A 144179-nucleotide genomic window follows, 5' to 3' on the forward strand; every position below is an offset into this window, starting at 1 on the left:
GGGTGGATGGCATCACCCATGTAGGTTGGTTGACTGTACCAGGTGTGTAGGTGACGTGGTGCTACCTGTGGGTGGATGGCATCACCCATGTAGGTTGGTTGACCGTACCAGGTTGTGTAGGTGACGTGGTGCTACCTGTGGGTGGATGGCATCACCCATGTAGGTTGGTTGACCGTACCAGGTTGTGTAGGTGACGTGGTGGTACCTGCGGGTGGATGGTATCACCCATGTAGGTTGGTTGACCGTACCAGGTGTGTAGGTGACGTGATGCTACCTGTGGGTGGATGGTATCACCCATGTAGGTTGGTTGACCGTACCAGGTTTGTAGGTGACGTGGTGCTACCTGTGGGTGGATGGCATCACCCATGTAGGTTGGTTGACGTACCAGGTGTGTAGGTGACGTGATGGTACCTGTGGGTGGATGGCATCACCCATGTAGGTTGGTTGACCGGTTGTCTTTGCTATACAAGCGAGGACTGCGACCTTCACCTCGAGTCCTAGACCCTCATGCATCGGTGAGCAGCACGGCTCCTTCACGAGGGGTTGAGGAGTTCCCCAGAGGCGGTACCAGCCTCACGGCCGGCCCCGTCGTTCACGAGATCTTGAGCCTTGACCCTCCTAAAAAATTTAAACTTTTTGTTATTTTACCAGCTCAGGGCCACCCAGCCACAGAGCTCTTTTTCAGAAGCGACCTGGCCACAGATTATAGCTCTACGAAATGGCCTAACCGCCACGTGGAAATTTATAGCAAACCCCAAAAACTCTAAAAGGCGTGTTTCTAAATGTGGAGGGGAAAACTTGAGGACCCGGAGAAAAATTCCACGCGACCACGGAGAGAGAGAGACACACCCAAACTTCAAATATACAGCAGCAGGCGTCAGGGTCGGGATCGAACCCACGATCTCCTGCAGTCCAGGCGAGGTAGTTAACATCTCAGCCACCGTGATGATGATGAGAGACACGCAAACTTAAAATACACAGCAGGCGTCAGGGTCAGGATTGAACCCACGATCTCCTGTACACCAGGCGAGGTAGTTAACATCTCCTAGCCACCGTGATGATGATGAGAGAGAGAGAGACACCCAAACTTCAAATATACAGCAGGCGTCAGGGTCAGGATCGAACCCACGATCTCCTGCACACCAGGCGAGGTAGTAAACATCTCAGCCACCGTGATGATGATGATGAGAGACACGCAAACTTAAAATACACAGCAGGCGTCAGGGTCGGGATTGAACCCACGACCTCCTGCAGACCAGGCGAGGTAGTCAACATCTCAGCCACCGTGGGTGCCCCTTCTCTGGTACCACCACCACCACACAATCATTCAACATCGTCATCAATAGTCGTTTGCTCCGCTCATCTTTTCATAATAATAATAATTTTATTAACGCTTCATAATTAATTCTCCTTTACAGCTGAAAATGTTTTGAAATTTTTTTCGCAACCCGTTTTTTTACATTTTTATTTTTGTTAGCAATGGAATGTATATAAATATTGTACAAAATAAGGCATAGGTGCACATCACGCCGCTGGGCTTGTAACGGTCCGTCGATTAAAATTCAGCCAGGCGACGCATTTAAATCTAAACGTCGAACTTTTGTCCGCATTTTTTTGTCTTGCGTGTTAATTATATATATACTTTACAAAAATTATCTTTTTTTCCCTTCCTCTATATATTACATATAGTTTATGTAGCTATTTTATCATCATCATCTTCTTTGTCGCATTTCGTCGTCGGCCTTTTTCGTTTCGTATCGACTAAAATCATTGACAGTGACGTCACCACAGATGGGAAGAGGGGTGGAGGGGAGGGGGGGGTGAAGCGGTGTGAGGGGGTGGAGGGGGGGTGGAGGGGGGTGTGAGGGGGGGAGGGGGTGGAGGGGGGGGCGAAGCGGTGTGAGGGGGGGAGGGGGTGGAGGGGGGGGTGGAGGGGGGGTGGAGGGGGGGGTGAAGGGGGGTGAAGAGGAGGTGTGAGGAGGGGTGACAGACTGACGGGTGAGGGGGGCGGCAGGGGGGGTGCCCGCCTGACGGAGGGGGGGGGGTGATGGGGGAGAGGGGGGACAGCGCGACAGACACGTACACACGGAACGGACGCATTCCGAATCCGGGAAAAGAAATTCGGCAGAAAGTGAATTCCACTTTTTTTGTATCCTGCCGCGACGGAAATCGCTCGCCCATTCTGAGGGCGAGCGGACGGACCGGCAGCAGCACCGACGCACGCCCTGCACACCCTGCACACCCTACACACCCTACACACCCTGCACTCCCTGCACACCCTCCATACCCTGCACACCCTGCACACCCTACACACCCTGCACCACCTGCACTCCCTGCACACCCTCCATACCCTGCTCACCCTGCACACCCTACACACCCTGCACCACCTGCACTACCTGCACACCCTACACTCCCTACACTCCCTGCACTCCCTACACTCCCTGCACTCCCTGCACACCCTCCATACCCTGCTCATCCTGCACACCCTACACACCCTGCACACTCTGCACACACGCCCCACACGCCCCACACGCCGCTTACGCTCACTCTCTCTCTCTCTCGCGCCATTGCAAACGCATTCACAGTTTCTTTAAAATAAAAATAATGAATTGGCCAAGCGACGATGTTCATCGCCCGGGTTTCTCCTGCCAGTGCATTTCAGATGAACGGACGGACGGAAAGACTCGTGGACGTGCGGTCCAAAGTGCTGACTGACGGACGGACGGACGTGTTGAAAACCGAGACTGGGACAGAATCCTGTGCAGGTAGACGGAGCGTCAAACAAATGCTTTGGTGGGGGGGGCGAAGACAGGCCGGGGGGAGACGGACGGAGGGACGGTGTGCGTACGTCCGTGTGCCCCGTGTCTATTTCCACGCCTGTCCTTCCCCTTGGCCGTCATTGTTTCGGTCCACGTGGCCGTCCGTCTGTTGCAGCAACAACAACAACAACAGCAACAACAACAACAGTAACGACGGAGGGAGGAGGAGGAGCAACACGCACACAACGTCCAGCGGAGCGCCGGCCGGATAACACATGCTAAGTGGTACAGCGGGAGACACGGGCAGAGGCCATCTGCCAGTCCTCTCGCAGTCAACCCATAGCACCTGGGTCTGTCCCGTGACCTCCCCGCCAGCAGCAGCGGCGAGCGCCTTGCGCACCCCCAAGTCACAGCCTCAGAGTGCACCCAGCCTGGCGCGCACGCCGCGCGTCGTGGTCACGTTGCCGCCACTCGGTGGCGAATGGCGACTGTTGTTGTTGTTGTTGTTGCGGTCCAGGTGCGAGTGCGTCCGCGTGTCCGTTCCCCGTCCGCGTGTCCGTTCCCCGTCCCCGCCGGCGTGTTTGCGTGCATCACTGCGGGGGCGGAGGTCGCAGCGTCTTGAGTTGCTGCTCGTCCATGCCCTTCCAGTAGCGGTAATTCTGCCCCAGGTGCTCCATGAGGTCAGGGAGGTCGGCAAACGCTGCGCAAACCAACACAGACGACAACCAACAACGCCGACAGTAAGCAACAACGCATATCGGATCCTCTCGGAGAAAAGGTTCTGGGAAGAACTCAACATTGGTGTAAACACCGGCTCAATAACGGGGGCCCGACTGATGGAACGGTGTCCCCGTGTCCCCTGTCTACACGGCGCTGTGTCCGTCCCCTCATCCCCGTATCTCCGGGACCCTGGCATCCCGTGTTCCGGTTGACCCCGTGTCCCCCCGTCCCCTCGTCCCCCGTGACCCCCGCGCCATCGTCTCTCAAAGTCCCCGTGTCCCCCCGTCCCCCGTGACCCTGCAATCCTCCCGGTCTCCGTGTCCCCAGCCACGCGTTCCCACGTCTCCGTGTCCCCGTGACCCCTCGACGACCCCCCCACCCCCCCCGATGACCCCGCGGGAGCCCCGCGGCTCTCACCGTCCCAGGCGTCGAACATGTCGCTGATGAAGTAGTCGATGAAGGAGATCTGGGACTTGGGGATGCTGCAGGAGGAGCGGTCAAACACCGGCATCACCACGGGCAGCCCCTTGCGCTTCTCCTCATCCGTCTGCGGTGCACGCCACCATCACCACCGTCATCAACATCACCGCCGTCATTATCATCACCATCACCACCACTATCATGAACATCACCATCATCATCGCCATCATCATCACCACCGTCATCATCAACATCACCACCGTCATCATCAACATCACCACCGTCATCAACATCACCGCCGTCATTATCATCACCATCACCACCACTATCATGAACATCACCATCATCACCGCCATCATCATCACCACCGCCATCATCAACATCACCACCGTCATCAACATCACCGCCGTCATTATCATCACCATCACCACCACTATCATGAACATCACCATCATCACCGCCATCATCATCACCACCACCATCATCAACATCACCACCGTCATCAACATCACCGCCGTCATTATCATCACCGCCACCACCACTATCATGAACATCACCATCATCACCGCCATCATCATCACCACCGTCATCATCAACATCACCACCGTCATCAACATCACCGCCGTCATTATCATCACCACCACTATCATGAACATCACCATCATCACCGCCATCATCATCAACATCACCACCGTCATCAACATCACCGCCGTCATTATCATCACCATCACCACCACTATCATGAACATCACCATCATCATCGCCACCGCCATCATCAACATCATCACCTTCATCAACATCATCACCTTCATCAACATCATCACCTTCATCAACATCATCACCTTATATAGAGGCGTAGGTGGACTTCTCCACAAATCTGGCTGTCTCGCCTGATGAAGCAGGTTGTAATTACTGGCGAAACGTCGTACTCGGATTGTAAATGTTGTGGCTTGGCCCTCCAACACACCGGTGTGCTGTACTAGTGATGCATTGGCCACGTTCTGTTTACTTGACAACCCTTACTAGTTGGCTGTGTTGGGTGGTGGCGGGTTTAACGACACAACATTTATATATTTATGCGAACTAACCCAAAAAACCTCTATTATGGATGATATTGGTCGCCAAAGCCTACGTGTTAATCATCATCTTTGTTATCAGCATCAACAACACCATTCGCCATGTTGTTTTCACCATCACCACCAGCGTCGTCATCATCAGTATCACGGTCGTACCCTAGCACTGGTAGTGCTGGTAGTTTGGTGGTACTGGTAGTGCGGTAGTGCAGTGGTACTGGTAGTGTGGTGGTTCTGGTGGTGTGGTGGTACTGGTAGTGCGGTAGTGCAGTGGTACTGGTAGTGGTGGTTCTGGTCGAGTGGTAGTGCAGTGGTACTGGTAGTGTGGTGGTACTGGTAGTGGATTGGTTCTGGTAGTGCGGTAGTGCAGTGGTTTTGGTAGTGCTGTGGTTCTGGTAGTGGGTTGGTTCTGGTAGTGTGGTGGTACTGGTAGTGCGGTAGTGCAGCGGTTTTGGTAGTGTGGTGGTAGTGAGTGGTAGTGCGGTAGTGCAGTGTTACTGGTAGTGCGGTGGTTCTGGTAGTGTGTTGGTACTGGTCGAGCGGTAGTGCGGTGGTACTGGTAGTGTGGTGGTACTGGTAGTGGATTGGTTCTGGTAGTGTGTTGGTACTGGTCGAGCGGTAGTGCATTGGTATTGGTAGTGTGGTGGTACTGGTAGTGTGGTGGTACTGGTAGTGGATTGGTACTGGTAGTGTGTTGGTACTGGTCGAGCGGTAGTGCAGTGGTACTGGTAGTGTGGTGGTACTGGTAGTGTGGTGGTACTGGTAGTGGATTGGTTCTAGTAGTGTGGTGGTACTGGTAGTGTGGTGGTACTGGTAGTGTGGTGGTACTGGTAGTGCGGTGGTTCTGGTAGTGTGTTGGTACTGGTCGAGCGGTAGTGCATTGGTATTGGTAGTGTGGTGGTACTGGTAGTGGATTGGTTCTGGTAGTGTGGTGGTTGGTACTGGTAGTGTGGTGGTACTGGTAGTGGATTGGTTCTGGTAGTGTGGTGGTACTGGTAGTGCAGTGGTACTGGTAGTGTGGTGGTACTGGTAGTGGATTGGTTCTGGTAGTGTGGTGGTACTGTGGTGGTACTGGTAGTGTGGTGGTACTGGTAGTGTGGTGGTACTGGTAGTGTGGTGGTACTGGTAGTGGATTGGTTCTGGTAGTGTGGTGGTACTGGTAGTGTGGTGGTACTGGTAGTGGATTGGTCCTGGTAGTGTGGTGGTTCTGGTAGTGTGGTGGTACTGGTAGTGGATTGGTACTGGTAGTGTGGTGGTTCTGGTAGTGTGGTGGTACTGGCATTGCTGCGGTGCTGGTAGTGCAGTGGTACTGGTAGTGTGGTGGTACTGGTAGTGTGGTAGTTCTGGTAGTGCGTTGGTACCTGAGCGAAGTACTCCTCGGAGATGCGCCCCGCCCACTCAACGCACAGCGGCAGAGGGCGGCACGGGTTGGAGATGTCGGCGCACTTGATGAGCATGCGCTTGATGAGCAGGCGGCTCTCCGGGGAGCAACCAGGGCCCATCGACTCCCCCTCCCCTCCCCCACCATTCTGCATGGGGGAGGACGTGGGGGGGAGGGACGAGAGACACGGGTGGGGCATTGGTGAGACATGGGTGAGACGTGGGGAGATATAGGGGGTGCGGGGGCAGGGTGAGTGTGGGGTGAGTGTGGGGTGAGTGTGGGGTGAGTGTGGGGTGAGTGTGGGGTGAGTGTGGGGTGCAGGAGCAGGGTGAGTGCGGGGTGAGTGTGGGGTGCAGGAGCAGGGTGAGTGTGGGGTGAGTGTGGGGTGAGTGTGGGGTGCAGGAGCAGGGTGAGTGTGGGGTGAGTGTGGGGTGAGTGTGGGGTGAGTGTGGGGTGAGTGGGGTGCAGGTGCAGGGTGAGTGTGGGGTGAGTGTGGGGTGCAGGGTGAGTGTGGGGTGATTGTGGGGTGAGTGTGGGGTGCAGGAGCAGGGTGAGTGTGGGGTGAGTGTGGGGTGAGTGTGGGGTGAGTGTGGGGTAAGTGTGGGGTGAGTGTGGGGTGAGTGTGGGGTGAGTGGGGTGCAGGTGCAGGGTGAGTGTGGGGTGAGTGTGGGGTGCAGGGTGAGTGTGGGGTGATTGTGGGGTGAGTGTGGGGTGCAGGAGCAGGGTGAGTGTGGGGTGAGTGTGGGATGAGTGTGGGGTAAGTGTGGGGTGAGTGTGGGGTGAGTGTGGGGTGAGTGGGGTGCAGGGGCAGGGTGATTGTGGGGTGAGTGTGGGGTGAGTGTGGGGTGAGTGTGGGGTGAGTGTGGGGTAAGTGTGGGGTGAGTGTGGGGTGAGTGTGGGGTGATTGTGGGGTGCAGGTGCAGGGTGAGTGTGTGGTGAGTGTGTGGTGAGTGTGGGGTGAGTGCAGGGTGAGTGTGGGGTGATTGTGTGGTGATTGTGGGGTGATTGTGGGGTGAGTGTGGGGTGAGTGTGGGGTGAGTGTGGGGTGAGTGTGGGGTGATTGTGGGGTGAGTGTGGGGTGAGTGTGGGGTGAGTGTGTGGTGAGTGTGGGGTGAGTGTGGGGTGAGTGTGGGGTGAGTGTGGGGTGAGTGTGGGGTGAGTGTGGGGTGATTGTGGGGTGAGTGTGGGGTGAGTGTGGGGTGAGTGTGGGGTGCAGGAGCAGGGTGAGTGCAGGGTGAGTGTGTGGTGAGTGTGTGGTGAGTGTGTGGTGAGTGTGGGGTGAGTGTGTGGTGAGTGTGGGGTGAGTGTGGGGTGAGTGTGTGGTGAGTGTGTGGTGAGTGTGTGGTGAGTGTGGGGTGAGTGTGGGGTGAGTGTGTGGTGAGTGTGTGGTGAGTGTGTGGTGATTGTGGGGTGATTGTGGGGTGATTGTGGGGTGCGCACCACGGAGGCAGCGTCGTCCGCTCCCCCTCCCGGCTTGTTGATGCTGTTCACGAACTTGTTGACGTGCTCAAAGTGCTTCGTCATCTCCGTGGCCAGCACCATGTCAATGATGGCCTGGCGCAGCGTGCGGAAATCGCTCCTGCCACGCGTGGACGCACACGGAGACACGGAGGCACACGGAGACACGGAGGCGTGGAGATGCGGGGACACAGGGGCACAACACCACCATCGCCACGGTGATTAATTTTGCGGCGTGTAATGACCACCGTCGCCATCACCACGGCACCGTCACACGGGTGAGACACGGGGTAGACGTCGCACGCCTCCAAGTTAGCGCGATTGGCGACGCACGGCGCGAAAGACGTTCAACCTACGCACGCGCATCACCGCCGTGACCACCGCCACCCATCGTCGCTGCAACCACCATCACCGTCGTCGCTGCACCACCACCACCCTCCTCATCGCCTCTTCGTTCGGTGCCCCGCCTCTCTCCGAGTTGCCCTCCCCGTCTCCCCCCGCGCACGCCACCGCCCTCGTTCCCCGTCACTCTCCCGCGGTGCCCCACCTCTCCATGTTGCGGAAGATGTTGCCCTTGTCGTCGCGCGTGCTCAGCTGGAAGGCGAGCGCCGCGTGGTGGCTCTCCAGCACGGCCGTGTCGTTGTAGAGCACCGCCAGCTCGCTGCCCGCGTTGCACAGGAACGAGTTGGTGCGCCCCGGGTGGTCCACGTCGTGCACCGTCGCCGCGATGAGCGCCGCCACCTCGTCGCACTGGTCGAGGCACGCCTGGGACGCGGTGCGCGCGGTTGGGGGGGGGGGGGAGAGGGGGGAGCCGGCGAGCCCCGAGGAGCGAGGATTTGGTGGCAGAGGCGGTGGTGCGGCAGCGGTGGTGGCAGCGGTGGTGCGGCAGCGGCAGCGGTGGTGCAGCAGCGGTGTTGCGGCAGCGGTGGTGGCAGCGGTGGTGCAGCAGCGGTGGTGCGGCAGCGGTGGTGCGGCAGCGATAGTGGCAGCGGTGGTGGCAGCGGTGGTGCGGCAGCGGTGTTGCGGCAGCGGTGGTGGCAGCGGTGGTGGCAGCGGTGGTGCGGCAGCGGTGTTGCGGCAGCGGTGGTGGCAGCGGTGGTGCAGCAGCGGTGGTGCGGCAGCGGTGGTGCGGCAGCGATAGTGGCAGCGGTGGTGGCAGCGGTGGTGCAGCAGCGGTGGTGCGGCAGCGATAGTGGCAGCGGTGGTGGCAGCGGTGGTGCGGCAGCGGTGTTGCGGCAGCGGTGGTGGCAGCGGTGGTGGCAGCGGTGGTGCGGCAGCGGTGTTGCGGCAGCGGTGGTGGCAGCGGTGGTGCAGCAGCGGTGGTGCGGCAGCGGTGGTGCGGCAGCGATAGTGGCAGCGGTGGTGGCAGCGGTGGTGCAGCAGCGGTGGTGCAGCAGCGATAGTGGCAGCGGTGGTGCGGCAGCGGTGGTGGCAGCGGTGGTGCAGCAGCGGCAGCGGTGGTGCGGCAGCGACAGTGGCAGCGGCAGCAGGAGGAGGAGGGAGGCAGGGAGGGGAGTTAAATGGTAGTTAGGTGGTAGTTTAGTGGTGGTTAAGTGGTAGCTGAGTGGTAGCTGGGTGGTAGTTAAGTGGTAGATTGGTGGTAGTTGGGCGCTGCCTATGTACGCGGTGGCGTGCAGCACGTCGGAGGCGTGCGTGGAGTTGCGGTACGAGTTGCTCGAGTGGCAGTTAGGCGGTAGTTAGGCGGTAGTTAGGCGGTAGTTAGGCGGTAGTTAGGCGGTAGTTAGGCGGTACCTTGACCCGCTCCTTGCGCAGGAAGTACGCGGTGGCGTGCAGCACGTCGGCGGCGTGCGTGGAGTTGTGGTACGAGTTGCTCGAGTGGTAGTTGGCCTCGATGAGGGACAGCCACGAGCGCAGCGTCGCCTCCGAGCAGCCCAGGAAGTCGCACACCCCGAAGCGCGCAAACACCTTGAGGCCCAGGTACACGAGCGGCCTGACTCGCGCGCGCACGCACGTACACGCACACACGCGGTTAGCACGCACGCACGCACACGCGCGCATCTCCCCGCCGCCCCCACCCCCCGCGCGTGCCCTGCGCGTCACCTCTTGTGCGTCACGTTCTCCGCCTCGAAGATGTCGAAGTCCCAGCGGTCCTCGAAGCCGAGCGCCTCGACGACGCGAGGGGGCGGCCCCGCCGCGTCGCCCGTCGCCGGCGCCGTGGGCACACGCAGGGGACTCTGTGCGTGGTGCACGTCTGCACGCGGGGGCGGAGTAGACGCCCGCTCCGTGTCAATTCATTAGGCGAACCCGGCTCGTCAACCGACTTAGTCGCTCAGGCAGAGAGGCGGAGTGTGCGCAGTGGGATCTGAGCATAGCGCGCGTCCGCACGGGGGCGAGTCATTCGCTCGTCAACTCATTCGTTCATTTAGTCAGCACGTCATTCAGCGTCACCCACAAACGCACGTGGCGGCAGTCCACCGGGCGATGCGTTCACTCAGGGAAGTCACTCATGAAGTAGTGTATTCATTGATTATAATAATTATTCATTCATCAAATCATTCATTCACCCAGCGCGCTCGCCTCCTCACTCACACAGGGCCCGGCGAGTGAAGACAGAACGATCGATGGGAATGAATGAATGAATGTGATTTGAATGAAACTCACTCTTGGAGAGAATGAAGTCGTTTCCCGACAATCGACGCAGCCCATCCTGCAGACGAGAAACGAGCGGCGTGTGAACGGGACAAAAGGCAAAGCTCTCCCGTGTAGCCTGCGCAGGCTGTTGGTGCGAGAGCTCTTAGCGAGTGCCACCAATGAAGGACGACACGGCGCAACGTGGCCAGCACCCTGCCCGGCCGCCTTTGTCTCCCCAGCAATGATGATTGCACACCGCACCGGGAACTGTCCAGGCGGAGGTGCAGAGCCTGGTTCAGGATTGCGCCAACGGACGTTGGCCGGGAATTCCAAAGGTGAGCGGAGAAGCGTAGGGACCCTGCAGTTTGGCGAGTGAGTGTGTGGTTGGGTGGATTTGTGGGTGAGTGAGTGTGTGGTTGGGTGGGGTTGTGGGTGAGTGGGTGGGTTTGTGGGTGAGTGTGTGGTTGGGTGGGTTTGTGGGTGAGTGAGTGGGTGGGTGGGTGGGTTTGTGGGTGAGTGTGTGGTTGGGTGGGTTTGTGGGTGAGTGAGTGTGTGGTTGGGTGGCTTTGTGGGTGAGTGAGTGTGTGGTTGGGTGGGTTTGTGGGTGAGTGTGTGGTTGGGTGGGTTTGTGGGTGAGTGAGTGTGTGGTTGGGTGGCTTTGTGGGTGAGTGAGTGGGTGGTTGGGTGGGTTTGTGGGTGAGTGAGTGTGTGGTTGGGTGGGTTTGTGGGTGAGTGTGTGGGTGGGTGGGTTTGTGGGTGAGTGGTTGGGTGGGTTTGTGGGTGAGTGTGTGGTTGGGTGGGTTTGTGGGTGAGTGTGTGGTTGGGTGGGTTGGTGGGTGAGTGAGTGTGTGGTTGGGTGGGTTTGTGGGTGAGTGAGTGTGTGGTTGGGTGGGTTTGTGGGTGAGTGAGTGGGTGGTTGGGTGGGTTTGTGGGTGAGTGAGTGTGTGGTTGGGTGGGTTTGTGGGTGAGTGAGTGTGTGGTGGGTGGGTTTGTGGGTGAGTGAGTGGGTGGTTGGGTGGGTTTGTGGGTGAGTGGGTGGGTGGGTTTGTGGGTGAGTGTGTGGTTGGGTGGGTTTATGGGTGAGTGTGTGGTTGGGTGGGTTTGTGGGTGAGTGGGTGGGTGGTGGGTGGGTTTGTGGGTGAGTGTGTGGGTGGGTGGGTTTGTGGGTGAGTGGGTGGGTGGGTGGGTTTGTGGGTGAGTGGGTGGGTTTGTGGGTGAGTGAGTGTGTGGTTGGGTGGGTTTGTGGGTGAGTGGGTGGGTGGGTGGGTTTGTGGGTGAGTGAGTGGGTGGGTGGGTGGGTTTGTGGGTGAGTGAGTGGGTGGGTGGGTTTGTGGGTGAGTGAGTGGGTGGGTTTGTGGGTGAGTGAGTGGGTGGGTGAGTGTATGAGTGGGTAGGTGAGTATTCCTGTGGCCTGCAGTGTGCTGCGTGAGTGTGCGAGTGGGTGGGTGGGTGAGTGTATAAGTGAATGTGTGGGTGAATGTTGCTGTGGCATGCAGTGTGTTGCATGAGTCTGAGTGGGTAGGTGAGTGTATGAGTGAGTGGGTGAATGTATGGTTGGGTGAGTTTGTGGGTGAATGTGTAGAGAATTCCAACAAGACCTACATCTCTGCTTTATTGACCTGGTCAAGGCCTATGATACCATCAGTAGGCCTGGGCTCTGGGTTGTTCTTTGTGCTTTCGGAGTCCCTAACCCGCTGCTCATGATCATTAAGGACCTTCATGATTGTGAGCGGGTCCGGGTAAAACTACGTGGCCGGGAGTCGAAGCCATCCCCTGTTCACCTTGGGGTGTGACAAGGATGTCCTCTGGCTCCCACATTATTTAACATCTATTTCGACCACGTAGTTCGTGAAGCCTTCGATGGCTGTACCAGAGGAATTTCCATCTGGAGGGTGAGTGTTGTTTTGGGGCCTGTAGTGTGGTGGCGGCTGAACACGGTGTGGTGGTGGATGTAACTGTAACCACGGCAGCAGTAGTCATAGCGATAGATGAGCGATGGGCAGGCCGCTAACCGCCGGTGGGCGAGCGAGCGAGTTAGCGAACTGGGTGCTGTACGACCACCACCACCACCACCACCACATCCTTCCTGCCTCCCCCCACCCAACCCTCCCGCCCCCCCCCCGCCCCCCGTCACCGTCATGAGCCCCCCGACGAGGTCGCTGGCGTGAGGGTCGTCGTCGCGCGAGCCCAGCTGCGGCGAGTAGAGCTCCGTGGTCCTCAGGATCTCGAGCACGCGGTCCAGAGCCTCCGCCACCGACACGGGACTGCTCTCCTGGGCCGCGTTGATGATGTTGATCACCTGGCGCGTGGGGAGGAGGGGGCGGGGCGGGGGGAGGGGAAGTGGGGTCGGAGGTCAGCGACGTGATGGCGGGGGGGAGGCGGCAGTGGGGTCAGAGGTCAGCGACATATATCGAGTGTAGCACCAATGATGGTCAGCTGGTGTAGGGGAGGAGGGGGGTGGCAGTGGGGTCGGAGGTCAGTGACATGATGGGGGGGCGGGAGGGGCGGGAGGGGCGGTGGCAGCGGGGTCGGAGGTCAGTGACGTGTGGGGAGTGGAGGGGCGGCGGCAGTGGGGTCGGAGGTCAGTGACATGATGGGGGGTGGGGCGGCGCCAGTGGGGTCGGAGGTCAGTGACGTGATGGGTGCTGGTGGGGGTAGCGAGCACCTTGGTGATGGGGGCCTCGATGGTCATCGAGTGAATTCGCGCCATGGACGAGTTTCTCCGGTGGTGAACGCTGCCTCCTGCAGCCACACGAAAGACAAAGGTCGCCAGTGTAGCGTTAAAAGACTGTCGGGGCAAGGGCTGTTGGCGAAGACAGGCACGGTACACCAGGAGGTGGGTGGCCAGCACCGCGCTTGACCAACAACACACACACATACATACGAACACGATTACACAGAGACACACAGATGCAAGTACAAGATATGCACTTGTCCACAAGGCACACGCGCACACAGACACATGCACACACACAACAACAACCGCCATTCGCCACTAAGTGGCGGTGACGTCACCACGACGCTTGTGCCAGGCCATGTGCACCTTGAGGCCACGTAAAGTGTCGAACGCCCGCTGGCAGGAGGTCACGGGGCAGACCCAGGTGCCATGGGTCGACTGACTGAGATGACTGAGATGACTGGCTGATGCACCACCTGTGCCCCCTACTGTGCCAACCTGCTGTGCTTTAGCCACCCGGCGCTCCGCTCGTTGTTGTGAGCGTTGCTCCTCCGCCCTCCGTTGTTGTTGGAGGGCGACTGCCTCCAACTGCCCAGTAGCGTCCTTCACGAGCCTACTGCACAGAGGCCGATCTTGACACCGCTGGTACCAGTCATCGGCAAGTCCACTCAGTTCCACGTCCTCCTGTACCACCTCACTCCATCTCTTCTCTAGCCCACGCTGCGCCCGTTTAGCCCCCTTGATCCGGCCGAACAAAAGCTGTTTCGGCATGCGGTGGCTGGGCATGCGGGCTACATGACCCAGCCAACGCAGCCTTGCCTGCCGGAGGAGCTCAACGATGGGACCTTGCCCAGATCCTTCGAGGATTTGTGAGCTCCTCACACAATCCAGCCTGGTTAATCCCAGGATGGATCGTAGGCAGGCTAGCCTAAATGTTTCTAACCGGCAAAGATGTTCCATTATGGGGGTCCACGTTTCGCAAGCGTAGAGAAGGGAGGGAATGACCGTGGCCGAGAAGACCTGAAGCTTAGTGCGGAGCGACAGACCAGGTAGCTTCCACACAGCGTTACGCAACCGATGAAAATATATTGCCGCTCGACTGATTCGGAGTGAGACCTCTGCTGTTAAACCGGAGCCGGTCATAAGCACACTGTCCAGGTATGGGAAACTCTCCACTCTCTCCACAACTGCCCCATCACCGATTGGGAGTTGTGGGGGTGGCGTGTCCGATGGTACAAAATACCCAGGCAGGTGCTTAGTTTTGGTGGGGCTGATGGTAAGGCCCCATCTCTTAGTGGAACGCTCCAGTCTCAGCAGCAGCGTCTCCAACTCCTCCTCTGAATGAGCAGCGATTACCAAATCATCGGCAAACATAACGTGGTTGAGCAATAGGGAGCCATCCCTTGACCGCACCCGGGCATCGATCAGCCTCCCATTATATCTGTACCAAATGGAGATTCCCCCGGTACAGCTATTGAAGGCTTCACGAACTACGTGGTCAAAATAGATGTTAAATAATGTGGGAGCCAGAGGACATCCCTGTCACACCCCAAGGTGTACAGGGAATGGCTCTGACTCCCGGCCACGTAGTTTTACCCGGGCCCGCTCACCATCAAGAAGGTCCTTAATGATCGTGAGCAGAGGGTCAGGGACTTCAAAAGCACGAAGAACAACCTAGAGCCCAGGCCTACTGATGGTATCATAGGCCTTGACCAGGTCAAAAAAGCAGAGATGTAGGTCTTGTTGGAATTCCCTACACCTCTGCTATAGCAGATGGACAGAAAATATGGCATCTGTGCAGGACCGCCCTTTCCTGAAACCGCATTGGGGCTCCCCAAGCCTCTCCTCAGTGTGCCTGGCAAGGCGATGTTGCATAATCCTTGCCAGGACCTTTCCCGGCACACTGAGGAGTGAGATGCCCCTGTAGTTGTTACAGTCTGTGCGGTCCCCCTTCTTAAAGAGGGGGACCACCAGGGCATCCTTCCAATCCTGTGGAACCCGTCCAGTGGTCCAGACTGTTGTTATGATGTCATATAGGGCACACACTGACGCACGCACTCCACGTCTGTATACTTGTCCATGTCCTGTCTCCGTATGTGTCCCCTGCGTGTCTCCCTGTGTCTGCCTTCATGTCCCTGTGTCTTCTTGTGTCCCTCCCCCCCACCGTCTCTTAATTTTTCCCCCCAAATCTCATCGTATCTCCTGTGTCTCCCCGTGTCTCCATACATGTCCACCGGTGTCTCTTTGCGTGTCCCCGCGTGCCTCCCCATGTTTTGCGTCTCTCCGCGTGTCTCTCCATGTCTCCGTGTGTCTCCCCATGTCTCTTTGCACGTCTATTTGTGTCTCCATGCATCTCTCCCCCGTGTCTCCCCGTGTGTCTCCATGTGTCTTCCCTCCACCCCATGTCCCCCCCACCCGTTTCTCCCCCCCCCGTCTCTCCCCCCCCCCATGTCTTCCCATGTATCTCAATATATAACCCCCCTCCCCCCCCCCATGTCTTCTCGTGTGTCTCCACGTGTCTCCCCCCATGTCTCTCTGTGTCTCCCCCCATCTGCCCGTGTGTCTCCAGGTCTCCCCCCCCAGTGTGTCTCCAGTGTGTCTCCAGATGTCTCCCCGTGTGTCTCTCCCCCCTGTGTCTCTCCCCCCCCAGTGTGTCTCCAGTGTGTCTCCAGATGTCTCCCCGTGTGTCTCCAGATGTCTCCCCGTGTGTCTCTCCCCCCCCGTGTGTCTCCAGATGTCTCCCCGTGTGTCTCCAGATGTCTCCCCGTGTGTCTCTCCCCCCCGTGTGTCTCCAGTGTGTCTCCAGATGTCTCCCCGTGTGTCTCCAGATGTCTCCCCGTGTGTCTCTCCCCCCCAGTGTGTCTCCAGTGTGTCTCCAGATGTCTCCCCGTGTGTCTCCAGATGTCTCCCCGTGTGTCTCTCCCCCCCGTGTGTCTCCAGTGTGTCTCCAGATGTCTCCCCGTGTGTCTCCAGATGTCTCCCCGTGTGTCTCTCCCCCCCGTGTGTCTCCGCACCATCACTGCCTCGGGACGTGTTAGAACGAACGTCGAGAGAGCTTTTCCTCCGGTCCTTGTGTCTCTGTGAGTGTCCGTCTGCCCCACACACACGTGCACACAGACACACACACACCGCACATAGACAAACACAAAGATCCCCTTGTTATAGCCTTCAACAGACTTGTGGGGCAAGTGCTGTTTGCGAGTTGTGTCTATGAAGGCACGAAGGGGTGGGTGGCCAACACCACGCCTGGCCGCCTTTGTATCCCCAGTGGGGATGTTTACACACTGCACTGGGTACTCGTTTGAGGCTGAGTCGACCTAGGAGACGCCCAGGACCGGTTAAGATAATCGTCGCTGATGTTGGCTGTGAACGGGTATCGAACTCGGGTCTCCGGGTTCGTAGCGCAGTGCTCCCCACATGCACGCAGACACACAGTGACACACAGACACACAGTGACACACACAGACACACATAGACACACATAGACACACAAGACACACATACATAGGCATACCAAGACACACACACACACACTCACGTTCACACACATACAGATAAGAAACACAGTACGAAGACACATAAAGATCAAGAGACAAAGATCCCCCATATAGCCTTAACAGACTGTAGGGGCAAGTGCTGTTAGCGAGCACCTATGAAGGCCGGTAACGGTACACGAGGGGGTGGGTGGCCAACACCACGCCCGACCGCCTTTGTCTCCCTAGTGGGAATGTTTACACACCGCACCAGGTACTCATTTGAGGCTGAGTCGACCTAGGGGAGGCCCGGGACCGGTTCAGATAATCGTCACTGGCGTTGGCCGTGAGCGGGAATCGAACCCGGGTCGCCAGGTTCATAGCGCAGCGCGCTAACCGCTACACTATCGCTCCCCATACACACAATTCCACACACAAACACACTCAAAACGCATCGACAAAGATCCCCCCCCCCCCCCCGTATAAACCCGAACAGAATGTTTGGGCAAGTGCTGCTAGAGAGTGGCAGCACCTGTGAAGGCCGGTACAGCGCACAAGGGGTGTTGGGTGGTCAACGCCACGACCGGCCTGCCCGCCGCCTCTGTCTGTACGGCTTCCCCTCGTTTGACGGCGTGGGTGGCGTTCTTGAATAACGGAGCGTAACTCAAAATCGCGTGAACCAAAACGTCATTTTCCCATAAGAAAGCCGTCCCTTGGTGTGGACCAATCCGTTTCAAAAGACAATGCATATATTATCATAGTATGTTTTTTGTTTGCATTTTGACTGCAGGTATTGTGGTTAATGCAGTAAACATGAATCCTCTTTAAAAGGTTTCAGTTGTGTTGCCAAAAAAAAAGGGGAAAAACCCTATCATTACATTTTGGTACTGGCAAAGGAGGTCTAATGAAATCAAGGAAATGGTTAGGGTTGGGGAGCGCACGCTGTCCAACCTCATGCCTGCGTCCACATGTTTCACTGGTTACGGCGCGTATTATATTTACAATGCCACCATACCACGTATTAAAGATAGTAACAGCCTATTTTAAAGGATATAATATTTTCGTTAATTAAGCGAACACGTGGTGAGATTCCTACCGGACATGCTGGCAGGCAGATGGGCGCACTGGACAGAGTTCTTAAAAATGCCTCGCGAGAAGAAGCTGCCGATGCTGCTTCCCCGCGCTTGCGCTGGTTGTACTGCACCTCAGGCAGCATCGCGACTGAACTTTGCTTGCCCGACTAACGATGAGCTCGCAACACGCTCCGCACCCAGTGGCCCAACGCGGCTGGAGCGCGTTATTTCAACATGTAGTGCGCGCATCACAAAAATAAGCGCGAGTTCATATCGCGCGAGGTTTCAATAATGGCGTTACGTTAAAGGGGAGGCGATCGCGAGCCGATTGCTCAAGTAGTGACGTTGGGGAGGGCGCCGCTCGACTACTCAATTAATCGGATCACTCACCGGGTCGTCGTTCCCGTAACTCGACTGGTCCGATAACTCGATGACACAGGTGCGGGGATGAAAAAAAAAATTCCTCGCCTCTGTCCCCAACGTGTGTCGCTGGACGGGAGGTGTTGGGGGGGGGGGGGGTTGGGGGGGGGTTAAGAGCCTTCGGTAGGCAGGAAGTGCGGAGGCAGGGAGGAGGCGGCTGGGGGTTCAAATGCCAAGTAATCGTCCAGCGGAAAAATAAAAAAGCGTCCGTTCGCAATTTCGGTTGACCGATCGATGGGGGATCGACTCGCTATCCTTGCTGGGGAACCGTGGATGGGTGGCGGCGGTGGGGCGAGGAGTTGGGGGGCCGGGCGCGGTGGAGGGATACGCACCTGTGTGAACGCTGCCCGCACGCCCACGCTCCTCCCTGTGTATCCCTTCACCCTGCAGGTGTGCACGAGAAAAGAAGACAAGGAAAGGGAGTCTCCCCCCCCACCCCCACCCCACCCCACCGTGGTGTGGCCTGGAGCAGACTCCTGGGGGCAAGTGGCGGCGGGGCTCGCGGGGCACCCGTGCGGGCCGGGCAGGGCGCACGCGCGGGGCAGCGGTGTGGCAAACGCCACGCCCGGCCGCCTTTGTCTCCCCACAATACCGGTGCTTTGTACACACTGCACCAGGTGCTCATTTAAGGCCGAGTTGACCTGGGAATGGAGCTCGGGTCACCGGGTTTGCGGGTCACCGCGCGCTGACCGCTGCTCCCCACAATGTGCACGAACGCTCGCACGCAGGCACGCACATGCAGTGGTGTCACTTCCTGCGGCGGCGTTTCAGTGTCCGCTCGTCGCTCTCGAAGACGGAGAGAGGGGGACGACTCGGAGAGAGAGAGAGGACAACTTGCTCCCTCACTCCCTCCCTCATTCCCTCGCTCCCTCGATACCTCCCCTCCGTCACTCCCACACTCCTTCACTCCCTCCCTCAATCCCCTCCCTCTCCCTCATTCCCACACTCCCACACTCCTTCACTCCCCTCCCTCACTCCCTCATTCCCACACTCGCACACTCGCACACTCCCTCGTTCCTACACTCCTTCACTCCCTCCCTCACTCCTTCTCTCCAACACACTCCTTAACTCCCTCCCTCACTCCTTCCCCACCACTCCTTCACTCCCGCGTTCCCTCCCTCGCTCCCTCCATCTTTCCCTCCCTCCCTCCCTCCCACGCTGCCTGGTTGAAGCGAGCTTTACCTGCGTGGCATTGTCGCTGCACGGGCACCGTACGGACACGAAATGTCTCGTCCACCTGCGAGTCAGCCAGGAGACACGGACAACAGCGGTGAGGATGGACAGACGGACGGACGGACAGGCCAAGAGCGGCTGAGCGAGGTGAAAAACGTTTGTCCGTCGCCGCTCCAATTTCCGTGTCCGTGTGCGTGTCCGTGCGTGTGTTTGTCCGTGTGCGTGTGTGTCCGTGTGTGCTCATGACCGGCTCCGGTTTAACAGCAGAGGTCTCACTCAGAATCAGTCGAGTGGCAATATCTTTTCATCGGTTGCGTAACGCTGTGTGGAAGCTACCTGGTCTGTCGCTCCGCACTAAGCTTCAGGTCTTCTCGGCCACGGTCATTCCCTCCCTTCTCTACGCTTGCGAAACCTGGACCCCCTTAATGGAACATCTTCACCGGTTAGAAACATTTAGGCTGGCCTGCCTACGATCCATCCTGGGTTTACCCAGGCTGGATTGTGTGAGGAGCTCACAAATCCTTGAAACGGCTAAACGGGCGCGGCGTGGGCTAGAGAAGAGATGGAGTGATGTGGTACAGGAGGACGTGGAGCTGAGTGGACTTGCCGATGACTGGTACCAGCGGTGTCAAGATCGGCCTCAGTGGAGGAGGCTCGTGAAGGACGCTACTGGGCAGTTGGAGGCAGTCGCCCTCCAACAACAACGGAGGGCGGAGGAGCGACGCTCACAACAACGAGCGGAGTGCCGGGTGGCTAAAGCACAGCAAGTTGGCACAGTAGGGGGCACAGGTGATGCATCAGCCAGTCATCTCAGTCATCTCAGTCAGTCGACCTGTGGCACCTGGGTCTGCCCCGTGACCTCCTGCCAGCGGGCGTTCGACACTTCACGTGGCCTCAAGGTGCACATGGCCTGGCACAAGCGTCGTGGTGACGTCACCGCCACTTAGTGGCGAATGGCGGTTGTTGTTGTTGTGTGTCCGTGTGTGTGTTTGTCCGTGTGTGTGTGTCCGTGAGTGTGTGCGTGCCCGTGTGTATCCGTGTGTGTGTGTCCATGTGTGTGTTTGTCCGCGTGTGTTTGTCCGTGTGTGTGTCCGTGAGTGTGTTTGTCCGTGTATGTGTGTCCGTGAGTGTGTGCGTGTTTGTCCGTGTGTGTCCGTGTGTGTCCGTGTGTGTGTGTCCTTGAGTGTGTTTGTCCGTGTGTGTGTGTCCGTGAGTGTGTGCGTGTCCGTGTGTGTGTGTCCGAGTATGACTGTTCGACACTTCACGTGGCCTTAACGTGCACATTGCGTGGCACAAACGCCGTGGTGACGTCACTGCCACTTAGTAGCGAATGGCGTATGTTGTTGTTGTTGTGTCCGTGTGTGTGTGTGTGAGATCTCACCCGCCCTGCCCAATGACAGGAATGACCGTTGCGATCTGTTTGATCGTCTTCCCTGACTTGCACTTCGTGTACAGAGTCCCCTTCCATTCCTGGAACACGAACGTGCACACACAATCACGTAAGCGCATATGCCACTACGCGGCGGTGATGCCAACGCGGCGTCTGCGCCAGGCTAGGTGCACGCACACACACACACAAGAAAAAGTTTCCCTCCCGACCACCTCCCCTCAACAGACTGTCGGGGCAAGTGCTGTTAGCGAGCACCTATGAAGGCTGGCACGGAGCACGAGCGGCTGGGTGGCCAGCACCACGCCCGGCCGCCTTTGTCTCCCCCAGCGGCGATATTTACGGCATCGCACCAGGTACTCATTTGAAGCCGAGTCGACTTAGGGGAGGGCCCAGGACCCGGTTCAGACAATCGTCACCGGCGTCGGCCGCGAGCGGGAATCGAACTCTGGCCGCGGGGTTCGCGGTGCGGCGCGGCGCCAACCGCTGCACCACCACACAAGCACCTTGCTGTGCTGGTCCGTGATCAAATCGCCGTCCTCCTCCTCCTCCTCCTGCTGCTGCTGCCGCTGCCGCTGCCGCTGGCGCCGCTGGCCATCGTCCGCACCGCCGTCAAAGTCGCCGTCATCGTCGTCATCGTCGGCGAGCGGCTCCTCTGGCGGCGGCGGCGGCGGCGGTGGCGGCGGCGCCGGCGCCGGCTGCTGCTGCTGCTCGTCGGGTTCCGAGCCGCGCTCCCGCCGCTGATTCCGCGAGCCGTGAGCGTGAGCGCGAGCGAGCGCCGGCTGCCCGTGGGCGCGGGCGTCCGAGCCGAGGGCGCGCTCCGGGGCGGTGCGGCCCACCAGCTCGTCCGACGAGAATCCCGTGGCGCGCTCGAACGCCGGGTTCACGTACTGCACCGGCACGGCGAGGCCACAGGCGGACACACGGCGGGACAGACACACGGATGGACGTGCGGACGGACGCACGATGGGATGAACCAGACGGACGGACGCGGACGCACGGATGGACACGCGGACGGACGCACGGACGGACGTGGTGCTTACATCGCATGTACATGCTGCGTACATGTTGTGTGCATGGTGCGTGTGCCACTCGTTTTGTTTACACGTTGCATACACATTGTGTGCACGTAACCAACGTGAATACAACAAGTGCCCGATACGTACGCACCACGCACCTGACATTTATGCAAAAATGTGCCCAAAACATGCGCCCAACATGGGTGTACACGGCGCGTACACGTGTAACCACGCGCACGCGTTCACGTGTAACCGCATACAGGCGTTCACGCGTAACCACGTACACGCGTAACCACGTACACGCGTAACCACGTCCGCGCATTCACGTGTAACCGCATACACGTGTTCACACGTAACCGCGTTCACGCGTAACCACGTCCGCGCATTCACGTGTAACTGCGTACGCGGCGGTGAACGTGCGGCGCGTCCCCCACCTGTATCACGTGATCCTCGCTCGTGATCTCCACCGCGTCGTGGCAGCGCTGCAGCGCGGCCAGCAGCGCGTTGCACGCCCTGCGCTCGCCACACCGCCACCGCACATTCACCGTCGTCGTCACCGTCATCATCGTCATCGCCATCATCATTATCGTCGTCGTCATTGCAGTCACCATCGTCATCTCGTCATCATCACCATCGTCACTATCATCGTCATCATTGTTGCCGTGACCGTCATCACCTTCATCATCGTCACCATTGTCACCATCGTCACCATCACCTTCGTCATCATCATCATCGCCGCCACCATCACCATCGTCACCTTCGTCGTCATCGTCGCCACCATCATCAACGTCTCCATCGTCGCCTTCACCATCGCCGCCACCATCACCATCGCCACCTTCGTCATCATCGTCACCGTCGTCTCCATCGTCGCCTTCACCATCGCCGCCACCACCAGCTAGCACGATTCGTTATAAATTACTGCCGGAGGGCTCGGCGGCAGAGCGAGCGGCTCGCGGTCCGAAGCTCCCTCAACTCGCCGTCCCGCTCGGGCGTCTACTCGGCACCGTCGTCCGTCCGGGCGCGCGATAGAAACGAGCGCCACTCCGTGGGGAAGCCAACGGTGGGTCGTCCCTCTCGATAGGCTCGCACCTGCCATAGGAACGTGGAATTTCCACCACTGGCTCTGCGACAGCTGTAAAGTGGGGAGACGTGCACCCACCGATGCCTCAATGCTCAATCGAGCAGGACATCTCTTTCATTAAAATTAATTAGGGGGGGGGTGTTGCTGGTCTGATCCGCCGGCCGCGGCAGTTTAAACGATGGCACAAGTTCCACACCGGGCGGTAAGAACGGAAACACCCCAGTTGGTCGTGATCGGCAGGTCGCATCTGGTGGGGGTAAAGCGTAGGGCCGATGGGCGATCGATGGGAGACCTCGAAGGATGAATGATGAGTGATCGATGGGTGATCGATGGGTGATCGATGGGAGATCGATGGGAGATCGATGGGAGATCGAAGGGTGGTCAATGAGTGATATATGAGTCATCAATTGGTGATCGATGTGAGATGGAAGGGGGGGTCAATGAGTGATCGATGGGTAATTCAAGGGTGACCAATGTGTGCTCAGTGTGCCATTGGATGGAGATCAAAGGGTGATTCAATATTGATCGAAGTGTGATCAATTGGTGATCAATGGGTGATCCATGAGTGATCCGTGGGTGATCGATGGGAGATGGAAGGATGATCAATGAGCGATCAATGGGCGATCGAGGGGTGATCCATGGGTGATCGATGGAAGAAGGAAGTTTGATGAATGGGCGATCAATGGGTGATCCATGAGTGATCCGTGGGTGATCGATGGGAGATGGAAGGATGATCAATGAGCGATCAATGGGCGATCGAGGGGTGATCCATGGGTGATCGATGGAAGATGGAAGGGTGATGAGTGGGCGATCGATGGTCGGAGGAGTCAGGGTAACACAGGCGAGGTTCGCGCACCTGAGTTTGAAGCTGGCGCGGAGCTCCCCGTGCTCCAGCTGAAGCAGCTCGTTGTAGCAGACGCTCACTCGGTGGTCCTCCACGAACCTCTACAAAGACAAAAGTCCACCCACCCCCGCCCGCCCGCCCGCCCCGTGTAGCCTTAGCAGACTGTCGGGGCCAAGTGCTGTCAGCGAGGAGGGCCTGCGAAGGCCGGCACGGCACACGAGCGGGGTGGGTGGCCAGCACCGTGCCCTGGCCTCCCTCGTCCCCCGAGTGACGATGTTCATACAATCTGCTCATTTGAGGCCGAGTCGCCCTAGGGAAGGCCCAGGACCGGTTCCAGATAATCGTCACCGGTGTTGGTGGCCGTGAGCGGGAATTGAACTCGGGCAGCCGGGTTCGTAGTGCAGCGCCCTCACCGCACTACTGCTCTCCACACACACACACACACTCACCACACCTCCAGTGCACACACACACACACCTTTAGCACACACACACACACAGACCCCACACCTCTAGCACACATACACCTCACACCCACACCTCGAAAAACAAGAACAAAGATTCCCGGTATAACCTTAACAGACTGTTGGGGCAAGTGCTGTTAGCGAGCACCTATGAAGGCCGGCACAGCACACGAGGTGGTGGGGGGCCAACACCAAACCCGGCCGTCTTTGTCTCCCCAGTGGCGATATTTACACACCGCACCAGGTACTCATTTGAGGCTGAGTCGACCTAGGGGATGAGGCCCCAGGACCGGTTCAGATAATCGTTCCTGGTGTTGACGGTGAGCAGGAATCGAACTCGGGTAGTTGAGTTCTTAGCGGAGTGCGCTAACCACTTTGCTACCACTCTAGCACACACACACGCAACGCCTTTAGCGCACACACACACACACGTCCCCACCCACACCTCTAGCACACACACGCACACCCCTCTAGCGCGCACGCACACACGCACACACGTCCCCACGTGCTGGTGTGGAATTTGTCCCTGTGGTGCCAAGTCTCATTTGATTTTCACATTTTTTCCAAAAAAATCTGTGAACGATTCTCTAAACCGTGTCAGCACCCCCCCCCCCCCCCCCATATCTCCTCCACATGGGGCGGGGGCGGAGCAGGGTGGGAGGGGGGCACCCCTCTTTTAAAGGGGGCCCGAGTAATCGACCACACTAAGAGGAGTCGATTACAGTTGGAGAAGATTCATCGGCCGATCGTTTCTCTGCGAGTTACGCAGTTCATGGGCTCTCGCTTGCTTACCCGTGTGAAGCCAGCCGTTAGCAGGGGCAGGATGCTTTCCTCCTCCTCCTGATCAGACGGTCTGAGTTGGACACGGGTGTGGGTCGGGAAGAGAGAGACACCCACACACAAGACAAAGATTCCCCGTCTAGCCTTTAACATGCTGTTGGGGCAAGTGCTGTTTGTGAGAAGCACACTCCGATTAGCACAGTTGGCTACGTATGGTGCGAAAGAAGTCCAACAAACATACGTACTGCACATAGACTAACACTGCACAATAGACTAACAGTGCACATAGACTAACACTACACATAGACTAACACTACCCATAGACTCAACACTGCACATAGACTAACACTGCACTACCCATAGACTCAACACTGCACATAGACTCAACACTGCACATAGACTAACATTACACTACCCATAGACTCAACACTGCACATAGACTCAACACTGCACATAGACTAACGCTACACTACCCATAGACTAACAATACACATAGACTCAACACTGCGCATAGACTAACACTACACTAGCCATAGACTAACAATACACATAGACTAACACTACACTACCCATAGACTCAACACTGCACATAGACTCAACACTGCACATAGACTAACACTACACTACCCATAGACTCAACACTGCACATAGACTAACACTACACTACCCATAGACTCAACACTACCCATAGACTTAACACTGCACATAGAGTAACACTACACTACCCATAGACTCAACACTGCACATAGACTAACACTACATTACCCATAGACTCAACACTGCACATAGACTAACACTACACTACCCATAGACTCAACACTACACATAGACTAACACTACACTACCCATAGACTCAACACTGCACATAGACTAAAACCGCACATAGACTAACACTACACTACCCATAGACTCAACACTGCACATAGACTAACACTACACTACCCATAGACTCAACACTGCACATAGACTAAGACTACACTACCCATAGACTCAACACTACACATAGACTAACACTACACTACCCATAGACTCAACACTGCACATAGACTCAACACTGCACATAGACTAACACTACACTACCCATAGACTAACACTACCCATAGACTAACACTACACATAGACTAACACTGCACATAGACTAACACTGCACATAGACTAACACTACACTACCCATAGACTCAACACTGCACATAGACTCAACACTGCACTTAGACTAACACTACACTACCCATAGACTAACACTACCCATAGACTAACACTACACATAGACTAACACTGCACATAGACTAACACTGCACATAGACTAACACTACACATAGACTAACACTACACATAGACTAACACTACACATAGACTAACACTACACATAGACTAACACTACACATAGACTAACACTACACATAGACTAACACTACACATAGACTAACACTACACATAGACTAACACTACACATAGACTAACACTACCCATAAACTCCAGTCACCGCCTTTGTGGCGCGGTGCGCTAACCGCTGTGTGCACGCACGGTGTGCACACACACACACACACACCGTGCGCGTGCACACACACACACCATGCGTGCGCGTGCACACACACACACACACACCGTGCGTGCACACACACACACACACACCGTGCGTGCGCACACACACACACCATTCGTGTGCGCGTGCACATACACACACACACCGTGCGCGTGCACACACACACACCGTGCGTGCACACACACACACCGTGCGTGCACACACACACACCGTGCGCGTGCACACACACACACCGTGCGTGCACACACACACACCGTGCGTGCACACACACACACCGTGCGTGCACACACACACACACACACCGTGTGTGCGCACACACACACACACCGTGCCTGCGTGCGCACACACCGTGCGTGCACACACACACACACACCGTGCGTGCGCACACACACACACACCGTGCCTGCGTGCGCACATACCGTGCGTGTACGCGTGCACACACGCACACACACACCGTGAGAATCCAACCCTGAGCTGCTCGACGTGAAGCCAGCGCAGGGGCCTCAAATCCACGTGGGGGCGACTGAATTTAATTTGTCCGTCTGATAAAATCGTTCAATCGATGGTGTTGGTGACGGTTGTCGTGGTTGTGGTGATTGTGGTTGTGGTGATTGTGGTTGTGGTGGTTGTGGTGGTTGTGGTGATTGTGGTTGTGGTGGTTGTGGTGATTGTGGTTGTGGTGGTTGTGGTGATTGTGGTTGTGGTGGTGGGAGTGGTTGTGGTGGTGGGAGTGGTTGCGGTGGTTGTGGTGATTGTGGTTATGGTGGTTGTGGTGGTGGTTGTGGTGATTGTGGATGTGGTAATTGTGGTTGTGGTGATTGTGGTTGTGGTGATTGTGGTTGTGGTGGTATACGCGAGAACTCACATTTTTCTAGTTACTACCACCAGCACTGTGTGCTCCGAATCCTTCGTCGCCCTTATAGACCTGCACACACACACACAAAGACAAATACGAAGATCCCCCGTGTAGCTTTAACAGACTGTTGGGGCAAGTGCTGTTAGCGAGCTGCTCGGCGCTCCGCTCATTGTTGTGAGCGTCGCTCCTCTGCCCTCCGTTGTTGCTGGAGGGCGACTGCCTCCAACTGCCCAGCAGCAGCAGCAGCAGCGTCCTTCACGAGCCTCCTCCACAGAGACCCATCTTGACACCGCTGGTACCGGTCATCGGCAGGTCCACTCAGCTCCACATCTTCTTGTACCACATCAGCTCCATCTCTTCTCTAACCGATGCCACGGCCATTTAGCCCCCTTTATCCGGCCAAACAAAAGCTGTTTAGGCATGTGGTGGCTGGGCATGTGGGCTACATGGCCCAGCCAACGCAGCCTTGCCTGCCGGAGGAGCTCACCGATGGGACTTTGTCCATATCTTTTCAGGATTTGTGAGCTCCTCACACAATCCAGCCTGGTTAAACCCAGGATGGATTGTAGGCAGGCCAGCCTAAATGTTTCTAACCGGCGAAGATGTTCCATTAAGGAGGGTTCACGTTTCGCAAGCATGGCCGTGGCCGAAAAGACCCGAAGCTCCGTGTGGAGCGATAGACCAGGTCGCTTCCACACAGAGTTACGCAGCCGATGAAAAGATAATGCCGCTCGACTGACAAGGAGTTAGACCTCTGCTGTCAAACCGGGGCCGGTCATTAGAACATTGCTCAGGTATGGAAAACTCTCCACTCACACACAGGCACGCACGCACACACACATAAAAACACACACAGGCACACACACAGGAACACAAAGACAAAGATCCCCCGTATAGCCTTAACAGACTGTAGGGGCAAGTGCTGTTAGCGAGCACCTATGAAGGCCGGAACAGTACACGAGGGGGTGGGTGGCCAGTACCACGCCCGACCGCCTTAGTCTCCCCAGTGGCAATGTTTTTATCCACCGCACCAGGTACTCATTTGAGGCTGAGTCGACCTAGGGGAGGCCCAGGACCGGTTTAGATAATCGTCACTGGTGTTGGCCGTGAGCGGGAATCGAACCCGAGTCACCAAGTTCATAGCGCAGCGCGCTAACCGCTACACTACCGCTCGCACAGGCACACACACATGCGCACACGCGCACACACACACAGGAACACATACACTCAAAGATCTCCTCTTTAGTTTCCCCTAAACCCCTAAATGCGCTTAATGCTGTCGGATCTCGGAAGCCGAGCAGGTGTGAGGCTGGCGAGTGCCAGCCGGGCGTGCGCCAGCGGCAGGCCACGGGACAGCGGGATCGAGCGTTGCTCCCCCTCGCAGCCAGCAGCGCGTCCCGCACGGGTCTTCTCCGGGGTCTCCTCCTCCCCCCACCACCCACCTCATCCTACCCCCTTCCCCCCCACCCACCTCATGCTCCCTACTCTCCCCACTCCTGCTCGTAGCCAGCATCGTGTCCTGCTGGATTTTCTGAGACCTCCTCCTTGCCACCTCCCTCCTCCCCCCCTCTCTCCCTCCTTGCCCCCCCCCACCCCCCTCGTTCCTCCTCCCCTCACCCCTCTTCCCCCTCCCCCTCCTCCTCCCTCCTCCCCCCACACGAAGCCAGCCAACCTCTCGTGATGCCACGGCCAAAACGTCCACATTTGGGAGCGGGGAGCCTCCTAAGAAAAAAAAAATAAAACCGGTCTCGAGACCCGGTGAGTCCTTTGCCACAGGGGAAACAATCCAGAGGCCGGGCGTCACTAGTTACGGTGCCATGACGAAGGCCCATTGCCCGGAACGTCGGTGTTGTTATTTGACACGCGGCGTGTCGAGTGTTGTTGTTGTTGGTTGTTTGTTGGTGATGCACCACTGCCAACGCCGCGGCGGCGGCAGCAGCATCATCATTATCGCCAAATAATTTGGTTACAACGTTGGTTCGAGTTAACGGGTGCGCGACGAGTCGGCGTCAAAGACCGCGCGGAGTCTCTCGGATTACTCGTAACCTCGAGGTCACGTTGCATTTTACTTCCCCCCCCCCCCCCCCGAGAAAAATACAAAATAATAAAGTTAACTTGTAACGGGACGACGCAGAACGGTGTCCCCTAGTGAGAGAGAGGACGACTCGGATAGGACCACTCAGAGGGGCGACTCAGAGAGGACGACTCAGAGGGACGACTCGGATAGGACCACTCAGAGGGACGACTCAGAGAGGACCACTCAGAGGGACGACTCGGATAGGACCACTCAGAGAGGACGACTCAGAGAGGACGACTCAGAGAGGACGACTCAGAGGGACGACTCAGAGAGGACGACTCAAAGGGACGACTCGGATAGGACCACTCAGAGGGACGACTCAAAGAGGACGACTCAGAGGGACGACTCAGAGGGACGACTTAGAGAGGACGACTTAAGAGAGACGACTCAGAGGGTGACTCAGAGGGACGACTCAGAGAGGACGACTCAGAGAGGACGACTCAGAGGCGCCAGGAGGAAGCACCACAGGCGAGGCGTGGGAAAGCAGCAGCAGCAGCAGCCACGCAGTCCGAGTTGTTGCCAAATCACTCCCAAGCTCTGTGGTCCGCTATATACCAAGGTGTTTATCAGTCAATTAAACAGAGTGCGTACACGCGCGGGAGGAAACCGGGGCACCCCGAGAAAGCCCAAGCGTGCGAGGGGGCAACGCTCTATCCCCCGTGGATGGGTGAGCCAGAGTGGGTGAGAGCACGTCGGGTAATTCCACGAAAGGGCGGTTTGCAGGGTAGATTTGGCGAAATTGGCGGGCGGCCGGACGCTCACCTGCACACGGCCTCGGCGCTGAAGTGCTGCGAGCTTCGCCCGTCGACGACCACGAGGTCCGGGTGGGAGGCCAGGACGAGGTTGAGCGCCGCCTCGGCGGAGTGGGCGATGGCGCAACGGTAGGCGGCGCGCTCGCACGCCCACCAGAACCCGTCGCTCTGGCTGTCCTCGCGCGCAAACACCAGCAGCGCCTGCCGGCGGCACCGACGCCGCCACCGCAGGGAGGGAGGGATGGGGGGAGGGAGGCGGCAACGACGTCATCGTCGTCGTCACGGTCGTCGGCACGATCAACAACGTCATTGTCGTCGTCGGCTCGATCGACGACGTCATCGTCGTCGTCTTCGTCACGGTCGTCGGCACGATCAACGACGTCATTGTCGTCATCGTCGGCACGATCAACGACGTCATCGTCGTCGTCTTCGTCACGGTCGTCGGCACGATCAACGACGTCATTGTCGTCGTCGGCTCGATCAACGACGTCATCGTCGTTGTCTTCGTCACGGTCGTCGGCACGATCAACGACGTCATTGTCGTCGTCGGCTCGATCGACGACGTCATCGTCGTCGTCTTCGTCACGGTCGTCGGCACGATCAACGACGTCATTGTCGTCATCGTCGGCACGATCAACGACGTCATCGTCGTCGTCTTCGTCACGGTCGTCGGCACGATCAACGACGTCATTGTCGTCGTCGGCTCGATCAACGACGTCATCGTCGTTGTCTTCGTCACGGTCGTCGGCACGATCAACAACGTCATTGTCGTCGTCGGCTCGATCGACGACGTCATCGTCGTCGTCTTCGTCACGGTCGTCGGCACGATCAACGACGTCATTGTCGTCATCGTCGGCACGATCAACGTCGTCGTCGTCGTCATCACGGTCGTCGGCACGATCAACAACGTCATTGTCGTCGGCGGCTCGATCGACGACGTCATCGTCGTCGTCGTCGTCACGGTCGTCGGCACGATCAACAACGTCATTGTCGTCGTCGGCTCAATCGACGACGTCATCGTCGTCGTCTTCGTCACGGTCGTCGGCACGATCAACGACGTCATTGTCGTCGTCGTCGGCTTGATCAACGACGTCATCGTCGTCGTCTTCGTCACGGTCGTCGGCACGATCAACGACGTCATTGTCGTCGTCGGCTCGATCGACGACGTCATCGTCGTCGTCTTCGTCACGGTCGTCGACACGATCAACGACGTCATTGTCATCGTCGTCGGCACGATCGACGACGTCATCGTCGTCGTCGTCACGGTCGTCGGCACGATCAACGTCGTCATCGCCATAGTCGGTGTGGTTGCTTGCACGGTGTCATTGTGATGATGTGACGATGGTCAGGCCAGGCGCTGAGTCACGTTGTGCCGTGCAGGGATAGCTGCCACTGGGGGTGCCCCTAGGCTAGACCACACAGCTTGCCACGAACGAACCACAATACCTTAGCTGATCTCGTTAAGGAGCATAAACCGCAGCAGCAGCAGCGGCTTTTGGCTGTTAGCCATCGAACAAAGATGGTGGTCACCGCATCGTGTGGCCGTCTGGAACGCTCTTCTTTCCAATATTAGGAATCCGCTGGAGCGATGATGCACTTCTTCTTTGGTTCTTTCGGTAAAGTCACGTAGAATGAGAATAAAATAATAAATTGATAAAATAAAATAACACAATAATATTCTCACGACGTTTCGGCCACAACACAAGCGGCCTTCAACAGCGCTGTCCTACCAGACAGTCTCGTCCCTTCACCTGATGAAGGCCGCTTGTGTTGTGGCCGAAACGTCGTGAGAATATTATTGTGTTATTTTATTTTATCAATTTATTACTTTATTCTCATTGTACGTGACTTTACCGAAAGAACCAAAGAAGATGAATCCTTGCAGTCACGAAAGCTTTAAATCGATGATGCACTTTTAAATCATCATCTAGATTGACAAACTCATTTCATTAGAACTGCTTTATGAGTTTAGTTTGTTGTGCTTCACCGGCACCTCCATTTAGCACGGTTGGCTACGTACGGTGCGAAAGAAGTTCAACGTACAAACTGCACATACATTCACATCGACTGACACTACCCATAGACTCAACACTGCACCTCCGATTAGTACGGTTGGCTACGTACGGCGCGAAAGAAGCTCAACGTACATGGCAATCACCACCCCCTACTGGCAGACTAACGCCCGCCTGCAAGGCCAGGCGCTGAGCTACACTGCGTGCTGGGCAGGGACAGCTGCCACTATGGGAGGGGGGGGGGGGTCCTCTTTCAATGTTTGAGATGTGGTCTTAAGTCGTTTTGAGTTGTCGAGGCATTAGAGCAAAGCACAATATAAATATTACCACGATTAACGTCGCTGCAATTCTTCTCAACCCGTGTCCATCATCGCCGAAGCCATCACGGCGATCAATGATCATTCTCATCAATGGCATCGTAATCATCACGATTACCGTTTCGGTCACTATTAGCCTCGGTGTCACCATCACTATCATCATTATGATCATAGATATTACATACCTGTCAACCCCTTATCAGTGCCCTACCTTATTAAAGACCAATTCAGACCTTATTGGTCACCCCGTGCCCCTTATATATCTCAGCGTTCATCCTACAAAGTCCCATCACAAGGGAGATACACAAATAGACAAACCATTTTTTGTGCCCGTATTGAAACGGCTGAAAACTCAATTTCCTTGTACAACAATACGGGTAAACCGTATGGGTTGACAGGTATGATATTATTATAAGGTGTATAGAGGGCTTGAGATGACGATGATTATGGTGATGATTGTTGTCATCATCATCACCATTATCCCAAAAAATAACAAAGACTCCCCGTGTAGACTACACAGGCTCATACTCTTTCGGTTCTTTCGGTAAAGTCACGTAGGTAGAATTTTTTTTTTATAATAGATGACGACGTTCCGATCGCAACACAATGCAATCGTCATCAGGTGAGAAACTGCTGATGACGGTTTCTCGTGTTGCGATCGAAACGTCGTGATCTATTATCTTTTTTTCTACCCACGTGACTTTACCGAAATAACCAAAGAGTGTGGATTGCTGCAGTTACGAAAGCTTCAAATCAACTACACAGGCTGTTGGGACAAGTGCCTTGAGCCAGCGCCGACAAAGGCTGGCTCGGCACGCAGGGCGCGGCGGTGGTGGCGGTGGTGGTGGTGGTGTAGCTACCGACCACACCCGACCACCTTTGTCTCCCCAGTGCTAACATTTTACACGCTGCAGCAACTGCTCATTTCAGGCGGAGTCGACCTTGGTGGGGAGGGCTGAGCGCTGGCAACTGAATCGCGCGTACGCACACGGAAGGAATCCCGGCCTGGTTTGCGCATAGCGACAGCCGGTGCTGTTAGCGAGCACCTATTTATACGGTCCGTCCGAGACAAGGCAGCCGTGGCCGTCGGTACGATATCAGCGTCTCAAGGGCACGGGCGATAAAAGTAAATCCAACCTACGTGGGAGCGTGCGTGCACCCGCACCCGCACACGCTTACGCGCACACATACGCACGCGGATACGCACACAAAGACCCCCCCCCCCCCGTGCAGCCTTAATATACTTTTGGGGCAAGTGCTGTTAGTGTATAGGGCGGCGTGGTCAGAACGAGGCAATGGGGAGTGGCGGTGCAGTGGTTTGCGCGCTGCGCTACAAATGCGGCGACCCGCGTTCGATTCCCTACTCTGGGCCAAAACGAGTACCTGTTGCCATGTGTACACGTCACCGCGGGGGAGACAAAGGCGACTGGGCATAGTGCTGGACCCCCACCCCGTGCGTCATGCCCCGCCTTCATAGGTGCTCGCTAACAGCACTTGCCCCAAGTCTATTCACGGCTATACGGGGGGCTTTGTCTTTGTAAGTCTATTCCGTTCAGCTAAACGGGCACGGAACGGGGCTAGGGATGGGGCTGATGCGGGTACAGGAGGACGTGGAGGCTGAGTGGACTTGCCGATGGCCGGTACCAGCGGTGTCAAGATCGGCCTCTGTGGAGGAGGCTCGTGAAGGACGCTACTGGGCAGTTGGAGGCAGTCGCCCTCCAACAACAACGGAGGGCGGAGGAGCGACGCTCACAACAACGAGCGGAGCGCCGGGTGGCTAAAGCGCAGCGAGTCAGGAAAGTCGGGGGGGTGGGGGGCACAGCTGGTGCATCTGCCAGTCATCTCAGTCAGCCAACCCACCTGCGTCTGTCCCGTGACCTCGTCCTCCTGCACCTAGCCTGGCACGGCAGTCAACCCATGGCACCCGGGATTGTCCCGTGAACCCTTCTTCCTGCACCTAGCCTGGCACGGCAGTCAACCCCATGGCACCCGGGTCTGTCCCGTGACCCCCTCTCCTCCTGCACCTAGCCTGGCACGGCAGTCAACCCCATGGCACCCGGGTCTGTCCCGTGACCCCCTCTCCTCCTGCACCTAGCCTGGCACGGCAGTCAACCCCATGGCACCCGGGTCTGTCCCGTGACACTCCTGCCAGCAATCGAGCGCCTTCCACACATCACGTGACGTCCTCAAGGTGCACCTAGCCTGGCACTTGGTGGTGAACGGCGGTTGTTGTTGTTGTTGCTGTGTGAGTGAACGCAGTGGCGGATGCACCGGGAATGCAATATTTATTTATTTTTACTCCACAAATTCTCGGTGCTGCCGCCGCCGCCCTCCGGTCGCCATGACAACCGCTACCCAGGCAACGGTGATGGCCACGCACGCACTCACGGCGGTCACGTGTGCATGCGTGTACTGTACGTGCGCGTACTGTATGCGCGTGTGTGTGTGCGTGCTATATGTACTGTGCGCGCGTGTGTGTGTGTGTGTGTAATGTGTGTGTGTAATGCGTCTGTGTGCATTGTGTGTGTACCGCGCGTGTGTGTGCTGTGCGTGTAATGTGTATATGTATAGTAGTGTGTGATGTGCTGTGTATGCATTGTGTGTGCGTGTGCATTGTGTGTGTGTACTGTTTGTATATGTACTGTGTGTGTGTCTGTACGGTGTATACTATGTCGTGTGTGTGTCTGTCCGAGAACATTAAAGGCACACGAATGTTTGTGGCTATAAGCGAAGTGAAACATAATGAACACGCCTCCGTCGTTCGCGCGTATTAATAGCGGCAACAAAAAGCGACTGAAGGTCAGCCGGCCATTGTAGCACAGTGCTGACGGTCAGCCCCCCGCCGCCCCCTCCCCCACCGCCCCCTCCTTACCCTCTACCCCCCGCCCCTCCTCCCCCCGCCCCTTCTCCCCCAGCCCCCCCACCCCTCCCCCCAGACCCCGCTCCTCCTCCCCCCACCCCCTCCCCCCACACCCTCCCCCACTCCCTCCCCCCACCCCCTCCCACTCCCTCCCCCCACTCATCCTCCCCCTCCCACTCCCTCCCCCACACCCCCTCCCACTCCCTCCCCCACCCCCTCCCACTCCCTCCCCCCGCTCACCCTCCCACCCCCTCCCACCTCCTCCCACCGCCCGCTCATCCTCCCCCCACCCCTCCCCCCACCCCCTCCCCCCACCCCTCCCCGTGTGTGTCTCCATCCCCCTGCTCCCCCACGTCTCTCGGGCTAAAGGGCAACTTGTGACAAAGGCAGCAGCGATCCCCCCCCCCCCGTGTAGCCTCCACAGAGTGACGGGGCAAGTGCTGCCAGGCAGAGCGAGCGAGCAGCTCACCTACGAAGGCCGGCAACGGGCACGCACCCAGGAGGAGGGTGGGGAGGGGGGGTGTGGCCACGCACCCTCCACGCACCACCCACGCACCGCCCACGCACCGCCCACGCACCACCCCACGCACCGCCCACGCACCCCCCACGCACCGCCCCACGCACCACCCCACGCACCGCCCACGCACCCCCCACGCACCACCCCACGCACCACCCACGCACCACCCACGCACCGCCCCACGCACCGCCCACGCACCACCCACGCACCCCCCACGCACCACCCACGCACCGCCCCACGCACCGCCCCACGCACCCCCCACGCACCGCCCCACGCACCACCCACGCACCACCCACGCACCACCCACGCACCGCCCCACGCACCGCCCACGCACCACCCACGCACCCCCCACGCACCACCCACGCACCGCCCCACGCACCCCCCACGCACCCCCACGCACCGCCCACCGCCCCACGCACCCCCCACGCACCGCCCCACGCACCGCCCCACGCACCCCCCACGCACCCCCCACGCACCGCCCACGCACCACCCCACGCACCACCCCACGCACCGCCCCACGCACCGCCCACGCACCACCCACGCACCACCCACGCACCGCCCACGCCTCTGTTGTCTCACCCCAGGAGTATATGTCCCGTCCAACTTATTTCGCACCGCGCGCGGAGCACGGCCGCGCCAAGGGGCCGTCCATAAATGACGTCACGCCATTTGGGACGATTCTTGACCTCCCCCCCCCCCTATCGTCACGCGGCGTCACAAAAAGTCAGACCCCCCCTCACTCAAATATGACGTCACAAAGCTCTGCCCCCCCCCCTCCCACCAAAAAAAGTATTAAACATGCTTCGAATCGCTTTAAACTATTGTTATTGTCGCGCGTATTTAACGTGGCGCTGCACTCTGATGTAGGCGAAAACATTTATTTAAAAATGTATATTTAATTAAGTAGAACGTGTTGTCTATATTTATTTAAAGTTGCGCATTTTGATGTGACGTCACATATCTCAAACCTCCCCCCCCCCTCGTCACACATCGTCACAATTGTCTGACCCCCCCCCCCCCCGGCTGCCCCCCTAGGTGCGTGACGTCATTTACGGACAGTCCCCAATCACGTCGCCGATGCTTACGCACCCGCAACAAGATTACTGTGCTCGCTTAAGGCTGAGTCGACCTAGAGGCGGCCGCGGGGGGGGGGGCGCGCGGTGGGGGTGGGGGGCCCAGGAGCGGGTTCGAATATTCGCCACTGCCATCATTGGGTGGCGAGCCGGTGCCGGAATCCAAACTCGGGTTCTTTGGATGCGGAGCACAAAGTGCCGACCGCTGCACCACTGCTCGAGGTCACATAAAGATACCACCCCGTGCAAGCATTGAACAGGGCGTTGGGGCAAGTGCTGCCAGCGAGCGGCACCGACGAAGGCCGACATGGCACACACACAGGAGGTGGCGGGTGGCGCGCAGCGCACAAACGCACGCACGCCCAGCTATCCAGCCGGCCAACTCACCGTCGCCCGGCTAGCCTCTCGTCTCGCAGGCAAGCACGACAACTGGCCAGTCACTCGGCCGTCAGCTGCTAACTAACCAGTAATCAGCCACTCAGCCAGCCAGCCAGCAAGACGCTGGGCTGGCTAGGCAGACTACTAGACACTCAGCTTGACAGCCAGTTAGGGTGCCAGAACACCAGCCAGTGACATAGCTAGTTGGCTGCGGTGCACGAGATCATTCGTCGGAGAGTTCGGTCAATCAAGACACACAGCTCGGCACCCAAGCTATTAACTGGGCCTCGTTAGCCACGCAGTTGGCCAACAAGTTATCCTACCCGGCCAGACAAAAATATATCCACACACCACCCACTCATAAACCTGGCACCCAGTCATCCAGCCTGCCACCCAACCACCCTGCCACCCACCTACTCATAAACCTGGCACCCACCCATTCACCCTGACACCCATCCACCCTGACACCCACCCACCAATCCACCTTGCCACACACCCATCCATCCATACACTCTGCTACCCAGCCATCCACTCTGTCGCTCACCCGTCCACCCACCCACCCAACATGCTACCCATCCACCCTGCAATCCACCCTGCCACACACATTGTGAGGATTCTGCAATGCAGCTGAAATAACTGCCCTCCACAATGCATGCATCAACAACACACACACACACAAAGGTCCTGCGCAGCCTACATCGACTGTTGGGGTAACCACTGTCACGGAGCGCCGCCGTTATTGTTGCTGCAAGGCAACCGCCACAAGCCACTGGTACTGCTTCAGCCCATCGCTGTCTCGAGGTGGGTGGCTGGGCATGCGATGGGTGGCTGGGAATGAGGTGGGTGGCTGGGCATGCGGTGGGTGGCTGGGCATGAGGTAGGTGGCTGGGCATGAGGTGGGTGGCTGGGCATGCGGTGGATGGCTGGGTATGCGGTGGGTGGCTGGGCATGCGGTGGGTGGCTGGGAATGAGGTGGGTGGCTGGGCATGAGGTCGGTGGCTGGGCATGCAGTGGGTGGCTGGGCATGCAGTGAGTGGCTGGGCATGCGGTGGGTGGCTGGGCATGCGGTGGGTGGCTGGGTATGCGGTGGGTGGCTGGGTATGCGGTGGCTGGGCATACAGACCACGTGACCCCGCCAACACACCTTCACCTACCCTTAAGCGTCCGAGAGAAACACTACGTAGGTCCCATTGTGATTCCCCTACACATCTCTGCCGTAGCAGACGGCCACAAAGTATGACTTCTGTGCGCGACTGCCACGTCCTGAAACCACATCGGGGCTCCACGATCCTCCCCCCCCCCCCCCAGCACGCTGACCTCGCAAGGCGATGCCGACGAATCCCTGCCAGGATCTTTCCTGGCACACCGAGGGGAGCATCGCCCCTGCGGTTGTTACAATCAGTGCAGGGTCCCCACCTCCCCACCCCCCACCCCCTCCCCAACCCGCCCCCCCCCCCTCCCCTCGAGGACATCCTTCCAATCCGTGCGGAACCCCGTCCCCCCGCGGTCAAGACTGTCGTCGTGACGATGTCCTGCTGGGGCGCCACCCGCACACGATCGCCGCTCTCCCTCAGCAGCTCGCTTGGGGAGAGCACGACCCTGGCGGGCCGCTTGACCCTGGCCCCGGCGGTTTGGATCGCCCTTCGCCCCTCCTCGGCAGCAGATGGCACCGAATCGCAGCCGTCCGCTCGCTCGCTCGCTCACGGGGCGGAGGGCGACGGCTAATTGCTCCGAAATGTTGGGGCTCCAACAAAGCTTTCAGAGTCAGCTCTCGCCCCCCACCCCCCCCCACCCACCCGACGACCGACAAGATTCCTCCTCTCCCAGTAAACCTTGAGGACCCGAGATTTAACCCGTTGGGGGGGGGGGGGGGGGGGGCTCTCGCGACCAATGTTGTCCTCGCAGCGCCACACTAGCTCCAATCTCGATTGGGGGGGGGGGGGGGGCTGAAGATCTGAAGATCGGATCGCCCCGCTCTTTCGCTTGAGGGTGGGAAAAATCGAGCGGCAGGTTTATTTACGGACTGAGTTGAGAGTGTAACCTGTGATGGTAGGCCACCGAGGCGGTTTCTACCTCCTCAGCAACCCGCCGCTATGCTGCATCCCCGCAGCGTAGCGCGACTCCCCGAAATCCCGAGCCAAAGCTGCGGTAAAACCTCCAAATTCTTAGGCGAGGGCTATTCTAGATAATAAAACTACTTTCATTTATTCCACCAGGCAAGGCCCACCGAGCTACGTAGCGACCTGGCTATCACAAATGACGGCTCCACAAAGTGGCTTATCGCCGCGTGGAAATTTATAGCAGGAGCCAAAGACTCTAAACGCACATTTCTAAATGTGGGGGGGGGGGGGGGGGAAACCGGAGGACCCGGAGAAAAATCCACACGTCCACGGGAAGCGAGAGAGGCACGCAGGCTCCAAATAGACAGGCATCAGGGTCGGGATCGAACCCATGACCTCCTGTATATCAGGCGAGGTAGCTAACATCTCGCCACCATGGCGCTCGAGGAAGAACAGGCCGAGTCGCTTTCTCTCTCCCGTCAGCCAGGGAGCTCTGGACCGCGTAGGACCCAACGCAGCCACCTAGCATCTGCGCCAGCCACAGTCCTGAACCCCACCTACTTCCCCTCCACATCAGCAAGAGGTGGGGTAGAGAGGGGGGTGTAGGAATGGTGCCAAAAGGAGCAGTGCGCGACGCTCAAACTCGTAACTCTCATGGGCCATTGCGGGGTTTGAGTGGGGGTCCTAGGTTGGACGCCCCCTCCACCACCACCACCACCACGGTCTAAGAATGGCAGCTACCAAACTAACGGGGCTGCAAGCCGAGCAGGAATCGAAAGGCCTCCGACCGTTGTCTGCCGATGGCACCGGCCTGGCCCTGTGCCTTCGTACGTCCAGCTGCTCCGGCGCCATTGTCGCCCGCACGTCTCTCGTCTGGGGATCCAGGGTCACCGAACAATCACCCCGAGCGACTGTAACGAACGCCAGGACGCGCGGGGTCACGCGCTACACAAAGGGCCCCCCCCCCCCCGCCCACCACGACCGCCCCCCTTCCCCACGGAGAGCCGGAGCAGACTGTCGGGGCGAGTGCCGTTAGCGAGCAGCGGCGGCACCTATGAAGGCCGTCGCGGCACGCGGCGGGAGTGGGTGATCAACACCCCGCCCGGTGGTGTTCACGTTCACGTACCAGGTGCTAATTCAGGTCGAGTCGACCTAAGGGAGGTCCAGGACTGGTTCACCCACCGGTGTTCGCCGTGGCCGGCAATTGAACCCGGATCGTCGCAGTGCTAACCACTGCGCCACCGCTCCCCCAGCGCACACGCACTCCCACGCACGCACAAAATAAGATCACCCGTGTAGCCTTAACAGACTGTAGGGGCAAGTGCTGTTAGCGAGCAGCTGTAAAGGCCGGAACGGTACACGAGGGGGTGGGTGGCCAGTACCACGCTCGACCGCCTTTGTCTCCCCATTGGCGATGTTTACACACCGCAGCAGGTACTCATTTGAGGCTGAGTCTACCTAGGGAGGGCCCAGGACCGGTTCAGATAAATCGTCACTGGCTGTTTGGCTGTAAGCGGGAATCGAACCCGTGTCGCCGGATTCATAGCGCAGCGCGCTAACCGCTACAACACCGCTCCCCACACACACACGCACACACGCACGCACACCCCAGCGCCCTTCTCCTCGTGTCCCCTCCACCCCGTGTGTCTTCCTGCGTCCTCCCCCTACACCCGGCCCGGTCACCGCCATGGCAACGGCACAACAAACACCGAACGCGTGCGGCTCGTGACCTTTGACCCCATGCGCCCCCCCCCCCCCCCGCCGCACCATCTCCTATTGACTGGCTCGCATGGTAACCAATCCGACTGACCCGACTGCGCAAATGACTGACCAGCCGAGTGGCAGCTGTCCCGGCTGGCTGACCGACTTCACTGCCTGGGGAATAAATATCATTGGGTTCCTGTCCAGCCGACAGGGTGGGGACGCTCCCCCGCCTCGCAGCGGAGACACCACGAGGGAGCGCCCCCTTTACTTAACCCCAGCACTGGAGCACGTGGGGGGGGGGGGGGGTGCAGTGGACACCACGTGGCGTCCCTTCATTTCGGTCCGGTGCAGTCTTCCTTTAATAACCCCCCTCCCCCCCCCCCACCGTTACAAACGTAAACAGTGCCGAACCCCCAATAGGGGGTGGTGGTCTCCCCTCCTCCGCCTCCGCCCCCGACGGCATCCTTGATTTAACCGTGCCTGACAGGAACCCGAAGGAGGATCCACAGTGCCCCCCCCCCCCCGGGAGCAACGCACACACCACGTGGGCCTCCTTTATTTCACCTTGCCGAGCTCCACCGCTACACCACAGCACCACAGCACCCTCGAGCAAGATAGACTGGGAGGCGCCCCCCATGAATATAACGGTGCCAAGCACCGAAGCTGAAGAGCCCGCTCGTGACGGAGACCTGGCTCCTGACAGTGAGGAGAGATGAGAGCATCAACAGCGGAGGGGCACAGAAGGGCGACGCTCACAACAACGGGCGGAGCGCCGGGCGGATAAAACGCAGCGAGGTGGCACTGTAATGGGGGGGGGGGGGGGGGGGAGTGCCGGCACAGCTGGTGCCTCTGCCGGTCATCTCAGTCGGCCAACACCATGGCACCTGAGTCTGTCCCGTGACCTCCTGCCAGCAGCGAGCCTTCCCGAACTCACAAAGGTCATGGTGACGTTCCAGCCACTCCGTGGCGAACGGCAGCTTTGTTATTGTTGGTGTGTGTGTGTTTGTACACGCACGCGCGTATGCCAACTGTGCCAGCCTGTTGACACAGTGTGTAGCACAGGTGGCGCATCTGCCAACCATCTCAGTCCAGTTGATCCGTAACACCTGGGTCCGACCCGCGACCTCCTGCCAGCGCAGAGAGCCTCCCCAACTTCGCGCGACGGACTCAACGTGCACCTAGCCTGGCACGTAATTTAATTCGTAACACCTGGGTCGGCCCCGCGGCCTCCTGCCAGCGCAGAGAGCCTCCCCCACTTAGCGCGACGCCCTCAACGTGCACCTAGCCTGGCACAAGCGCCGTGGTGACGCCAAACACGCCGCTCGGCGGCGAAACGCGGCCGAGCGGCGGTTGTTGTTGTCGCCGCTGTTTGTTTAATGTTGTTGTTGTTGTTGTCGCTGCTGTTTGTTGTTGTTGTTGTACGCACGCGTGCGGTTCGGCGCGCGGGCATCGAACCGCGGGCGCCTGCTAGGGCGCGCACGCGGAGGCGGTCGCGTGCTGGTGTACGTGCGAGCGAGAGCGTGCGCGCCTCCTCTCTCCTGTAAACAACCGGGAGAAGGCCACTTCCCGTGACCACGGACACCACTTTTTTTTATATATAGACAAGAAATAATAAAAACAAAAGCGGCATCATTATTTTTTTTTTAACCCAACGCGTAAACACGGCCCCCTCGAATTCTCCGCCGAGGGGACGATCGTGCGTCAGTTCCACCGCCAGTTGTGCAAGTGCTACCTCCGTCGTTCTTCCGCAGGAGCTCTGTCCCGTTCATTCGCGAAATTTTATATGGTCCAAATAAAAAAAAATGTAATCACCCCAAGGGAATTTTTTTTTTTTTGTTAGGCAGCCCTCGCCCAGATCAATGTGCTGTACTTGGGACGCCAAGGTGGCAAGGTGTGTTAGACCAGAGGCGTTCCTCTGGTCTAACACCGTTGTGAGACGAGGCTCAAAAGAAAGCTGTCTCTGGTGTGGGCCAATCAGTTACAAAGACAATGCCACATATATTATCAGAGTGTGTTTTTTTTTGTTTGCATTCTGACCACAAGTATTGTGGTGAATGCAGACGTGATTCCTCTTGCAATAGGTTTCAGTTTGGTGTTTTAACATCTTAACACAACTGTTTTGTTGCCAGAAAAAAGGGGAAAAATGTATTCTCATATTTTGGTACTGGCAATGAAGTTTCATTCCTTTCAATCTATATAGATAAAAGGGAAATTTGTGAATGTGTGTGTCTGTTCGAAATGTCTAGCATACTTCCCGACATGCAACAAACTTAAAATTTGGCTTGTGGGTAGCTTCCAGACTGTACACAATACAAAAAGTATAAAAATAGACTTTTGTATTTTGGGCGGGGGGGGGGGGGAAATAATGGATATATTTTCCACGGCAAGTGAGCGGTGACGTCACATCTGTGATGTCACCCGCACGCGGCAGCGTCACGCAGTGTGCCTGCTGACGTCACGCATCCCCCCCCAACCCTCCGCGTAGGCAGTGTATTAATCCAAGACAAGAATCTAAGTTCCGGGCGAAGCCGTGTATTAGTAAAGCTAGCAGTCTATATAATGTTGTTTGTCTCTGTAATAATAATAATAATTTATATTTATAAAGTGCCCTTAAACAATCGTTCTCAGGGTCGCTATGCATCGAAAGTGCGGGAAATAGTTTCACGTCAACTCAGGAAAGAAGAACAACAAGACGTGAGGAAGGCGGTTGAAAAGAACTCAAGCGAGAGAAAGCTATTTTAAAACAGATGCGATTTTTAGTCGAGATTTGAAGAATTGCCAAGTGTCTCGGAAGTCCCCTGACCTCGAAGGGGGAAGGAGAGTTATAGTTTCGGTGCCGCAGTTGCAAAGGCGCCATCACCGCCCCGAGTGTGTAGAGCCCAGAGACCGTGGGGACAGTGAGCGGTGCACAATCGGAGGATCTTAATGACACTTGATGGAATATACGTGGCTGAAGGAGGCCATGAACATAGGGGGAGGAGCGAGTCCATTTAAGGCCTTGGATGCCAGCCTAACAAAATCTTAAAATCAATACGGAGCGGAGGGGGGGAGGTACGGACGGGGAGCCGGCGAAGGGGCACAGGCGAGTGATGCGCTTGCATCTCATCGTTGCTTTTAATGCGCGGCTCGCTACACTTTAGCCCGTGCTGCCCGTCAGTTTCGTCGTCACGAAGTCGGCCGCCGCGTTTCGCTCTTCGCCCAATCCTGGCCACCTGGCTCAAAATCCTCAATAAGCCGAGGGGGAAGCGCTCACGAGCTCACCGAAATCGACTACGTAAAATGAACTACACAAAACATAACTAACGAACTAAATAAAAAACTGGATAAAATCAACTAAATAAAACAACTAACTAACTAAACAAACTAGTGAACGCTCAGTGGACCACGACAGGTGGGGAGAGCAAAGGGGAGGGGGCGGGGAAGGGGGGGGCAAAGCCCAACGAGCTCAAAGGGGGTGGCCCCCCAAATTCATGATATAAAAAAAACAACGGACAGAGGGAGAGATGCAACAATACTAAGCCCCGAATTGAAAATCCAACTAACCACGGACGAGATAATTAATGTAAACAAACCGATTAATCGCCGCCATCTATGCAGCGCCGGTCTGCATTCTCCCGGACCTCACGGCATCTCTTTCATCTGCATCTCCCTTCTCTCAGCTCTCTGCAGCTCCATCTCCTGCCCACATCTCTCCGATCTCAGATATTACACTCCACAGACACGCAGAGGCAAAGATCCCCCGCATATAGCCTTAAGAGAATTATGAGACAAGTGCTGCTAGCGAGCAGCACCCACATGAAGGCCGGCATGGCGCATGAGAGGGTGGGTTGCCAGCCCCACGCCCGGCTGCCTTTGTATCCCAAGTGCTGATCGTACCTGGTACTCATTTAAGACCGAGTCATCGTTGGTCGCGAGCGGGAATCGAACTCGGGTCGCCGGGCTCGCGGATCGCAGTGCCGGGTTCGAGGCGCAGTGCGCTAACCGCTGCGCCGCCGCTCCCCACCGACGCAGACGCACGCACGCAAATGCCCCGTCCCACCTGAATCGGATCCTGCAGCAGTCGGATCGGTCCAAACGACACCTCCTTTGCCGAGGCCTGCACGCAGACGAGAGAAGACACAGGTGCACTGTGGATGCGGGTGGCGTTTGCGGGCACCTAGTGAGGCCGGCGAGCCATGCACGCACGCACGCTCGCACGCTCGCTCGCCATCGAGAAGGCGAGCGCCGCGCCCACGGGCCCGGTCGCCCGCTCCTCCTTCACCCCGCTCGCCGCGCCGATTCATGCCCGCGCACACATTCGTTGCCACGGCTCAGTTTCGGCTGAGTCGACCTAGAGGGGGTGGGGGGGGGGTGGGTGGGGGGTTGGCGCGGCACAACCAGGAGTCGATCTCGGCTGCTTGGGACCGAGAATGATCGCCACATGCCCCACAGTTACAGCGCCGCCTCAACCCGGCGCCGGCAAGTTCACGCGCGCGTTCGGTGGCCGTGCCGTCCTCACGGGCGCGAGGCCATCGCGGGCCACGTGACGTTCTGCAGGCAGGTGGAGAGTTTGGAATCTGATTGATTGCTTCTGTGGACAGGTGTCTTTTTTACAGGTAACAAGCTGAGATTAGGAGCACTCCCTTTAAGAGTGTGCTCCTAATCTCAGCTCATTACCTGTATAAAAGACAGCTGGGAGCCAGAAATCTTTCTGATTGAGAGGGGGTCAAATACTTATTTCCCTCATTAAAATGCAAATCAATTTATAACATTTTTGATATGCGTTTTTCCTCATGTTTTTTTGTTGTTATTCTGTCGCTCACTGTTCAAATAAACCTACCATTAAAATTATAGACTGATTATTTCTTTGTCAGTGGGCAAACGTACAAAATCAGCAGAGGATCAAATACTTTTTTCCCTCACTGTACATCATTCACCGCTCGACCAGATACATCACTCACCGCTTGACCAGATACATCACTCACCGCTCAACCAGATAAACCATTCACCGCTCGACCAGATACATCACTCACCGCTCGACCAGACACATCACTCACCGCTCGACCAGACACATCACTCACCGCTCGACCAGACACATCATCACCCACCGCTCGACCAGATACATCACTTAACAAGCTAAAACACTCGCCACTAAACCAGAAGAGCCGCTCACCACTCGAGCGCATGGTGCACTCACCACCCCCAGAGTGATTTAAATACAGCTCGTTGTTGTTGTCGTCATCGTCAACGCCTCTTGTTGTTATCATTAGAGGGAGTGGTGGCTAGCCCAGCGACTGGGTCACCGGGTCACCGGGCCAGTCACCGAGCTCGATGCCTGGCCACGGCCCAACACCAGCTACGAGCGACACCGTGCATTGCTCACAAACCCTCCGGCCCGCCTGCCCGCCGCGGCTTCACCAGCGACACGCGCTGCCCGGGTGCGGTGAAGTACGGTCGGAGACAACCGCCACGGGCGGTGTGACGCTATCATCCTCCCTTTTCTTAAAGACGCCTCGCCGCTCGGCCGGCTGGGACGCTCACCGCTCAACCAGAGAGGAAACCCCATCTCCGAGAGGGTATTTGGCCTAATCTTCCGCGCTGGCCCAGGCGTCCAGGAAGAGGCGGTGGGTTATCCCCTTTTTACCCCACCGGTGGTGGTGTGGGTTGGGTGGGGGGGGGGAGATTTAATAAACTTTGCTTTCAACTGCCGCGCCGGGAGGTTGAACCGGCGACCGCTGAATAGCGAACGGAACGTGCCGTCGTTGTTCCCCAGTGTCGTGTTATTATTATTAATATCGTCACACAACGAAAAAATCCGAGGGCGTTAGTGTTCAATGTCTTGGAAAGACTTAAGGGCGTTTGTCCGGACAGCCGCTGCCCCGCGTCAACGAGACGACGATCCTGGGAAAGCCAGGACACAGGTGGCAACCTGATCCAAAGATCCCCCCCCGTGTAGCCTGAACAGACCGTTTGGCGCCAGTGATGTCAGCAAGTAGCGCCTATGAAGTCCGGCACGCCACACAAGGGGCGTCGGGTGGCCTATGCCACGCCCGGCCGCCTTTGTCTCCCCAGCGGCGATGATTTTTTTACGCACCGCACGAGGTGCTCATTTGGGGGCTGAGTCGACCTAGGGGAGGCCCAGGACAGGTTCAGATATTCGTCACCGGTGTTAGCCGTGAGCGGGAATTGAATTTGGGTCGCTGGGTTTGTAGCGCCGCCGCTCCCTTTAAACCCTATCCACACGCGCACACACACACAGACAGACACGGTGGACAGCACTGTCTCCCTAAGGGCGGCTTACAGACGCGCGCACACACGCGCACACACACGCGCGTGCACACACGCGCGCACACACGCGCGCGCACACACGCGCACACACACGCGTGCACACACACGCGCGCGCAGACAGAGCCTCGGGCGGGTCCAGCGAGAGACCGGCCCGCAGCGTAAATATTTGCGCTAATTAAATCACGCCATTTTCCACCGAGGAGGCTCGTTAAGGACACACAGAGGAATTGGCAGAGGGAAATCGGGCAGAAATTGGGGGCGGGACGCGTCACGACAACCACCGACGAGGAGAGAGCGAGAGAGAGGGAGGGAGATGAAGCCGTCGAGGGAGTCGCGACCGAGAGAAAGGAAACGGAGCAGGTGGTGATGGCGACGGCAGCGGGACGAGGTCGCAGAGTTCGGAGGTCGTGACTGGGCAGGAACAGGCCGCACATTTATTTTTCCACTGCACAACTGAGCCGTGCCGTCGTTGTTCGTTGGTTTTTTTGTCTTTTGTCCCCGGCTGCGGAAAAAGCCGTGTCAACCGACGTCGCACGTGATAACGGACAGGTGAAGATGATCGGCAGACGATTGCGCAGACGATTGCGTGGAGTCGCGCGTTGCGTTCCAACGTCGCAACGCAACCGAATGTGTCATCAGCCCCACCCCCTGGCCCTGCTTGGAAATCAGAGCCGGATTCGGATGTCTTGTGTGTGTGTCACGGATTGGGTCTGACTCGGCTTGGCAAACGGCCAGTGGAAGGAAAAATAACACCAGTACGGTGAGAGCCCTGCCTGCACTGGCATCGTTCGGATGTGCCAGTGGAAAAACTACCAGTGCTGTGAGAGCCCTGCGCTGGCACGGTTTGGATGTGCCAGTGGAAAAAACTACCAGTACTGTGAGAGCCCTGCACTGGGCATGGTTTGGATGTGCCAGTGGAAAAACTACTAGTGCTGTGAGAGCCCTGCACTGGCACGGTTTGGATGTGCCAGTGGGAGAAAAAAACTACCAGTACTTTGAGGGCCCTGCGCTGGTACGGTTTTGCATGTGGCAGTGGAAAATGGGCTGAGGAACAGAAAAAAAGACTTTTGCCCAGCAGTGGCAAATTACCGACTGACATCAGCAACTCGTGAAGGCAGCATCGCGCATCCTTGAATTATTCACGAACTGTGATTTTTTGTTATTGTTTGCTTTCGCTTTCAATCCCAGCCGCGCAAATCCCAGGCATCGCGTCGCGAGAAGAGGACGTTTAATTCAAAATGGAGGTTTTTTTGGGGGTTAGAGAGAGCATAAATATAAATGTGTCGTGAAACCCGCCAACACCCGGCACAGCCCATTAGTACGGGCTTGTCACGTAAACGGAACATAACAGGTTTTTTATTGGGTTAGATCGTGTAAATATGAATGTGTTGTGAAACCCGCCACCACCCGACACAGCCAATTTAGTAAGGCTTGGTGGCTGGGAGATGTTAACTCCCCCACCTGGTATACAGGAGGTAGTGGTTCGATCCCGACCCTCACACCTGCTGTATATTTGGAGTTCTCCCCGTAGTCACTTGGGTTTATTACCGGGTCCTCTGGCTTTTCCCTCCACATCTAGAATCAACATCACATGTTTCGAGTATTTGGCCGCGTTAAATGTCCACGTGATAAGCCACTTCATTGGGCTATCATTTGTGATAGCCAGGTCGCTTCTGAAAAAGAGCTACGTAGCTCAGTGGGCATTACTTGGTAAAATAAAAAGTTTAGTTTTAGTTTATAATCCCAATCGAGTAATATTCAGATATTTTTCCATCTGGGAAATCCTGAGCGTGACGCCGGTGGAGGCACCACGGCCTACTCTTGCGAATTAACGTGAGGGGATCTCCAAGTGTCCACTATGGGGGGGATAGCATTGCTGCGTGCGGTAGCATCAGTCACTATCCTTAAACAACAACACAACAACCGCCATTCGCCACTAAGTGGCGGTAACGTCAGCACGACGCTTGTGCCAGGCCATGTGCACGTTGAGGCCACGTGAAGTGTCGAACGCCCGCTGGCAGGAGGTCACGGAGCAGACCCAGGTGCCACAGGTCGACTGACTGAGATGACTGAGATGACTGGCTGATGCACCACCTGTGCCCCTTACTGTGCCAACTTGCTGTGCTTTAGCCACCCGGCACTCCGCTCATTGTTGTGAGCGTCGCTCCTCCGCCCTCCGTTGTTGTTGGAGGGCGACTGCCTCAAAACTGCCCAGTAGCGTCCTTCACGAGCCTCCTCCACAGAGGCTGATCTTGACACCGCTGGTACCAGTCATCGGCAAGTCCACTCTGCTCCACATCCTCCTGTACCAGATCACTCCATCTCTTCTCTAGCCCGTGCCGCACCCGTTTAGCCCCCTTGATCCGGCCGAACAAGAGCTGTTTCGGCATGCGGTGGCTGGGCATCGAGCTACATGACGCAGCCAAAGCAGCCTTGCCTGCCGGAGCTCACCAATGGGACGTTGTCCAGATCTTTCAAGGATATGTGAGCTCCTTACACAATCCAGCCTGATTAAACCCAGGATGAATCGTAGGCAGGCGAGCCTAAATATTTCTAACCGGCGAAGATGTTCCATTACAGGGGTCCACATTTAGCAAGTGTAGAGAAGGGAGGGAATGACTGTCGCCGAGAAAACCTGAAGCTTCGTGTGGAGCGACAGACCAGGTAGCTTAAACATAGTGTTACGTAATCGATGAAAAGATAATACTGCTCGACTTATTCGGAGTGAGACCTCTGCTGTCAAACCAGAGCCGGTCATGAGCACACTGCCCAGGTATGGGAAACTCTCCATTCTGAATGGCTCCGACTCCTGGCCACGTAGTTTTAACCGGGCCTGTTCACCATCATGAAGGTCCTTAATGATCGTGAGCAGTGGGTCAGGGACTCCGAAAGCATGAAAAACAACCCCGAGCCCAGGCCTACTGATGGTATCATAGGCCTTGACCAGGTCAATAAACTCTACATCTCTGCTGTAGCAGACGGACAGAAAATGTGGCATCTGTGCAGGACCGCCCTTTCCTGAAACCACATTGGGGCTCCGCAAGCCTCTCCTCAGCGTGCCTGGCAAGCTATGTTGAATAATCCTTGCCAGGACCTTTCCCGGCACACTGAGGCGTGAGATGCCCCTGTAGTTGTTACAGTCAGTGCGGTCCCCTTTCTTAAACGGGGACCACCAGGGCATCCTTCCAATCTTGCGGAACCCATACAGTGGTCCAGACTGTTGGTATGTGATGTAGAGCAGTCTGTGCACAAACGCCAACCTCCCTCAGCATTTCGCTTGGGAGATCATCTCTGCCCGCTGCCTTTCCTGGTCTCAGACTCCGGATCGCCTTCAGTACTTCCTCAACAGATGGCACCTCAGCCAGCCACTCACAGGGGGTGACTTCTTCCAATATTTGAGGCACCGCAGCCTCAGCAGGGTCATCCTCACTTTTTCCCACAATGTTTTCCAGGCTGAGGGATTTCCCCTCCCCCAGAACCTCACAAAAATGCTCAAAAAATCTGCAAACCATTCTTTCCCCTAATGATGGTAATAGGTGTGGCGCTGCAGGTTACTTTTTGATGGAACTAAAGTGCGATTTGTGATCACGGGCCATTGAGGCAAACTCCATCTCCTCAGCAACCCGCGACCACCAACCATCCTTGTAGCGCCTCACGGCTCTCCGAACCTCCGAGCGAAGGCTGTGGTAAGCCTCCTCATTCTCTGACGTAAATGCTGTTGGCAATCAGAGTGGACCTGTCGCTTTTTCTCTGCCAGCCTGAACACCTCCTCTGTCAGCCAGGGTCTCTGAGGAGGTCTGGACCATGTACCCAAAGCATCCATTGCAGCTGCATGAGCCACAGTCCTAAACCTTGCCCATTTGCCCTCGACATCAGGAGTGGGGGACGATGCCAACCGCAGCCGCAAGCGATGATTACATTCTTGCTTGCAACTTTCATCAGCTAGCTGAGGCCATGCCACTATGGGTTTGAATGGGGTCCTGGTTGTACACCCACCACCGGAGTGGAAGAATGGCAGGCGTATCTTAGAGATGACAAGTGGATGGTCAGTGGGCAGATCAGCTCCACGGTAGGTCCTGGTGTCAAGGACATGGGCCCGCATCCGCTGTTCCGTTACTATGTTGTCCAGCAGATGTTCTTGCTTGGACCTGGCATGCATCCATGATGTTGTGTGGATGCGCCGATACCGGAACAGCATGTTGGTAATTAAAAGCCCATGGGCTGCACAAAAATCAAGCAGGCTCCTACCGTTATTATTGAGCTGATCTGACCCATGTCTTCCAATCACTCCAAACCAGATGCTAGCATCATGACCAACTCAGGCATTGAAGTCACCAACAAGATGACTCTGTCCCGAGGGGCCACTTTAGCCAGCACCTGTGATAGGGGGTCATAGAAGGCATCTGACTCATCGACCTTACCTGCATTCCTCCACGGATGTTTGTCTTCAGTGGGGGCATAAGCAACCATGACCACCACTCCTCGCCTCTGGTTGATGGGAAGGCGAGTCCAAAGTAGCCTGGGGCTTACAGCTTCCCACACCTCACCGCCACGCTCCCACGGCCCCTTAATTTCTTGGTTCAGAAGAGCCACTCCCTGTTGTCTCCTGCTCTGAGAAGAGGACTGTCCACACCTCATGGCGGTCCACCGGACCTCCTGAATACCAGAGGAGTGGCAGCTTCTCCTCCGCAGTGAGCGTTCGAACATTCCACGTGGCCATCCAGTGGCTTTTTGTTGTTTCTGGAGGAGCCCCATGGGTAAGGATTCAGTCTCCTGGCTCCGCCAAAAGGGGTTTGACCAGGAGACATCATAGACGCCTGTACCCCCCGGGGCCTCCGGCACAAGCTTAATAAATGTTTTACCTCGTAGTTTAGTGGTAGTAAATTTAAGGTGGAGGGGTTACCAGCCCCTCGCACCTGTCCAGAGCCCCCATTTGGCCGCTTTTGTGGTTACAAACGCCATGAAGGGAAAGGCCAATCTAAATTGGCCCTCTCCCCACGGCACTGCCCACCACAACGTTGCCATCCGGCACCATGAGGAAGTAGACTGTTGTTTTTTCTGGACCCTATTCTTAAAACACACACAAACGAATGCGGTATTAACCAGGGCGGCCCGCCGGGAGCCGAACCGCGAGCCTCCGAGCGGGCGAATAGTGCCACCGCAGGGCCATTGTGGGTAAAAAGTAAACATGAGCTGAACTCCTGCCCTGTCTCCACGCGAACGTAAAACATTTCCTTCATTGAGTCCACGGAAAAATCGGCCGAGCAGACCAATTTGATCTGGAAGCATTATTTCGAGCGAACGAACCCTCGACCGGCTTCGAACCTACAAGCCTGCTGATGAGAGCCAGAATGTCGAAGCCGGTCCGAGAATTTGCTCAGACACAAAAAAATGCTGCTGGATATTGGTGTGGAAAACCCATGGGCTAATTGACAAAAATAAATAAATATATATTTAAAAATCTATTTGTGTACTGCCCCTCTCCTGTCTACCTGGCAGTGTAAATCTATAACGCCTGGTATACACTGATGATCTCAAACCTGAGTAACTAACTAGGCTTCACCTAGCTTAGCTTCTGAGATCTGAACAAAATCAAACGTTTGGCTTTGCCGGCCACATGATGCTGGGGTGGTGGTATTGGTGGTGCTGCCGGCCTTCACAGGTGCTACTCACTAACAAGCACTTTCCCCAACAATCTGACTATACGGGGAATCTTTGTCTCTGACGGTAGTGGTGTGGCCAGCCTCCTCTATCTCAACCCGAGTGATGTACACCACATCACGCATTAAAACAAGAAGGCATTTTTAGTCTGAGTCAACCTAGGGGAGGGCTGGAGCCAATTTAACCACAAGCGGGAGTCAGCAGCGATCACACGGATCGTGAGACCACCAATCTAAATCTGGATTTGTATAATCACGCTGTATATAAGAGACGAAGATCCCCAAGTTAAGCTTCATGGACTGTAAGGGCAAGTGCTGTCAGCGAGCAGCACCTATGAAGGCCGATATGGAACACGAGTGGGTGGGTGGCTGGTACCACGCCCGGCCACCTTTGTTTTCCCCAGTCCTGGGCCTCCCCTAGGTCGACTCCGCCTCGAATGAGTACCCAGGGGTGCGATGTGTAAACATCGGAGACAAAGGCGGCCGGGCGTGGTGCTGGCTGTTAAGGAAGTCACCCCCTCGTACGCCGTTCCGGCCTTCGTAGGTGCTCGCTAAAAAGGGGGGGGCGAGGTGGGGGGGGGGGGGCCAGCGCCACAGCCCGGCCGCCTTTGTCTCTCACCTTGTGCGGGCAAGGTTTCAAACTCGCGCTCCGCCAAAACCCGCCGAGGCCCTCCGAAATCCCCGGGGTCGCGTTCAAGCGTCAAAATAAAAGGGCACGGGAGATTATTGAATAAAGCGCGGGTTTAAGAGAGGAAAATAAATAGACAAACAAGCCCGCGATACAAAGGGCACGGGGAGCGAGATGAAAGGGGCACCGCCGACCGCCTCGCCGCCATCACCACCGCCGCCGACCACCACAAGGCCCCGTGGCCTTAGCAGGGAGCTACCTAGGACCCCCCGCCACGACTAAAGGGGGGTCACTTTAAAAGGATCCCTTTGACTTCAGTTGACAGAGGGGAGGTGGAGTGGGAGGCGGTGGATGGGGGGGGGGGTAACGGGGGTTACGGTGGGGTGGGTGAGGGGGTGGTGGTGGACGGGAGGTTGGAGGGACACCGAGAGATGGGAGAGCGGGGGGCTGACAGGCTGGCCGGCCGGCCGGGGCGAGTGACGCGTGACCCCGCGGCCTCTGGGTGGGTGGAATAACGCAGCTGCCAGCCTCTAACAATGGCACGGGACGGGGGACGAACGCACGCACACACGCACAAAACCCACCACACACGCACAAAACCCACCACACACACACAAAACCCACCACACACGCACAAAACCCACCACAGACGCACAAAACCCACCACACACGCACAAAACCCACCACACACGCACAAAACCCACCACACACGCACAAAACCCACCACACGCGCACAAAACCCACCACACACGCACAAAACCCACCACACACGCACAAAACCCACCACACACAAACCCATTGACGAGGCAAAGGAGCAGCCCTGCAACTTGCTCGCTCACGGGCACCCCCCCCCCCCACCGCAGAGAGGTGAGATTACCCACGCTTTACCCCACCCCCATTCGGGTTGGGGGGGGCGGGGGCAAGTGCTGTGATTGAGCAGTACCGATTACGGCCGGCACGGCACACCAAGGGGTGGGTTTGTGCCAGCACCAGTATCGACGTTTCCACAGCGCACCGGGTGCTCTACTTATTTGACGACGAGGCTCAGGACCGGTTCAGGTCATCGTCACCGGTGTCGGCCGGCAGCGGGAATCCAACTCGGGCCGACGGGGTCGGAGCGCGGCGTGCTAACCGCTCTGCCACCGCTCCCCCACACTATACCTCACTAGCTCATTTTAACATTTTTTTTTTAATTTCACCAGCTAAGATCCACTGAGCTGTATAGCTCTATTTCAGAAGCGACCTGGCCAATCACAATCGATAGCTCAACGAAGTGGCATCATCATCGTCACGGTGGAAACTTACAGCAGCCAAATAACTCGCCTGACGTCGATTCTCAATGCGGAGGGGAAAAACCGGAGGACCCGGAGAAAAATCCACGACACCACAGGGAGGGAGGGAGGGAGAGAGAGACACGCAAACTCCTAATATACAGCAGCAGGGGCGGAGCCAGGATTTTCAGCCCGGGGTGACATTCAACAAATTTTAATTTCAAGAATGATTAGAGAGTCAGGCTTGTTGAACTAGTAGACGCCACCGGTTGGCGACACACTCTGACAACGCAGTTGCACGGAGTCCGCCAGACCGAGTGTCGTACAATTATACGCAGAATGTTTCAGATTTTAGATTTTTTTTATTTTTTTTTGTCGGGGGTGACAATTGTCTACCCTGTCATCCCCCTGGCTCCGCCCCTGTACAGCAGGCGTCGGGGTCAGGATCGAACCCACGCCCTCCTGCATACCAGGCGAGGGAGCTAACATCTCGCATTAACAGAGTGTCAGGGCAAATGCTGTTAGCGGGCACCTATGAAGGCCGATACGGAAGTGGGGGTGGCCAGCACCACACCCGGCCGCCTTTGTCTCCCCAGTGGCGATGTTCACACATCGCACCAGGCACTCATTTGAGGACCAGTTCAGATAACCGTCACCGGTGTTGGCCGTGAGCGGCGGGGTTCGTAGTAGAATCGTGCACACAGACTCTGTGTACACTACATACCTGAACACGCACTACGTACACACACACACTACGTACACACACTACGTGTACACACACACTACGTACACACACACTACGTACACACACTACGTGTACACACACACACTACGTACACACACACACTACGTACACACACTACGTGTACACACACACACTACGTGTACACATACACACACTACGTACACACACTACGTACGCACACACACTACGTGTACACACACACTACGTACACACACACACACAACGTACAGTGAGGGAAAAAAGTAATTGATCCCCTGCTGATTTTGTACGTTTGCCCACTGACAAAAAAATGGTCAGTCTATCATTTTAATGGTAGGTTTATTTGAACAGTGAGAGACAGAATACCAACAACAAAAATCCAGAAAAACGCATGTCAAAAATGTTATAAATTGATTTGCATTTTAATGAGGGAAATAAGTATTTGACCCCCTTTCTGGCTCCCAGGTGTCTTTTATACAAGTAACGAGCTGAGATTAGGAGCACAATCTTAAATGGAGTGCTCCTAATCTCAGCTTGTTACCTGTATAAAAGACACCTGTCCACGGAAGCAATCAATCAGATTCCAAACTCTCCACCAAGGCCAAGACCAAAGAGCTCTCCAAGGATGTCAGGGACAAGATTGTAGACCTACACAAGGCTGGAATGGGCTACAAGACCATTGCCAAGCAGCTTGGTGATAAGGTGACAACAGTTGGTGCGATTATTCGCAAATGGAAGAAACACAAAATAACTGTCAATCTCCCTCGGCCTGGGGGCTCCATGCAAGATATCACCTCGTGGAGTTGCAATGATCATGAGAACGGTGAGGAATCAGCCCAGAACTACACGGGAGGATTTTGTCAATGATCTCAAGGCAGCTGGGACCAGAGTCACCAAGAAAACAATTGGTAACACACTACGCCGTGAAGGACTGAAATCTTGCAGCGCCCGCAAAGTCCCCCTACTCAAGAAAGCACATATACATGCCTGTCTGAAGTTTGTCAATGAACATCTGAATGATTCAGAGGACAACTGGGTGAAAGTGTTGTGGTCAGATGAGACCAAAATGGAGCTCTTTGGCATCAACTCAACTCGCTGAGTTTGGAGGAGGAGGAATGCTGCCTATGACCCCAAGAACACCATCCCCACCGTCAAACATGGAGGTGGAAACATTATGCTTTGGGGGTGTTTTCTGCTAAGGGGACAGGACAACTTCACCGCATCAAAGGGACGGTGGACGGGGCCATGTACCATCAAATCTTGGGTGAGAACCTCCTTCCCTCAGCCAGGGCATTGAAAATGGGTCGTGGAAGGGTATTCCAGCATGACAATAACCCAAAACACGGCCAAGGCAACAAAGGAGTGGCTCAAGAAGAAGCACATTAAGGTCCTGGAGTGGCCTAGCCAGTCTCCAGACCTTAATCCCATAGAAAATCTGTGGAGGGAGCTGAAGGTTCGAGTTGCCAAACGTCAGCCTCGAAACCTTAATAACTTGGAGAAGATCTGCAAAGAGGAGTGGGACAAAATCCCTCCTGAGATGTGTGCAAACCTGGTGGCCAACTACAAGAAACGTCTGACCTTTGTGATTGCCAACAAGGGTTTTGCCACCAAGTACTAAGTCATGTTTTGCAGAGGGGTCAAATACTTATTTCCCTCATTAAAATGCAAATCAATTTATAACATTTTAGACATGCGTTTTTCAGGATTTGTTTTGTTGTTATTCTGTCTCTCACTGTTCAAATAAACCTACCATTAAAATTATAGACTGATCATTTCTTTGTCAGTGGGCAAACGTACAAAATCAGAGGGGATCAAATACTTTTTTCCCTCACTGTACACACACACTATGTGCACACACTACGTACACACACACACACTATGTACCTAAACACACACTACGTACACACACACTACGTACACACACACTACATGTACACACACTACGTACACATATACACACTACATACACACACACACTACGTACACACACACACTATGTACCTAAACACACACTATGTACCTAAACACACACTACGTACACACACACACTACGTACACACACACTACGTACACACCGGTATTTGTGTTGGTGGTCTACCCAATCAGCATATCTTCATAACCTTCACCCCAACCCCGACTCAAACCCTAACAGATCGCTGGCACATCACCAATGAGAAGACTACTGGCCATTATCAAGCTCATTGAGCCAGACCAAGGGACCTTAACGATACCAGACACTCAATGAGCCAGACCAAGGGACCTTAACAATACCAGACACTCAATGAGCCAGACCAAGACTCCGTCACGATGTCCGCAAGGTAACAAGAGCTCCCTTACACACAACCCCCGACTCAGACCCCCAGGCTCAGACCCCAGACTCAAGACCCCCAGACTCAGACCCCCAGGCTCAGACCCCCAGGCTCAGACCCCCAGGCTCAGACCCCCAGGCTCAGACCCCCAGGCTCAGATCCCCAGACTCAGACCCCCAGGCTCAGATCCCCAGACTCAGACCCCCAGACGACTCAGACCCCCAGACGACTCAGACCGTGGCACAACAAAACAAGACGCCGTGGAAGCCGGAAACTCGTCCGAGTTTCAAATTCAACTCGCCGAAACTCACAGAGCCAGACCACGGACGGCACCGTCAGGACCACCCCGCGCCCAGATCGGAGCTCGCCGAGCCAGAGCAAGAGGCAGCAGCCGCCGGCTCGCTCACCTTGCCGCTCGCCCTGCTCGTCTGAGTTTCGGCCTCCATGCTGCCGCCCCCGCCGCCGCCTCCTCCGCAATCTCCTCCGTCACCGCCACCTTCATCTCCGTCGCCTCCTGCTCCTCCTCCTGCCGTCGCCGTCGCGCCGCGGCCGCCGCCGGCGGCGGCGCCGACGGCGGCGGCCGTCGCCGTCGCGCCGACCCCGGCTCCCTGGGCGGCCTCCCGCAGCGCGTGGGCCCCGGCGAGCGCGACGGCGCGCGGCCCGGCGGGCGAGGCGGCGGCCGCGGGCGGCGAGGCCGCGCCGTCGGCGAGGGCGGCGGCAGCGACGGGCGCCGAGGGCGCGGCCTGCGAGGAGGCCGTGGCGGTGGCCGTGGCGCGTGGGGACGTGGAGTCGTCCGAGTCGCGGCAGTACAGCACCCCGCTGTGCGACACGTGGATGCTCGGGGCGCAACCCATGGCACCATGGACTCACCCGCACCTCGTCCTCCTCCTCCTCCTCGTCCTCCGTCTCCTGCACCACTACCGGCTGCACCTCTACCGGCTAGCCCACCACCACCACCAGTGCCCTCCTCCTACTCGTCACCTCTTCACCACCGTCGTCCGCTTTGTCGTCTTTGTGTTGCTCCCCTCTCCTCTTCTCCTCCTCCTCCTCTCCTCCTTTCTTCTTCTTATTCTTCCTCCTCCTCCTCTAATTTGTTCCGCTCCTTTCTCCGCCCTTCCTCCTCCACGTCGGCCTCCCTCCTCGTCTGCTGCCGCTCCTCGCCCCGCGGGGGCTCGGTCCACGGGCCCCGGACGGACACTACGGCCGGCGGTCACCTCTAGCCCCCTGGGGAAAGGATGACGACACCAAGCGACGACGGCGGCGACGACGACCAACGACACCGACGACGACGACGAAGCCGTCGCCGGTCTTCTCACCCCGGCAACGGCGCCGGCACTCGCACCAGAGGTGGCACCGGCGCGGACACGTGCAGTGGCGCCCGGCGCCAACACCGACGTGGGCGCGGCGGCGCGGCCACCAACGCCGGCACGGCGCGATGACGGCCCAGGCGTTGACCCCCGACGACGATGACGGCCGTGCCGCTGACACCACCGATGCCGACGTCACCGGCCGTGAACTTTGTCCGCGAATTTAATGTTTTTTTTTTTTAACCACCGTCCGGTCGCGACAGCCGCCAGCCGCTCGCCGCCCTCTTCGCCGACGACACAGAGCGGTGGCGGCGGCGAGGGAGACGCGGTGGGGGGTTGGGGGGGGCGGGAGAGGGGGCGGGGGGGGGGGTGGCCGGTCGGCGGCGGACGTCGTGCGACCGAGACGGCGGAGCAAGTAGGACGAGCCGCAGCGTCCGTTGCTGCCGCTGGTGCTGCTGGTGTGGCACCGGTGGTGGCGGGAGACAAAGGCGGCCGGGGCGTGGTGCTGGCCACCACCGTTCCCTCGTGTGCCACAGTGCCGGCCTTGGCAGGTGCTGCTCGCCAACAGCACTTGTCCCAACAGTCTGTTACAGGCTATACGGGGGGTGCGGGGAAGATCTTTGCCTTTGGTGTGAGTGGTGGTATTCTTGCCGCTGCTGCTGTCGATACTGCTGCTGCTGCTGCTCCTGCTGGTGCAGTTGCTCCTGTTGATGCTGATTACTGCTGTTGACGCCGATACTGCTGTTGAAGTGTGGATATTCAAGGCTGCCCTCTCTCCGTCTCGAAATCTCTTCTTGTCGGGAAGGTCTTTCCTAACAAAAAAAACCCAACTGTTTCCGGCGGCGGGGTTTCAGCGACGACGTACAGCTGACCGGGTCACGGGGAACGCCTCGACACACCGGGCGGTCCGGGCGCAACCGGCTCCGATGCAATCTTCACGGCGGGCGATTTGATCTGTGCGACGGTGAATGAATCCGAATCAAAGGCCGTGCGTCGGTGGCTCAGCTCCAGAGCAGAGCCGGCGGTCGTCCAAAGTGGATCGGCACGTCGAGATTAAACTTCCAGTTTGAGTCCAGGTACGGGTCACTCACAGGCCAGGTGATGCACGCAGGCCAGGTGATGCACACAGGCCACGTGATGTCACTGGCCACGTGATGTACACAGGCCACGTGATGTCACTGGCCACGTGATGTACACAGGCCACGTGATGTCACTGGCCACGTGATGTACACAGGCCACGTGATGCACGCAGGCCACGTGATGCACACAGGCCACGTGATGTACACAGGCCAGGTGATGCACAGAGGCCAGGTGATGCACGCAGGCCAGGTGATGTCACAGGCCAGGTGATGTACACAGGTCAGGTGATGCACACAGACCACGTGATGTCACAGGCCAGGTGATGCACACAGGCCAGGTGATGCACACAGACCCCGTGATGCACACAGGCCAGGTGATGTCACAGGCCAGGTGATGCACACAGGCCAGGTGATGCACACAGGCCAGGTGATGTACAAAGGTCACGTGATGCACACAGGCCAGGTGATGTCACAGGCCAGGTGATGTACACAGGCCACGTGATGTCACAGGCCAGGTGATGCACACAGGCCAGGTGATGCACACAGGCCAGGTGATGCACACAGGCCAGGTGATGCACACAGGCCACGTGATGTACACAGGCCAGGTGATGCACGCAGGCCACGTGATGCACACAGACCACGTGATGTCACAGGCCAGGTGATGCACACAGGCCAGGTGATGCCCACAGGTCAGGTGATGTACACAGGTCAGGTGATGCACACAGGCCAGGTGATGCACACAGGCCACGTGATGTCACAGGCCACGTGATGTCACAGGCCAGGTGATGTACACAGGCCACGTGATGTCACAGGCCAGGTGATGCACGCAGGCCAGGTGATGCACGCAGGGCCACGTGATGCACACAGGGCCACGTGATGCACACAGGCCACGTGATATTCAATCCCCGCGATTCACTCCCGCGCCGATTAACTCCCGAGCCCAATCCGACCGATTCCCTCCCGTCACGAATCCACAAAGATCCGACCTCACATCCCGGGCCATTCGATGCTCCCTGAAGACGGCCGCTTCGATCTTGCTTCCACCCAGGCGACCTGGGCGCGCATCGACCCCCGTTAATCCCGATCCCGGTTCGGGCACAGACGCCGGCGATTCGGTCTCAAGGCAAGTGGACTCAATTCGAGCCACCTTTTGCATGCGACGTCGATCCAGGAAATGCAAATTCAATTCAGATCCGGTGGATTTTGCCTCCAAAGCGTATCTCTTTCTTCGCCTACCCACACACAAACACACACACAGCCACCCCGGTTCAAGGGATCCGATCCCAGTTGATGGGCGAGTGTTTTTGTTGTTGTTGTAAGGGGGTTCGATCCTTTCGAATATGGGGACCTCCGAGCGCGTGGGTATTCCAAGCGAGAATCAAGCCGCTCAACATTCCCCTCGCCTCCACGAAGTTCAATAATCCACAGACATTCCGCGGGTTCTCTGCGAGCAGGGCGACAGCGATTCCCACGTCCGGGGATCGAGAAAGGGGAGATAGTTATTAAAGAGATAGTTATTAAAGAGATGGTTATTAAAGAGGTGGTTATTAAAGAGATGGTTATTTATAGGCCGTTCTTAGGGGCCGCCTTGGTCGAATGTCGGATAAACCACCCGGGGACGCGACATCACACAAACCGCCTGCGCGTTGAGACTTTCACCCGCAGGCCTGCAGATGGTGGTGGTGGTGGTGATGGTGCAGATGGTGGTGATGGTTGTGGTGGTGCAGATGGTGGTGGTGATGGTGCAGATGGTGGTGGTGATGGTGGTGGTGCTGATGGTGGTGCAGATGGTGCTGATAGTGGTGCAGATGGTGGTGATGGTGCTGATGGTGGTGATGGTGCTGATGGTGGTGGTGCAGATGGTGGTGGTGCTGATGGTGGTGCAGATGGTGCTGATGGTGGTGGTGATGCTGATGATGGTTGGCGATGGTGGTGTTGATGGTGGTGCTGATGATGGTGATGCTGATGATGGTGTTGGTGGTGGTGCTGATCGTGGTGCTGATGGTGGTGCAGATGGTGGTTCTGATGGTAGTGGTGATGGTGCTGATGGTGGTGCAGATGGTGCTGATGGTGGTGGTGCTGATGGTGGTGCAGATGGTGCTGATGGTGGTGGTGATGCTGATGATGGTAGCGATGGTGATGTTGATGGTGGTGCTGATGGTGATGCTGATGATGGTGTTGATGGTGGTGGTGCTGATCGTGGTGCTGATGGTGGTGGTGTTGATGGTGGTGCTGATGGTGGTGTTGATGGTGGTACTGATGGTGGTGCTGATGATGGTGGTGATGATGGTGCTGATGGTGGTGGTGCTGATGGTGGTGTTGATGGTGGTGCTGATGGTGGTGGTGCTGATGGTGGTGCTGATGGTGGTGGTGGTGATGGTGGTGCTGATGGTGATACTGATGATGGTGGTGTTGATGGTGGTGCTGATGATGATGGTGATACTGATGATGGTGGTGTTGATGGTGATACTGATGATGATGGTGTTGATGGTGGTGTTGATGGTGGTGCTGCTGATGGTGGTGTTGATGGTGGTAACACGAAACAGCCGAGTTGGAGCAACCATAATAAAAATCACGGCGCGCGTTTGAAAGAGGTTTTAAAAATAAAGAGGCGGGTTGGATGCTTCAAATGAAACAAATAAATATTGATGGGATGAGGAATGTGATGATGATGATGACGATTGGGCAATGACGATAGGATGACGACGAGGACGACGCTTATCAGAGACGAACGATGACAACAGCCTTGCCTGGTGAAGAGGTTGTCCTTATAAAGACGGCAGCAGCCGCGACAGACGGCTTAGTGAAGAGGAACAGTTGCTCGCAAACACGGGACCAACACCATCATCACCATCATCACCACCACCATCATCATCACCAGCACCACTGCATGGATGGCTACGGACGGCACCACCATCATCATCATCATCGCCGCCGCCACCACGATGATGATGATGTAGATACTGTGGCAATTGATGCGATGAAGTATTCAACGAAGAGGAATGATTGACGATTTAAATGTTTTTCGATTTATTTATTTCCCTCCCCCCCCCACCACCACCCCCTGTTGCAGTTTATAACGCTGAGCTTAGAATGCTGATGATCACGAATCGGTGGGTGGCGGCGGCGGCGGCGATGATGATGCTGGTGACGACGATGATGATGATGGTAATTTTTGAATTATATAAACTGCACAAAAAAAACGTACCGACTAAAAGCGATAAACACAGCGAATTATTTTTTGGTGTGTTTCTTTTAACCACAACCCAGCTAATGAAACCAAATGCAGTCGGAGCAGAAATTAACGCGCCAACAGCTGATGCTGTGACCGATGACTCTGGCGACGACGTAGCTTGCTGCTGCTACTGCTGCTGCTATTGAATCACGGACTGTAACAACAACAGCAAGCGCTGTTTCGCGAGCACCTATTAAGGCTACAACGCCGAACGTGACGGCAACAAACAGCAGCAGCGGAAATGTTACGCGCGCATCGCTGCGTGATATATTAACCAGCGGATCGCGATGATGATGGTGGTGGTGGGGTTGGTGGTAACGACCGTTATGATGGTGATTTTTTTTGTTTTTAAATGATGGCACACCGTGTCCTTACACGCTGGACTAACACTCACTGCGCAACCAAGGAGGGTGATGGGTGGTGATGGGACGGGGTGGGGGGGGTTGGGGCGACATCCCGGTTGGCTGCCGAGTGATGATGATACGAGACAGGCGCCGAATCCGCAACTCGCTGCACATCCCCCCCGCCCCCCCCTCCATCCTCCCCCTGCCCCCCCTCCATCCCTCGCGCTCCTCCCCCCCTCCATCCTCCCCCCGCCCCCCCTCCATCCTCCCCCTGCCCCCCCCTCAATCCCCCCTGCCCCCCCTCCATCCTCCCCCTGCCCCCCTCCATCCCCCCCTGCCCCCCCCCTCCATCCTCCCCTGCCCCCCTCCATCCCCCCCTGCCCCCCCCTCCATCCTCCCCCTGCCCCCCCCTCCATCCTCCCCCCTGCATCCCCCCCTGCCCCCCCCTCCATCCCTCCCACTCCACCCCCCCCGTGCTCCATCCTCCCCCCCTGCTCCATCCTCCCCCCCTGCTCCATCTTCCCCCCCCCTTCCATCTCCTCTCTCTCCACATGCGCAGTGGGGGTGGTGATGGTGCTGTGGTGGTGATGGTGCTGTGGTGGTGATGGTGCTGTGGTGATGATGGTGCTGTGGTGATGATGGTGCTGTGGTGGTGATGGTGCTGTGGTGGTGATGGTGCTGTGGTGGTGATGGTGCTGTGGTGATGATGGATGGGGGAGCGGTCGCGTAGTAGCCGGGGTCGCGCTGCGAACCTGGCGACCCGAGTTCGATTCCCGCTCGCGGCCACCAACACCCAGTGGCGGTTATCTGAACCGGTCCTGGGCCTCCCCCCCCGCCCCTAGGTCGACTCAGCCTCAAATGAGCACCTGGTGCGGTGTGTAACAAAGACATCGCCACTGGAGAGACAAAGGCGGCCGGGCGTGGTGGCTGGCCACCCAAACCCCCGTCGCGTGCCGTGCCGGCCTTCATAGGGTGCTGCTCGCTAACAGCAGCACTTGCCCCGACAAGTCTGTTACAGGCTACACGGGGGATCTTTGTCTTTGGTGCAAGGCTTCAAGCAAAGCTAGCACAAGCGTGAGCAATCACCCGCGCCCCCACAAGTATCTCAAGATTTACCGAGGTCATGATAATGGATTCATGATTTAAAGGAGAGAGAAAAAAACTGCAGCGCCAAATGTCTCAAAATTAAAAAGCTCAATATTGAAGATCATTGACGTGACGGCGGATTGCTCCGTCTCATCGCAATCTTGTCGGAATCTGCCTTCTCTTATTTCTAACACTGTACTGTACTGTACAACATCTCCATCTCATGTCAACATCTCTCTCATCCCACTGCATCTCCATGTCATGTCAACATCTCTCTCATCCCATTGCATCTCCATCTCATGTCAACATCTCTCTCATCCCACTGCATCTCCATGTCATGTCAACATCTCTCTCATCCCACTGCATCTCCATCTCATGTCAACATCTCTCTCATCCCACCGCATCTCCATCTCATGTCAACATCTCTCTCATCCCACTGCATCTCCATCTCATGTCAACATCTCTCTCATCCCACTGCATCTCCATCTCATGTCAACATCTCTCTCATCCCACTGCATCTCCATCTCATGTCAACATCTCTCTCATCCCACTGCATCTTCAACTCATGTCAACATCTCTCTCATCCCACTGCATCTCCATGTCATGTCAACATCTCTCTCATCCCACTGCATCTCCATCTCATGTCAACATCTCTCTCTCATCCCACTGCATCTCCATCTCATGTCAACATCTCTCTCTCATCCCACTGCATCTCCATCTCATGTCAACATCTCTCTCATCCCACTGCATCTCCATGTCATGTCAACATCTCTCTCATCCCACTGCATCTCCATCTCATGTCAACATCTCTCTCATCCCACCGCATCTCCATCTCATGTCAACATCTCTCTCATCCCACTGCATCTTCATCTCATGTCAACATCTCTCTCATCCCACTGCATCTCCATCTCATGTCAACATCTCTCTCATCCCACTGCATCTCCATCTCATGTCAACATCTCTCTCATCCCACTGCATCTCCATCTCATGTCAACATCTCTCTCATCCCACTGCATCTCCATCTCATGTCAACATCTCTCTCATCCCACTGCATCTCCATCTCATGTCAACATCTCTCTCATCCCACTGCATCTTCAACTCATGTCAACATCTCTCTCATCCCACTGCATCTCCATCTCATGTCAACATCTCTCTCTCTCATCCTACTGCATCTCGAATGCTTCATCATCTCACTCTCGGGCCGTTTACAATTCCTGCTTTGGATCCTCAAACGGGCAGCACCAGAGACAAAGATCCCCCGTGTAGCCTCAACAGACTGGGGTCAAGTGCCGTCAGCGAGTAGCACCGATGAAGGCCAGCATGGTACACACGACGGGATGAGGTTGGACAGCACCGCGCCCGGCCGCCTTTGTCTCCCACTCGCACCACCGCCAGTACCACCAAACGCAATCACGACTTCACACGGAGCAATCGTATTCGCTCGTTACAATGTTGCTATTGTTATTGCTGTTGTTGTTATAATTACCGTATTCTCTGCTGTTAGACGAAACCCCTTGAACGTGCGCCAACAAAGTTGTAACAAATCTGGTATCACAAAAACAACAAAATAGTCCCCCGTATAGCCTTGACAGACTGTTGGGGCAAGTGCTGCACCCTTATGAAGGCCGTCACGGCCCGCGAGGGGGTGGGTGGCCAGCACCAGGCCCGGCCGCCTTTGTCTCCCCAGTGGCGATGTTTACACACCGCACCCAGGCACTCGTTCGAGGCCGAATCAATGTGCGGCAGCACCACGACACTCACACTTAGCACACGAGGCAATTGTTTCTCCTCCAAATGTGTCCCGCACCAACGAGATTCAGCGCAGACGGCTACGTACAGCACCGAGGGGCAGAGTCGTTCCTTCGAGTACACGGAGAATTTGGGGTGACCGTCCCGGGCCCCGTGCTTGGGGGGGGGGGATGGGTTTGCCACCCAGGCCCCGTGTACGCCAGGCCCTGTCGGAGAGGTAGCGGTGGAGTTAGGGCGAGTCGGAATGTTTGTTTAGACGGGAGGAGGAATCCGATGAGCTGTGAAGCTCTTTGTTCACATACGTCCGGTAGGGGAACGGGGTCAGCGAGGTACAACAGCAACGAGACAACGATAGGTGGTGCAAAGTGGAGAAGAGATAAGCGAGTCACTGGAAACAATTAGAAATAAAGTCTCCCGTGCACGAACAAATTGCACAAGCACATAGTAACATTTCGGTCGATGTTTCAACGCTAAATGCAAGCCTGGGCAAGGCGGCAAAACAACAACAATCCCCAGACCACACCGAGACAACATCACGGATCACCTGGGATATAGGACGTGATGAAGTGTACGTGGTGTTATAGGGCGAGGTGTTATAGGGCATGATGAAGTGTGTGTGGTGTTATAAGGCGTGGTGTTATAGGACGTGATGAAGTGTGTGGTGTTATAGGACGTGATGAAGTGTGTGGTGTTATAGGGTGTGGTGCTATAGGACGTGATGAAGTGTACGTGGTGTTATAGGGCGAGGTGTTATAGGGTGTGATGAAGTGTGTGGTGTTATAGGGCGAGGTGTTACAGGGTGTGATGAAGTGTGTGGTGTTATAGGGTGTGATGAAGTGTGTGGTGTTATAGGGCGTGGTGAAGTGTGTGTGGTGTTATAGGACGTGGTGTTATAGGACGTGATGAAGTGTGTGGTGTTATAGGACGTGATGAAGTGTGTGGTGTTATAGGGCGTGGTGTTATAGGACGTGATGAAGTGTGTGGTGTTATAGGGCGTGGTGTTATAGGACGTGATGAAGTGTGTGGTGTTATAGGGCGTGGTGTTATAGGACGTGATGAAGTGTGTGGTGTTATAGGACGTGATGAAGTGTGTGGTGTTATAGGGCGTGGTGTTATAGGGTGTTATGAAGTGTGTGGTGTTATAGGGCGTGGTGTTATAGGACGTGATGAAGTGTGTGGTGTTATAGGGCGTGGTGTTATAGGACGTGATGAAGTGTGTGGTGTTATAGGACGTGATGAAGTGTGTGGTGTTATAGGACGTGATGAAGTGTGTGGTGTTATAGGACGTGATGAAGTGTGTGGTGTTATAGGACGTGATGAAGTGTGTGGTGTTATAAGACGTGATGAAGTGTGTGGTGTTTTAGGGCAATAATTTGCTCACGTGGGGTGGCTGCATGAGGGAGATGGGAGAGCATTTACGGGGCATGGGTAGTGGGGGGGGTGAATTGATGAGACACTTTGGGTCGGGAGGGGGGGCATTGAAGCAACGAGGGCATTGTGACGTCTTGCCGACCTGTATATATGGCACACTGCGTCCTTTGTAGGGCATTAAGGGGCATTACGGGCTGATTGGGCTCCCCCTCGGTTCAACGTCAACCGAGCGCGCGCTCCAATCACGGCGCGTGCGCGATTTTTGATCTCACTCCCCTCCTCCTCGTGTGCGCGTCATTGCGGGCCCCGCCCATCCGCGAGGAGACCCCGCCCACTCACGCAGAGACTCCCGCCCGCTCGTGCACAGAGGCCCCACCCCCGGCCCACTCACGCATAGGCCCCACGCAGAGGCTCCGCCTACTCGTGCATAGGCCCCCGCCCACCCACGCAGAGGCCCCGCCCACTCGTGCACAGGCTCCCCGAACACCCGCCCCCGCTCGCTAGCGCACAGTTCCCCGCTCACTCACGGCATCGGCCTCACCAACGCAGAGGCTCCGCCTACTCGTGCACAGGCCCCCGCCCACTCACGCAGAGACCCCGCCCACTCGTGCACGGGCCCCCCCGCCGGCCCACTCACGCATCGGCCCCACGCAGAGGCTCCGCCTACTCGTGCACAGGCCCCCGCCCACTCACGCATAGGCCCCCGCCCACTCACGCAGAGGCCCCGCCCAGCTCGTCACGAACGGTTCGATTCCTGCTCACGGCCATCGTCAGTGGCGAACAGCTGGACCGGTTTTTAAGCCGTCACCCCCCCTCACCCCCACGCCTGCCCCCAGCAGGGCGCCTGCTGCGATACTCAAACGTGAATGCTGGGGAGACGAAGGCGGCCGGGAGGGGTCCTGGCACCCACAATCACCTACCCCGGGATGAATCTTGATTCGAAGCTTTCGTTACTGCTGGAATCCATACTCTTTGGTTATTTCGGTGAAGTCGCCTGATGATGGACGCTTGTGTTGCCGCCCGAAACGTCGTGATTTATTTAATTTTATACCCACGTGACTTTACCGAAAGAACCAAAGGGGCCGTCCATAAATGACGTCACGCGATTTTGGACGATTTTTGACCCCCCCCCCTCCATCGTCACACGACGTCACAAAAAGTCAGACCCCCCCCCCTCTAATATGACGTCACAAAGCTCTGGCCTCCCCCCCACCAAAAAAAATAAAACATGCTTTAAATCGCTTTAAACTATTGTCATTGTAGCGCGTATTTAACGTGGCGCTGCACTCTGATGTTGTAGGAGAAAACATTTATTAAAAAATCTATTTAATTAAGTAGAACGCGTTGTTCTACTGACGTCACATTTCTCAAACACTCCCCCCCCCCCATCGTCACACATCGTCACACATGTCTGACCCCCCCCCTAGGTGCGTGACGTCATTTATGGACGGCCCCAAAGAGTATAACCCCGGGATTGTGTGCCTTAATAGGTGCTCGCTAACAGCAGCTGCTCTACCAGATATCCGGCATTTTAGGCTGAATCGACCTAGGGGAGATCCAGGACCGGCTAAGATATTCGTCAACACACAGACACACGTACTGTACATACAAAGGCAAAGATTCCCCCGTGTAGCCTTAACAGACTGTAGGGGCAAGTGCTGTTAGCGAGCAGCACCTATGAAGGCCGGAACGGCACACGAGGGGGTGGGTGGCCAGCACCACGCCCGGCCGCCTTTGTCTCCCCAGCGGCGATGTTAACACACCGCACCAGGTACTCGTTTGAGGCTGAGTCGACCTAGGACCAGTTCAGATCATCGTCACTGGTGTTGGCCGTGAGCGGGAATCGAACCCGTGTCGCCGGGTTCATAGCGCAGCGCGCTAACCGCTACACCACCGCTCCCGTACACTCAGACTCACACACGCGCACATACACACATACACGCACACACACGCGCACACATACACACACGCGCGCACACATACACGCACACTAGCGCGCACGCGCACAAACACACGCGCGCGTGCACGTGTGGGGGCCGTGTCCGTGTGTGACCCCCCGTCCACAAGGTGCACGCGGCTCGCACGTCAATCGCCGGCAGTCCTGCGTCATAGCACACAGTCTGTAACCTTGCAGCCTGTAGCCCCCCCCTTGCAGCCTGTAGCCCCCCCCTAGCAGCCTGTAGCCCCCCCCTGCAGCCTGTAGCCCCCCTTGCAGCCTGTAGCCCCCCTTGCAACCTGTAGCCCCCCCCTTGTAGCCTGTAGCCCCCCCCTTGCAACCTGTAGCCCCCCCTGCAGCCTGTAGCCCCCCCCTTGCAGCCTGTAGCCCCCCTTGCAGCCTGTAGCCCCCCTAGCAGCCTGTAGCCCCCCCCCTAGCAGCCTGTAGCCCCCCTTGCAGCCTGTAGCCCCCCTAGCAGCCTGTAGCCCCCCCTAGCAGCCTGTAGCCCCCCTTGCAGCCTGTAGCCCCCCCTAACAGCCTGTAGCCCCCCTAGCAGCCTGTAGCCCCCCCTAGCAGCCTGTAGCCCCCCTAGCAGCCTGTAGCCCCCCCTAGTAGCCTGTAGCCCCCCTAGCAGCTTGTAGCCCCCCTAGCAGCTTGTAGCCCCCCCTAGCAGCCTGTAGTCCCCCTTGCAGCCTGTAGCCTCCCCCCCCGCAGCCGGTAGCCCCCCCCCCCCTTGCAAGCCCGGAGCAGCCCTACAGCCTGTGGCCGACAGCCTGAGACGCCCGCACTCTCTAAGACTCAGCCTGCTGTCCTATCCATCGGCAGTGTACACCAGCACTCCGTAGTCTGATGAGTATTTTTAACAACAACAACAAATTTCATCACAACCCGTACTCTCTGTAGCACGAATGCAGTGTGCTCTCCAACAATAATTATTGACATTTATAAAAGTACGCTTGAGTTTGTGCCCGTGTAATCGGTGCTGTAACTGAATGGATCCCGCGATCATTACTCACTCTGTGTGCTGATGGAGTCCTCTGAAGAGGTTTTAATATTCTACAAGCTTCGCTTTTTCGTCCCTAAGTTCCTCCACAACCCCCCACCACCACCACCATCTCTCTCTGTATCACAGTGCAAGCAGTCAGTACAGGCACCCGTCACCACGCCGCCTGTGCCAGGCTAGGTGCACGTGAAGAAGGCTCTAAGCTGGCAGGGGGTCGCAGGACAGACCCAGGTGCCATGGGTTGACTGACTGAAGTGACTGGCAGCTGCACCCAGCTGTGCCCCCCTACTGTGCCAACTGGCTGCACTTTATCCGCCCGGCGCTCTCCGCTCGTTGTTGTGAGCGTCGCTTCTCTCTGCCCCCCACCCCACCCGTTGTTGTTGGAAGGCGACTGCCTCCAGCTGCCCGATAGTGTCCTTCATGAGCCTCCACACACACACCTCACTCGCACACACACACACCTCACACACACACACCTCACACACACACACACCTCACTCACACACACACACCTCACACACACACACACCTCACACACACACACCTCACCCGCACACACACACACCTCACACACACACCTCACCCGCACACACACCTCACTCGCACACACACACACCTCACACACACACACACCTCACACACACACACACACCTCACTCACACACACACCTCACCCGCACACACACCTCACTCGCACACACACACACCTCACACACACACCTCACACACACACACCTCACTCACACACACACACACCTCACACACCCCTCACCCGCACACACACACCTCACACACACACCTCACACACACACACACCTCACACACACACACCTCACCCGCACACACACACACCTCACACACACACACACCTCACTCGCACACACACACCTCACACACACATCTCACTCGCACACACACACACACCTCACACACACACACACACCTCACTCGCACACACACACCACACACACACACCTCACTCGCACACACACACACATCACCCACCTCACCTAACCGCACACAATCCTCACATCACACACACAATTCACCCGCACACACCCCAACCACCACACACACACACACCCCACCCACCACACACACACACCTCACACACACACCTCACCCGCACACACACACACCGCACACACACACACCTCACTCGCACACACACACCTCACACACCTCACCCGCACACACACACACCTCACACACACACACACACACCTCACTCGCACACACACACACACATCACCCACCTCACCTAACCACACACAATCCTCACATCACACACACACCTCACCCGCACACACCCCACCCACCACACACACACACACCTCACCCACCACACACACATCATACACATCACACACACACCTTACACCTCACCCACACAACCCTCACACCTCACATCACACACACACCTCACCCACACACCTCACCCGCACACACCCCACCCACCACACACACATCATACACATCACACACACACCCCTCACACCTCACCCAACCACACACACTCCTCACATCACACACACACACACCTCACCAACACCACACACACCTCACCAACACCACATACATCACACACACCTCACCCACCACACACCACACACCTCGCTTCGACTGTGTTTGCGATCCCTGTTCTAAGAGACAATCCCCGTGTTTTTGTAGCTAATGTGCCGTTGCGGGTGTAGTACGCACAGATTCTTAACTTTCCAGGATTTCAAACATTAGTTTTCATTATCAAATTAAATTTTCCTCTTCTTCCAAAAACCACTCTCGTTTCATCATTGCCGATATCCAGATGCGCGTTCAATAATTGCACTCAGTACAACAACAAACCGAGTTATTCGATTGGCTGATGAACTTAAACAGAACAAATATATTTTTATTTTAACAGGGAAGGCCCCACTGAGCTATGTAGCTCGCTTTCTTTTTCAGAAGCGACCTTCCCGCAAATTGATAGCGCAACAAAGTGGCTTATCGTCCTGCGTGGAGATTTACAGCAGCCAAATAACTCGAGACGCGTGGTGGCGATTCTAAAAACGTGGATGGGAAAAACTCGGAAGACCCGGAGAAAAATCCACGCGACCACGGAGAAAGAGAGAGAGACACGCAAACTTTAAATATACAGCAGCAGGCGTCAGGGTCGGGATCGAACCCATGACCCTCCTGTAAACCTGGCGAGGTAGTGAACATCTCTCCACCATGGGCCGGTGAGATGGTAAAGTGTGGGCACTGTCAGGAGTTTCACACAGTGTCGAACCGGAGTGAACATCTCTCCACCCTGGGCGGGTGGGATGGTAATGTGTGGGCACTGTCAGGAGTTTCACCCAGTGGTGTCAAACCGTAGTGAACATCTCTCCAGCTTGGGCCGGTGGGATGGTAAAGTGTGGGCACTGTCAGGAGTTTCACCCAGTGTCGAACCGGAGTGAACATCTCTCCAGCCTGGGCTGGTGAGATGGTAAAGTGTGGGCACTGTCAGGAGTTTCGCCCAGTGGTGTCTCACCGTAGTGAACATCTCTCCACCATGGGCCGGTGAGATGGTAAAGTGTGGGCACTGTCAGGAGTTTCACCCAGTGGTGTCAAACCGTAGTGAACATCTCTCCAGCCTGGGCCGGTGGGATGGTAAAGTGTGGGCACTGTCAGGAGTTTCACCCAGTAGTGTCAAACCGTAGTGAACATCTCTCCACCATGGGCTGGTGGGATGGTAAAGTGTGGGCACTGTCAGGAGTTTCACCCAGTGTCGAACCGGAGTGAACATCTCTCCACCATGGGCCGGTGAGATGGTAAAGTGTGGGCACTGTCAGGAGTTTCACACAGTGGTGTCAAACCGTAGTGAACATCTCTCCACCCTGGGCTGGTGAGATGGTAAAGTGTGGGCACTGTCAGGAGTTTCACACAGTGTCGAACCGGAGTGAACATCTCTCCACCACGGGCTGGTGGGATGGTAAAGTGTGGGCAGTGTCAGGAGTTCCGCCCAGTGGTGTCTCACCGTAGTGAACATCTCTGCTGGTGAGTGGCGTGAGAAGGCGACGTGCAGATCTGCACTCTCTCCTTTACGGTCAGCTGGAATCGCTGGATCCACACGCATGGGGTGTGTTTGACAGGTGGGTCTTCAGTCTGTACAATACAGACTGAAGATCCACCGTAGGGCCTCAGCAGGCTATTTGGGGAGCGAGTGCTGTTCGCGAGGAGCTGGCCTACGAAGGCCGGCACGGCACGCGAGTGGCGGGCACAGCGCCTGGCCGCCTTTGTCTCCCGAGATGCGATGTTTACAAAACGCAACGGATAGACTAACTCAATTTGAGACTGAGTCGACCTGCGACACGGACACACGCATCTCTATACGTATGTAGACAAAGCAAAGGCAAAGATACCCCGTGTAGCCTTAACAGACTTTTGGGGCAAGTGCTGTTAGCGAGTAGCACCTGTGAAGGCCGGCACGGCACACGACGGGGTGGGTGGCCAGCACCACGCCCGGCCGCCTTTGTCTCCCCAGTGGCGATGTTTACTACACACCGCACCAGGTATGCACATGAGGCTGAGTCGACTTAGGGGAGGCCCAGGACCGGTTCAGATAATCGCCACCGGTGTTGGCCGTGAGCGGGAATCGAATCCGGGTGGTTGGGTTCGTAGCGCTCACCACTCCACAGGTGCTACTCGCTAACAACAATTGCCCCAACGGTCTGTTGCAGCTACACGGGGGATCTTTGTCCCCCCCCCAACCCCCCCTACATGCATACACCCACCCACGACAAAGACAAAGATCCCACGCGTAGCCTTCAGAGACTTTAGGGGCAAGTGCTGTGAGCGAACAGCGCCTATGAAGGCCACCCCACATATGTACACACACACACACGCGCGCGCGCGTAAACATGTACGGACTCATATCACTATGACAATTTGACAACAAATATATACACGCTCGCGCGCGCAGATTGATGTTAATGCCCAGCCCTCCTCTTCAATACAGGTCATAATAAAACAAAAATAGATGCCACTCACTGGCTCCGGCTGCTGGCATGGTTGAGTCCCAAGGCCAACGTTCAGGATGTCCTTCTCGCTACCGGGCGTGAAAGCGCGGCTATGGAAACCCCAGGAAAGCCGGGAGAACGCTCCACAGCTCCGCACAGACGGATTCAACAATCCATTGCCACGCGTAATAAAAGGCGGCGGGGGGGTGGGTGGCGTGAAGGACCACTCCATTCCCCCTCCCCCCCGTCCGTGCAGCCTTGACAGGCTGCTGGGGCAAGTGCGCAACACTTATGAAGAGGCGGCGGGCGGCTGGACATCACGCCTTGGACGTCCACCCTCCACCACACTCCCGCCCAGTGCACACCGCGCCGCGTTCTCCGCACTCAGTTGAGGCTGAGTCGACCTAGGGGAGGCGCCGGAGCGGTTCCAAAGGCGTTCGTCGCCGGCGTTCGTGTTGCGCGGCGCGCTCACCGCTGCGCCACCGCTCCCCGCTGATGCCGCACACGATGTCAGGATGTCTCAGCTCAGGAGGGGCTATTTTCCGGAGCTCTGCCCCGCACAGCTCCGCACCAGCAGCACCGACCGACAACCGTCGTCGTTCGCCACGTGAGTGGTTGCCAAAGTCACCGCGGCGCTTGTGCCAGGCTAGGTGCACGTCGCGTGAAGCGTGGGAGGTTTCGCTGCTGCGTAGGTCACGGGACAGGCCAAGGTGCCGTGGGTCGACTGACCGAGATGGCAGACAGCTGCGCCGACCTGTGCCCCCCCCCCCCCCCCACTGTGGCAGCTTGGCGTGCTTTAGCCACTACACCACGCACCCCTACACACAAAGACAAAGATCCCCCCGTGTAGCCGTAACAGACTGTAGGGGGCAAGTGCTGTTAGCGAGTAGCATCTTTGAAGGCCGGCACGGCACACGAGGGGGTGGGTGACCAGCCACCATGCCCGGCCGCCTTTGTCTCCCGAGTGGCGATGTTTACTCCACGCGGCATCAGGTACTCATTTGAGGCTGAGTCGACCTAATATATACAAAGACAAAGCTCCCCCTTACAGCCTTAAAACACCTATACACACCTGTACACACACTCACATCAACATACATCTGCACACACACTCCAATACCAATGCACGCCTTTCACCACGAAGCGACTGTGAGGTCATCAACAGCGCCTGTGCCAGGCTAGGTGCACATTGAGGCCACGTGAAGTGTCGAAGGCTCGCTTAGAGAAGGAGTTCACGGGACACTGCACCGAAAGAACCAAAAGAGTATGTGCCCCCTACTGTGCCAAAGTGCTGCATTTTATCCGCCCGGCGCTCCGCTCGTTGTTGTGAGCGTCGCTCCCCTGCCCTCCGTTGTTGCTGGAGGGCGACTGCCTCCAACTGCCCAGCAGCAGCGGCGTCCTTTACGAGCCTCCTCCACAGAGGCCGATCTTGACACCGCTGGTACCGGTCATCGGCAAGTAAGCTCAGCTCCACGTCCTCCCGTAACCGCATAAGCTCCATCTCTTCTCTAGCCCGTGTCGTGCCAGTTCAAACACACTCACATTTACACACACTCACATCTACACACCCACTCACATCTACACACTCACACATCTACACACACTCACATCTACACACCCACTCACATCTACATACACACATCTACACACACACACATCTACACACACACACATCTACACACACACTCACATTTACACACACTCACATCTACACACACACATCTACACACACACACATCTACACACACACACATCTACACACACACACATCTACACACACACACATCTACACACACTCACATCTACACACCCACTCACATCTACATACACACATCTACACACACACACATCTACACACACACACATCTACACACACACACTCACATTTACACACACTCACATCTACACACACACATCTACACACACACACACATCTACACACACACACATCTACACACACACACATCTACACACACACACATCTACACACACACATCTACACACACACACATCTACACACACACACATCTACACACACACATCTACACACACACACATCTACACACACACACATCTACACACGCACATCTACACACACATCTACACACACATCTACACACACACACACACATCTACACACACACACATCTACACACACACACATCTACACACACACATCTACACACACACATCTACACACACACACATCTACACACACATCTACACACACACACATCTACACACACACATCTACACACACACATCTACACACACACATCTACACACACACACATCTACACACACATCTACACACACACACATCTACACACACACATCTACACACACACATCTACACACACACATCTACACACACACACATCTACACACACATCTACACACACACACATCTACACACACACACATCTACACACACATCTACACACACATCTACACACACACATCTACACACACACACATCTACACACACACACATCTACACATACCCACATCTACACACACACACATCTACACACACACACATCTACACACACACACACATCTACACACACATCTACACACACACACACATCTACACACACACACATCTACACACACATCTACACACACACATCTACACACACATCTACACACACATCTACACACACATCTACACACACACACATCTACACACACACATCTACACACACACACATCTACACACACACACACATCTACACACACACATCTACACACACACACATCTACACACAGACATCTACACACACATCTACACACACACACATCTACACACACACACATCTACACACACACACATCTACACACACACATCTACACACACACACATCTACACACACACACATCTACACACACACATCTACACACACACACATCTACACACACACACTCACATTTACATACACACATCTACACACACACACATCTACACACACACACATCTACACACACACACATCTACACACACACATACACACACACACACATCTACACACACACACATCTACACACACACACATCTACACACACACACATCTACACACACACATACACACACATCTACACACACACATCTACACACACACACATCTACACACACACACATCTACACACACACACATTTACACACACACACACATCTACGCACACACACATCTACACACACACATCTACACACACACATCTACACACACACATCTACACACACACACATCTACACACACACACTCACATTTACACACACTCACATCTACACACACACATCTACACACACACACACATCTACACACACACACATCTACACACACACACATCTACACACACACACATCTACACACACACATCTACACACACACACATCTACACACACACACACATCTACACACACACATCTACACACACACACATCTACACACACACACATCTACACACGCACATCTACACACACATCTACACACACATCTACACACACACACACACATCTACACACACACACATCTACACACACACACATCTACACACACACATCTACACACACACATCTACACACACACATCTACACACACACACATCTACACACACATCTACACACACACACATCTACACACACACATCTACACACACACATCTACACACACACATCTACACACACACACATCTACACACACATCTACACACACACACATCTACACACACACATCTACACACACACATCTACACACACACATCTACACACACACACATCTACACACACATCTACACACACACACATCTACACACACACACATCTACACACACATCTACACACACATCTACACACACACATCTACACACACACACATCTACACACACACACATCTACACATACCCACATCTACACACACACACATCTACACACACACACATCTACACACACACACACATCTACACACACATCTACACACACACACACATCTACACACACACACATCTACACACACATCTACACACACACATCTACACACACATCTACACACACATCTACACACACACACACATCTACACACACACATCTACACACACACACATCTACACACACACACATCTACACACACACATCTACACACACACACATCTACACACAGACATCTACACACACATCTACACACACACACATCTACACACACACACATCTACACACACACACATCTACACACACACATCTACACACACACACATCTACACACACACACATCTACACACACACATCTACACACACACACATCTACACACACACACTCACATTTACATACACACATCTACACACACACACATCTACACACACACACATCTACACACACACACATCTACACACACACATACACACACACACACATCTACACACACACACATCTACACACACACACATCTACACACACACACATCTACACACACACATACACACACATCTACACACACACATCTACACACACACACATCTACACACACACACATCTACACACACACACATTTACACACACACACACATCTACGCACACACACATCTACACACACACATCTACACACACACATCTACACACACACACATCTACACACACATCTACACACACACATATACACACACACCTACACACACATCTACACACACACATCTACACACACATCTACACACACACATCTACACACACACATCTACACACACATCTACACACACACATCTACACACACACACATCTACACACACACACATCTACACACACACACATTTACACACACACACATCTACGCACACACACATCTACACACACACATCTACACACACACATCTACACACACACACATCTACACACACATCTACACACACACATCTACACACACACACCTACACACACATCTACACACACACATCTACACACACACATCTACACACACACATATCTACACACACACACATCTACACACACACACATCTACACACACACACACACCCGTGTACATACCTGCAGTCGTCCCTCGGAGCCGTTGCTTAATTCCCCGTCCATGGTGCCGTCCTTGCCCTCTCAATGCCCTCTCAGCAGCTGAACTATTTGGGGGGCGGGTGGGTAGCGTGACTCCAGCAGCTACGGAGTCGGGACTCACACAGGCGGTGGGACATCCACTTGCGACTCGTCCTCTGTCTCCTGTCAATCAAAGTCCCCTTCCGTCTTTGTCTCTCTTATAGCCCCCCCCCCCGTGCCACCTATCCCTCTCAGCAGAGGCGGGAGGGTGAGATCACCTGTACTGTATTGGGTTAGAGCCAATCCCTAAGCACGTTCGTGTGTGTGTGTGAGTGTGTGAGTGTGTGTGTTCGTGTGTGTGTGTGTTCGTGTGTGTGTGTGTTCTCTGTGAGTCGTGGTCTCTGTGTGTCTGTGTGTGTGTTCTCTGTGAGTCGTGGTCTCTGTGTGTGTGTTCTCTGTGAGTCGTGGTCTCACTCTCTCTGTGTGTGTGTTCTCTGTGAGTCGTGGTCTCTGTGTGTGTGTGTGTTCTCTGTGAGACGTACTCCTCTCTCTCTGTGTGTGTGTTCTCTGTGAGACGTACTCCTCTCTCTGTGTGTGTGTGTGTTTTATGTGAGTCGTGTTCCTCTCTGTGTGTGTGTTCTCTGTGAGACGTACTCCTCTCTCTCTGTGTGTGTGTGTGTTCTCTGTGAGTCGTGGTTCTCTCTCTGTGTGTGTGTTCTCTGTGAGACGTACTCCTCTCTCTCTCTCTCTGTGTGTGTTCTCTGTGAGTCGTGGTCTCTCTGTGTGTGTGTTCTCTGTGAGTCGTGTTCCTCTATCTCTGTGTGTGTGTGAAGATACAAAGACAAATATTCCTCCCACCACCACCACCCTCCTCTCCCGTATAGCCTTAGCAGACTGCTGGGGCAAGTGCTCCCCACCACGTGCGCGTCTGAAATGAATGTATGCGAACCTCCCTACCACGTATGTGTGTGTGTGTCCTTGTGTGTGCCTGTGTTGTGTGTCAGTGTGCGTGTCGTGTTTTGAGTGTGTGTGTGTTATGCGTCAGTGTGGGTGTATGCCTCTGTGCGTCTCGATGTGTCCGTGTACCGTGTTGTGAGTGTGTGTGTGTGTCCTTGCGTCTCTGTGTGATTGTGTGTGTGTCAGTGTGTGTCCTTGTGTGTCTGCGTGTGGCTTGTAAGTCGAATGCTTTACTTTTGTGTTATCTGCGTGTTTTCACTGTCTGTGTGCATGTCTCTGTATTGTGTCTCTGTGCGTGTGTCAGTGTGTGTCAGTGTGTCTGTGTGTCAGTGTGTGTCTGTGTGCCAGTGTGTGTCTGTGTGTCTGTGTGTCAGTGTGTGTCTGTGTGTCAGTGTGTCAGTGTGTGTCTGTGTGTCTGTGTGTGTCAGTGTGTCTGTGTGTGTCAGTGTGTGTGTGTGTCAGTGTGTGTCAGTGTGTCTGTGTGTGCCTGTGTGTCTGTGTGTCAGTGTGTGTCTGTGTGTCAGTGTGTGTCTGTGTGTGTCAGTGTGTGTCAATGTGTGTCTGTGTGTCAGTGTGTCGGTGTGTCAGTGTGTCAGCGTGTGTCTGTGTGTGTCTGTGTGTCTGTGTGTGTCAGTGTGTCTGTGTGTGTCAGTGTGTGTGTGTCAGTGTGTGTCAGTGTGTCTGTGTGTGCCTGTGTGTCTGTGTGTCAGTGTGTGTCTGTGTGTCAGTGTGTGTCTGTGTGTGTCAGTGTGTGTCAATGTGTGTCTGTGTGTCAGTGTGTGTCAGTGTGTCTGTGTGCCTGTGTGTGTCAGTGTGTGTCTGTGTGTGTCAGTGTGTGTCAGTGTGTCTCAGTGTGTCTGTGTGTGTCAGTGTGTCTGTGTGTGTCAGTGTGTCTGTGTGTGTCAGTGTGTGTCAGTGTGTGTCTGTGTGTCTGTGTGTCTGTGAATCTCGCCTTTGTCTGTGCGCATCCCCCTGTTGCCGTATTTGTATCTCTCTCTGTCTGTCTCAGTGTCTCTGTCTAAAAGTGTCTCTGTCTCTCTCTCTCTCAGTCTCTCTGTCCGTCTTTGTCTCTATGTGTGTCTCTCTGTGTCTCTGTGTGTTTCTCTCTCTGTGTGTGTCTCTCTGTGTGTCTCTGTGTGTGTGTTTCTCTGTGTGTGTCTCTCTGTGTGTCTCTGTGTGTGTGTCTCTGTGTGTGTGTCTCTCTCTGCGTGTGTCTATCTCTGTGTCTCTCTCTGTGTTTCTGTGTGTCTCTCTCTGTGTCTTTCTCTGTGTGTGTCTTTCTCTGTGTGTCTCTCTGTGTGTGTTTCTATGTGTGTCTCTGTGTGTGTCTCTGCGTGTGTCTCTCTCTCTCTGTGTGTGTCTCTCTGTGTGTGTCTCTGTGTGTGTCTCTCTCTGTGTGTGTCTTTCTCTGTGTGTGTCTTTCTCTGTGTCTCTGTGTGCGTGTCTCTCTCTCTGTGTGTCTCTATGTGTGTCTCTGTGTGTCTCTCTCTGTGTGTCTCTCTCTGTGTGTGTCTCTATGTGTGTCTGTGTGTGTCTCTTTCTCTGTGTGTCTCTCTCTGTGTGTCTCTCTCTGTGTGTCTCTCTCTCTGTGTGTCTCTGTGTGTGACTGTGTGTGTCTCTCTCTGTCCGCGCCCCCGCTGTGTGTGATAATCAGGATGAGAGTTTATCTTGTGGTCTGACACCGGCGGAGTGTGTGGGGGATGGGGGATTTGGTGGTGGTGGTGGTAGCAGAGTGGTGGTGGTGGTGTGAGCGAGGTGAGTTGTGAGTCCAAGGATGGGGGCGCTAGTATAGCGGTTAGCGGTCAGCTATGCTACCGCTGGCAACCGGAGTTCGATTCCCGCTCACGGCCAACATCAGTGACGATTATCTGAACCTCCCCCAGGTCGACTCAGCCTCAAACGAGTACCTGGTACGGTGCGTAAAAAAATCTCCGCGAGGGAGACAAAGGCGGCCGGGCGTGGTGCCGGCCACCCACCCCCTCGTGTGCCGTTCCAGCCTTGCTAGGTGTTTGTTAACAGCACTTGCCCCTGCAGTCTGTTCAGGATTTATGGGGGATCTGTCTGAGTGTGTGTGTATGAGTGTGTAAGTGTTTTGTGTACATACGTATAGATACTTTTTATTGTATATTATCTGGCCTGCTTGTGTATCTGCTGGACAGCAGAAGTCCCAAATGCCCCTGCAGGTCTCTCTCACACATACACACTCTCACACATACACTCACACATACTCACACATACACACACAACAACAACAACCGCCATTCGCCACTAAGTGGCGGTGACGTCACCACGACGCTTGTGCCAGGCCATGTGCACATTGAGGCCACGTGAAGTGTCGAACGCCCGCTGGCAGGAGGTCACGGGGCAGACCCAGGTGCCACGGGTCGACTGACTAAGATGACTGGCTGATGCACCACTTGTGCCCCCTACTGTGCCAACCTGCTGTGCTTTAGCCACCCGGCGTTCCGCTCGTTGTTCTGAGCGTCGCTCCTCCGCCCTCCGTTGTTGTTGGAGGGCGACTGCCTCCAACTGCCCAGTAGCGTCCTTCACGAGCCTCCTCCACAGAGGCCGATCTTGACACCACTGGTACCAGTCATCGGCAAGTCCACTCAGCTCCACGTCCTCCTGTACCACATCACTCCATCTCTTCTCTAGCCCGTGCCGCGCCCGCTTAGCCCCCTCAATCCGGCCAAACAAAAGCTGTTTCGGCATGCGGTGGCTGGGCATGCGGGCTACATGACCCAGCCATCGCAACCTTGCCTGCCGGAGGAGCTCACCGATGGGACCCTGCCCAGATCTTTCAAGGATTTGTGAGCTCCTCACACAATCCAGTCTGGTTAAACCCAGGATGGATCGTAGGCAGGCCAGCCTAAATGTTTCCAACCGGCGAAGATGTTCCATTAGGGGGGTCCACGTTTCGCAAGCGTAGAGAAGGGAGGGAATGACCGTGGCCGAGAAGACCTGAAGCTTAGTGCGGAGCGACAGACCAGGTAGCTTCCACACAGCGTTACGCAACCGATGAAAAGATATTGCCGCTCGACTGATTCGGAGTGAGACCTCTGCTGTTAAACTGGAGCCAGTCATAAGCACACTGCCCAGGTATGGGAAACTCTCCACTCTCTCCACAACTGCCCCATCACCGATTGGGAGTTGTGGGGGTGGAGTGTCCGATGGTACAAAACACCCAGGCAGGTGCTTAGTTTTGGTGGGGCTGATGGTAAGGCCCCCTCTCTTAGTGGCACGCTCCAGTCTCAGCAGCAGCGTCTCCAACTCCTCCTCTGAATGAGCGGCTATTACCAAATCATCGGCATACACAACGTGGTTGAGCAATAGGGAGCCATCCCTTGACCGCACCGGGGCATCGATCAGCCTCCCATTATATCTGTACCATATGGAGATTCCCCCGGTACAGCTATTGAAGGCTTCACGAACTTCGTGGTCAAAATAGATGTTAAATAATGTGGGAGCCAGAGGACATCCCTGTCGCACCCCAAGGTGTACAGGGGATGGCTCTGACTCCCGGCCACGTAGTTTTACCCGGGCCCGCTCACCATCATGAAGGTCCTTAATGATCGTGAGCAGAGGGTCTGGGACTCCAAAAGCACTAATAACAACCCAGAGCCCAGGCCTACTGATGGTGTCATAGGCCTTGACCAGATCAATAAAGCAGAGATGTAGGTCTTGTTGGAATTCCCTACACCTATGCTGTAGCAGACAGACAGAAAATATGGCATCTGTGCAGGACCGCCCTTTCCTGAAACCGCATCTACTACTAAACCACGACTGAAATATGTAACACACACACTCTCACTCTCACACATACACTCTCACACATACACTCACACCCTCACACATACACTCTCACACACACACATACACTCTCACACATACACTCACACCCTCACACATACACTCACACTCTCAAACATACACTCACACTCTCACACATACACTCACACTCTCACACATACACTCACACACACCACACACACCACACTCTCTCACACATACATTCACACCCGCACACATACACTCACTCTCACATACACTCTCACACACACACATACACTCTCACACACACACATACACTCTCACACACCACTCTCTCACACATACACTCACACTCTCACACATACACTCTCACACATACACTCTCACACACACACATACACTCACACACACACCACGCACACTACACTCTCTCACTCACGCCTCTCACTCTCTTACAACTCTAACGTCTCACCCTCACGTTGCTGATTAATGTCAAATCCGCTTATACGCCTAAACAAAACACTTCCTTCAGATATCAAACGCTCTCCACGTCATACCATTTAAATTCCCTCGACGTCATGAGGCATCATTACTCGAGTGGCTTAGACTTGAGCTCCAAATGTCTATTTAAGTGTGTGACAGAGAGTGTGTGTGACAAAGTGTGTGTGACAGTGTGTGTGTGGGATATAGTGTGTATGTGTGATAGAGTGTGTGTATGATTGTGTGTGATAGTGTGTGTGTGGTAGAGTGTGTGTGACAAAGTGAGTGTGACAGTGTGTGTGTGATAGTGTGTGTGTGTGTTAGAGTGTGTATGATTGTGTGTGTGTGTGGTAGAGTGTGTGTGACAGTGTGTGTGTGTGTGATAGAGTGTGTGTGTGTGATAGAGTGTGTATGATTGTGTGGACCACTGGATGGGTTCCGCAGGATTGGAAGGATGCCCTGGTGGTCCCCCTCTTTAAGAAGGGGGACCGCACAGACTGTAACAACTACAGGGGCATCTCACTCCTCAGTGTGCCAGGAAAGGTCCTGGCAAGGATTATTCAACATCGACTTGCCAGGCACGCTAAGGGGAGGCTTGCGGAGCCCCAATGCGGTTTCATGAAAGGGCGGTCCTGCACAGATGCCATATTTTCTGTCCGTCTGCTGCAGCAGAGGTGTAGGGAATTCCAACAAGACCTACATCTCTGCTTTATTGACCTGGTCAAGGCCTATGATACCATCAGTAGGCCTGGGCTCTGGGTTGTTCTTCGTGCTTTTGGAGTCCCTGACCCTCTGCTCACAATCATTAAGGACCTTCATGATGGTGAGCGGGCCGGGTGAAACTACGTGGCCGGGAGTCCGAGCCTTTCCCTGTACACCTTGGGGTGCGACAGGGATGTCCTCTGGCTCCCACATTATTTAACATCTATTTTGACCACGTAGTTCGTGAAGCCTTCAATAGCTGTACCGGCGGAATCTCCATTTGGTACAGATATAATGGGAGGCTGATCGATGCCCGGGTGCGGTCAAGGGATGGCTCGCTATTGCTCAACCACGTTATGTATGCTGATGATTTGGTAATAGCTGCTCATTCAGAGGAGGAGTTGGAGACGCTGCTGCGGATACTGGAGCGTGCCACTAAGAGATGGGGCCTTACCATCAGCGCCACCAAAACTAAGCACCTGCCTGAGAGTGGAGATTTTCCCATACCTGGGCAGTGTGCTTATGACCGGCTCCAGTTTAACAGCAGAGGTCTCACTCCGAATCAGTCGAGCGGTAATATCTTTTAATCGGTTGCGTAACGCTGTGTGGAAGCTACCTGGTCTGTCGCTCCGCACTAAGCTTCAGGTTTTCTCGGCCACGGTCATTCCCTCCCTTCTTTACGCTTGCGAAACGTGGACCCCTTTAATGTAACATCTTCGCCGGTTAGAAACATTTAGGCGAGCTTGCACATGATCCATCCTGGGTTTAACCAGGCTGGATTGTGTGAGGAGCTCACAAATCCTTGAAAGATCTGGGCAAGGTCCCATCGGTGAGCTCCTCCGGCAGGCAAGGCTGCGTTGGCTGGGTCATGTAGCCCGCATGCCCAGCCACCGCATGCCGAAACAGCTTTTGTTCGGCCAGATCGAGGAGGCTAAACGGGCGCGGCACGGGCTAGAGAAGAGATGGAGTGATGTGGTACAGGAGGACGTGGAGCTGAGTGGACTTGCCGATGACTGGTTCCAGCGGTGTCAAGATCGGCCTCTGTGGAGGAGGCTCGTGAAGGACGCTACTGGGCAGTTGGAGGCAGTCGCCCTCAAACAACAACGGAGGGCGGAGGAGCGACGCTCAGAACAACGAGCGGAGTGCCGGGTGGCTGAAGCACAGCAGGTTAGCACAGTAGGGGGCACAGGTGGTGCATCAGCCAGTCATCTCAGTCAGTCGACCCGTGGCACCAGGGTCTGCCCCGTGACCTCCTGCCAGCGGGCGTTCGACACTTCACGTGGCCTCAATGTGCACATAGCCTGGCACAAGCGTCGTGGTGACGTCACCGCCACTTAGTGGCGAATGGCGGTTGTTGTGTTGTTGTGTGATAGAGTTAGTGTGTGATAGTGTGTGTGTGATAGAGTGTGTGTGTGAGAGAGTGTGTATGAGTGTGTGTGTGTGATAGAGTGTGTGTGATAGTGTGTGTTTGTGATAGAGTTAGTGTGTGATAGTGTGTGTGTGATAGAGTGTGTGTGTGAGAGAGTGTGTATGAGTGTGTGTGTGATAGAGTGTGTGTGATAGTGTGTGTTTGTGATAGAGTTAGTGTGTGATAGTGTGTGTGTGATAGAGTGTGTGTGTGAGAGAGTGTGTATGAGTGTGTGTGTGATAGAGTATGTGTGATAGTGTGTGTTTGTGATAGAGTTAGTGTGTGATAGTGTGTGTGTGATAGAGTGTGTGTGTGAGAGAGTGTGTATGAGTGTGTGTGTGATAGAGTATGTGTGATAGTGTGTGTTTGTGATAGAGTTAGTGTGTGATAGTGTGTGTGTGATAGAGTGTGTGTGTGAGAGAGTGTGTATGAGTGTGTGTGTGATAGAGTATGTGTGATAGTGTGTGTTTGTGATAGAGTTAGTGTGTGATAGTGTGTGTGTGATAGAGTGTGTGTGTGAGAGAGTGTGTATGAGTGTGTGTGTGATAGTGTGTGTGTGATAGTGTGTGTTTGTGATAGAGTTAGTGTGTGATAGTGTGTGTGTGATAGAGTGTGTGTGTGAGAGAGTGTGTATGAGTGTGTGTGTGATAGTGTGTGTGTGATAGTGTGTGTTTGTGATAGAGTTAGTGTGTGATAGTGTGTGTGTGATAGAGTGTGTGTGTGAGAGAGTGTGTATAAGTGTGTGTGTGATAGTGTGTGTGTGATAGTGTGTGTGATAGAGTTAGTGTGTGATAGTGTGTGTGTGATAGAGTGTGTGTGTGAGAGAGTGTGTATGAGTGTGTGTGTGATAGTGTGTGTGTGATAGTGTGTGTGATAGAGTTAGTGTGTGATAGTGTGTGTGTGATAGAGTGTGTGTGTGAGAGAGTGTGTATAAGTGTGTGTGTGATAGTGTGTGTGTGATAGTGTGTGTGATAGAGTTAGTGTGTGATAGTGTGTGTGTGATAGAGTGTGTGTGTGAGAGAGTGTGTATGAGTGTGTGTGTGATAGTGTGTGTGTGATAGTGTGTGTGATAGAGTTAGTGTGTGATAGTGTGTGTGTGATAGAGTGTGTGTGTGAGAGAGTGTGTATGAGTGTGTGTGTGATAGAGTGTGTGTGATAGTGTGTGTTTGTGATAGAGTTAGTGTGTGATAGTGTGTGTTTGTGATAGAGTTAGTGTGTGATAGTGTGTGTGTGATAGAGTTAGTGTGTGTGAGAGAGTGTGTATGAGTGTGTGTGTGATAGTGTGTGTGTGATAGAGTGTGTGTGATAGTGTGTGTTTGTGATAGAGTGTGTGTGTGAGAGAGTGTGTATGAGTGTGTGTGTGATAGTGTGTGTGTGATAGAGTGTGTGTGATAGTGTGTGTTTGTGATAGAGTTAGTGTGTGATAGAGTGTGTGTGATAGTGTGTGTGTGTGATAGAGTTAGTGTGTGATAGTGTGTGTTTGTGATAGAGTTAGTGTGTGATAGTGTGTGTTTGTGATAGAGTGTGTGTGTGAGAGAGTGTGTATGAGTGTGTGTGTGATAGTGTGTGTGTGTGAGAGAGTGTGTATGAGTGTGTGTGTGTGATAGTGTGTGTTTGTGATAGAGTTAGTGTGTGATAGTGTGTGTGTGATAGAGTTAGTGTGTGATAGTGTGTGTGTGATAGAGTATGTGTGATAGTGTGTGTTTGTGATAGAGTTAGTGTGTGATAGTGTGTGTGTGATAGAGTGTGTGTGTGATAGAGTGTGTGTGAGAGAGTGTGTGTGTGATAGTGTGTTTGTGATAGAGTTAGTGTGTGATAGTGTGTGTGTGATAGTGTGTGTGTGTGAGAGAGTGTGTATGAGTGTGTGTGTGATAGTGTGTGTTTGTGATAGAGTTAGTGTGTGATAGTGTGTGTGTGATAGAGTGTGTGTGTGAGAGAGTGTGTATGAGTGTGTGTGTGATAGTGTGTATGAGTGTGTGTGTGTGATAGTGTGTGTGTGATAGTGTGTGTGCGCTGCGCTACGAACCCGGCAACCCGGGTTCGATTGCCGCTCACGGCGAACACCGGTGACGATTATCTGAACCGGTCTTGGGCCTCCCCTAGGTCGACTCAGCCTCAAATAAGTACCTGGTGCGGTGTGTAGTAGTAAACATCAACACTGCGGAGACAAAGGTGGCCGGGCGTGTGTGATAGAGCCATGTGTGTGACAGAGTGTGTTTGTTGATAAGTGTGAGAGTGGTGTGATGATGCAGAGTGGTGTGATGATACAGAGTGGTATGATGATACAGAGTGGTGTGGTGATACAGAGTGGTGTGGTGATACAGAGTGGTGTGATGATACAGAGTGGTGTGATGATACAGAGTGGTGTGATGATACAGAGTGGTGTGGTGATACAGAGTGGTGCGATGATGGAGAGTGGTGTGATGATACAGAGTGGTGTGGTGATACAGAGTGGTGTGATGATACAGAGGTGTGTGATGATACAGAGTGGTATGGTGATACAGAGTGGTGTGATGATACAGAGTGGTATGATGATACAGAGTGGTGTGGTGATACAGAGTGGTGTGATGATACAGAGTGGTGTGATGATACAGAGTGGTGTGGTGATACAGAGTTGTGTGGTCATACAGAGTGGTGTGATGATACAGAGTGGTGTGGTGATACAGAGTGGTGTGATGATACAGAGTGGTGTGATGATACAGAGTGGTGTGATGATACAGAGTGGTGTGATGATGCCGAGTGGTATGGTGATACAGAGTGGTGTGATGATACAGAGTGGTGTGATGATACAGAGTGGTGTGATGATACAGAGTGGTGTGATGATACAGAGTGGTGTGATGATGATGATACGCCGAACCCCGCGGCCCCAGTTCGATTCCGGCTAACAGCCATCATCATCAACCGGTCCTGGGCCTCCCTTAGGTTGGCTTAGCCTCAAATGAGTACCTGGTTTGGTGTGTAAAACATCGCTACTGGGGAGACAAAGGCGGCCGGGAGTGGTGCTGGACACCCACCCCCTCGTGTGCCGTGCCGGCCTTCATAGGTGCTGCTCGCTAACAGCACTTGCCCCTACAGTCTGTTAAGGCTACACGGGGGATCTTTGTCTTGTGTGTGTGATGCTATAGATTGTAGAATGTGTGATTTGTGTATAGTTGCTGTGTACGTATCTGTTCCTTTTGTGTGATTTACTGAAGATGAAAATGATTGATTGATCTTGGCGATGTTAATAGTTGAGTTATTATAGTTGATGATGATGATGGCGTTGGTATTAATCATCATGTTAAATGAATTCCGATGAATATGAATGCTGACAATGTATTATTAAACTCAATATTAATGATGACAATGTATTATTAAACACAATATTAATGATGTCAATGTATATGATGACAATTTACATGATGATAAAGTATATTAAAGGTGAAAATATTGATGGTGAAAATGTGTATGATACCGATGTATATTAATTATGACAATATTAATGACAATTTATTATTTTGTGACTATTTTATGATGACACTCATGATGATATAAGATTATGATTGTATCATTCATTATTTTAAAAAGGCCAAATTGATTTTCTGAACAAATTCACATTGAGGCATTGGCACAGTGCTGTCCATAAACCACTGCTGTTCGCTTCGCCACAGCGTGGTACCAATTTTATCGACCTCTGAGGAATGATGATTGGCTGAGTCACCACCCCAACTCGCTAGCCTTTCGCCTTGAGCTACGCTACTACTACTTTTGCTACTACGCTAATTTTGCTACTACTACATGTAGCTACTACATGTGTAGTAGTAGCTAGTAGTAGTAGCTACTACTACACATGTAGTAGCTGCTACTACACATGTAGTAGTAGCTAGTAGTAGTGTAGTAGTAGCTACTACTACACATGTAGTAGTAGCTAGTAGTAGTAGCTACGGGCCCCGCACTTTCAAGGGCCCCGCTGTAAACGCTTTCAAGCTATCAATTCCGGTTCAGTGATTCTGCACTTGCTCTATTACTATAGTACTATACCGCCTTGAACTTCTATGAACGACGGGGTGTTTAAGGTTAGTGATTTGTCGTATTATCTGGCTGTATAGCAAATGAAAATAGCAATTACTTTACTATGCAAGTAAAAAAATGTGAGTTTCAATATTTGTTTCATTTCGGGCCCCTTTATGACATCATGTTACAGGCCCCGCACGACCTTCATCCGGCACTGCCACGGAACGTTAAGACCGCCACGTGGACCAATTATGGTCATGGGGCCGTTCATCAGTGCTCACGTTAGCTGAGGATCCGTCCATAAATGACGTCACGCATCTAGGGGGGGGGGGGGGTCAGACATTTGTGACGATGTGTGACGAGGGGGGGGGATTTGAGAAATGTGACGTCACATAAAAATGCGCAACTTTAAATAAATATAGACAACACGTTCTACTTAATTAAATAGACGTTTCAATAAATGTTTTTCTCCTACAACATCAGAGTGCAGCGCCACATTAAATACGCACTACAATGACAATAGTTTAAAGCGATTTGAAGCATGTTTTATATTTTTTTGGGGGGGGGGGGTGGGGGGCAGAGCTTTGTGACGTCATATTTGAGGTGGGGGGGGGGGGTGGTTCTGACTTTTTGTGACGCCGTGTGACGAAGAAAGAGGAGGAGGAGAGGGGGGGGGTCAAAAAATCGTCCAAATTCTCGTGACGTCACTTATGGAGGGCCCCTGAGTGCATGGTGGCAGGGCACTGCTGCCGTGTGAGTGATGCCCTTGCAAGCGGAGGGCACCGCCACGCGGAGCGGCGGTTGCAGCGGTGAGCGGCTAGCGCCGACCCACGAACCCGGCGGCCCGAGTTCGATTCCCGCTCGCGGACAACACGTGAGTGCCTGGTGCGGTGCGATGTGTGAACATTGCCACTGGGGAGGCGGGCTCGGCCATGGTGCCGGCCACACCGTGTCCTGTGGCCGGCCTTCACAGGGCTCCATTCCACGCTCATGGCCACCGACACGAGTTTGAGTTTCATTGTTCAGCTTCATGTACGAGGCGTGCATGGCCCTCGTGAGCCACGCGGCTCTTGACTCGGGTGTAACCGCAACAAAAAGACGAAAACGAACAAGAAAAACCGTCTCAAAGTGACTTACGCGCGAACAGAAGAAGAAAAAAATCCTGGGGAACAAAAAAAAAGACAGCAAAAGTCTTCCAGGGATAAAAAAAGAACCCCACCGCATTTCAACGCTGTGTGACAAAAAAAAATCCCAGTGGGATGCAAGTCTAACAATAACAACCCATAAGACAACTTTGATTCAAGTTATCGGGCCGAATCTGTATCACAACAAACAAACATGGCCAAACCAAACCGTCCTCCAAAATCACCAAAATAAAGCCACAAAAACAATATCACCGTGATCATAGGAACTGTGATTCAAATCCAACAACGAACGATATACATAACATGCACGACGATTATCTGAACCCGGTCCTGGGTCTCCCCTAGGTGGACTCAGCCTCAAATGAGTAGCTGCTGCGGTGTGCAAACGCCGCCACTGGGGAGACAAAGGCGGCCGGGCGTGGTGCTGGCCACCCACCCCCTCGTGTGCCACAACGGCTTTCATAGGTGCTCGCTAACAGCATTTGCCCCGACAGTCTGTTCAGGCTACAGTATACGGGGGATCTGTGTGTGTGTGTGTGGGGGGGTAGAGGAGTTGGATACTCCACAGATGGGCGGCAGTGCAGCAAGTTGGCCGCTGACCTTATCCATGCGACTCACACATAGAATCATAGACCCACACAGAGACTCATAGACCCACACAGAGACTCATAGACCAACACAGAGACCCATCCGACTCACACAGATATCCATAGACTCACACACAGATTCGTAGATTCACACAGATAACCATAGATTCACTAATACAACCATAGATCCACACGGAGACCCATAGACTCACACAGACATCCATAGACTCACACAGAGGCTCATAAGCTCACACAGAGACCCGTACACTGACACAGCGACCCATATACTCACACCTGTAAAACTCTTATCAGTGCCCTACCTTATCAGTGCCCTAGCAAACCTTATTGGTCACCCCGTGCCCTTATAAATCTCAACGTTCATCCTACAAAGCCCGTATTGATCGTACGCCGCATGAACCTGAAAACTCAATTTCCCTGTGCAAAAATACGGGTTGACAGGTATGAGACTCACACAGATACCAATAGACTCACATAAACACCCATAGACTCACACAGACACCCCTAAACTCACACAGAAACCCATAGACTCACAAACAGACACCCATAGACTCACACAGACACCCATAGACTCCCACAGAGACCCATAGACTCACAGACACCCATGGACTCACACAGACACCCATAGACTCACACAGAGACCCATAGACTCACACAGAGACCCATAGACTCACCCAGACACCCATAGACTCACACACAGAGACCCAGAGACTCACACAGAGACCCATAGACTCACACAGACACCCATAGACTCACACAGAGACAGCCATAGACTCACACAGAGACCCATATAGACTCACACAGAGACCCATAGAATCACACACAGACACCCATAGACTCACACACAGAGACCCATAGACTCACACAGAGACACCCATAGACTCACACAGACACCCATAGACTCACGCACAGAGACCCATAGACTCACACAGAGAACCATAGACTCGCACAGACACCCATAGACTCACACAGACACCCATAGACTCACACAGAGACCCATAGTATCACACACAGACATCCATAGACTCACACAGAGGCTCATAAGCTCACACAGAGACCCGTGCACTGACACAGCGATCCATATACTCATACCTGTAAACCCCTTATCAGTGCCATACCTTATCAGTGCCCTACCAAACCTTATTGGTCAACCCGTGCCCTTATACATCTCAACGTTCATCCTACAAAGCCCGTATTGATTGTATGCCGCATGAACCTGAAAACTAAATTTCCCTGTACAAAAATACGGGTAAACCATTTGGGTTGACAGGTATGAGACTCACACAGATACCAATAGACTCACATAAACACCCATAGACTCACACAGACACCCATTAACTCACACAGAGACCCATAGAATCACGCAGACACCCATAGACTCACAAAGAGACCCATATACTCACACAGACACCCATAGACTCACACAGACACTCATAGACTCACACAGGGACTCATAGACTCACACAGAGACTCATAGAATCACACACAGATCCATAGACTCACACAGAGACCCATAGACTGACACAGACACCCATAGACTCGCACAGACACTCATAGACTCACGCAGAGACTTATAGACTCACACAGAGACTCATATAATCACACAGAGACCCATTGACTCACACAGAGACCTATAGACTCACACAGACACCCATAGACTCACACAGAGACCCATAAAATCACACACAGACACCCATAGATCACACAGACATCCATAGACTTACACAGGGACCCATAGACTCACACAGACACCCATAGACTCACACAGACCCATAGACTCACACAGAGACACCCTTAGACTCACACAGAGACCCATAGACTCACATAGAGACACCCATAGACTCACACAGAGACCCATACACTCACACACAGAGACCCATAGAATCACACACAGACACTCATAGACTCACACAGACACCCATATACTCACACACAGAGACCCATAGACTCACACAGAGACACCCATAGAATCACACAGAGACACCCATAGACTCACACAGAGGCCCATAGACTCACACAGAGACTCATAGACTCACACAGACACCCATAGATCACACAGAGACACCCATAGACTCACACAGAGACCCATAGACTCACACAGAGACACCCATAGAATCACACAGAGAGACCCATAGACTCACACAGACACCCATAGACTCACACAGACACCCATAGACTCACACAGAGACACCCATAGACTCACACAGAGACCCATAGACTCACACAGAGAGTCCCATAGAATCACACAGATACACCCATAGACTCACACAGAGACCCATAGACTCACACAGAGACCCATAGACTCACACAGACACCCATAGAATCACACAGAGAGACCCATAGACTCACACAGACACCCATAGACTCACACAAACACCCATAGACTCACACAGAGACTCATAGAGGGGGGCTGATAACACATCCCAGTTGAGGTCACATTCTTTTCCCTCGAGCCCCCTCCCCTTATCTCACCCCCCCCCCCCCGTTCCCCCCTCCCATTATCTAATCACGCACCTGCGTCACTATACACCTGGGGGCAGGGGGAAGGGGACGGCAGCGTGATTGGGCGAGTGAACTTTGATCGGCTCGTGTCCACGGGAGGGGAGGATTGGTTGGGGTTAGACCCAGCGGTAGGGTGAGAGGGTTGGGGTTGGACCCAGCGGTAGGGTGAGAGGGTTGGGGTTGGAGTCAGGGGTAGGGTGAGAGGGTTGGGGTTAGATCCAGGGGTAGGGTGAGAGGGTTGGGGTTAGATCCAGGGGTAGGGTGAGAGGGTTGGGGTTGGACTCAGGGGTAGGGTGAGAGGGTTGGGGTTGGATCCAGGGGTCGGGTGAGAGGGTTGGGGTTGGAGTCAGGGGTAGGGTGAGAGGGTTCGGGTTGGACCCAGGGGTAGGGTGAGAGGGTTGGGGTTAGAGTCAGTGGTAGGGTGAGAGGGTTGGGGTTAGATCCAGGGGTCGGGTGAGAGTTAGGGCTAGTGTTAGTATAAATGTTATAGTTAAAGCTTTGGTTTCAGGTTAGGGTTACGATTTGGCGTTAGAATTTGGGTCAGGGTTAGAGTTTGGGTCATCACTGCGATTTGATGCGAGGGTTAGTGTAGGAGTAAAGGTTAGGGCTTTGGGCTCAGTGTTAGGATCAGTGTTAGGGTCAATGTTATAGTCAGTGTTATGGTTAGTGTTATGGTTAGTGTTATGGTTAGTGTTATGGTTAGTGTTAGGGTCAGTGTTAGGGTCAGTGTTAGGATCAGTGTTAGGATCAGTGTTATGGTTAGTGTTATGGTTAGTGTTATGGTTAGTGTTATGGTTAGTGTTAGGGTCAGTGTTAGGGTCAGTGTTAGGATCAGTGTTAGGATCAGTGTTATGGTTAGTGTTAGGGTTAGTTTTAGGGTCAGTGTTATGATCAGTGTTAGGATCAGTGTTAGGATCAGTGTTAGGGTCAGTGTTGGCTATTATTTCTGTTCAGAGCAGAGGAATGCACTGTGTTGAATTACAACCCTAGCCCGAACCCTGACACCTCATCTTATCTTACATAGATTCATGTAACATCGAGCATACATGTGACTCTCAATCTTCCCCTCGCCTTAGCCCTAACGCACACCATATAACCCCAGCCCTAACTCCAACATAACCTCAATCACCCTAGCCATAACCCTAACATGATTCATAACCAGATATTACTAACATAACCCTATATTACCAACATAACCATATATTCCAAACATAACTCTATATTGCTAATATAACCCTATATTCCAAACATCACCCTATATTCCTAACCGAACCTAACCCTAGCCCTTCACCCTCGTCCTAACAACAACATTAACCCGATCCCTGACGGCTTGGTAACCTCATCCCTCAATCGGCGGGACCTATACCAGGCAACCCGACCCCTAACCCTCTGCCATTATCCCCGTCAGCCAGGGCACTACCCTCACCCCAAGCACTCACCCCTAGCGCTCACCCTTAGCACTCACCCCTAGCATTCACCCCTAGCGCTCACCCCTAGCGCTCACCCCTAGCATTCACCCCTAGCGCTCACCCCTAGCGCTCACCCCTAACACTCACCCCTAACAATCACCCCTAGCACTCACCCCTAGCACTCACCCCTAACACTCCCCCCTAGCACTCACCCCTAGCACCCACACGCTCACCCCTAGCACTCACCCCTAGCGCTCACCCCTAGCGCTCACCCCTAGCATTCACCCCTAGCGCTCACCCCTAGCGCTCACCCCTAGCATTCACCCCTAGCGCTCACCCCTAGCGCTCACCCCTAACACTCACCCCTAACAATCACCCCTAGCACTCACCCCTAGCACTCACCCCTAGCACTCACCCCTAGCACTCACCCCTAGCACTCACCCCTAACACTCACCCCTAGCACTCACCCCTAACACTCACCCCTAGCACTCACCCCTAGCACCCACACGCTCACCCCTAGCACTCACCCCTAGCGCTCACCCCTAGCGCTCACCCCTAACACTCACCCCTAACAATCACCCATAGCACTCACCCCTAGCACTCACCCCTAACACTCACCCCTAGCGCTCACCCCTAACACTCACCCCTAACACTCACCCCTAGCACTCACCCCTACCACTCACCCCTAACACTCACCCTAGCACTCACCCCTAACAATCACCCCTAGCACTCACCCCTAGCACTCACCCCTAACACTCACCCCTAACAATCACCCCTAGCACTCACCCCTAGCACTCACCCCTAACACTCACCCCTAGCACTCACCCCTAGCACTCACCCCTAACACTCACCCCTAGCACCCACCCCTAACACTCACCCCTAGCACTCACCCCTAGCACTCACCCCTAACACTCACCCCTAGCGCTCACCCCTAGCACTCACCCCTAGCGCTCACCCCTAGCACTCACCCCTAGCGGTCACCCCTAGCGCTCACCCCTAGCGCTCACCCCTAGCACTCACCCCTAGCACTCACACCTAGCACTCACCCCTAACACTCACCCCTAACACTCACCCCTAGCACCCACCCCTAACACTCACCCCTAGCACTCACCCCTAGCACTCACCCCTAGCGCTCACCCCTAGCACTCACCCCTAGCGGTCACCCCTAGCGCTCACCCCTAGCGCTCACCCCTAGCACTCACCCCTAGCACTCACACCTAGCACTCACCCCTAACACTCACCCCTAACACTCACCCCTAGCACCCACCCCTAACACTCACCCCTAGCACTCACCCCTAGCACTCACCCCTAACACTCACCCCTAGCGCTCACCCCTAGCACTCACCCCTAGCACTCACCCCTAACACTCACCCCTAGCACTCACCACTAGCACTCACCCCTAACAATCACCCCTAACACTCACCCCTAGCACTTATCCCTAGCGCTCACCTCGGGGATAGAGTCTCATTTGCATAAGAGTGAATGAATGAGTGAGTGCATGAGTGAATGAATGAGTGAGCGAGTGCATGAATGAATGAGTGAGCGAGCGAGCGGGTGAAGGAGGAACTGCAGGTGAGCGGGTGAATGAGCGAGTGGATGGATGAGTGGGTGAATGAGCGGGTGAATGAGCGGGTGAATGAGCGGGTGAATGAGCGAGTGGATGAATGAGTGGGTGAATGAGCGGGTGAATGAGCGAGTGGATGGATGAGTGGGTGAATGAGCGGGTGAATGAGCGAGTGGATGAGCGGGTGGATGGATGAGTGGGTGAATGAGCGGGTGAATGAGCGAGTGGATGGATGAGTGGGTGAATGAGTGGGTGAATGAGCGAGTGGATGGATGAGTGGGTGAATGAGTCGGTGAATGAGCGAGTGGATGGATGAGTGGGTGAATGAGCGGGTGAATGAGCGAGTGGATGGATGAGCGGGTGAATGAGCAAGTGGATAAAGGAGTGACAGGATGAGTGGTTGCCTGAATGAGTCGGTTATTGAGATGGCGTGGGGAGCGGTGGCGCAGCGGTTAGCACTCCGCTGCGCTACGAACCCGGCAACCCGAGTTCGATCCCCGTTCACGGCCACCGATACCCAGTGACGAATATCTGAACCCATCATGGGGCCTCCCCTAGGTCGACTCAGCCTCAAATGAGTACCTGGTGCGGTGTGTAAACATCGCCACTGGGGAGACAAAGGCGGTCGGGCGTGGTGCTGGCCACCCACTCCCTCGTGTTGCCGTGCCGGCCTTTGCAGGTGCTACTCGCTAACAACACTTGCCCCAACAGTCTGTTAAGGCTACACGGGGGATCTTTGTCTTTGGTGAGAGGGTGTGTGTGTGTGTGTGTTGGTGTGTGACAGAGATAGCGGTTGGATGTGTGAGGATGTATGGATGTGTGTAAGAGAGACAGAGGGAGTCTCTATGCCTGTGTGTGTGTGTGAGACAAAGGCGGTCGGGCGTGGTGCTGGCTACCCACCCCCTCGTGTGTGCCGTACCGGCCTTCGTAGGTGCTCGTCGCTAACAGCACTTGCCCCTACAGTCTGTTACAGGCTACACACAAACCTGTCAACTCCTTATCAGTGCCCTCTACCTTATTACAGACCAATTCAGACCTTACTGGTCACCCCGTGCCCCTTATAAATCTCAGCGTTCACCCTACAAAGTCACCATCATCAAGGGGGACATTGGTCACCCCGTGCCCCTTATAAATCTCAGCGTTCACCCTACAAAGTCACCATCATCAAGGGGGAGAAACACAAACGAATTTGTGTTGCTGTCCGTATTGAAACGGCTGAACGGCCGTCTGGACCTGAGCACTTCGACTTCCCCGCACGAGATTACCAAACTCGAGTCTTTGATCTCGCTCGCTCATCACGATCCCACACTCGATCATTCACGCACGCCCACCATCACGCTCATTAAAAAACAAAAACCCCGCCAACGAGTTTGGTGTTGTCGAAGCAGGCGTGAGAAACTCGAGGGACCGGGGTCACCGAAGAACCACCAAACCGACGTTCCGACATTCGAACTAAGCGAACGTTGTGTGCGGCACAACCGATCGAGCAGAGCAATCGGAAGGGGTAAGGCCGACGACGCCAAACAAGATCAGTTCATCGGATGGGGAATGGGAAACATTGCAATGGTAAATCGACGTGAAATTTGAACGAAGTAACGGGCATTGAATTTAACATGGAAGCGAAGTGTCAGTTATTGAATTCAGCGGCGGAGTTCTAAAAAATGTCAAGGCCCAATGTCACTGCAGGTGACATCCATAGGGAAATGTGAGCATGTTTTTGCCACCCAATGGTGTGCAAGGTGCTGCTTGTCCATGCAAAGACGCCGCCTTCGTTGGTCGTGAGACGCATCTCATGATGCTGTGGCTTGCAACGTTTGGTCGTACGTGTCACGTGTATCGTCGATTGTTAATTTGGAAATCACAGTTTCCTGTGATCACTGCTACATTGTTTTATAGCTTTATTTTGGTGATTTCGAAAAGGTTCTGGTTTAGCCATGTTTGTTTGTTGTAGTACACAGAGTTAGACTGGTAACTGTAATCTAAATTGTCTTGTGGTTAAATTTTGATTTAAAGCTTTCGTGACTGCAGTAATTCATATTCTTAGCTCTTTCGGTATATATATTTTATTATTTTATTGCTTCCCTTCAACGTGACTTTACCGAAAGAGCTAAGGATATGTCTTGTGGTTGTTATTGTTTGACTTGCATCCCACTGGGATTTTTGCACGCAGCGTTGATGCGCGGTGCTTTTTTCCTGGAAGACTTTTGCTGTTTTTTTCCCCCTGGATTTTTCTGTTTGCGCGTAGTCACTTTAAGATGTTTTTCTTGTTGTTCGTGTTTTTGTTTGTTGCGGTTGCACCCGATTCAAGAGCCGAATGGCTCACAGGGTTATACCTAATAGATGAACTGAACTGAACTCTCCGCGTCAAATTGTCATGGGGATCGGAGAGAATCCACGGGGCCTTTTTGAAGCGGTGGAATTCCCAGATGCATTGGGGGCATGCGCAGAGAAACTTGCCCTGGGTCTCCACTGCGTCTGTGGGTCACTGTGTGGGTCTATGGGTCTCTGTGTATATCTGTGGGTCTCTGTGTGGGTATATGGGTCTGTGCGTGTGTCTATGGGTCAATGTGTGAGTCTCTGTCTCCGTGTGTATCTGTGGGTTTCTGTGTATCTGTGGGTCTGTGTGTGTGTCTATGGGTCTGTGCGTGTGTCTATGGGTCAATGTGTGAGTCTCTGTGGCTCTGTGGGTCTCTGTGTATCTGTGGGTCTGTGTGTGTGTCTATGGGTCTGTGCGTGTGTCTATGGGTCTGTGTGTGTGTCTATGGGTCTGTGTGTGTCTATGGGTCTGTGTGTGGGTCTTTGGGTTTGTGCGTGTGTCTATGGGTCAATGTGTGAGTCTCTGTGTCTCTGTGTGTATCTGTGGGTCTCTGTGTATCTGTGGGTCTGTGTGTGTGTCTATGGGCCTGTGCGTGTGTCTATGAGTCAATGTGTGAGTTGATGTGTCTCTGCGCGTATCTGTGGGTCTCTGTGTGGGTGTATGGGTCTGTGTGTGTGTCTATGGGTCTGTGTGTGTGTCTATGGGTCTGTGTGTGTGTCTATGGGTATCTATGGGTATGTGTGTCTATGGGTTTGTGTGTGTGTCTATGAGTCTCTGTGTGCGTCTATCTGCCTCCGTGTGTGTCTATGGGTCTGTGTGTGTGTCAATGGGTCTGTGCGTGTGTCTATGGGTCAATATGTGAGTCTATGTGTCTCTGTGTGTATCTGTGGGTCACTGTGTAGGTCTATGGGTATCTGTGTGAGTCTATGTGTCTCTATGTGTGTCTGTGGGTCTGTGTGTGTGTCTATGGGTATCTATGGGTATGTGTGTCTATGGGTTTGTGCGTGTGTCTATGAGTCTCTGTGTGCGTCTGTCTGCCTCCGCGTGAGTCTATGGGCCTGTGTGTGTATGCGTCTCTGTGTGTATCTGTGGGTCTGTGTGTGTATGGGCTTATATGTGTATCTATGAGTCTCTGTGTGTGTCTATGGGTCTCTGTATCAGGGGCGGGGAGAGGGGTGGGGCAGATGAAAACAGGAAGGGTGGGGTGGGAAACGCTATCGTCATCCTTAATTCGTTTTAATCCATTTTCTGCATTATTTCAAGTGAGCTTGGAGAGATTCAATCAGCTCGTGCGCACGGTGCTAGGAGGATTTCATGACAGATGGCAACGGAACTCTGGAAGCCATCATCCAGCAGTGGAGTGTGGCTGCTGATTATGACGCTGATGATGACGCTGTGTGGTGAGGGGGGGTGGGCGCTGTGGTGGCTATGAGATGTTAACTACCTCGCCTTGTGTACAAGAGGACGTGGGTTCGATCCCGACACTGACGCCTGCTACTGCTGTATATTTGGAGTTTGCGTGTCTCTCTCTCTCATCACGGTGGCTATGAGATGTTAACTACCTCGCCTGGTGTACAGGAGGTCGTGGGTTCGATCCCGACCCTGACGCCTGCTGCTGCTGTATATTTGGAGTTTGTGTCTCTGTCTCTCTCTCTCTCTCTGTCTCTCTCTCTGTCTCTCTCTCTGTCTCTCTCTCTCTGTGTCTCTCTCTGTCTCTCTCTGTCTCTGTCTCTCTCTCTCTCTCTCCCCGTGGTCACGTGTATTTTTTTCCGGGCCCTCCGTTTTTTTTCCTTCCACACATTTAGATTCAACGTCACGCGTTCAGAGGAGTTCGCTGCTGCTATAAACATCCACGTGACGACGATGACGATGAATACGACCATGATGATCACGACGACGACGATGATGATGATGACGATGATGACGATCATGATGACAATGATGGCGACGATGATGACGACGATGACGACGATGATGACGGCGACGATGATGATGACAATGATGATGACGATGATGATGATGACGATGATGACGATGATGATTATGATCCCACTTCGTTGAGCTGTCATTTGTGGCCACGTCGCGTCTGAAAAAGACAAAAAAAGAGCCACGTAGCTTAGTGGGCCCTTGCCTCGTAAAATATAAATAGTTTAGTTTGTGTGTAGTTTGTGTGTAGTTTGTGTGTAGTTTGTGTGTGTAGTTTGTGTGTGTGTGTAGTTTGTGTGTAGTTTGTGTGTGTGTAGTGTGTGTAGTGTGTGTGTAGTTTGTGTGTGTGAGTAGTTTGTGTGTGTGTGTAGTTTGTGTGTGTAGTTTGTGTGTGTGTAGTTTGTGTGTGTAATTTGTGTGTTGTTTGTGTGTTGTCTGTGTGTGTGTAGTTTGTGTGTGTGTGTGGTGTGTGTGTGTAGTTTGTGTGTGTGTGTGTAGTTTGTGTGTGTGTAGTTTGTGTGTGTGTGTAGTTTGTGTGTGTAGCTTGTGTGTTGTCTGTGTGTGTGTAGTTTGTGTGTGTAGTTTGTGTATAGTTTGTGTTTGTGTAGTGTGTGTGTGTAGTTTGTGTGTGTAGTTTGTGTGTGTAGTTTGTGCGTTGTCTGTGTGTGTGTAGTTTGTGTGTAGTTTGTGTTTGTGTGGTTTGTGTCTGTGTGTGTAGTTTGTGTGTAGTTTGTGTGTGTAGTGTGTGTGTGTAGTGTGTGTAGTTTGTGTGTGTGTGTAGTTTGTGTGTGTAGTTTGTGTGTGTGTAGTGTGTATGTAGTTTGTGTGTGTGTGTGTAGTTTGTGTGTGGTTTGTGTGTGTAGCTTGTGTGTGTGTGCAGTTTGTGTGTTGTCTGTGTGTGTGTAGTTTGTGTTTGTGTAGTTTGTGTGTATGTAGTGTGTGTGTGTAGTTTGTGTGTATGTAGTGTGTGTGTGTAGTTTGTGTGTGTGTAGTTTGTGTGTGGTTTGTGTGTGTGTAGTTTGTGTGTTGTCTGTGTGTGTGTAGTTTGTGTGTGTGTAGTGTGTGTGTGTAGTTTGTGTGTGTGTAGTTTGTGTGTAGTGTGTGTGTGGTTTGTGTGTGTAGTTTGTGCGTTGTCTGTGTGTGTGTAGTTTGTGTGTGTAGTTTGTGTGTAGTTTGTGTTTGTGTGGTTTGTGTCTGTGTGTAGTTTGTGTGTGTGGTTTGTGTGTGTAGTTTGTGTGTGTAGTTTGTGTGTGTGTAGTTTGTGCGCGTGTGTGTAGTGTGTGTGTGTAGTTTGTGTGTGTAGTGTGTGTGTAGTTTGTGTGTGTAGTTTGTGTGTGTAGTTTGTGTAGTGTGTGTGTGTGTAGTTTGTGTGTGTGTAGTGTGTGTAGTGTGTGTGTGTAGTGTGTGTGTGTAGTTTGTGTGTGTAGTTTGTGTGTGTAGTTTGTGTAGTGTGTGTGTGTGTAGTTTGTGTGTGTGTAGCGTGTAGTGTGTGTGTGTAGTTTGTGTGTGTAGTTTGTGTGTGGTTTGTGTGTGTGTAGTGTGTGTAGTTTGTGTGTGTAGTTTGTGTGTGGTTTGTGTGTGTGTAGCTTGTGTGTAGTTTGTGTAGTTTGTGTGTAGTGTGTGTGTAGTTTGTGTGTGTAGTTTGTGTGTGGTTTGTGTGTGTAGTTTGTGCGTTGTCTGTGTGTGTGTAGTTTGTGTGTGTAGTTTGTGTGTGTGTAGTTTGTGCGTGTGTGTGTAGTGTGTGTGTGTAGTTTGTGTGTGTAGTTTGTGTGTGTAGTTTGTGTAGTGTGTGTGTGTAGTTTGTGTGTGTGTAGTGTGTGTAGTGTGTGTGTGTGTGTGTAGTTTGTGTGTGTAGTTTGTGTGTGTAGTTTGTGTAGTGTGTGTAGTTTGTGTGTGTGTAGCGTGTAGTGTGTGTGTGTAGTTTGTGTGTGTAGTTTGTGTGTGGTTTGTGTGTGTGTAGTGTGTGTGTAGTTTGTGTGTGTAGTTTGTGTGTGGTTTGTGTGTGTGTAGCTTGTGTGTAGTTTGTGTAGTTTGTGTGTAGTGTGTGTGTAGTTTGTGTGTGTAGTTTGTGTGTGGTTTGTGTGTGTAGCTTGTGTGTGTGTAGTTTGTGTTTTGTCTGTGTGTGTGTAGTTTGTGTGTAGTTTGTGTTTGTGTGGTTTGTATCTGTGTGTGTAGTGTGTGTGTGGTTTGTGTGTGTGTGGTTTGTGTGTGTGTGGTTTGTGTGTAGTTTGTGTGTGTGTGTAGTTTGTGTGTGTGGTGTGTGTGTAGTGTGTGTGTGGTGTGTGTGTGTAGTTTGTGTGTGTAGTGTGTGTGTAGTGTGTGTGTAGTGTGTGTAGTTTGTGTGTGTGTAGTTTGTGTGTGTAGTTTGTGCGTGTGTGTGTAGTGTGTGTGTGTAGTGTGTGTAGTTTGTGTGTGTAGTGTGTGTGTAGTTTGTGTGTGTAGTTTGTGTGTGGTTTGTGTGTGTAGTTTGTGTGTGTGTAGTTTGTGTGTGTGTAGTTTGTGCGTGTGTGTGTAGTGTGTGTGTAGTGTGTGTGTGTAGTTTGTGTGTGTAGTTTGTGTGTGTAGTTTGTGTGTGTGTAGTGTGTGTAGTGTGTGTGTGTAGTTTGTGTGTGTAGTTTGTGTGTGTAGTTTGTGTAGTGTGTGTGTGTAGTTTGTGTGTGTGTAGCGTGTAGTGTGTGTGTGTAGTTTGTGTGTGGTTTGTGTGTGTGTAGTGTGTGTGTAGTTTGTGTGTGTGTAGTTTGTGTGTGGTTTGTGTGTGTAGCTTGCGTGTAGTTTGTGTAGTTTGTGTGTGTGTAGTGTGTGTGTAGTTTGTGTGTGTAGTTTGTGTGTGGTTTGTGTGTGTAGCTTGTGTGTGTGTAGTTTGTGTTTTGTCTGTGTGTGTGTAGTTTGTGTGTAGTTTGTGTTTGTGTGGTTTGTATCTGTGTGTGTAGTGTGTGTGGTTTGTGTGTGTGTGGTTTGTGTGTAGTTTGTGTGTGTGTGTAGTTTGTGTGTGTGTGGTGTGTGTGTAGTGTGTGTGTGGTGTGTGTGTGTGTAGTTTGTGTGTAGTTTGTGTGTGTAGTTTGTGTGTGTAGTGTGTGTGTAGTGTGTGTAGTTTGTGTGTGTGTAGTTTGTGTGTGTAGTTTGTGCGTGTGTGTGTAGTGTGTGTGTGTAGTGTGTGTAGTTTGTGTGTGTAGTGTGTGTAGTGTGTGTGTAGTTTGTGTGTGTAGTTTGTGTGTGGTTTGTGTGTGTAGTTTGTGTGTGTGTAGTTTGTGTGTGTGTAGTTTGTGCGTGTGTGTGTAGTGTGTGTGTGTAGTTTGTGTGTGTAGTTTGTGTAGTGTGTGTGTGTAGTGTGTGTAGTGTGTGTGTGTAGTTTGTGTGTAGTTTGTGTGTGTGTAGTGCGTGTGTAGTTTGTGTGTGGTTTGTGTGTGTAGCTTGTGTGTGTGTAGTTTGTGTGTTGTCTGTGTGTGTGTAGTTTGTGTGTGTGTAGTTTGTGCGTGTGTGTGTAGTGTGTGTGTGTAGTTTGTGTGTGTAGTTTGTGTAGTGTGTGTGTGTAGTGTGTGTAGTGTGTGTGTGTAGTTTGTGTGTAGTTTGTGTGTGTGTAGTGCGTGTGTAGTTTGTGTGTGGTTTGTGTGTGTAGCTTGTGTGTGTGTAGTTTGTGTGTTGTCTGTGTGTGTGTAGTTTGTGTGTGTAGTGTGTGTGTAGTTTGTGTGTGTGTGGTTTGTGTGTGTAGCTTGTGTGTGTGTAGTTTGTGTTTTGTCTGTGTGTGTGTAGTTTGTGTGTAGTTTGTGTTTGTGTGGTTTGTGTGTAGTTTGTGTGTGTGTGTAGTTTGTGTGTGTGTGTGGTGTGTGTGTAGTGTGTGTGTGTAGTGTGTGTAGTGTATGTGTGTAGTGTGTGTGTGTAGTGTGTGTGTGGTGTGTGTGTGTAGTGTGTGTGTAGTTTGTGTGTACTTTGTGTGTGTGTAGTTTGTGTGTAGTGTGTGTGTAGTTTGTGTGTACTTTGTGTGTGTGTAGTTTGCAAGCGCGTTGTTCGCGGAGTCGCGAGCGTTGTGACGCTGACACGAGAGAGAGAGAGAGAGGGGGCCGCTCGTGAATCCCTGCCACGTGGGTCCAGTGATTCAGGTGATGAGGAGTGCGGGGTGAGAGTCCTCTCACGGCAAGGGCTTCAGATCAGCTGTTGGGGCTAGGTCCGGTGTTGGTGCTCGTGTGTCACGTGGAGCCGGTCATCAGCACGTGCTCACTGCCACAAAGACAAAAGTTCCCCCGTGTAGGCTTTAAAGGGCCGTTTGGGGCAAAGTGCTCTTTGTGTCGAGGCCTTAAATAGAGAGGGAGAGGGGGGCAGAGAGAGATGGGGGGCGGGTAGAGAAATTAGCATGTCAATGAGAGATTTGGAGCTTTCCTGACTGCAGGAATAACTAGAGAGACAACACAGAGACACACACACAGAAAATAAAGTTAATAAAACAAGCTTAGTAAAATTTGGGAATGTAATGCAGTGCAACACAGAGAGTCGGTCAACACACAATTAACGCATAGCCTGGTTGATTACGTTCTTCCAAAGACTGCTAAATTAGAAGTTAAGTGTGGAATTTGAGAGAGAGACAAGACACAGGACACGGAGACACAAAGACAGACATACAAGCAGAGAGAGACACACACAGAGGCACACAGAGAGAGACACACACAGAGACGCAGAGAGAGACACACACAGAGACACAGAGAGAGACACACACAGAGACACAGAGAGAGACACACACAGAGACACACAGAGAGACAACACAGACACACAAGCAGAGAGAGACACACACAGAGACACACACAGAGAGACACAGAGAGAGACACACAGAGAGAGACATACACAGAGACACAGAGAGAGATACACACAGAGACACAGAGAGAGACACACACAGACACACAAGCAGAGAGAGACACACACAGACACACACGCAGAGAGAGACACACACAGAGACACACAGAGAGAGACACACAGAGAGGGACACACACAGAGACACACAGAGAGAGACACACACAGAGACACACAGAGAGAGAGACACACACAGAGACACACAGAGAGAGACAACACAGACACACAAGCAGAGAGAGACACACACAAAAACAGAGAGAGAGAAACACAGACACGCAGAGAGAGAGAGAGACACCCACACAGAGACACACAGAGAGAGACACACACAGAGACACACAGAGAGAGACACACAGAGACACCCAGCGAGAGACACACACAGAGACACACAGAGAGAGACACACACAGAGACACACAGAGAGAGACACACACAGAGGCACAAGCAGAGAGAGACAACACAGAGACACGCAGAGAGAGAGACACACACAGACACACAGAGAGAGACACACACAGAGACACACAGAGAAAGACAACACAGAGACACACAGAGAGATACACACAGAGACACACAAGCAGAGAGAGACACACACAGAGACACACAGAGAGAGACACACACAGACACGCAGAGAGAGAGAGAGACCCACACAGAGACACAGAGAGAGAGACACACACAGAGACACGCAGAGAGAGACAACACAGACACATAAGCAGAGAGAGACACACAGAGACACAGAGAGAGACACACACAGAGACACGCAGAGAGAGAGAGACACACACAGAGACACGCAGAGAGAGAGAGACATACACAGAGACACACAGAGAGAGACACACACAGAGACACACAGAGAGAGACACACAGAGACACAGAGAGAGACACACACAGAGACACACAGAGAGAGACACACACAGAGACACACAGAGAGAGACACACAGAGAGAGACACACAGAGACACAAGCAGAGAGAGACAACACAGAGACACACAGAGAGAGAGAGACACACAACAAAGACACACAGAGAGAGACACAGAGAGAGACACACAGAGACACCCAGAGAGAGACACACGCAGAGACACACAGAGAGAGACACACACAGAGACACACAGAGAGAGACACACACAGAGACACACAGAGAGAGACACACACACAGACACACAGAGAGAGACACACAGAGACACACAGAGAGAGACACACACAGAGACACACAGAGAGAGACACACACAGAGACACACAGAGAGAGACACACAGAGACACACAGAGAGAGACACACAGAGACACACAGAGAGAGACACACAGAGACACAGAGAGAGACAACACAGAGACACACAGAGAGAGACACACACAGACACGCAGAGAGAGAGAGACACCCACACAGAGACACACAGAGAGAGACACACACAGAGACACACAGAGAGAGACAACACAGAGACACAAGCAGAGAGACAACACAGAGACACACACAGAGAGAGACACACAACAGAGACACACAGAGAGAGACACACACAGAGACACACAGAGAGAGACACACACAGAGACACAAGCAGAGAGAGACAACACAGAGACACACAGAGAGAGACACACACAGAGACACACAAAGAGAGACAACACAGAGACACACAGAGAGAGACACACAGAGACACACAAGCAGAGAGAGACACACACAGAGACAAGCAGAGAGAGACACACACAGACACGCAGAGAGAGAGAGACACCCACACAGAGACGCACAGAGAGAGACACACACAGAGACACACAGAGAGAGACACACAGAGACACCCAGAGAGAGACACACGCAGAGACACACAGAGAGAGACACACACAGAGACACACAGAGAGAGAGACACACAGAGACACACAGAGAGAGAGACACACACAGAGACACACAGAGAGACACACACAGAGACACACAGAGACACACAGAGAGAGAGACACACAGAGACACAGAGAGAGACAACACAGAGACACACAGAGAGAGACACACACAGACACGCAGAGAGAGAAAGACACCCACACAGAGACACACAGAGAGAGACACACACAGAGACACAGAGAGAGAGAGACAACACAGACACACAAGCAGAGAGAGACACACACAGAGACACACAGAGAGAGACACACAGAGACACACAGAGAGAGACACACACAGAGACACACAGAGAGAGACACACACAGAGACACACAGAGAGAGAGAGAACACAGAGACACACAGAGAGAGACACACACAGAGACACACAGAGAGAGAGACACACAGAGACACAAGCAGAGAGAGACAACACAGAGACACACAGAGAGAGAGACACACAACAGAGACACACAGAGAGAGACACACACAGAGACACACAGAGGGAGACACACACAGAGACACACAGAGAGATGTTGGTGTGTTACTGCTTGTGTGTGTGTGATGTTGGTGTGTTACTGCTTGTGTGTGATGTTGGTGTGTTACTGTTTGTCTGTGTGATGTTGGTGTGTTACTGATTGTGTGTGTGATGTTGGTGTGTTACTGCTTGTGTGTGATGTTGGTGTGTTACTGCTTGTGTGTGTGATGTTGGTGTGTTACTGATTGTGTGTGTGATGTTGGTGTGTTACTGCTTGTGTGTGTGATGTTGGTGTGTTACTGCTTGTGTGTGATGTTGGTGTGTTACTGTTTGTGTGTGTGATGTTGGTGTGTTACTGATTGTGTGTGTGATGTTGGTGTGTTACTGCTTGTGTGTGTGATGTTGGTGTGTTACTGCTTGTGTGTGATGTTGGTGTGTTACTGTTTGTGTGTGTGATGTTGGTGTGTTACTGATTGTGTGTGTGTGATGTTGGTGTGTTACTGCTTGTGTGTGTGATGTTGGTGTGTTACTGCGTGTGTGTGATGTTGGTGTGTTACTGCTTGTGTGTGTGATGTTGGTGTGTTACTACTTGTGTGTGTGTGATGTTGGTGTGTTACTGCTTGTGTGTGTGTGATGTTGGTGTGTTACTGCTTGTGTGTGTGATGTTGGTGTGTTACTGTTTGTGTGTGTGATGTTGGTGTGTTACTGATTGTGTGTGTGTGATGTTGGTGTGTTACTGCTTGTGTGTGTGTGATGTTGGTGTGTTACTGGTTGTCTGTGTGATGTTGGTGTGTTACTGCTTGTGTGTGTGATGTTGGTGTGTTACTGATTGTGTGTGTGATGTTGGTGTGTTACTGCTTGTGTGTGTGATGTTGGTGTGTTACTGCTTGTGTGTGATGTTGGTGTGTTACTGGTTGTGTGTGTGATGTTGGTGTGTTACTGATTGTGTGTGTGATGTTGGTGTGTTACTGCTTGTGTGTGTGATGGTGGTGTGTCACTGCGTGTGTGTGTGATGTTGGTGTGTTACTGCTTGTGTGTGATGTTGGTGTGTTACTGCTTGTGTGTGTGATGTCGGTGTGTTACTGCTTGTGTGTGTGATGTTGGTGTTTTACTGATTGTGTGTGTGATGTTGGTGTTTTACTGCTTGTGTGTGATGTGGCCTTTGGCCAGAGTTTAGCCTTGGACTAAATGTCCGTGCAAGGACTGTAAGGGTCAGTGCTAGTGTCTGTGTTTGTACTTTAGTTAGGGCAGTATTGGGGTCAGGGTCAGGACTAGTGTTGAGGTCAGGGTCAGGGGTAGTGTTGAGGCCAGGGCTAGTGCTGAGGTCAGGGTTAGTGTTGAGGTCAAGGTCATGGGCTAGTGTTAAGGTCAGGGGCTAGTGTTAATGTCACGGCTAGTGTTGAAATCAGGGTTAGTGTTGAGGTCAAGGTCAGGGGCTAGTGTTAAGGTCAGGGCTAGTGTTAAGGTCACGGCTAGTGTTGAAATCAGGGTTAGTGTTGAGGTCAAGGGCTAGTGTTAAGGTCAGGGCTAGTGTTGAAATCACAGGGCTCATTTTGGGGTCTATTCCAGTTTCTCTCGCCAGAGGGCGCTGCGCACCCAGAAATTACTGAGAGGGACGCGACTCTCGTGTGCAATGCAAAAGCAAACTCGACCAGAGCACTTACCGCAGCCCTAGAACCAACCATAACTCACACACCCACCCACTCAGTCACTCACCCACTCAGTCACTCACCCACCCACTCACACAGTCACCCATCAACCCATCCACTCGCCTCACCACTCACACACTCACTCATTCACTCACCCACTCATCCATTCACTCATTCACGCACCCACTCACCAACCCACCTAATGACTGATACACCCACTGACTCGCACACCCACTCGCTCAGTCACCAACTATTCCCACCACTCACTCACACATCAACCTACCCACTCGGTCACTCACCCGTCCACACACACACCAACCCACTCACAAACCCACTCGCATAACCGTGCCTTCACTCTTCCACTGAATCACCCACGCACCCACCGACCCCCTCACCCACCGACCCGCTCACCCACCGACCCACCCACCCACCCACTCACCCACCGACTAGCTCACCCATCCACCCACTCACCCACCCACCCACTCACCCACTCACTCACTCACCGACTCACTCACCCACCGACCCGCTCACCCACCGACCCGCTCACCCACTCACCCACCCACCCACTCACACACCGACCCACTCACCCACCCACCCATCCACTCACCCACCCACCCACTCACCCACTGACCCACTCACCCACCCACCCACGCACTCACCCACCGACCCATCCACCCACCCACTCACCCACCCACCCACTCACCCACTGACCCACTCACCCACCCACCCACGCACTCATCCACTCACTCACCCACCCACCTGTTGCACGTTATCAAAATCTACCCTTCCTGTTCCGCACGCAGCCTCCTGGTAGCGATTTGCGGCATTTCTTCCCGTCGACACACGAAGTGCCAACGCTCTTTTAAGAGACGATCACCAGTTACTGGACAAAAACAAAGCCCGGTCGCCCTCCGTCTCGAGCCACGATCACGCAAACCCCGTCCCACCCACCCCGATCCTAACCGACAAAGCCTCAGCCCTGACTCCGACCTTCACTTTAACCTGGGATGTGCGCTGTGGACAATTCGGGCGCGTTACCCCCCACCCCAACCCCACCCCACCCGTCCTGAACCCGTGGAAGTATCCGTGCAGGAACTAGCGCCGAGTTTCCTGTTGACGGGAGAATGGAGTTGTCGCCGTGGAAGAATGTGGAGAGGCGAAATCAAATTGAAAATAAACATCGCCGCTCGGACGCGAACTCCCCGCGGCGATGGTGACCTTCTAGACTTTCCCCCAGGTCACGGCGCTATTGTGTCGCGAGCTGTTTGGGTGAAGTTTGCAGACATCATCAATCCTCATCATCAGCAGCAGCAGCAGTAGCGAGATCATCGGTATCATCATCAGTAGCAGCAGCAGCGGCGGCGGCGGCGGTGGCAGCAGAAGCGTGTGCATCGTTATCAATATCATCAGCAGAAGCGAGATCATCGATATCATCAACAGCAGCAGTAGCGAGATCATCGTTATCAATAGCATCAGCAGAAGCGAGATCATCGATATCATCAGCAGCAGTAGTAGCAGAAGCGTGTGCATCGTTATCAATATCATCAGCAGAAGCGAGATCATCGATATCATCATCAGTAGCAGAAGCGTGTGCATCGTTATCAATATCATCAGCAGAAGCGAGATCATCGATATCATCAGCAGCAGCAGTAGTAGCAGAAGCGTGTGCATTGTTATCAATATCATCAGCAGAAGCGGCAGCATCGGTATCATCTTCAGCAGCAGTAGCGAGATCATCTGTATCATCATCATCAGCAGCAGTAGTAGCAGAAGCGTGTGCATCGTTATCAGTATCATCAGCAGAAGCGAGATCATCGATATCATCATCAGCAGCAGTAGTAGCAGAAGCGTGTGCATCGTTATCAATATCATCAGCAGAAGCGGCGGCATCGGTATCATCATCAACAGCAGTAGCGAGATCATCGGTATCATCAGCAGCAGAAGCGCGTGCATCGTCGTCATCATCATCATCAGCCGAGCAGGCGTTGACAGCCGCCGGGCACTGCGGACGGATGCAACAGCGAGGCTTGGTGGATGACCGCCAGTGGCTCGCCGGCAGAAGTCGCTGCAGCGATTGTGCACGAACACCCATCTGTTCCATCTGCGGTGTACTCCCCTGGCACTCCGCCCTCTGGCACGCGTGGGAGTTCTCTCCACGGCGCTCCAGTTTGCCTCAACAGCGGCATCCTCACGAACTGGCCGAAAGAAACCCCAATCTGAGTAGGCAGAGGACCCCGGAGATTGCGGAGTGCGGTTGGCGCCGGCTCACCGTCGGGTGTGTGTTGAACTTCATGCGCACCGTACGCAGCCGGCCGTGTTACATGCGGTGGGAAAGAAGTTCCACGTACATACACACTGCCCATAGACTAACATTACACTAACACTACACATAGACTAACATTACACATACACTAACATTACACTAACACTACACATAGACTAAACACTACCCATAGACTCAACACTGCCCATAGACTAACACTACACATAGACTAACACGACACATAGACTAACACTACACATAGACTAACACTACACATAGACTAACACTACACATAGACTAACACTACATATAGACTAACACTACACATAGACTAACACTACACATAGACTAACACTACACTAACACTACACAAACACTAACACTACACATACACTAACATTACACTAACACTACACATAGACTAAACACTGCACGTAGACTAAACACTGCACATAGACTCAACACTACCCATAGACTAACATTACACTGACACTACACATAGACTAACATTACACTGACACTACACATAGACTAACATTACACTGACACTACACACACACTAACACTACACACACACTAACATTACACTAACACTACACATAGACTAACACGACACATAGACTCAACACTACACATAGACTCAACACTACACATAGACTCAACACTGCACCATAGACTCAACACTACCCATAGACTCAAGACTACCCATAGACTCAACACTGCACCATAGACTCAACACTACCCATAGACTCAACACTGCACCATAGACTCAACACTGCACCATAGACTCAACACTGCACCATAGACCCAACACTGCACCATAGACTCATCACTGCACCATAAACTCAACACTGCACCATAGACTCGTCACTGCACCATAGACTCAACACTGCACCATAGACTCAACACTGCACCATAGACTCAACACCGCACCATTGACTCAGCACTGCACCATAGACTCATCACTGCACCGTAGACTCAACACTACACCATAGACTCAACACTGCACCATAGACTCAACACTACACCATAGACTCAACACTGCACCATAGACTCAACACTACCCATAGACTCAACACTGCCCATAGACTCAACACTACCCATAGACTCAACACTGCCCATAGACTCAACACTGCCCATAGACTCAACACTACCCATAGACTCAACACTGCACCACAGACTCAACACTGCACCATAGACTCAACACTGCACCATAGACTCACCACTGCACCATAGACTCAACACTGCACCATAGACTCATCACTGCACCATAGACTCAACACTGCACCATAGACTCAACACTACACCATAGACTCAACACTGCACCATAGACTCAACACTACCCATAGACTCAACACTGCCCATAGACTCAACACTACCCATAGACTCAACACTGCCCATAGACTCAACACTGCCCATAGACTCAACACTACCCATAGACTCAACACTGCACCATAGACTCAACACTGCACCATAGACTCAACACTGCACCATAGACTCACCACTGCACCATAGACTCAACACTGCACCATAGACTCATCACTGCACCATAGACTCAACACTGCACCATAGACTCAACACTACCCATAGACTCAACACTGCCCATAGACTCAACACTACCCATAGACTCAACACTGCCCATAGACTCAACACTGCCCATAGACTCAACACTGCCCATAGACTCAACACTACCCATAGACTCAACACTACCCACAGACTCAACACTGCACCATAGACTCAACACTGCCCATAGACTCAACACTACCCATAGACTCAACACTGCACCATAGACTCAACACTGCACCATAGACTCAACACTCCACCATAGACTCATCACTGCACCATAGACTCAACACTGCACCATAGACTCAACACTGCACCATAGACTCAACACTGCCCATAGACTCAACACTGCACCATAGATTCAACATTACCCATAGACTCAACACTGCACCATAGACTCAACACTGCACCATAGACTCAACACTGCACCATAGACTCACCACTGCACCATAGACTCAACACTGCACCATAGACTCAACACTGCACCATAGACTCAACACTGCACCATAGACTCAACACTACCCATAGACTCAACACTGCCCATAGACTCAACACTGCACCATAGACTCAACACTGCACCATAGACTCAACACTGCACCATAGACTCAACACTGCACCATAGACTCACCACTGCACCATAGACTCAACACTGCACCATAGACTCAACACTGCACCATAGACTCAACACTGCACCATAGACTCAACACTACCCATAGACTCAACACTGCCCATAGACTCAACACTGCACCTTCTATTAGCACTGTTCTGTCTGTGTGAGCACGGTTGGCTGCGTACGGTGCGAAAGAAATTCAACGTCCACGCGTTCGTTCCCGTTCGTCAGGGATTCCTCCTCCTCCTGGCCACTCCAAGTCGCCTACTCGCGAATCTTTCTCTGAGAGCAACGCCCTATATGGTGGTGGTGGTAGGGGGCCGTCCATAAATGACGTCATGCGATTTTGGACCATTTCCCCCCCCCAATCGTCACACAAAAAGTCAGACCCCCCCCCCCACTCAAATATGACGTCACAAAGCTCTGCCCCCCACCCCCCAAAAAAATGAAACATGATTTCAAATCGTTTTAAACTATTGTCATTGTAGTGCGAATTTAAGTTGGCGCTGCACTCTGATGTTGTAGGAGAAAAACATCTATCAAAAAGTCTATTTAATTAAGTAGAACGTGTTGTCTGTATTTATTTAAAGTTGCGCATTTTGATGTGACGTCACATTTCTCCACGCCCCCTCCCCCCCCTTCTCGTCATACATCGTCACAAGTTGTCTGACCCCCCCCCGCCCCCCCCCCCCCAGGTGCGTGACGTCATTTATGGACGGTCGCAAGCGGCTCAGTGCAAGTTGAAATCATCATGCAGCTGTCCACCCATCACGGCTTATTGCCCCGAAATATCTCGTGCAGGGACATTGGGATTTCTCCCTTGTGATGGTGATTTTGTTCGGATGAACGTTGAGATTTATAAGGGGCACGGGGTGACCAATGAGGTCGTAATTGGTCTGTAATAAGGTAGAGAGCACTGGTAAGGGGTTGACAGGTTTGTAGTGGTGAGTGTACTAGTGGTGAGTGTAGCAGTGGTGATTGTATTAGTGTAGTAGTGAGTGTACTAGTGGTGAGTGTAGCAGTGGTGATTGTATTAGTGTAGTAGTGAGTGTACTAGTGGTGAGTGTAGCAGTGGTGAGTGTATTAGTGTAGTAGTGAGTGTACTATTGGTGAGTGTAGCAGTGGTGATTGTATTAGTGTAGTAGTGAGTGTACTAGTGGTGAGTGTAGCAGTGGTGAGTGTATTAGTGTAGTAGTGAGAGTACTAGTGGTGAGTGTGGCAGTAGTGATTGTATTAGTGTAGTAGTGAGTGTACTAGTGGTGAGTGTAGCAGTGGTGATTGTATTAGTGTAGTAGTGAGTGTACTAGTGGTGAGTGTGGCAGTGGTGATTGTATTAGTGTAGTAGTGAGTGTACTAGTGGTGAGTGTAGCAGTGGTGAGTGTATTAGTGTAGTAGTGAGTGTACTAGTGATGAGTGTAGCAGTGGTGATTGTATTAGTGTAGTAGTGAGTGTACTAGTGATGAGTGTAGCAGTGGTGAGTGTATTAGTGTAGTAGTGAGTGTACTAGTGATGAGTGTAGCAGTGGTGAGTGTATTAGTGTAGTAGTGAGTGTACTAGTGATGAGTGTAGCAGTGGTGAGTGTATTAGTGTAGTAGTGAGTGTACTATTGGTGAGTGTGGCAGTGGTGATTGTATTAGTGTAGTAGTGAGTGTACTAGTGGTGAGTGTGGCAGTGGTGATTGTATTAGTGTAGTAGTGAGAGTACTAGTGGTGAGTGTGGCAGTGGTGAGTGTATTAGTGTAGTAGTGAGTGTACTATTGGTGAGTGTGGCAGTGGTGATTGTATTAGTGTAGTAGTGAGTGTACTAGTGGTGAGTGTGGCAGTGGTGAGTGTATTAGTGTAGTAGTGAGAGTACTAGTGGTGAGTGTGGCAGTGGTGATTGTATTAGTGTAGTAGTGAGTGTACTAGTGGTGAGTGTAGCAGTGGTGATTGTATTAGTGTAGTAGTGAGTGTACTAGTGGTGAGTGTGGCAGTGGTGATTGTATTAGTGTAGTAGTGAGTGTACTAGTGGTGAGTGTGGCAGTGGTGATTGTATTAGTGTAGTAGTGAGAGTACTAGTGGTGAGTGTAGCAGTGGTGAGTGTATTAGTGTAGTAGTGAGTACTAGTGGTGAGTGTGGCAGTGGTGAGTGTATTAGTGTAGTAGTGAGTGTACTAGTGGTGAGTGTAGCAGTGGTGAGTGTATTAGTGTAGTAGTGAGTGTACTAGTGGTGAGTGTGGCAGTGGTGAGTGTATTAGTGTAGTGGTGAGTGTACTAGTGGTGAGTGTAGCAGTGGTGAGTGTATTAGTGTAGTAGTGAGTGTACTAGTGGTGAGTGTAGCAGTGGTGAGTGTATTAGTGTAGTAGTGAGTGTACTAGTGGTGAGTGTGGCAGTGGTGATTGTATTAGTGTAGTAGTGAGTGTACTAGTGGTGAGTGTGGCAGTGGTGAGTGTATTAGTGTAGTAGTGAGTGTACTAGTGATGAGTGTAGCAGTGGTGATTGTATTAGTGTAGTAGTGAGAGTACTAGTGGTGAGTGTGGCAGTGGTGATTGTATTAGTGTAGTAGTGAGTGTACTAGTGGTGAGTGTGGCAGTGGTGAGTGTATTAGTGTAGTAGTGAGTGTACTAGTGGTGAGTGTGGCAGTGGTGAGTGTATTAGTGTAGTGGTGAGTGTACTAGTGGTGAGTGTAGCAGTGGTGAGTGTATTAGTGTAGTAGTGAGTGTACTAGTGGTGAGTGTAGCAGTGGTGAGTGTATTAGTGTAGTAGTGAGTGTACTAGTGGTGAGTGTGGCAGTGGTGATTGTATTAGTGTAGTAGTGAGTGTACTAGTGGTGAGTGTGGCAGTGGTGAGTGTATTAGTGTAGTAGTGAGTGTACTAGTGATGAGTGTAGCAGTGGTGATTGTATTAGTGTAGTAGTGAGAGTACTAGTGGTGAGTGTGGCAGTGGTGATTGTATTAGTGTAGTAGTGAGTGTACTAGTGGTGAGTGTGGCAGTGGTGAGTGTATTAGTGTAGTAGTGAGTGTACTAGTGGTGAGTGTAGCAGTGGTGAGTGTATTAGTGTAGTAGTGAGTACTAGTGGTGAGTGTGGCAGTGGTGGCTACAGGCAGTCCTCTACTTACGATGGAAATGCGTTACGACGACCCCATCGTAAGTCAAAAACATCGTAAGTCGAAGATGGCCTAGCCTACCCAGGAGTCTTAAAGAATGGTGATAATTTAGCAAAACAGAGAAATTTACAGTACGGTACTGTATAAACTATATACTGTATGTATTTATTCATTACAATACTGTAATTGCATAGTAAAATGTAAAGTAAAAAACAAGGTATATTCTTAGCCCACCTATATCAACTGCAATTTCATAGAAAGTTTTTTTTATCAGGAAACAATCCCATCTGCTATAACAAAAACTTTTAACATGCATTGAACGTATGTATCGTATTGTGTGGTAACCCTAAAATGAAATCGCTAAAGCTACGTATCATAACATGCATTGAACGTATCGTAACGTATCAAATTGTATCTGTACTCACCAAGATTATGTCCGTCGTCTGCATGCTTAAACCATGTTAGGTTGTCGATGGCAATTTTTGCCGTATATGCCATCGTAAGATCGAAATATCGTAAGTCGAACCATCGTAAGTCGGGGACGACCTTCATTTGTCTGTGTTTCTCCCTTGTGATGGTGACCTTGTGGGATGAACGCTGAGATTCATTGGCTGAACGGGCGCTTCGACCAATAAGGTGTGAATTGGTCTGTATTAAGAGAGGTAGGATCATTGACAAATGACTTGATAGCGAGGCCGTCATCGGCATCAGCAGCTGGATGGGCATGCAGTCTTTGGACTTGATGCGAAGCTGTTCACTCTACTTGGATGTCTATGTGTGTGTGTGTGCGCGGTCTGTTTTTTTTTTCATACTTAACTTGCAATTTAGCAATCTTTGAAATAGCGTAATCAACCAAACTATGCGTTAATTGTGTTTTGACCGACCGCCTGTGTTGCTTTATATGGTTTCCAAATTTTGCTAAACCCTGTTTGTCTGGTATGCTTCTCTCTCTGTGTCCCCTGTTGTATCTGTGTTAGTTTGCCCCTACTTGGGTGTCTGTATATACACCTGGGGTTATGTGTTTCCTCCTCTCTTTCGTAAATTTAGCTCTTCTGTACCTGATGATGGCTGCTTGTGTTGCAACCGAAACGTCGTACGCTATTATGTTATTTTAATATTTCTTATTTTTACGTGACTTTACCGAAAAAGAAAACAAAGAGCAATTCATGCAGTCTTTGTTTTGTCTGTTAACCGAAGTCACCCCCTCTTGGGAAAAAAGAGAGCTGTCCAGCCCAGATGGGCAAATCAGCGATTCCCGATTGTGAACATCGTCACGCAATGGAGGCAATGATCACGAATTATAATCACCCGTAATTCATGATCCATCCCCGAGGCGACCAGAGTGGTGAAGTATGGTCTAATAGTGCCCCACTCCCCCACCCCCCCCCCACACACGGTTTTGTGGAGTGGCCATCGCCATCACCAACCAGCAGTGGATTGGCACAGAGGAGGGGGCTGTACTCGCATGCGTTTGAGTCGCGATTTTTTTGCCGTCAAATGTTAACCCTGCGAATTGAAAGTCGCATCGCTGTAAATGTCGTATAGACGTCGTATAAACGTTGCATAAACCGTTGTATGAACGTTGTACGAACGCTGTATAAATACTGCAGATGGAAACAAACGACACGGGACAGCACATTTTAGGCAAAAATTAAGTCACATTTTTTATTACGCGATATCGTTCATCAACAATTTAAAAAAAACACACAATACGACACGACTTGTAACTAAATCGAGAAGTTTAATTGTACGATGTTTAAAAACACTTGCACTGAAAAAGTTAGATTTTTTTTGCCGAAAGTCAAGATTTCATAATAGCTAAATTGTCTTCTCGCCCTGTGCAAGTGTGTGTGTGTTAAAATCTGTGTGTTCTACAGTGTGTGTGTGTGTTAAAATCTGTGTGTTCTACAGTGTGTGTGTGTTAAAATCTGTGTGTTCTGCAGTGTGTGTGTGTGTGTTAAAATCTGTATGTTCTGCAGTGTGTGTGTGTTAAAATCTGCATGTTCTGCAGTGTGTGTGTTAAAATCTGTGTGTTCTGCAGTGTGTGTGTTAAAATCTGTGTGTTCTGCAGTGTGTGTGTGTTAAAATCTGTATGTTCTGCAGTGTGTGTGTTAAAATCTGTGTGTTCTGCAGTGTGTGTGTGTGTGTTAAAATCTGTGTGTTCTGCAGTGTGTGTGTGTTAAAATCTGTGTGTTCTGCAGTGTGTGTGTTAAAATCTGTGTGTTCTGCAGTGTGTGAGTGTGGATTCTAGTGTGTGTGTGAGTGTGGATTCTGTGTGTTCTGCAGTGTGTGTGAGTGTGTAATCTGTATGTTCTGCAGTGTGTGTGTGTGGAATCTGTGTGTTCTGCAGTGTGTGTGTGTTCTGCAGTGTGTGTGTGTGGAATCTGTGTGTTCTGTAGTGTGTGTGTGTTCTGCAGTGTGTGTGTGTTCTGCAGTGTGTGTGTGTTCTGCAGTGTGTGTGTGTGTCCTGCAGTGTGTGTGTGTGTGTCCTGCAGTGTGTGTGTGTGTGTTCTGCAGTGTGTGTGTCCTGTAGTGTGTGTGTGTGTGTTCTGCAGTGTGTGTGTGTGTGTTCTGCAGTGTGTGTGTGTTCTGCAGTGTGTGTGTTCTGCAGTGTGTGTGTGTGTTCTGCAGTGTGTGTGTGTTCTGCAGTGTGTGTGTGTGTGTTCTGCAGTGTGTGCGAAGGATGCTACTGGGCAGTTGGAGGCAGTCGCCTTCCAACAACAGCGGAGCAGCGACGCTCACAACAACGGGCAGGAGCGCCGGGCGGATAAAACGCAGCCAGTTGGCACAGTGGGTGATGCGTGCATCGTCGAAGTCATCTCAGCTCGGTCGCATCCCACGGCACCCCCCGCCTGTTCCGCGACCTTCACGTGCCCTCGAGGTGCACCTAGTCTGGCACAAGCGCCTTTGTGACGTCGCCGCCACTTTGTGACGTAATCGGCGATGGTTGTTATTGCTGTTTGTATATCCCCCGTCCCCCACCCCTGTGGTTCTGCACGAGTTATCCACCTTCCTCCCATAGCAAAGACTAAAAAGATCCCCCCATATAGCCCCAATAGACTGTAGGGGCAAGCGCTGTTAGCGAGCACCTATTAAGGCCGGAACGGCTACACGTTAGGGGGTGTGGTGTGGCTAGCACCACGCCCGGCCACCTTTGTCTCCCTGCAAGGCGATGTTCATCCCGAGCCGATCCTGGGCTTCCCCTAGGTCGACTCAGCCTCAAATGAGAAACCTTGTGCGGAGTGTAAAACATCGCCACTGGGGAGACAAAGGCGGCCGGGCGTGGTGCTGGACACCCACCACCACCCCAGCTGGTGCAGCCCTTTCCGGTCATCATCGCTCCTCCTCGCTAACCGCACTTGGCCCAACAGTCTGTCAGGGCTATACGGGGGACCTTTGTCTTTTTATTTCTCACCTCGAGTAAGTCACGTGCCGCATCACGTGCACGACCCAATTACGAACAACAGCGACGACGATGATTAGCCAATGACAACGGCGAGTCGTCTTCTTATTCTTCTTCTTCTTAATAATAATAACAATAACAACAGCAGCAGCAGCGTTAAAGCCAACAAAAGTATTAATGGGAAACATTGAAATAATTCTCTTCACTGCTGCAACAACATCAACAACACTCCGAACAGATAAGAGATATATTTGCGAATCCATCATAATTCACAATTACCGTAATCTCCGGATTATAAGACGCACCCCCCCCCCCCTCTCCATCCCTTAGTATTGTAAAGCAAAAGTTGGGGGTGCGTCTTAGAGTGTGTTTGTGTGTGTGGGGGGAGCGGTAGCGTAGCGGTTAACGCGCTCACGGCCAACACCGGTGACGATTATCTGAACCGGTCCTGGGCAATCCCCTAGGTCGACTCAGCCTAAAAACAACAGCGCCACCGTTGGAGACAAAGGCGGTCGGACCTGGTGCTGGTCACCCACTCCCTTCATAGGAGTGCGGCACTTGCCCCAATAGTCTGTGAAGGCTATACGGGGGATATTTGTCTTTTTGTGTGATACCAGATTTGTTACAACTTTGTTGGAAACACGTTCAAGGGGTTTCGTCTAACGCCAGAGAATACGGTAATTATAACAACAACAACAGCAATAACAACAGTAACATTGTAACGACCAAATATGATTGCTCGATATGAAGTTGTGATTGTGTGCGCGAGGCGGTGAGCGGAATCTCCATCTGTGTAAACAAAGCGATTAAAAACTAATCAACCGAGAAATCGATGCGTGTCTCTACACAAGAAGAGCTTAACCTTGGTCACACTCACTCACCTGCCCAACCACTTAAGGGGCCGTCCATAAATGACGTCACGCGATTTTGGACGATCTTTGACCCCCCCCTTCGTCACACGGCGTCACAAAAAGTCAGACCCCCCACCTCAAATATGACGTCACAAAGCTCTGCCCCCCCCCCAAAATAAAACATGCTTCAAATCGCTTTAAACTATTGTCATTGTAGTGAGTATTTAATGCGGCGTTGCACTCCGATGTTGTAGGAGAAAACATTTATTAAAAAGTCTATTTAATCAAGTAAAACGTGTTGTCTATATTTATTTAAAGTTGCGCATTTTGATGTGACGTCACATTTCTCAACCCCCCCCCGCTCCCCATCGTCACACATCGTCACAAATGTCTGACTCCCCCCCCTACCCCCAGGTGTGTGACGTCATTTATGGACGGCCCCTTATGTACTCGACCACGCATTCACTCACTCGTTCACCCATCAATCCAACTGCTCACCCACTCGCTCACCTGTTCATCCACCCGACTATAAAGACAAATGTCCCACCCCACGTAATCCTGAAGGCTGTTGGGGCAAGTGCTGTTAGCGGGCACCTTTGATGGCTGGCACAACACACACGGTGGGAGGGGGGTGGCGGTGGTGGTGGTGTGGGCAGAACCACGGCCCAGCCGCCTTTGTCTCTCCAATACCGACGCTCACACATCGCACCAGGTGCACATTTACAGCTGAGTCGACCTAGACGGCCGACGGGGGGGGGGGGGCGGGGAGAGAGATAGAATTCGTCACGCGCGTTGCTTCGCGCGAGCTGGGGTCGAACCCGGGTTAACTCGCTCACCGTTAGGCAGCCGCTCCACCCACTCGCACACTCACCCAAACCACTCACTGCGCTCACCCATTCCCACCTCCAACCCACTCACCGCTACCACTCATCACAACCGTTCGTATCATAGACCACCGTAACCGTCATACATCGTAATCAATATTAATGCGAATCTGTGCTCAAATTAATTACCCTCAATGTTTAAAGTTCTGAGATTTCGAATCCAAATCAGGATCTACTGGTCGCCATCATCATCTTGGTCAGTAAAGTGAGCACCACATTGTGAAGAAAAGTCAGCAGTGGTTATTAAACCTACGGACGTGCTATTCCCCGTTATGGGAACGTGGAATGGACACAGCTTGGCACACAGACGCCAGCGACAATCGCTGTTATTCATTCCCATAATTTCCACCGCATCATCATTAGTGGTTGTGCATATGGGACAGTCTTTCCCACACCCCGCCATAGAAATATGGAATTTCCACAGGTTAAATCAACAGTAAAAATGTTTACTTAAAACTTCCATTACTGCAGGAATTCATATTCTTTGGTTATTTCGGCCAAGTCACGTAGATAGAAAAAATAAAAATAGTTAAAAAATTTAAAATAACAAAAATATATGAAAACAAATGGTAAAGTCACGTAGATAAAAAATAAAAATAATAAAAAATAAAAAAACTCAGGCCTGATGACGACCGCTTGTGTTGCGATTGAAACGTCGTTAGTTTATATATATTTTTATTATCTTCGTGACTTTACCGAAAGAACCAAAGAACATGAATCACCAGTTGTTGTTGTTTATTGCAGTGGTTGCCTAGTGGGTCGGGATGGACTTGGCACCGTCACGCCACCGTGGAACGTACGAGTCGCGCTTGACGAGATGCAACGGAGAGTCTTCTCGTCGCTGGGCTAAATCACGGACATCCTGGTCCCCGTCAAAGCAACGGCGAAATGCCCAGGACGAAACAGGGACCACGAAACGTTCTCCCAAACGCGAATAAATTGCACGCGCGGTGGGTGGGGGTGGGGATGGGGGGGGTGTGACGAGCGAACTTTAAAATTCTACAACACGAACAAAATAAATAACAACGATAACATCAAAAGTGTGTGTGTGTGTGCATATAGAAATGTCATTCACTCGAGGAGAGAGAGGCCTCGGGGAGGGAGGGGGTGTGTGTGGCGAGCCTCAACGAGGAGTCTCATGGCTCGCTTACGGGAGGGTCCTGCTCCGTGGCCGAGCGCGCTGAGAGGGAGACGCGCCTCGAGGTCCGCGAGAGGACCTTGTCGCTGGCTGGGTGGGCCTGCTGCGTCCGCCGCGGCGAAGTCCAGGAAACGGGCCCAGAATCGACGGACTTTTGGCGTCCCGCACGAGCGATAGTGCATCGCGGGGATGGGGCTGGGCAGCAGGTAAGCAACCCACTTGCTGCGCTACCGTGTTACATCGCTGCCGCCACCGCCGCAGCTGTCCTCTCGCTCGACCGTCAAACACCCCCCCCCACCCACCCCCAACTAAAGCGAATACCCACGCTTTGCCCCGCCATCATCGCCATCGCCCGTGACCCCCATCATCGCTGCCCTCCGTGTGTCCGTGGTTGAGCCTCCCAGAAACCGTGCGGCCTTAATCATCGTCACCGTCGTCGCCATCGTTACCATCCCTGTTCAGCCTCCCAGAAGTGTTGCTAGCCAGGGGTGACAGCAGCAGCAGCAGGGACAGCTGCCACTGGGGGTGCCCGTAGGTTAGACCGCGTAGCAATCACCACCCCCCCACTGGCAGACTGATGCCTGCCCGCAGGCCAGGCGCGTTGAGTCCTCCTTGCACCACGCAGGGGCAGCTGCCACTGGGGGTGCCCTTTCACATTATATTTGAGATGGGACGTGTGATGCCACTCTTGGAGTAACGGAGGGCGGCCTCCATCGAACACACAAACCACGATCATCATCATCATCATTGTTACCTGGCTGAGCCTCCAAGACATTCTGGCATCCATCATAATCATCCCCACGTGGTCCCCCCTACACGTCACGCCTCCAGGGAATGTTGGTAGCCATCGCCACCACCGCCATCATCGTCATCGTCGTCGTCACCACCACCGTCCCTATCACGTCCCGCAGAAATGTGGAATCCTTATTCGCCGCCGCCGCCATCATCACCGCCGCCATCATCGCCGCCGCCACCATCGCCGCCGCCATCGCCGCCGTTGCGCCGTCGTCATCAGGGCAGGCAGATGAGGGTCTTGCCCTCGTCGATGGCCTCCTGCACCTCGTCGCTGGAGGTGGCCACCTCGGCCTGCGCGGAGAGCATGGCGCACGCGAAGGCCCCCACGGTGGCGCCCAGCGCCGAGTAGAAGGCCCAGCCGAGCGAGCACGAGGCCGGGCGGAAGGGGCCCGCGCTGGGCCCGCAGAGGTCGCGGACGCGTGGTGAGCCCCAGCCCGCGGCGTACAGCACTAGGCCCAGCAACAGCAGCAGGCCTGGGCACGGGCGGTGGGGGTGGTGGCGGGGCGAGGGGTTAAGGTTGAGGGGGTCGAGGGTTGAGGGGGTCGAGGGTGAGGGTTGAGGGGTGGGGGTTGAGGGGTGAGGGTTGAGGGTTGAGGGGTGACAGTTGAGGGGTGACGGTTGAGGGTTGAGGGGTGAGGGTTGAGGGGTGACGGTTGAGGGGTGAGGGTTGAGGGGTGAGGGGTGAGGGTTGAGGGGCGAGGTTGAGGTTTTGTGGTGAAACAAAGCATACATCATGATAAACTCATAGACTCGTAGACAGTACCGTAATTATACACTCAGAGATGCGTATAATTGTAAACTAATATACTCGTATTTATAAACTCACAGACTCGTCTAGTTATAAACCTCATACCCAGGAGGTCATACTCAGAATGTGTCAATGTTGATTTCCATATGCAGCGTGACATCACTTCATGTGACGTCACTTCCGGCGACGTCGCAATTCGCTGCACAATCCGAAACGAACTTTATTCATTTGTTTACCGGGAGCATTCCCAAAATTCCGTGCCAAGGCCCCCTCGTTTTGAATTCCCGATGAATCCAAAAATGTGGGGGGGGGGGGGGGGGGGTATAAAACACCCCGTGGGCGGAGTGGTGGTGCGGTGGTGTCACACTGGAACATGTTTGGGGGTGGGGGTGGGAAAGAGCTTTATAGCTCATCGGATTCCTCCACTATCAATATTCTGATAGATAAAGGATCTTGGCGATTCTGACTCGCGCCTCACGGGCAAAGGGGGACCTGGGTTCGATTCCCGACGCGGGTGCCTCTCTGCGTGGTGCTTGTCTGCTCCCTCCGCCTGTCCCGCGTGGGTTCCCTCTGGGATTTCTTCCACGGCAAAACAAACAAGCAAACGCACCGTAGCTCGTCGCTGGCCACGCATCCCAATGTATCGGGAGCCTCCTGGGTAAATGAGCAATGCAAAATCGAATTTCTTGACTGAAAGCTTTCGTGACTGCGGGAATTCGATATTCTTTTGGGTCCGTCGGTGAAGTCACGTCGGTAGGTTCAAAGAAAATAACAAAACAAAAAACTACAAGCAACAAAACACTCAAAGTAGTCTGGAAGAAATTGGTTCTTTCGGTAAAGTCACGTAGAATGGAAATGAAATAATAATACATAATATTTCCCTTCTACGTGGTGACTTTACCGAAAGAACCAAGAAAATGAATCCCTGCAGTCACGAAAGCTTTAAATCAAAATGTAGTTCTTTTTTGTGATTTTCTTTGAACCTATCTACGTGGTGACTTTCCCGAAAGACCCAAAGAATATCGAATTTTTTTTTAAACGATCATTGGACATCTGTGAAAGGGCGGCACGGCACATGAGTGGCCAACACGTCGCCCCGCCGCCTTTGTATTCCCAGTGCCGGTGTTTATACACACCGCCCTTACTGGACATGTGAAAAAAGAGCTTTATAGCTCGTCGGATTCCTGCAGGATAAATATTCTCATTCTGAGAGTCGCAGGTCTCCCCCTGAGTCTCTGTGTCCTGAAGATGATCCCCCCCCCCCCCGGGGGTTCCGCAATCGCCTCTGTGGGTGTCCAGCAGGACCCTCTTGACAAAAAAAAATGTCTTGAGGCTCGACGAGACTTTCCCGGACAAACCAACGACTTTATAATTGTCATCATCATCATCTTCATCATCATCCGAGTCTCAGCCAATCGGTGTGCGTTGTGGCTGCGGCCGTTATCAGCGTGTGTGTGTGTATATAAACACACACATTTCCGGTGATTACGTTCATTGGCCGTGTCATTATTCACAACCCAAGTTTCCTTCCCCCCGAGATCCCAGGAATTGCTGCTGCTGCTGCCGCTTGATTCAATGGTACCACCACCCCCCCCCCATCTCTCTCTCCCATACACACGTGCACACGTCCTGTTTTTATGTGTGTGCGTATGCATGTTGAACTCCTTTCACACCGTGCGTGGCCAACCGTGCTCATCCAAATGTGCCGGGGAAGGACAACGAACTAAACACAACAAGCAGTTCTAAAGAAATTAGTTTAGATTTTTGTTTACAATTGTAAACAATTTTTTTTTATTTTGCTAGGTAAGGCGCCCACTGAGCTGTGTAGCTCCGTTTCGGAAGCAAACTGGCCTCACGTGACAGCTCAACGAAGGGGCTCATCATCATCATCATCACGTGGAAATGTATCGCAGCCAAATACTCTAAACGCGTGCTGTCGATTCTAAATGTGCTAGGGCAAAACCGGAGCGCCCGCAGAAAAATCCACGCGACCACGTGGACAGAAACAGACACGCAAACTCCAAATACACAGCAGCAGCAGCAGCAGGCGTCGTCAGGGTCGGGATCGAACCCACGGCCTCCTGCGTACCAGGCGAGGTAGTTAACATCTCCCAGCCACGTCTGGTGCCAATCACACCACGTCGCATCGCACCGCGCCATCACCGGCGACAGCCTGCACCAGGTCGCAGCACCGCAGCACCGCAGCACCGCGTCGCCACCACGCCGGCGCCGCGCCACCGGCGCCGCCACTCACCGGCGACGGCCTGTACGAGGCCGCACACGTTGAAGATGCTCTTGCGCGCGACGCTCTGCACGCACAGCGAGAGCACGGAGCTGAGCGCGAGCAGCACTAGCAGCAGCAGCGCCGCGCCCAGGAACACGCCGCTCGCCTGCCACAGGCCGCTGGCCAGCTCGCCGAAGGAGGCGGCGTACGGCCCGCACGACTCCTCCGCCTCCCCGCCGGGCCCCGCGGGGCGCACCATGCGGCACCGGTTGTAGACGCCAAGCGAGGGCCGGTACGACGAGCCGCCGCCGCCGCCCGCGGCAACCGGCGACACCACGAGATGGTGGGGGGCCGCCGCGTCGTCCAGCTGGTGGTGGTTGTGGTGGCTGTGGTTGTGGTGACGGTGCTGCCGGTGCTGGCTGTGGTGGTTGCGGTGGTGAGTCGCCGGGGACGGCGGCTGACCGAGGATGTCCGCCGGCGCGGCGCCGGCGGTGGAGCGGTTGGCGACGACGCCGCCGATTCCGCCGCCGCCGGCGGCGACGACGACGCCGGCGGCTCCGGCCTCCTCGCCGACGAGCCACTCGGTGCTGAGGAACGCGGCCATCTCGGCGAACGCCGTGGCGATGCTGAGCAGCGTCCACAGCAGCGAGCGGCACGTGACGATCACCTGGCACATGGCGGAGGTCTGGCGGAGACACCACATGGGGGGGGGGGGGGGGTGGGAGGAGACACGCAGACGTGAGACGAGACGGGATCGGAGGAGATACGAGCGGAGTCAAAGGCAGTGGGACAGCACGTGACGATCACCTGGCAGGTGGCGGAGGTCTGACGGAGGTGCCATTAAACTTTACACTTTTTTATTGTGCCGGGTAAGGCCCATTGAGCTATAATTATATTGTTTTCAGAAGCGACCTGACCACAAATGATAGCTCAACGAAGTGGCTTATCGCGTGGGTATTTATAGCGGCCAAATACTCTGAAATGCGTGATGTTGATTCTTCATGTGGAGGGAAAAACCAGAGGACCCGGAGAAAAATCCACGCGACCACGGGGAGAGAGAGAGAGACACGCAAACTCCAAATATACAGCAGCAGCAGCAGCAGGCGTCAGGGTCGGAATTGAACCCACGACCTCCTGTACACCAGGCGAGGTAGTTAACATCTCCTAGCCACCGTGGCGCCGCACGTGGACACCACGCGGGGGCGCGGGGAGACACGCAGACAGCATCGGAGGAGACACGAGCAGAGTCTATCTAGCCGGGCGGTGGTGGCTACTCGCGTGGCGTGGAATCCGATGTCGTGGAGAAGAGAGTTTGGCAGGTCACCAAAAATGACGCGAACCTCCATCTCCCTTCCCGTGAACGGGCGTTGAGGAGGTGCCCTTTACCCTGGCTCGCCAGCAAAGTGCAGACTAATCTGGTCAGCCCCATCTGTGCGGGATCGAGCGTTGCTCCCCCGCGCACGCGTGGGCTATCTCCCGCATGCGAGCACTCATTAATTGGCCAACTTCAAGTCGAAGTTATTGTAATTATTAAATAATCTAGAGCAGGAAATGGCACCTGACAATCACCTGGCACATGGGCAAGTCCGGTGGAGACACGGGGAGACGGGGCGGGTGGGGGAGGGAGACACGGGGGGACGGGGCGGGTGGGGAGGGAGACACGGGGAGACAAGGGGGGTGGGGAGGGAGACACGGGGGGACGGGGTGGGTGGGGAGGGAGACACGGGGGGACGGGGCGGGTGGAGAGGGAGACACGGGGGGACGGGGCGGGTGGGGAGACACGGGGAGACAAGGCGAGTGGGGAGGGAGACACGGGGGGACGGGGTGGGTGGGAAGGGAGACACGGGGAGACAAGGCGGGGTGGGGAGGGAGACACGGGGAGACAAGGCGAGTGGGGAGGGAGACACGGGGAGACGGGGTGGGTGGGGAGGGAGACACGGGGAGACAAGGGGGGTGGGGAGGGAGACACGGGGAGACGGGGCGAGTGGGGAGGGAGACACGGGGAGACGGGGTGGGTGGGGAGGGAGACACGGGGAGACAAGGCGAGTGGGGAGGGAGACACGGGGAGGGAAGCACGGATTCCTCCAGGATAAAGAGACGACTCGTACGATTCTGATTTTTGAAAGGAGGAGACGCCGGCGGAATCCGGAGAGGAAATTACGCTTCACAGACAGCGCCAAGAGATTTTTGAGCAGGAGCCTGCGTGGAAGACTCCGATTAATAACGGAGCTTCCCAGGACTCGAGTTCGCTGACGGTAACGCACGCACGCACCGCACAATCGCAGAGTCACACGCGATAGCGGAAGGGGGGGGGGGGTGTGTGTGGGGGGCGGGGGGGGTGGGCCGCGAAGCTTAGCAGCCCCCCGAAATATTGATTAGTGGTTCTTGCGCCCCTTTGGTTCTCAATCGTAAAAAAAAATGAAAGTCAAGTGTTAATAAACACACGGGGTTTGATGAAACAAAGTAAGTTTAACTTATGTGTTCCGTGCTTCATGTGTTTCGATGATTTACCTTGTAAAAAAATAAAAAAATCTGCCCTTGTCTCGCACCCCCAGAACGGGCATCTCGCACCCCCAGGTTAAGAAGAAGAACCACTGTGATAGATAATTTTTTGCCCGGGTGGTGAGGGGGGCACCCCCACTTTACACTGCGGTGGGGGGCCCTGGGTAAGTCCGTAAACATTGGTGTATATTGACATCTAAAGAAACTGTCAGCCTGCACGTCCCTGGCACGTGAGCGACCATCCGTCCCTTCCCTGCGGCCAGCCAGCCGGCAAAACTTTCGTCTCATCGAGTGTGAGAGAGTACGAGAGAGCGTATCGACACACGGCCCCGGGGTAGAGGGTGGGGTGGGGGTGATGACGTCAACACGACCCCGCACGAACCCCCGGCGGGTGACGTCACCACCGCAGCTGTGGTGGTGACGTCATCACACCCACTCCACGTAGCGCTCGCGCGCAAGCCAGCCAGGCAGGCAGACAGGAATCCAGGAGGGAGAAATATTCAAACGAACTCCGCAGGGGAAAGGAACAGAGTATCGGGGGTGGAACCCGCGCGCTTTCTTGCTCCGAGGCACGAGTCACCACTGACGCCGTCACCCCCTGGCTGTGGTCGTGTCAAATTAAAACGGAATTATTACACAATTCAGTTCGGTTTCCAGAAATGATCCGTCCCTCCTTCTCGAATGTTGCAGCTGGGTGCGTCGCTGCTCAACAAAAGACAAATACTCCTCCCCCCCCCCCCGTATAGCTTAAACGGACATTTCGGGACAAGCATTTACTTTGTCGTCCGTGGAAAAAAAAAGAGCTTCATAGCTCATCAGATTTCTTCAGCATAAATATTCGGGGTCCTGAAGTGCTGCGAGCGAGTGCCGGCACGGCAGAAGGTGGCCAGCACCACACCCGGCGAACCAGTCTCCCTTCTTCTTTGGTTATTTCGGTAAAGTCACCACGTAGAATGAGAATAAAATAATAAATTGATAAAATAAAATAACACAATAATATTCTCACGACGTTTCGGCCACAACACAAGCGGCCTTCATCAGGTGAAGGGGGCGAGACTGTCTGGTAGGACAGCGCTGGAGTGAAAGAGCCACGTTCAGATCAAGACCTTTAAGCCGTGTGAGAGGCACAAAGCGCCTTGATAAAGAAATTAGCATATAATTTAGCATTGAAATGGCTGAGTGATTAGCTTGTGACTGGTCACAGAAATAGCTATGTTAAAAGTTAAAGCATACACATCCGCAGAGGCACCCCTTGATAAAGGAATTAGCATAGAATTTAGCATTGAATAGCTAAGTTAAAGCATACACATCCGCAGAGGCACCCCTTGACAAAGGAATTAGCATAGAATTTAGCATTGAAATAGCTGAGTGATTAGCTTGTAACTGGTCACAGAAATAGCTACGTTAAAGTCAGAGCATACACATTCACCGAGGCACTTAGTACAAATCAAACAGGAGAATTTAGCATTGAAATAACTAGGCGAATTTAGCATTGAAATAACTGAGTGATTAGCTAGTGACTGGTCACAGAGATGACGATGTTGAAGTCAAGGCCTACACATCTGAGCTATTCACAGTACTATATAGTGAACCAATAAAAGACTAAAATAGAATTGTCTCCCTATTGGCCATGTCTACCACACACCGCGCCAGGTGCTCTACGTAACGCCGAGCCGACCTTGGGGAGGCCCAGGGCCGGTTTCAGACCATCGTCGCAGATGTTGGCCGTGAGCGGGAATCGAACCCGGGTGGCAAAGTTCCGTAGCGCAGCAGAGCGCTAACCGCTACGCTAACCGCTCCACACGGCGCGACAACAATAGCCACTCGCCGCTCAGTGGAGGTGAGATCACCACGCCGCGTGTGCCAGGCTAGGTGCACTTTAAGGTCCACGTGAAGTATCGAAAGCTCGCTGCCAGAAGGTCAAGGAACAGACCCCCAGCTGATGCCACGGGGTTGACCGACTGTCAATGGCACGCACAAACGCAAGCGTCAAAGACCCCCCCCCCGTATAGCCTCAACAGACTGTTTGGGGGGGCAAGTGCTGTTAGCGAGCACGCAAGCGTCACTCACTCACACACAAACACGTGCGTGAGCGGGTATTCAAGGAACAGACCCCCAGCTGATGCCATGATGTTGACTGTCTACAGATGACACCCACGCTCTCACGCACGCACGCACGCGTCACTCACTCACTCACAGACACACACACGTGAGTGACTCACAGCGACCACAAAGACTCCGCTGGCCGACTGCGTCTCTACGACACCCGCAGCAAAGCGGCGTCGCCAGTGAACGGGGAAATAAAACAAGTGGCTGACGCCCCAACATTTGTTACACCGCCCCCCCCACCGCAGTGTACAGTGGGGGGCCCCTCCTCACCACCCGGGGCCCCCCACTGCAGTGTAAAGTGGGGGGGGGGGGGCCTCCTCACCACCGGGCCCCCCACCGCAGTGTAAGAGTGACTGGAATGGTTTCATTCCCTGCGGCGTCCACTCCGCGTTTCGTAACTCAATATCCACCCTCCCACCCCCACCTCGAGAATATTCACTGTTTTGTTCAAAATGACTTCAGTTTTGGGTGCGTGGGGTGTGCTGGTGGTGATGGTAGTGTTGGTGTGGTGGTGTGTGTGGTGGTGGTGGTGTTTATGGTGTAATGGTGGCGTGTGTGTTGGTGGTGATGTTGGTGGCGGTGGTGTGTGTGGTGGTGTGGGTGATCGTGGTTTGTGTGGTGGTGGTGGTATGTGATGGTGGTGTGTGTGGTGGTGGTGATGTTGGGGTGTGTGGTGGTGGTATGTGATGGTGGTGTGTGTGGTGGTGTGTGTGTGGTGGTGTATGTGATGGTGGTGTGTGTGGTGGTGATGTTGGTGTGTGATGGTGGTGTGTGTGATGGTGGTGTGTGATGGTGGAGTGTGTGATGGTGGTGTGTGTCGTGTGTGTGGTGGTGGTGTGTGGTGGTGGCGATGTTGGTGTGTGTGGTGGTGGTATGTGATGGTGGTGTGTGTGGTGGTGATGTTGGTGATGGTGGTGTGTGTGATGGTGGTGTGTGATGGTGGAGTGTGTGATGGTGGTGTGTGTGGTGGTGGTGGTGATGGTGGTGGTGTGTGTGGTGGTGGTATGTGATGGTGGTGTGTGTGGTGGTGGTATGTGATGGTGGTATGTGGTGGTGGTGGTGTGTGTGATGGTGGTGTGTGGTGGTGGTGGTGTGTGTGTGATGGTGGTGTGTGTGTCTGTCTGTGTGATGTTGGTGTGTGTGATGGTGGTATGTGGTGGTGGTGATGGTGGTGTGTGTGGTGGTGGTATGTGGTGGTGCTGGTGATGGTGGTGTGTGTGATGGTGGTGTGTGGTGGTGGTGATGGTGGTGTGTGTGATGGTGGTGTGTGTGGTGTGTGTGGTGGTGGTGTGTGGTGCTGGTGATGTTGGTGTGTGTGGTGGTGGTATGTGATGGTGGTATGCGTGGTGGTGTGTGTGTGGTGGTGGTGTGTGTGATGGTGGTATGTGGTGGTGGTGATGGTGGTGTGTGTGATGGTGGTATGTGGTGGTGATGGTGGTGTGTGTGGTGGTGGTATGTGTGTGATGGTGGTGTGTGTGATGTTGGTGTGTGATGGTGGTGTGTGGTGGTGGTGGTGATGGTGGTGTGTGTGTCTGTCTGTGTGTGTGCGGTGTCCGGCAAAAACAGCCCCCTACCTCCTCGTTGGTGTCGGATGGCAACTCTGTGGTGAGCAGTGCCGTGGGGGGAGGGCCAATTGAGATTGGCCATTCCCCTCATCCCCTCATGGCGTTTGTAACCACCACAGCGGCCAAAAGGGGGCTCTGGACGGATGCGAGGGGCTGGTAACCCTTCCACTTTCAATTAATTACCACAAAACCCCGTCTAAAATATCTAATTAAGCTTGTGCCGGAGGCCCCGGGGGGACAGGCGTCTATGACGTCTCTTGGCCAAACCCCATTAGGCGGAGCCAGAACATTGAATCCTTACCCTCGGGGCTCCTCCAGAAACAACAAAAAACCACTGCGGGTGGCCACGTGGAATGTTAGAATGCTCACTGCGGAGGAGAGGCTGCTACTCCACTGTCGGGAGCTGGACCGGTACCGCCTGGACCTCTTTGGTATTCAGGAAGTCCGGTGGACCGGCTCTGGCTCCTGCCACCATGAGGGGTGGACAGTCCTTTACTCGGGGCAAGAGAATGCCAAACAACAGGGGGTAGCTCTTCTTCTGAACAAAAGAATGAAGGGGGCGTGGGAGTGTGGCGGTGAGGTGTGGGAAGCGGTAAGCCCCAGGCTACTTTGGGCTCGCCTTCCCATCAACGAGAGTCCAGGAGTGGTGGTCGTGGTTACTTATGCCCCCACGGAAGACGAACATCCGTGGAGGGATGCAGGCAAGGCCGATGAGTCAGATACCTTCTATGACCTCCTGTCACAGGTGCTAGCTAAAGTGGCCCCTTGGGATAGAGTCATCTTGTTGGGCGACTTCAATGCCTGAGTTGGTCATGATGCTGGCACCTGGTCTGGAGTGGTTGGAATGCATGGGCCAGATCAGCTCAATAACAACGCTAGGAGGCTGCTAGACTTTTGTGGACCCCATGAGCTTGTAATTACCAAGATGCTGTTCCGGCATCGGCGCATCCACACAACATCATGGATGCATGCCAGGTCCAAGCAAGAACATCTGCTGAACTACATAGTGATGGAACAGCGGATGCGGGCCAATGTCCTTGACACCAGGACCTACCGTGGAGCTGATCTGCCCACTGACCATCGACTTGTCATCTGTAAGATGCGCCTGCCATTCTTCCGCTCCGGTGGTGGGGGTACACCCACGACCCCATTCAAACCCAAAGTGTCCTGGTCTCAGCTAGCTGATGAAAGTTGCAGGCGAGAATTTCATCATCGCTTGCGGCTGGGGTTTGGCATCATCCCCCACTCCTCCAGATGTCGAGGGGAAATGGGCGAAGTTTAGGACTGTGGTTCATGCAGCTGCAATGGCTGCTTTGGGTACACGGTCCAGACCTCCCCAGAGACCCTGCCTGACAGATGAGGTGTTCAGGCTGGCTGAGAAAAAGCAACAGGCCCACTCTCATCGTCTACAGCATTCCACGTCAGAGAATGAGGAGGCTATCCGCAACCTTCACTCGGAGGGTCGGAGAGCCATGAGGTGCTGCAAGGATGGCTGGTGGTCACAGGTTGTTGAGGAGATGGAGTCTGCCTCAATGGCCCGCGATCACAAATCGCTATTTAACTTCATAAAAAAGTAACCTGCAGCGCCACACCTATTACCATCATTAGGGGAAAGAACGGTGATCCAATCTCCGACCCCCAAGAACAGGTTTGCACATTTTCTGAGCATTTCTGTGAGGTCCTGGGGGAGGGGAAATCCCTCAGCCTGGAACACATCGTGGGACAAAGTGGGGATGACCCTGCTGAGGCTGCGGTGTCTCAAATATTGCAAGAAGTCATCTCCTGTGAGTGGCTGGCTGAGGTGCCAACTATTGAGGAAGTACTGAAGGCGATCCAGAGCCTGAGACCAGGAAAGGCACCGGGTTGAGATGATCTCCCAAGCGAAATGCTGAGGGAGGGTGGCGTTTGTGCACAGACTGCCCTACATGACATCATAACAACAGTCTGAACCACTGGACGGGTTCCGTAGGATTGGAAAGATGCCCTGGTGGTCCCCCTCTTTAAGAAGGGGGACCGCACAGACTGTAACAACTACAGGGGCATCTCACTGCACAGTTTGCCGGGAAAGGTTCTGGCAAGGATTATTCAACATCGACTTGCTAGGCACGCTGAGGAGACGCTTGCAGAGCACCAATGTGGTTTCAGGACAGGACGGTCCTGCATAGGTGCCATATTTTCTGTCCGTTTGCTACAGAAGAGGTGTAGGGAATTCCAACAAGCCCAACATCTCTGCTTTATTGACCTGCTCAAGGCCTATGATATCATCAGTAGGCCTGGGCTCTGGGTTGTTCTTTGTGCTTTCGGAGTCCCTGACCCGCTGCTCACGATCATTAAGGACCTTCATGATGGTGAGCGGGCCCGGGTAAAACTACGTAGCCAGGAGTCGGAGCAATTCCCTGTTCACCTTGGGGTGCGACAGGGATGTCCTCTGACTCCAACATTACTTAACATCTATTTCGACCACGTAGTTCGTGAAGCCTTAAGTAGCTGTACCGGAGGAATTTCCATCTGGTACAGATACAATGGGAGGCTGATCGACGCCCAGGTGCGGTCATGGGATGGCTCCCTATTGGTCAACTACGTTATGTATGCCGATGACCTGGTAATTGCGGCTCACTCAGAGGAGGAGTTGGAGGCGCTGCTGCTGAAACTAGAGTGTGCCACTAAGAGGTGGGGCCTTACCATCAGCCAAACCAAAACTAAGCACCTGCCTGGGTATTTTGTACCATCGGGAACTCCACCCCAACACCTCCCAATCGGTGATGGGGCAGTTGTGGAGAGAGTGGAGAGTTTCCCATACCTGGGCAGTGTGCTCATGACCGACTCCGGTTTAACAGCAGAGGTCTCACTCCGAATCAGTCGAGCGGCAATATCTTTTCATCGGTTGAGTAACGCTGTGTGGAAGCTACCTGGTCTGTCGCTTCGCACTAAGCTTCAGGTCTTCTCGACCACGGTCATTCCCCCCCTTCTCTACGCTTGCGAAATGTGGACACCCCTAATGGAACATCTTCGCCGGTTAGAAACATTTAGGCTGGCCTGCCTACGATCCATCCTGGGTTTAACCAGGCTGGATTGTGTGAGGAGCTCACAAATCCTTGAAAGATGTGGACAAAGTCCCATCGGTGAGCTCCTCTGGCAGGCAAGGCTGCGTTGGCTGGGTCATGTAGCCCGCATGCCCAGCCACCACATGCCTAAACAGCTTTTGTTTGGCCGGATCGAGGGGGCTAAACGAGCGCGGCACGGACTAGAGAAGAGATGGAGTGATGTGGTACAGGAGGATATGGAGCTGAGTGGACTTGCTGATGACTGGTACCAGCGGTGTCAAGATCGGCCTCTGTGGAGGAGGGTCGTGAAGACCGCTACTGGGCAGTTGGAGGTAGTCGCCCTCCAACAAAAAAGGAGGGCGGAGGAGCGACGCTCATAACAACGAGCGGAGTGCCGGGTGGCTAAAGCAAAGCAAGTTGGCACAGTAGGGGGCACAGGTGGTGCATCAGCCAGTCATCTCAGCCAGTCGACCCATCGCACCTGGGTCTGTCCCGTGACCTCCTGCCAGCGGGCGTTCGACACTTCACGTGGCCTCAACATGCACATATCCTGGCACAAACGTCGTGGTGACGTCACCACCACTTAGTGGCGAATGGTGGTTGTTGTTGGTATGTGTCGTGGTGGTGTGCTGGTGGTGATGTTGGTGTGTGTGGTGGTGGTGATGGTATGTGTGGTGGTGGTTGTGGTGTGTGCTGGTGATTTGGTGTGTGTGTGGTGGTGGTGTGTGCCATGGTGCTGTGTTTGGTGTGTGTGCTGTGATGGTGGTGTGTGTGCTGTGATGGTGGTGTGTGTGGTGTGTCCTGGCGGTGATGTTGGTGTGTGTCATTGTGCTGTGTTTGGTGTGTATAATGTGATGGTGGAGTGGTGGTGGTGGTGTTGATGGTAGTGGTGTGTGTGGCCGGGTGTTGTGCTGACTACCCACTCTCTCGCGTGCCGTGCCGATCTTCATAGGTGCTCGCTAATGGCACTTGCCCCAACAATCTGTTAAGAGGCTATACGGGGGATCTTCGTCCCATATATACAAAAACAAAGACAGCACACGAGGGGGTGGGCGGCCTGCACCACGCCCGACCGCCTTTGTCTCCCCAGTGGCAATGTTTACACACCGCACCAGGTACTTATTTGAGGCTGAGTCGACCTAGGGGAGGCTCAGGACCGCTTCAGATAATCGTCACACCGGTGTTGGCCGTGAGCGGAACTCGAACCCGGGTCGCCGGGTCCGTAGCGCAGCGTAGCGCTAACCGCTACACCACCGCTCCCCACGCACACAACGCGCGCACACTCACCCATGCAAATACACAAAACTTACACGATTACGCACGTTCATATCGGCAGCATCATCAAATCGCGTGTCCTGCCGTTGCAAACCATTGACCCCGCATCGCATCGTCTTCCGTGACTCACCGCTGTGACTTTTCACGTCTCTGTGCATCGCAAAGTCACTCCCCCTCCTCTCCCAATCTCTGTGACTTCATCTCCCTCGCCCTGCTCCTTCATAGCGGCCGGCCGCACGAGTTTATTGGGTGGGGGGGGGGTTCTTCTCTCTTACTGCGAGTCCAGAGGGTCCACGTTGACACAGCGGGGGGAATTCCACATTGCCATGACGAAGGGTGCCAAGTCCATCCTATAGAATAAACATCGCCGTGCGAGGGAAGATGATGATGCTGCTGCTGCTGCCGCTGACCAGTGGGATTTAATTGAATGTCTTTGGCCTACCCTGGAGGGATGATGACGACGACGATGAACAACGTTTGCATTAAAAGCGCGACCATGATTTTCAACGGGCGTCCAGTAAAGGCCTCCACCCGGACAGCCGCGTTGGCTCTCCCGAACTCTCAAGCAGAACGCGGCAAAGAATTTGCCGCGCGGTGCGATCGCCTTGCGGAGCGATTCCCCACCACCACCACCACCCCCACCGGTGTTAGGGTCATTTGTCTCGGCGGTAACATCTCATCCCGCGCTGCGAGAGGCAGGCGCACGCGCACTTTTGCTCGCCTCTTCCCGTACGTGTCGCTCCCACAGTCGTGTGTTCCCCCCGTATCGTTTGCTGTCGCCGCGTTCTGATCTCGTGGACCTCAATCGGCACACCTGTGAGCAAGAGCTTCATGGTTCATCGGATTCCTCGAGTAGAAGAATTCTCAGCATTCGGATCGCGATTTGAAGCTTTCGTGACTGCAGGAATCTACGCTCCGTGGTTCTTTCGGTAAAGTCACGTGGGTGGAGCAATAATAATGATGATGATAGATCGCGACGTTTCGATCGCCACAACAAGCGGTCGTCCACTTGAGGACGAGTAATTCGGATTGTGATACGTGAACTTTACTGGGTGGATGGAGGCGGAAGTAGGGGGGGGGGATTGGGTGTGTGGGGGGTGGTGCATGGGGGTGGGGTGGCCTGAGATTTGAGAAACTTGCCCCATTGTTTCAACGGCCACTCCGGAAGATGGAATTGAACCGATCGACCTCGGCATCTGCAAGTCAACTGGTGCCGCTGACCAATTACGCCATCGCAGTGGCAGCTCAAGCATCCAGATGGGCCCGGAGGAAGATAAAAAAAAATATTAACCACCGACGCCAAAGGCACGCAAGAGATGATGATGATGATGGTGGACCGTGATTGGGGCTGCACAGATGGGTACACGAACCCACGAACGCCACGGGACGGCACAGGACAGCGCACACGACGCCAGAGACAAAGATCACCCACGTATAGTCTTATTAGACTGTTGGGGCAAGCGCTGTTAGCGAGTGGCACCTATGAAGGCCGGTACGGCGCACGGGAGGGATGGTGGGTGGCCGGCAGCACGCTGGGCTGCTCGATGTTGAGGCTGAGTCGACCTAGGGGAGGCCCAGGATCGGTTCAGATAATCGTCTCGCCGGAATCGTCGCGCAGTGCGCGAACCGCTGCGCCACCCATCACAGACATCGCCACCACACAGAATATGTATTTATCCTGGAGAAATCCGATGAGCTATGAAGCTCTTTTTCACAGATGTCCAGAAGTCGCAGAAGGCCCACACACAATCAAACATACAGATGATCTCTCTCTCTCTCTCACACAAAGACCCCACCAACCACACACACCACAGACATCACCACTAACACACAACCCTCACCACACTCACACACACCACCACCACAACCACCACCACCACACTCACACACACCACCACCACAACCATCACCACACTCACACACACCACCGACCACACAGACCACAGACGTCACCACTACACACACCACCACCACCACTACACACACACCGCCACCACAACCACCACACTCACACACACCACCACCACTACACACACACCACCACCAACCACACACACCACCACCACTACACACACACCACCACCACTACACACACCACCACCACTACACACACCACCACCACCACCACACTCATACACCACCACCAACCACACACACCACTACACACACCACCACTACACACACCACCACTACACACACACCATCATACTCACACACCACCACCAACCACACACACCACCACCACTACACACACACCACCACTACACAAACACACCACCACTACACACACACACCACCACTACATACACCACCACACTCACACACACCACCACCACTACACACACACCACCACACTCACACACCACCACCAACCACACACACCACCACCACTACACACACCACCACCACTACACACCACCACCAACCACACACACCACCACCAACCACACACACCACCACCACTACACACACACCACCACTACACACACACCACCACCACTACATACACCACCACCACCACACTCACACATCCCACCACCAACCACACACACCACCACCACTACACACACACCACCACTACACACACCACCACCAACCACACACACCACCACCACTACACACACACTACCACTACACACACCACCACCGCCAACCACACACCCCACCACACTCACACACACCACCACCACTACACACACCACCACTACACACACCACCACCACTACACTCACACCACCACTACACTCACACCACCACTACACACACCACCACCACCACACACCACCACCAACCACACACACCACCACCAACCACACACACCACTACACTCACACCACCAACCACACACCACTACACTCACACCACCACTACACACACCACCACCACCCACACACACCACCACCACTACACTCACACCACCACCACTACACACCACCACCACCACCACCCACACCACCACCACCACCCACACCACCACTACACTCACACCACCACTACAGACACCACCACCACCACTACACACCACCACCACCCACACACACACCACCACTACACACACACACCACCACCACCACCCACACACATGGCCGCTCCAATTGACCCCCGTGACCCGGCAAACAGCATGGGCCGTTGTCACGGTGACGAGCAAACTGGACAATTAGGAGATCTGGTGGGGCCCAGCGCTCCCTCGAGCTCCCCAGCAAACAGCGAAACCCCCAAACACCCCCCAAGCTCCAACCACACCCCCAATCCGTGCCCTGGGGGGGGCACGGGGGCACGGGGGCGACCCCCACACACATACCGAGAGAGTGCGTGGGAGGGAGGTTAGTGCGGTGTACGTGTGTGGGTGAGTAGGTGTGTGTGTGTGTGTAGGTGTGTGTGTAGGTAGGTGTGTGTGTGTAGGTAGGTGTGTGTAGGTAGGTGTGTGTGTGTGTAGGTAGGTGTGTGTGTGTAGGTAGGTGTGTGTGTAGGTAGGTGTGTGTGTGCAGGTGTGTGTGTAGGTAGGTGTGTGTGTGTAGGTAGGTGTGTGAGTGTGTGTGTAGGTGTGTGTGTGTAGGTAGGTGTGTGTGTAGGTAGGTGTGTGTGTGTAGGTAGGTGTGTGTGTAGGTGTGTGTGTGTAGGTAGGTGTGTGTGTGTAGGTAGGTGTGTGTGTGTGTAGGTAGGTGTAGGTAGGTGTGTGTGTGTAGGTAGGTGTGTGTGTGTAGGTACGTGTGTGGGTGAGTAGGTGTGCGTGTGTGTAGGTAGGTGTGTGTGTAGGTAGGTGTGTGTGTGTGGGTGAGTAGGTGATGCGTGTGTGGGTGAGTAGGTGGCGACCCGGGTTCGATTCCCGCTCACGGCCAACACCAGTAATCGCGATTATCTGAACCGGTCCTGGGCTTCTCCTAGGTCGACTCAGCCTCAAATGAGTACCGCCACTAGGAAGACAAAGGCGGCCGGGTGTGGTGCTGGCCACCCACCCCCTCGAGTGCCGTGCCGGCCTTCATAAGTGCTCGCTAACAGCACTTGTCCCAACAGTATGTTAAGGCTATACGGGGGGATCTTTGTCTTTTATGGGAGTGTGTGTTGGTGTGTGACAGAGATAGCGGGTGTATGTGTGAGGGTGTATGGATGTGTGTGAGAGACAGACAGAAGGCGTCTGTATGTGTGTGTGTGTGGGCGGTCGCGCGCGTGTGCGGAGGAGTTTATGGGTGTGCGGAGGAGTGTGTGTGAAAGAAAGAGAAAATTACAACTGTGTATAATAGACAAAGTGTTTGTGTGTGTAAGAAAGTGAGCAACAGTGTTTGTGTGAGATAAGGTCTGCATGGCTGAGTGAAAGAGTGCGTGAGTGCGTTTATGTATTTGTTTGTGTGTGTGTGAGAGTGATGGACACTATGTGTGAGAGTCTGTGTGTGTGTGTGAGTGATGGACAATCTGTGTGAGTCTGGGTAGGTTTGTGTGTGTGTGTGAGAGTGATGGACACTATGTGAGAGTCTGTGTGTGTGAGAGTCTGGGTAGGTGTGTGTGAGTGATGGACACTATGTGTGAGAGTTTGTGTGTGTGTGATGGACAATATGTGTGAGAGTATGAGTAGGTGTGTGTGTGTGAGTGATGGACAATATGTGTGAGTCTGTGTAGGTGTGTG

At 53.7% G+C, this 144179-nt stretch overlaps 2 protein-coding genes across 6 annotated transcripts in view; both read right to left on the reverse strand.

Moving 5' to 3' along the window:
• Positions 1 to 1948: 1948 nt before the first annotated feature.
• On the reverse strand, positions 1949 to 82500 carry LOC116954942 (high affinity cAMP-specific and IBMX-insensitive 3',5'-cyclic phosphodiesterase 8B-like). 4 transcript variants are annotated; one of them, XM_076052726.1, is made up of 24 exons: positions 62938 to 63856; positions 61174 to 61419; positions 58209 to 59920; positions 44982 to 45038; positions 30032 to 30222; positions 27202 to 27261; positions 24806 to 24866; positions 23563 to 23651; positions 22060 to 22138; positions 21113 to 21496; positions 20601 to 20689; positions 19229 to 19283; positions 18379 to 18430; positions 16095 to 16172; positions 13069 to 13145; positions 12538 to 12702; positions 10434 to 10479; positions 9873 to 10023; positions 9564 to 9762; positions 8359 to 8576; positions 7794 to 7932; positions 6334 to 6501; positions 3897 to 4026; positions 1950 to 3459 (listed from the first exon to the last, which is right to left on the reverse strand). In XM_076052726.1, exons 3-24 carry the CDS (start codon positions 58653 to 58655, stop codon positions 3350 to 3352), a joined length of 3045 nt encoding a protein of 1014 aa, XP_075908841.1. In that variant the 5' UTR covers positions 58656 to 59920; positions 61174 to 61419; positions 62938 to 63856; the 3' UTR covers positions 1950 to 3349. The 4 variants fall into 4 exon arrangements, with proteins under 4 accessions (XP_075908842.1, XP_075908841.1, XP_075908840.1 ...); XM_076052725.1 differs by having other exon boundaries at positions 58209 to 60062; XM_032975795.2 differs by lacking the exons at positions 58209 to 59920; positions 61174 to 61419; positions 62938 to 63856 and adding an exon at positions 79925 to 82500 and having other exon boundaries at positions 1952 to 3459.
• Positions 82501 to 120658: 38158 nt separating this feature from the next.
• LHFPL2 (LHFPL tetraspan subfamily member 2) overlaps positions 120659 to 144179 on the reverse strand; it is a 59646-nt gene continuing 36125 nt past the window's right edge. Inside the window, exons 2-4 of one of the 2 annotated variants that reach the window (XR_012929721.1) lie at positions 129094 to 129748; positions 122317 to 126564; positions 120659 to 122152 (exon numbers count right to left, since the gene is read on the reverse strand). Coding sequence is in view for 1 of the 2 variants with exons in the window: in XM_032975916.2 (XP_032831807.2) it covers positions 126308 to 126564; positions 129094 to 129739 (903 nt within the window). In the remaining variant the exon portion in view is untranslated. Of the gene's footprint in view, positions 126565 to 129093; positions 129749 to 144179 lie in introns of both variants that reach the window. The other variant, XM_032975916.2, reaches the window with a different exon arrangement.

The sequence above is a fragment of the Petromyzon marinus genome, chromosome 57, assembly GCF_048934315.1.
Source record: "Petromyzon marinus isolate PM22_M1 ecotype Great Lakes invasive population chromosome 57, UKy_Petmar_22M1.pri1.0, whole genome shotgun sequence".
In the NCBI taxonomy this organism is placed as follows: Eukaryota; Metazoa; Chordata; class Hyperoartia; order Petromyzontiformes; family Petromyzontidae; genus Petromyzon; species Petromyzon marinus.

Excerpts from the sequence above, each read along its gene's own strand:
- LOC116954942 (XM_076052726.1), bottom strand. The coding sequence starts at position 58,655 with ATGGGTTGCGCCCCGAGCATCCACGTGTCGCACAGCGGGGTGCTGTAC. Across the intron at positions 24,867-27,201 it reads GTGGTAGTAACTAGAAAAAT|ACCGTCTGATCAGGAGGAGG; the intron begins GTGAGTTCTCGC and ends TGTCCAACTCAG. Across the intron at positions 12,703-13,068 it reads TCGAGGCCCCCATCACCAAG|GTGATCAACATCATCAACGC; the intron begins GTGCTCGCTACC and ends CCCACGCGCCAG.